General features: G+C 36.6%; 14 protein-coding genes across 27 annotated transcripts in view; 9 read left to right on the forward strand and 5 right to left on the reverse strand.

Moving 5' to 3' along the window:
- Positions 1 to 2,120: 2,120 nt before the first annotated feature.
- Positions 2,121 to 5,089, forward strand: LOC127801125 (heat shock 70 kDa protein BIP1-like). The gene is made up of 7 exons (XM_052335994.1): positions 2,121 to 2,453; positions 2,541 to 2,808; positions 2,897 to 3,111; positions 3,204 to 3,926; positions 4,038 to 4,192; positions 4,285 to 4,367; positions 4,462 to 5,089. The coding sequence occupies exons 1-7, from the start codon at positions 2,399 to 2,401 to the stop codon at positions 4,964 to 4,966; spliced, it is 2,004 nt and encodes a 667-aa protein (XP_052191954.1). The 5' UTR covers positions 2,121 to 2,398; the 3' UTR covers positions 4,967 to 5,089.
- A 1,082-nt stretch (positions 5,090 to 6,171) lies between these two features.
- Positions 6,172 to 22,491, forward strand: LOC127801992 (ATP-dependent DNA helicase Q-like SIM). 2 transcript variants are annotated; one of them, XM_052337587.1, is made up of 16 exons: positions 6,172 to 6,290; positions 6,985 to 7,578; positions 7,681 to 7,900; positions 7,992 to 8,102; positions 9,220 to 9,409; positions 9,679 to 10,033; positions 10,845 to 11,071; positions 11,504 to 11,560; positions 13,635 to 13,715; positions 13,973 to 14,036; positions 14,252 to 14,351; positions 14,458 to 14,541; positions 14,988 to 15,075; positions 17,294 to 17,407; positions 20,152 to 20,244; positions 21,939 to 22,491. In XM_052337587.1, the coding sequence occupies exons 2-16, from the start codon at positions 6,993 to 6,995 to the stop codon at positions 22,233 to 22,235; spliced, it is 2,667 nt and encodes an 888-aa protein (XP_052193547.1). In that variant the 5' UTR covers positions 6,172 to 6,290; positions 6,985 to 6,992; the 3' UTR covers positions 22,236 to 22,491. The 2 variants fall into 2 exon arrangements, with proteins under 2 accessions (XP_052193547.1, XP_052193548.1); XM_052337588.1 differs by having other exon boundaries at positions 6,186 to 6,290; positions 7,072 to 7,578.
- Positions 22,492 to 22,854: 363 nt separating this feature from the next.
- LOC127801994 (putative protease Do-like 14) lies at positions 22,855 to 29,689 on the forward strand. Of its 3 annotated transcripts, none has more exons than XM_052337589.1 (11): positions 22,855 to 23,004; positions 23,239 to 23,341; positions 23,418 to 23,552; positions 23,652 to 23,831; positions 23,919 to 24,046; positions 25,347 to 25,558; positions 25,774 to 25,855; positions 26,444 to 26,586; positions 28,440 to 28,560; positions 28,866 to 28,958; positions 29,205 to 29,689. In XM_052337589.1, exons 1-11 carry the CDS (start codon positions 22,990 to 22,992, stop codon positions 29,319 to 29,321), a joined length of 1,329 nt encoding a protein of 442 aa, XP_052193549.1. In that variant the 5' UTR covers positions 22,855 to 22,989; the 3' UTR covers positions 29,322 to 29,689. The 3 variants fall into 3 exon arrangements, with proteins under 3 accessions (XP_052193549.1, XP_052193550.1, XP_052193551.1); XM_052337590.1 differs by having other exon boundaries at positions 23,433 to 23,552; XM_052337591.1 differs by having other exon boundaries at positions 23,448 to 23,552.
- A 1,838-nt stretch (positions 29,690 to 31,527) lies between these two features.
- LOC127802077 (putative protease Do-like 14) lies at positions 31,528 to 39,730 on the forward strand. 5 transcript variants are annotated; one of them, XM_052337759.1, is made up of 11 exons: positions 31,528 to 31,619; positions 31,909 to 32,008; positions 32,225 to 32,350; positions 32,470 to 32,631; positions 32,738 to 32,862; positions 36,007 to 36,218; positions 36,471 to 36,552; positions 36,908 to 37,050; positions 38,621 to 38,741; positions 38,917 to 39,009; positions 39,504 to 39,730. In XM_052337759.1, exons 1-11 carry the CDS (start codon positions 31,605 to 31,607, stop codon positions 39,618 to 39,620), a joined length of 1,296 nt encoding a protein of 431 aa, XP_052193719.1. In that variant the 5' UTR covers positions 31,528 to 31,604; the 3' UTR covers positions 39,621 to 39,730. The 5 variants fall into 5 exon arrangements, with proteins under 5 accessions (XP_052193719.1, XP_052193721.1, XP_052193723.1 ...); XM_052337761.1 differs by having other exon boundaries at positions 32,482 to 32,631; XM_052337763.1 differs by having other exon boundaries at positions 32,587 to 32,631.
- A 139-nt stretch (positions 39,731 to 39,869) lies between these two features.
- On the forward strand, positions 39,870 to 42,493 carry LOC127802079 (protein SRC2-like). The gene has a single exon (XM_052337766.1). It carries the CDS (start codon positions 41,085 to 41,087, stop codon positions 41,640 to 41,642), a length of 558 nt encoding a protein of 185 aa, XP_052193726.1. The 5' UTR covers positions 39,870 to 41,084; the 3' UTR covers positions 41,643 to 42,493.
- On the reverse strand, positions 41,875 to 43,068 carry LOC127802078 (protein SRC2 homolog). The gene has a single exon (XM_052337765.1). The coding sequence runs from the start codon at positions 42,875 to 42,877 to the stop codon at positions 42,122 to 42,124; it is 756 nt and encodes a 251-aa protein (XP_052193725.1). The 5' UTR covers positions 42,878 to 43,068; the 3' UTR covers positions 41,875 to 42,121.
- A 2,600-nt stretch (positions 43,069 to 45,668) lies between these two features.
- Positions 45,669 to 54,065, reverse strand: LOC127801782 (PWWP domain-containing protein 1-like). The gene is made up of 2 exons (XM_052337184.1): positions 52,479 to 54,065; positions 45,669 to 48,549 (listed from the first exon to the last, which is right to left on the reverse strand). Exons 1-2 carry the CDS (start codon positions 53,815 to 53,817, stop codon positions 46,106 to 46,108), a joined length of 3,783 nt encoding a protein of 1,260 aa, XP_052193144.1. The 5' UTR covers positions 53,818 to 54,065; the 3' UTR covers positions 45,669 to 46,105.
- A 1,600-nt stretch (positions 54,066 to 55,665) lies between these two features.
- On the reverse strand, positions 55,666 to 82,444 carry LOC127801922 (acyl-CoA-binding domain-containing protein 4). Its single transcript, XM_052337454.1, has 18 exons — positions 82,176 to 82,444; positions 81,616 to 81,686; positions 69,575 to 69,638; positions 69,415 to 69,486; positions 65,405 to 65,599; positions 65,224 to 65,301; positions 64,789 to 64,899; positions 64,632 to 64,701; positions 62,361 to 62,422; positions 61,698 to 61,837; positions 61,170 to 61,296; positions 60,966 to 61,080; positions 60,012 to 60,100; positions 58,440 to 58,523; positions 58,173 to 58,358; positions 57,841 to 57,996; positions 56,763 to 56,822; positions 55,666 to 56,155 (listed from the first exon to the last, which is right to left on the reverse strand). Exons 1-18 carry the CDS (start codon positions 82,329 to 82,331, stop codon positions 55,958 to 55,960), a joined length of 2,034 nt encoding a protein of 677 aa, XP_052193414.1. The 5' UTR covers positions 82,332 to 82,444; the 3' UTR covers positions 55,666 to 55,957.
- A 2,104-nt stretch (positions 82,445 to 84,548) lies between these two features.
- Positions 84,549 to 88,336, reverse strand: LOC127802548 (protein indeterminate-domain 7-like). Its single transcript, XM_052338400.1, has 3 exons — positions 87,778 to 88,336; positions 86,290 to 86,686; positions 84,549 to 85,645 (listed from the first exon to the last, which is right to left on the reverse strand). The coding sequence occupies exons 1-3, from the start codon at positions 88,004 to 88,006 to the stop codon at positions 84,754 to 84,756; spliced, it is 1,518 nt and encodes a 505-aa protein (XP_052194360.1). The 5' UTR covers positions 88,007 to 88,336; the 3' UTR covers positions 84,549 to 84,753.
- Positions 88,337 to 93,717: 5,381 nt separating this feature from the next.
- On the forward strand, positions 93,718 to 95,751 carry LOC127802540 (probable methyltransferase At1g29790). Its single transcript, XM_052338391.1, has 2 exons — positions 93,718 to 93,914; positions 94,058 to 95,751. The coding sequence occupies exon 2, from the start codon at positions 94,107 to 94,109 to the stop codon at positions 95,538 to 95,540; it is 1,434 nt and encodes a 477-aa protein (XP_052194351.1). The 5' UTR covers positions 93,718 to 93,914; positions 94,058 to 94,106; the 3' UTR covers positions 95,541 to 95,751.
- Positions 95,752 to 98,840: 3,089 nt separating this feature from the next.
- Positions 98,841 to 101,263, forward strand: LOC127802495 (nuclear transcription factor Y subunit B-4-like). Its single transcript, XM_052338330.1, has one exon. It carries the CDS (start codon positions 99,037 to 99,039, stop codon positions 99,544 to 99,546), a length of 510 nt encoding a protein of 169 aa, XP_052194290.1. The 5' UTR covers positions 98,841 to 99,036; the 3' UTR covers positions 99,547 to 101,263.
- Positions 101,264 to 111,751: 10,488 nt separating this feature from the next.
- On the forward strand, positions 111,752 to 131,855 carry LOC127801439 (sucrose nonfermenting 4-like protein). 3 transcript variants are annotated; one of them, XM_052336604.1, is made up of 13 exons: positions 111,752 to 112,758; positions 112,985 to 113,072; positions 113,889 to 114,071; positions 114,852 to 114,959; positions 115,056 to 115,115; positions 116,049 to 116,138; positions 119,142 to 119,276; positions 127,730 to 127,874; positions 127,949 to 128,122; positions 129,817 to 129,880; positions 129,994 to 130,063; positions 131,026 to 131,143; positions 131,349 to 131,855. In XM_052336604.1, exons 1-13 carry the CDS (start codon positions 112,640 to 112,642, stop codon positions 131,438 to 131,440), a joined length of 1,446 nt encoding a protein of 481 aa, XP_052192564.1. In that variant the 5' UTR covers positions 111,752 to 112,639; the 3' UTR covers positions 131,441 to 131,855. The 3 variants fall into 3 exon arrangements, with proteins under 3 accessions (XP_052192564.1, XP_052192565.1, XP_052192566.1); XM_052336605.1 differs by having other exon boundaries at positions 131,035 to 131,143; XM_052336606.1 differs by lacking the exon at positions 119,142 to 119,276.
- A 193-nt stretch (positions 131,856 to 132,048) lies between these two features.
- Positions 132,049 to 138,444, reverse strand: LOC127801438 (uncharacterized). The gene is made up of 5 exons (XM_052336603.1): positions 137,802 to 138,444; positions 136,318 to 136,435; positions 135,296 to 135,648; positions 134,601 to 134,699; positions 132,049 to 133,404 (listed from the first exon to the last, which is right to left on the reverse strand). The coding sequence occupies exons 1-5, from the start codon at positions 138,410 to 138,412 to the stop codon at positions 132,255 to 132,257; spliced, it is 2,331 nt and encodes a 776-aa protein (XP_052192563.1). The 5' UTR covers positions 138,413 to 138,444; the 3' UTR covers positions 132,049 to 132,254.
- Positions 138,445 to 138,709: 265 nt separating this feature from the next.
- Positions 138,710 to 142,044, forward strand: part of LOC127801440 (DNA polymerase zeta catalytic subunit) — a 24,898-nt gene continuing 21,563 nt past the window's right edge. For 3 of the 5 annotated variants that reach the window (XR_008023059.1, XM_052336608.1, XM_052336611.1), the window contains exons 1-3: positions 138,710 to 139,020; positions 139,101 to 139,183; positions 140,993 to 141,050. Coding sequence is in view for 4 of the 5 variants with exons in the window: in XM_052336608.1 (XP_052192568.1) it covers positions 138,900 to 139,020; positions 139,101 to 139,183; positions 140,993 to 141,050 (262 nt within the window). In the remaining variant the exon portion in view is untranslated. Of the gene's footprint in view, positions 139,021 to 139,100; positions 139,297 to 140,992; positions 141,051 to 142,044 lie in introns of those variants that run through there. The other 2 variants (XM_052336609.1, XM_052336610.1) reach the window with 2 other exon arrangements.

Genomic DNA, 142,044 nt, shown 5'->3' on the forward strand with positions numbered 1-142,044 from the left:
GCAATTGCCTTAAGGCCCATGAAAATTTGACTATTTGTGAGCTCATAAATTTGAAGCCTCCCTCTTTGTAAGGGCCCACTACCCAAGCCCAGTTGCCCACCCCCTCTCCCTCTGCAAAGCTTCACCCGTGCTCTTCTCCCTCTCTCGCTTTTGTTGATTCGCTCGTTGCCTTGCCTCTCTCACTCTGTCACTCCCTCCGTCGCCCTCGCGCCTCGCCCTCACCCTTGCCATCGGTAGCTCACCCTCGCTCTCGCCTCTCATTGTCTCTCTCTCCTCTTGCTGCTTCATCGTCGTTCGCCCTCGCCCTCTCGCTCTCATTGCCTCTCTCTCGCTCCGTCGCTTTGAGTCTTTGTCGCAATTTCGCACCCTCGCTAGCTCTCCCTCCGTTGCTCGTTGTCACTGATGGCTTGCTGCCTTATGGCTCAAAAATCTCAGGTACGACACTGATTTTGATTACACCCATGTATTTACATTTTTGAGGCGATTTAACTCCTATAACTTAATGTGTATAAAAAAGTAAAGTGCGATAGTCTATATAAATTTTTTTTTTTGACATGTCAAAATATATAGGTTGAATTAACTCAAAAATACAGGTACGTGATTGTAATTAAAACAACGAAAAATTTGAGTTGTCACACACACAAAAAAAAAAAAGAGGTCAAAGTATAAGAGTTGTATTGACTTTAAAATGCAGTCACAATGGTAAAATCAAAACAACGAAATGTTTAAATACCTATATAATAAAAAATACGTAAAAATATAAGAACACAAATATAAATTTAAGAAAATAATAAATGTTGCGTTAGATAGTTGATATCTTTGTAAAATTAGTTGAATATTTTCATTTTAATTTTTCATATAAATCCACTTTGTGAAATATAAAACTTTTTTTTGCTTAAAAGTTTTCTTCTAATTTCTAGTATTTACATTTGCTTGTAATTCAACATTTGTAATTTTTACGGGCCTTTTGCCTTTTCTTTTCTATATTAATTAGTTCCAATCTTGTATTGGATCACAAATAGTCTTTGAAGTGGACCCATCTCATCATCTCTAAAACATAAAATTTATTGCTTCACAATTTTAGGTGAATGGATAACTTCATCGTGAGTCAAAACAGAGAAGTGTGGCCCTTTTAATATAAATAAACAATTGTATAATTCTAGAATCATATTCAAATCTATGATCTTGCGATATTTCAAACTCTTAAGTGCATATTATTATAGATCGTCGATAGTAAATTTACTCATAATGATGAGTTTAGTGGTTATTAATAATAAAAATATATTAATTTATCATTATCTCTCATGTCGATGCATATAATAGTATATTTTATATAATCAAAAACATTTATGTGAGGCTTATTCAACATTTTTTGATAATTATCAAAATTATATAATTTATGAAAAATATAAAATATATTAGAACCTGAGATTAAAAAAGAAACTTACTACTGAAAGTCAAAATAAAACTTGAATATTTGAAAACTTGAATCTTAGCATGTGATTTATTGTACGACACTTTAAAGAAGAAAAAAGATAATTTCGTTGCAATTGACAATATCTCAATGTATGATAATTTGTTTATGATGATTTTAAATTTAGGTGAGAAAGAACAATATGAGATACTAAATAAATTCAAAAAGTTTTAAATTTTGATTTCAAAAAGTGGTTGGAAACTGAGTTTTAGTCTTTAATTCACCGTAGAATATTTTTAAGAGAAAAAATAATTTTAATATAATCAACAATATTTTAATATAAACTAATTTGATATTGATGATTTTAAATTTAGGGGAAATAAAACACTTTTAAATTATGGTTTCGGAAATATGGAAAATTTGAGTCACACAAAAATTTATTAGAATTAAACACCATTGAAAATAGTAACTATAAAGTATTTATTTGTCTCAAAAATAAAGTATTAAATTTGTTTTTGAGTAAAGGGTTAAAATGGGAGGAAACCAAAAGGCAAAAAAAAAAAAAAACATTCATCTTCAAGCCAAATACCCAAATTAGCCCTGGCGCTGCGTTTCTCCGCGAGTCAGGAACGTTCGGGACGAAACGAACGAAATGCACCAAATCCGACGTGGCGAGAAGCTGTTGGCAGTCATACGTGCAAGGTCCATAGGAGCGCGACCAGCAAAGCAGAACAACCGAGCGTGAACGTGACCCACCGCCATTCGTCGGAACACTCTAGCACTGGCTATCCGCGACCACCTTTGCTCCGCCGCAGGAAACCTATAAGTACCCATCTCCGGCCACCTCTTCATCATCAATCATCTCGGTTTAAGAGCAATATTCTCTCAACACCCACATATATAACAATATATATACGTATATTCCCGAGCTCAGTAATCAGAAGGAGGTCGGGAAGAGCAACAGTAATTTTGTTCGGGAAGAGAATGGCAATGGGTTTCAACAACAGGGCTCTGGCTCTTCTCCTTCTCTTCGTTTCAGGTAATTAAATTCTACTTGGAGAACGATGGTTTTTTCTTTGCATTTTGTGTATTGAGATTGAAGAGTATTTTGTGCTCTTGCTTGAAGAGTTTTTACTAGGATTGACGTTAGCGGCGGAGTCGTCGTCGAAGCTCGGAACGGTGATTGGTATCGATCTGGGAACGACGTATTCCTGTGTGGGCGTGTATCGGAACGGTCATGTCGAGATCATAGCGAACGATCAAGGAAACCGAATCACTCCTTCATGGGTCGCGTTCACCGACTCAGAGCGTCTAATTGGGGAGGCCGCAAAGAATCAGGCGCCTCTCAATGCAGAGCGCACCATCTTCGACGTCAAGCGCCTTATTGGAAGAAAGTAAGCTCAATATCAACACATTTTCAGTGCAATTGTGACTGGACTTTGTCTCGTAGAGTGTGGAATTCTGATGGGTTTTTGTTGTTAGGTTTGAAGATCCAGAGGTTCAGAGAGATATGAAGCTGTTGCCTTACAAGATTGTGAACAAGGGAGGGAAGCCTTATATCCAGGTAAAGATCAAGGATGGTGAGATCAAGGCGTTCAGCCCTGAGGAAATCAGCGCCATGATATTGGGGAAGATGAAGGAGACGGCTGAATCGTATTTGGGGAAGAAAATCAAGGATGCTGTGATAACTGTTCCGGGTATACAATCAAAATCAAAATCTTCCTCCTATTTACATGTTGTTGAACTGTAAATCCCTATTGACACGGTTCATTATATTCTCTGTTTCTAGCTTACTTTAACGATGCACAGAGACAGGCAACCAAGGATGCCGGCACCATTGCCGGGCTGAACGTAGTTCGAATCATTAACGAGCCGACAGCAGCCGCGATTGCCTACGGATTGGACAAGAAAGGCGGAGAGAAGAACATTCTGGTTTATGATCTTGGTGGGGGTACATTTGATGTTAGCATCTTGACCATTGACAATGGCGTTTTTGAGGTCCTTGCAACCAGTGGCGACACCCACTTGGGAGGAGAAGACTTCGACCACAGAGTCATGGATTATTTCATCAAGCTGATAAAAAAGAAATACAACAAAGACATCAGTAAAGACAACAAGGCGTTGGGGAAGCTAAGAAGGGAGTGCGAGGGGGCCAAGAGGGCTCTGAGCAGCCAACACCAAGTTAGAGTCGAGATCGAGTCCCTTTTCGACGGAGTCGATTTCTCTGAGCCACTGACAAGGGCGAGGTTCGAAGAACTGAACATGGACCTGTTCAAGAAGACGATGGGGCCAGTCAAGAAGGCCTTGGAGGACGCCGGGTTGAAGAAGTCGGATGTCAATGAAATTGTGCTTGTTGGAGGAAGTACCCGGATTCCTAAGGTGCAGCAGCTGTTGAAGGACTACTTCGATGGCAAAGAACCCTGCAAGGGCGTCAACCCGGATGAGGCTGTCGCCTACGGGGCTGCGGTTCAAGGAGGAATCCTGAGCGGTGAAGGCGGCGAAGAAATTAAAGGTGAGAAAGAAGATTAATCCTTACCACCTTACCACTACGTACCACATTGCCACAATGTTGGTGTTTGTGTTTTTGATACTGAGAAAGCAATTGCATTCATTTCAATTGCAGACATTCTTTTACTTGATGTTGCTCCTTTAAGCCTCGGGATAGAGACTGTTGGTGGTGTCATGACCAAGCTGATTCCAAGGAACACTGTGATCCCAACCAAGAAATCTCAGACCTTCACTACCTATCAGGACCAGCAAACAACCGTTTCAATCAAGGTTTGTAGAACACAGGGCATGGTTTTGGACACTTTTTTCCTGGTTGATCCGTTCCTAAAATTAAGTGTCCTGGGTTCGTTCTTGCTATTCAGGTCTATGAGGGAGAAAGAAGCTTGACAAAGGATTGTCGCGAGCTTGGCAAGTTCGACTTATCAGGCATACCGCCGGCTCCTAGGTAAGCATCCCATGGCTATACATAGAAGTAGAAATATGGTTAGAGAGCCAGAATTCATCATGTATATATCTGATGGTGTACTAACTTGTTTTAGGGGAGTGCCCCAAATCGAGGTCACATTCGAGGTGGATGCCAATGGCATCCTGCATGTGACGGCAGAGGACAAGGCGGCGAAGAACAAGCAATCGATCACGATCACAAACGACAAGGGGCGGCTGAGCCAGGAGGAGATCGAGAGGATGGTGAAGGAGGCAGAGGAGTTTGCAGAGGAGGACAAGAAGGTTAAGGAGAGAATTGATGCTAGGAACAGCCTGGAGACGTACATTTACAACATGAAGAACACCATCAACGACAAGGATAAGCTGGCGGACAAGATCGAGGCTGAGGACAAAGAGAAGATGGAGGGGGCGCTGAAAGAGGCTCTGGAATGGTTGGACGACAACCAAAGCGCGGAGAAGGATGAATTTGAGGAGAAGATGAAAGAGGTTGAAGCTGTGTGCAGTCCTGTGATCAAGCAGGCTTATGAGAAGGCTGGCGCGACGTCTGCTGGCTCTCAAGATGATGATGATGAAGAAGAAGAGCCTAACGATGAGTTGTAGACGGCATTCCAACAATAACTTTACTACCGTTTTGTTACTTTTTCTTAGTTTCTGTTTCCTTTTTGTACTTACTCCATATTTTAATTATATATAGAACTGCCCAATCTGAAAATTTGAGTATTATCACATAGTTTTGTATCGATGGATGAAAGTAGAGTTTGTTAAAATAAATAAAATAAAATTATATTAAAATAAGTTTGGAATGTTTTTTAAATTAACCTATAGAATGGTTAAAGTAAGGTTAATAAATATTTTAAAATTTTTATTAAATTATTTATTAAATCTTTTAGAATGCATTAAAGGGTTTATGCGTTATTTTTTCTTACTTATATGATATAATATATACTTATCTAGAGAGTGAGAGACATAAGCATATTTAAAAAATATTAGATAAAAAATTACGTAATTTCTTTTTTAAGAGTTGACAAATAAATTTAATAAACTCATTAAATTAAAAAGAATAAAAATCTTGAATGTTTTTTATATTTTATATTTTTTTATTTATATCTTAATTAATAAATACTATTTAAATTCACAAATTAGTGATAATCAAAATTACATCGTTGACATCTGCCACAAGGTATCATGTATGCATGAGCATATTGTCTTTTCTTATTTATTTATTTTGTTGATAAATATAAAAAAATATAGATATATCAGTTCTTAGCTCCTTAAGAGAAAAATATCAATTTTTAGTACTTAAGGGAGGTAAGAGCGCATTTAATTGGTTCGATTATCGAATTGATCAAATTTATCAAATTAAATAAATTGAATTTTTTTCAAAAATCAAACTAGACTAACTAAATAATTGTTCAAACCAAAAATATTGAAACCAAAAAAACCCAAAATAATCTTTCTATTCTATTGAACAGTTTCTTCTTATGCGGTTCTACTGGATTTGCCAATAACATCGTTTTTTTATTTTTTAGTTAATTCGATTATTTTAATTTTTTTTAATAAAGAGGTCAAATTAAATCGAAGTGAAATAATCAAAAAATTCAAAAATTTGAAAATCAAATCAAATTGGTGTATAAATTGAATATTTAATTTTAATTGATTCAATTTAATTATTTTAATTTAATAAAAATTTTGATCACTGGCAAAGATATCACTGTGAGGGCCTATTTGACATTGTCTTAACAATTTTTAAATTTTTGTTATATTTTTAAAGCATAATTAATGGGTAGCAGACGACGTCGTAGGAAGGGTTATCATCTCCCCCAATTCAAGATCTTGGTTTGGCGCGGTGATTGACGCCCTATTATTAGTCCAGCCCTCGCCTCTGCTTCCTCTACCATTGAATCATCGCTCTCCCGTCTCGCAGGTAAATTCAACTCTCTCATGAATCTGCTTGTCGTGTGTTCTTATCTAATGGCCTTACTGGTATTTGCATTCCTCACTTTTTGTAATCTGGCTCGTTTGGTCGCCGAGGATAGACGGGCGAAAAAAGAGAAATAATTTCGTCAATTATGTCACAATTTTGGATAACTTGTTCCCTTTGATTTCTGATTTCGAAGGCGAAGGGTATAGTACTTAAGTGCCTGAATTATTTAACTGTTAGGTTGTAAGGTTTTCTGGGAACAATTAGGTATGAAAGAGGCGTAAAAGCAGAAACAAAAAATGCCACAGTAGAAGGAATGGACAGAAAACAAACTGCATTCCAGAGCTAGGGTCCTTCGCTACAACCTGGAAAATAGAACCACGGTGATTGCACTTCCAAAAACCCCGAAACTGACCTTGGCCTCATGGATCCCTGATCCTGCCCTCTAAAGGTGGAAAAGGGTGGAAGCTTTCTAAGATCTCCACTTTGCAAGCATGTTGCATTGTTATTGAATTCTTCATCATTAGGGACTCTGTAATCATAATTGTTTGATGGATTATGATTTGAAAACCTTATATTTGTAATTCAGATGTGCTAGGGACCTCTCTAGTCAAATTTCCTTTTTAACTTTGCTTCCTATGTTATGAATTTATGGATTTGAATAATAAGTTCTTTCCCTGCTCTTTCATGGAAACAGTTTATACCATGGATGGCATGCATTTATCCTCTGACCAAATTTTTGCTGAATTGATTGGAATGGGGTTTGAGTTTTCCGATGCTACAGAAGCCATAAAAGCAGTGGGCCTATCATTGGAGGATGCAGTTGAATTTATCTTGAATGGTCCTCGTAGAAGTAGTGCCATTGCATCGAGTAGTTCTAGTTGTCACACAAGCAATGGGAAAACCCCAGGCAGAAAAGCACTGTCAGCATCCTGCTTGTCTGATCGAATGCGACAATCTACTATAGTGGAACATCTCCAATGTGCAGGAAGATTGAAAAGAAAAAAAACCCATTTATCAGTCTCTAGATCACAGGTATTGCCCAAGCCTGCGAAAGGATCGAATGAGGTCTTTCATGCCATGGAGTCTAATATGGAAACTACTCCAGAGACATTTATGCTGCCACCTTCCTGCCAAGAAGAGGTGGGTATTGGACCAGGTTGGGAGCACAAAGTCAATGATCTGCTACAGAAGCGTTTTGGATATTCATCCTTGAAGCAGTTCCAAAAGGATGCCCTTGCAGCTTGGTTAGCCCACCAAGATTGCCTTGTTCTTGCAGCAACAGGATCTGGTACATTTGTCTTTTTGGTTCTTTATGTCTGTTTATCCCACCTTTTAACTTTTTTGAGCTCGCTTATGGGTTCTCATGCCTTAGGAATATTTCCTTATGTAGGGAAATCCCTGTGTTTCCAGATTCCAGCTTTATTATCGGGGAAAGTTGTGGTTGTTATTTCGCCTCTGATAAGCCTGATGTATGACCAGTGTGTAAAGCTAGCAAAACATGGGGTGTCAGCATGCTTTCTTGGTTCTGGACAACCGGACAGTAGCATTGAGAAGAAAGCAATGAGAGGCATGTATGACATTATCTATGTCTGTCCAGAGACAATTTTGAGGTAAGAGATCCATCTGATCTTAAGACTATTCTTCTAAGAAGGTTCATGCAAATCCTTTTTTACAAATAAGGATGTATACATACTGATGCAGGCTGATAAAACCTCTTCAAGGCCTTGCAGAAAGCAGGGGAATAGCATTATTTGCCATTGATGAAGTCCACTGCATTTCTAAATGGGGTCATGATTTTCGGCCTGACTACAGGTGCGTATTTACTATCCTCTTCAATTAGGAGAATATATTCCAAGAGCAAAGTTAGCATTTGGATTTTAAAGTCTAGCTACTCTTCAATTTTTTTGATATTCTATAAAATCCTTGATTCAGTTAGGACCAAGTGTACCCTTCCAATCCCTTCCCATCCATAATCAACCCCACCTCGCAGACTCTATTGTTGATTTTTTAGCTACTGGAAATATATCTGTTGTACAAAACAGTAAAAATTGTCCAAAACTTGGTTTTCAAACCCACAATGAAATATTATGTCAATAGTTAAAATAATTCGCTTTTACAAAAAGTTAAATTGTTTCACTCCCACATAGTGAAATATTATATCAACTGTTACAAACTATGTTGTAACTATTGTTATGTTTGTAAATTTTATTTAATTGGAATCTTATCATTTTTTAAAAATTAAAATCTTAAGATGCAACTGTGGGTAAAAAAGCTTTGGTACATGTTCATACAATTAACTGTATTGGGCTGAATTTAGCTTTGAGTTGTTTAATTACAGCCTTTATTTAGAAAGTTGTATTTATATATCTCAAAACATTCAGTTGTTCAATTATTAAGCTTATATGAACACTTAACAAATGTCAGCTTATGTTTCTAAACATTTGTACACTTTTTTCACTTGTTTGACCATTTACCTCAAGTTTTTGAAATGTTTCCAATCTAACTGAAATGGGCATATTCGTTGACTATAGACCAAACTGTTGAATTTATTTTATGTCTGTTTATAGAGTTCTAAAATATAATTTTAACTTTGCCATTAATGGTGTTAATTTAGAAAGATATACTGGGCATATTGCCTAAAATAAAGGGGTGTAAGCTTGACACTTTGTAGTTGGAGGGGTTTAAGTAATTCATTATCATAGTTTAAACAGTATTAGTGTGATACCGCTTATGGTTGTGCAAATGTCATTCCACCTATTTGTGGCAGTTCAAAGTAAGTGTACCACTTATCTGTATATGTGTACTGACAATGACTCTTTGGTGATTCTTTATCTTGCTTTCCATGCTTGCCCTGAATTAATATATATTCTAGATGCAACAAGTAGGGTTGTTTTGATTTCTGACATATACTATCTTATGCATTATGCAGGCGGCTTTCTGTTTTAAGAGAGAACTTCAGGGCAGATGGTTTAAAATTCTTAAGATTTGACATACCACTGATGGCATTGACTGCTACTGCCACTCTTCATGTTCGAGAAGACATCCTGAAGTCACTGTGCATGTCAAGTGATACAAAGATTGTTCTTACATCTTTTTTCCGGCCAAATCTTCAGTTTTCAGTGAGTTGTATGATTCTTTATTTTTTTGCTCGGATTTTTTCCTTTTTCTTCCTATTTTTTTGCCTAGGTGAACTCTGTTTCTTTAGTGGGGTTAATGCCTGTCTTTTAAAGAGTTCCCTATGTGCAGAAAGTTTCTGTATATTATTCATTTGGATTATTAAATAGTTTTAAGTGACATTTGATGAATAGTTTCCGATTCTTCTGATTCTAGGACTTAATATCTTAATTCTGGGTTTCTAACTACATAAAAAATATCCTCTTAATTTCAGGTACAGCATAGTAGAACATCATCCCCATCTTCTTATGAGAAGGATTTTCGTGAATTGATAAGTATATATTCCAAAAAGAAGATGTCTGATAAGAAAAAGCATGATGCAATGTTACAAGAGCTAGAGTACGGTTCAGACAGCTCCAGTAACACATCAAAAGAAAGTTTATACAAGGCAGATACAACGTCCCAGAGTGATCTGAATAATATTGAGGATGATGCCTTCTTTGAAAATGATGATGATGGTATAAGTTTGACAAAAGCAAATTGGTCAACTGCTCCGAATGAGAAAAAATTGTCAGTTGAATATCTAGAAGATGAGTCTGATATGTTAGAAGGTGTAGATGATCTTGATGGTATGTTATATCCAATTAGTTTTCTTGAATATTTTTCTACAATTTACAGTGTGTTATTCAATCATTCTTAAATGTCTAAAATTGCATAGTGCTCAAAATTAGAAAAAAATTGTCAGTTGAGTATCTAGAAAATGAGTCTGATCTGTTATAAGGTGTAGATGATCTTGATTGTATGTTCGTATCCGTTCACTTTTCTTGAATATTCTACTGTCATTAACATGTTTATTCAATCACTCTTAAATGTCTAGAATTTGATAGTATTCACATAAATTGGTAGTGTTTGATGGCAAATCATAGATGAAAATCATATTACGGTTACTCCATGACTACATAACATTGGGAAGAGGGGACAAATTAAGAGTACAAGTAAACGAGGAGTTTACTGAACAAATAATTTAAAGTTTAGTCAGCTTGGTTGAGGGAATAATTAAGGTGCAATGATAAGGAAAAGGATGAGGTTCAGCTGTTATCATTACGTATTAGTATGGTGGGCTAAAGTTCTATATTAATTTCTAGATCATTGAATCTCCTCATCCTTGAGCGATTTTAGTTTTCTTGGTTCAGTGAAGTATGGTTTTTGGTCTGTTCACTTCATCTCATTTCTTGTCTGATTATTTTAGCCCATGGGAGAGAGGAGATCATCATATAGGAAAATAAAAAGAAAAGAAAAAGCAGGGGTTGTTATTTTTTTCTTTTTTTTATCCCTTCACTAGGAACTTCTCTAAGTGAAACATCATCACTTATTATGACCTATGCATTTCATATCCTGTTATATGATATGAACATTCACTCTAGAATCTCTGTGCTGCAGTTCCCTGTGGTGAATTCTTTGGGCAATCACTTGATAAGGAATCAAATATTTGTGGGTCTTCTTTGATATATGATATACCGAACAAGCAGGGAGAAGGATTGGAACTTTGGGAAGGTCATTTAGAAGAAGGTCCAACAATTATTTATGTACCTACCAGAAAAGAAACATTAAGCATTGCTAAGTTTCTTTGCAAGTTTGGTGTGAGGGCTGCTGCTTATAATGCAAAGGTGACTTTTGTTGTTCTTTTAATTGGGGACATATCCTTCTTTATTTTGTTCATTTTGGTAACGAGTTCTAACTCTCTTCCAATTAAACAAACAATCTACTCTTATTAGGTTTCTTGTAGCCCAGTTTCCAAAATTTATGGAGTCTTTTTCTCATTTATGATACAAGTGAATACTGCAAAGGCTTTATTAAGCAAGGATTATTAACTTTCTTGAATTGATATGTGGTGCTGGGACAACAGAATTAAAGCTTTAACTTCTATATTTTAAGTTTCAACCTCTGTATGCAAGTTGTTTATTATGATGATAACACTATCTCAGAAAGGGTAGTGGTGAGTTTGTGAACGCTGTCATGCTTACAGTTCTCTTGTACCATTTTGAGATCCTCCTTTTCTGCTAGCTATCCAAGTGACTGAAGGTTTTTATTTTCTCTAGTTGCCAAAAGTGCAGCTGAGGCAGGTGCACATGGATTTTCATGAAAATGCCTTAGAGGTATGGGCTCTTAAAATTTTATGATTAGCTGTAGCTTGTATTTGCTTTGTTCTTCTCTTGACATATGCTTTATCCAACATTCTACTGGAAAAGTAAAGTGTGTTAAAGATGGCCTAGTCCAAATACCAGTTAGTTTTAGTGTGGATGTTTATGCTGTGTCAAAGAGCCATTTTTTCATACTCAATGGGTTATCAGCTGTGAGGTTACTGCATAAGGAGAAAACATACTGCCAACTTCCTGCCCCACCTCTTCTATATTTTTTGCAGCCTATCCTTGAACCTGTTTGTAAACACCCAGCATGTAAATTAAGACATATAAGAATATTAGTTAAATAAGTATAAATATATAAGTATATAAAAGAATTTAAGATTGCGTTCAGATAGATGGATAGAGATATATCCATCTTCAGCACTCAGCACTTCCAAAGTGCAAATCGACTGAGAGCTTGGCTACCAAGTCTCAGAATTCAGCTTTGATCGACTGGCAGTTCCAAGTTGACTTTAGGCTGACCAATAACCACTTATGGTTGACTGACAATTGGATAGTCGGCTGTTGGGTTGACTGGGAGAAACCAGTGACTATAAGTGGTTGACACTACCACTGATAGTCGACTGCAGAGAACCAGAAACTTGATTACTTCGGCTGCCATACTGACAGTTGACTCTCAGCTCGGATTTCTGGCTTCTAGGATTTTTAGGGATTACTAAATGCTTAGATAATTTTGTAGATTGTTTGATAAACATCTCCAGTTTTCTTAAACTTCAAAACATTAAGTTAGCAGTCCTTAAATCATTTATAAAAGCAAGTTGGCCCAACCTGACTAAGCCAACCAACCCTCTGATTTTTTATTTTACTAGGTATAAGGTTTGCCCTCGGATTTTTTTTTTTAATTATCCCTCATTGGAGGTAATCCAAAAGGGGAAGAACCCAATGGTCTGCACAATCCTTTTCCTCAATTGCAGAGGATAAGCCAAATAGGAAAGCTCCTAACCTGATTGCTCCTTGAACCAAATTGGAAGCCAAATGCAAGAAGCCTCAACTTGAAAGTCTTAGAACTCAACTGGGTTATATTTTTGTTGAAATAATCGCACAGCTCCCTCCTAAGACACTTGCACTTACAAAAGACCTACCCACAGAATCTCTCAAACCCTTATAGCAACAAGAATTAATGAAACACAGAAAGAACGAACACAAAATAGAAAACAAGAACACCAACACATTTATCCTGGTTCGGTCCTTTAAAGAAGACCTACATCCAGACTACCCGAGGCACTTATCTTCACTATCTTGATGAAAACTCAAGGATTACATGCACTACAACTCTTAACAGCCTTATGCCCAGAACTGTGAAGAGTTTCCCAACCCGAGATTACAAAGATATCCCCTCTTAACTCTCAAGTTTTCCCTTGCGCATACTCCTCTCACCTTCTCACCACAAGACAGATTGGAATACACCTTAAAGCCTCTCACCCATCCTCTATTTATACACCATAGAGGCGGTAAACAGAAACTAACTAAGAAACTGGTAGTTACACCCAACTAACTGGACTGTACTGCTATTTAAACCTTCTAGAAACAATTCTTCTAGAATAACACAAGTGATATACATGCTAACAGAAAAAATCCCTCTCCCGAGACAAAAGCTAATCTAATACAAGTGATTATAACAATTTTAATAATACTTTATTAAAGTAATACTATTAAAAAATAACTCAAGGATTGATAGTTGTTACTTTTTTGTTGTTTATCTAGCCTTTTCTTTTGAAATCTAGTATTCAAGCTTGTAGCATGTCTTCTAAAATCTGAATGATCCTCTATGACTTGTCAATAATAGATAAAAATATATAAATGAGAGGAACATGGGAATGAATCAATCACATGATGTTTTTAGTTGTTTAACTTTAGCATTGCTTTCCAGAAAGAACTTCTCTAGTAGTTTTTAGCTTCAAACACAAAAACATATCAAGCCTTCACTTGACCAACTATGTGGGGTTAATTTTTAGCTTCATGCAACTTTATTTCTCAACTCTGGTTCTTTTTCTCTAAGTGTGTGGTCCCAATGTCAAACCTTCAGGTTGTTGTCGCAACAATTGCTTTTGGAATGGGGATTGACAAGTTAAATGTCCGAAGAATCATTCATTATGGTTGGCCACAGGTTTTTTTCTTGTATTTGATTTCTTGGCTTTGCATTATTGTTTTGGATTGTCTAGGTCCATTTACTGTTTTATTGACCTAATGACTTCCCAAAGAGCTTATTGTTATCATATTTTGAACATGCATAAATTTCATCACTAAATTTGCTCACCTCGTTTAGCATTGCATTTTGACATCCTACAATATTTCTTTTTTTTTTTTAAATTATTTTCTTTGTGATATGTTGCAAATTTGTTGTAACATTGAGTCTGTTTATAGAGCTTGGAGGCTTATTATCAAGAAGCTGGTCGAGCTGGACGGGATGGGAAATTAGCACATTGCAGTAAGTTCATTCTATTCTTTGTTAAATAATATTGCAATGAATCTTCTATAGCTGGTAATGATCACTCTACCCCAACAAAAATATTATCCAAAGAACTGGTAACTGGAAGTCAAAAATCCTTTCATCTGTCTTTATTTCAAAAAGATGTCTTGATTCTGCCAAGCAGTAATCTTGTACTTGATATGTATTGAATCTTTTTGCTTTTGTCAACATAGTTCTATATGCGGACCTGTCAAGAATACCATCACTTTTGCCAAGCCAAAGAAGTAAAGAGCAGACAGAACATGCTTACAAGATGTTATCTGATTGCTTTAGGTTGGTGTCAACTATTTGGCAATGTCTTTTCATGCCTTAGCATGTTGTACTTCATTGTTTATTTTAACTTTTCTTTTTCTTTTTATTTCTTGATGATGCCATGCAGATATGGCATGAATACCTCAAGTTGTCGCGCCAAAACCCTTGTAGAGTACTTTGGAGAGACGTTTAGCAATGAAATTTGCAAAATGTATGTAGCTCTTCTTTCTTCTGATCCTATGCTTGGGTAGCTGCTGATATAGGCTTCTGTGGTATTTGTACTTTCTGATATGTTATAGATTGCTATCTCAAGGACTCAACTCTACAATCATAGGTCATGAATTATAGGCCTTGAAATGCCAGAAAAACTCAATTAAATGGTATAATTATATGTTATTGATACCATTCTTTTTTCCTTGTTTTATATATATATATATATATATATATATATAGGCAGTCAAGTTAAAAATCCATGAACACCCATCATTAAGCCCTATTTTTTATGTTAACATATCTTTTAAGTCAAGATGTCAGTTGAAATGCACAACATTAGTGGAGTGATGATTGCTAAACTCTCTTATAATTATTGAATTTCAATTATTTTCTACCTGCATCTGCCCCAAAGAAAATTTTCCTACTACAGCTTCTTCCTTGCAGGTGTGATGTTTGCGTAAATGGTCCTCCTAAAATGCTGAATTTGAAAGCTGAGGCAGATGTTTTTATGCATGTTATTGCTGCTCATTATGTGAGTACAACTGATATCTATTTGATTTTATCTTTTGTGTATATAATAACTTTTTGTCTTCTTTGATTCTTAACATTTTGTCTCATAGGTCTCTTAATGAGTTTAAGTTTTTTAGATTTATAAAATACTAGTTTTAGTAGTTAATCTTTCTAGAGACTATTTTTGTCACACCCCCCTCTAGGGCTTGTAACTGGTCCCCTAAGCCAAGACTTAAATTCACGAAGCCTGAAATTCACTTATTTGATTTCATTAAAAATCTCCTATCTTACAATGGAAATAAACTGAAGTAGAAACCACCAGCATTCTTAAAGTTTACATAACTGAAACCACTAACAATAGCTAAAAATTAAACTATCCCAAATTGAGTTCACTGACAATCACCCGATCCAACTCCACGTCTAGCCTAACTAATCCTACTCACTTGAAAAATATGTTAGGGAGAGTGGTGTGCTTAAAGCCCATTGAAGGTTACCCCACATAATAGATCAATATTTAAAATAAAGAATTTCATAGGCATACAACAAAATCAGATTTCTATTCCAAATCTTCACCAATATTCCCCATGCTATAACGTGTTTCACTAATAAAATCACACATGGTGTGGCCAACAATTTCCGCAATGTATAAAACATTATTTATTCAAGGGAACCATAATATTCATTAATTAATTCAAACCTCAATAAATATCTCAATAGGTAGTATAGTGCTGGATCCAATCAATGTACAAGGGGCCCTAGGAATTTCCTTGGGATCTACCCCCATGTACTTGGTGGAGTGTGATTAGAATAATCAAACCATCGCCTCATTGAGAAACTAAAATTCCCATGGAACTGTATATATAGCTGAATTTCAGCTGGCAAAGTAACCCCTGAACTTCCCTAATGGTTCCACAATAGTTTATAACAACATGCTAACACCATCGATAATCTTTTCAAAATGATTTGAAAAATCCCTGTTCTCAATTTGTTTCCAAATCAGCAGTTCATTTATATCAAGTAGCATAATTGAGAAATCAAAATAATTTTTCAACATGCATGGGATGAGGAATTGGATTGTTCCCAATTCTCTAATAAATCCTAATCCTCATCAAATTCTCTTCCAGTAATTATTTTGATGAGGATTACTGGAAGAGAATTATTAGAATCTGAACCCAATCCCCCAATTTCTTTGAAATTATGATAAAATTATCATAATCTACAATGGTTTTAGAAACCCTATTTCCTCTTGGATTTATCTCTTTCTAAAAATTCAGGTCTTACAATTTTGTTTTACCTCCTTAAGATTTATGTTTTAGTTGGTAGGCGTAGGATTACCATCCCTTGAAAAGGAGTGTGGGTATCCACCATACCTTTCTAAGGTTTCTTTTTTTGTTTGGTGGTGGTGCCTGGTAAGACTCAATATTGATTAGGAAAAACTGATTCATGTTTAATTGCTGCTCCATGTATAAAGAACTGGTATTAGTTAATGACTACCATTGTTTGCTGAATAGAAATTTGTGCCAATTACATCTATGATGCTGGTACTGGAAGGGTGTTCCCAGGATCCTTCTTTGACACAGAGGAGGATTGGAGTGTGACATGTGAAGGAAAAACATGGTTTTTGATGCCTCATGTTTTAATGAGAATTGCAACCAGAAAGCCATTTGATGGAACTGAAGAGCCTCTTTTTAAATTAGAAGCAGATGTGCATGTGGGTATCTTTTCTATAGTTGATTATTGGGTGGAGTTACTAAAAGCATTGTTGGACTTTCATGGAGTTCAATGTTAACCTTTGATGTATAGAGGATATTTCTTTGACAAATTGATCCTGTTCCATTCACCAAAGTACTGCCTTGTCCACAGTTCTAAATATTTATCTTTAACTTGGAAAAAAAAAAGAAGTGTTTTGATCTAAACCCTCTAATTTCATAGAATCAATTGCCAGAGGTGTCAGGGAAACTACATTCTTTCTAAACTCTTTCCTCCTGAAAATCAAGAAACAGAAAGTATAGTCACATTTTGCAATGCTCTGAAATTAATTGTGTAAATGTTTGCTAAAGCTTATAGATAGTTGGGGAATCCAACCATGAATTGATTCTTTCAAGATTTGCTGTTCTTGATAACTTTTTTGTTCCAATTTATCCTTTTCTCTTCTTAGTGAAGTTTTGCAGTTTCTGATTTTAACATAGATCTGATGCCAAGTGCCATTTCTATAATTAAAAGTTCATGTTGAATTTCAGGGCCAAGTCAGTTCTGGAGGAAGTTCATACGACAATGTGATATCAGTTGGTAACAAACAGGGGAGACAATTGAAGCCAAACATTAGGATGTTTGTTACTAAAATAAGGGAACAGGTAGCTTCTGGATATGATTGAACACTCTCATCAACACGCACTATATCAGTATTTCTATATACACATATTTGCAAGTACATACTACTATCTGTGTATGTGTATAGAAACAAATGCTTGCATCTATTAGATACTTGTATATGTCATGACTTATGTATGTTATACACTTACCATAAAAGAAGAGATTTTCTTTGTTTCTCAACCATTAATGAAAGCAAGTCATCCAAACATATTTGATCCATCATGAAACACTGATAGCTTGGAAGGGAAAGGTAAATCCTTCTGAAAACTCTTGGACACATCAGATGTTTACAAAACTCTTGGCCTCTACAAATGGATTCCTTAGATAATGGCCAATTTGTTTTTTGTTTTCGTTTTCAAAATTTTGAAATGAAAACAAAAATTAGTGTTTGTTTACCTATTTTCATTTAAAAAATTCAAGATTTCTGGAAACTTCAGAAAAGATAGACACACCCCAGAAGGTGTTTCCCTTTTTATTTCAATTCATTGCATTTTCTTTTCTCCCCTCACCCCCATTTGCTTCAAATGCCTCCCCCCCCAAACCCTCCCAAAAGAAAAACAAAATTTCCTTCCCTTATTTGATCAACACCTTGCAATGCATCCTCTTCTTCTGTATTTATTTGTTTCTTCTCTACCCTTCCATCTCTTTCCTCTTGTTCATCTCTTTGCTTCTCTCTTCCTTTCTTATTATTACATGATTATACATAATAAGGTTGGAATGATGCTTCTTGAAGATAAGATGCAAGAGACTTAACTAAGATGGTTTGGACATGTGAGAAAAAGACTGAGGGACACACCTCTTAGGTGAGTGGATGAGATAGAGGAGGTTTGTATCACATGAGGGAGAGTAAGTCCTAAGAAAACTTGGTGAGAAATCTTTAAAACATATGATATAATGGTCTTACAGATGATATGGCCATGGATAGAGGCTAGAGGTCTAGAATTTTTGTAGCTGGCCACACCTAGTGAGATTAGGGTACGTGATTATTGTTAAAGAGATGTTCTAAATATTGCTCAAGGTATGTTCAGAAGTAGGTCAGATTAATTCATGGCAAATTTGGTAGTTTAGGTAAAGATCTCAATCCATAGATGTTTTTATGATTTAAGGAGGTCAATTTGCATGATCTAATGTACTTTATCTACAATAAACTAATGTGTGTAATTTTAAGTGCTGAATTATGTTGTCACACAGGACCTAAGTTACTGTCCATGTGTGTTGTGACCATGGCCAGGCCCAAGGTTGCCTGATGCTGGACAGTAGATAGATTGCAGAAAATTGAAGAGGAAGAGAAGATATTGCAGGGAGAAGGAGAAAAAAATGAAGAGGAAGTTAAGAAGAAGACCCAAAAGCAATAGAGAGAGGAGGAGAGAAATCTCAGGGAGAGGAAATCATCAAATATGAAATCAATATCAATCAAAAGCATAATCTTTAATTACATCATAAGCCTATTTTATTGGTTGAAATCCCAACTAAAAGATAATCACCTTAGTTATAATTATCTCAACAAAATAAATAAAAGATAAAATCTAAAAATCTGAAATCCAAAATTCAAATATAACCTGAATCCTAATATCAAAACATTAAAATTTAATAATCCTAATTCCATTTCCTTATCAGTGCCTGAAGGGGCATGCTCCTCCTCAGCTCCCTCCTACTTCACCCCCTCCCCTAAATCCTAAATCCACTGCCCTCCTCCTTCTTCTACTCAAAAGAACCTCATTCCAAAAAATGTGATTGTTTAGTGCATTAATTTAGTTATTACATCTACAATGATGTAAAATTTACTGTTTTATGTAAATATTAGGAGAACTAAATTTTGAGAAAAGATCTTGCAAAATACTATGAAGGGAAAAGACTTATTTTTCAAACAGTCCCTTTGTTGAAAGTTCTTTTATGATACAAATAATGTACAGGTAACCATCTTTTAGAAAATTGCAGTTAGTATGATTTGTGCAATAAAAACTATTCTGAGATTTTCTAAGTGACTCTTGATTTCCATAAAATAATCTGATTTTTTTTTTTTTATATGGAATGATGATCCAATAGGTTAAACTTTTGAAACAGTTAAATCAAGTATTAACTTTTTTTTTATTTATGATTATTAGGTTCTACCCCAATTTTTTATCTTGATTATTTAGACCAAGCATTAACCTTTTAAATTTGTTTTAGATTTTTTAGTTTTCTCTTAACATAAATGTTTATACGTTATTTTCCCCCCTCAGCCAAGTTTCTGGCTGTCAGTTTTGCTGAGAATGCTAAGGACAACCCTGAAACAACCCCCAAACAATAATTTTTCATGTGAATGAGCATATGCACTTCATTCACAGTTCTGGATGCAGGAAAGAATCCTTTCTGGGATCTGTTAAACAACAACTTTGAGAGATAGGCAAGATGCAATACTATGTTAAACCTCCTTCATTCCTTCCCAAAACTCCTTTCAAAAAAATACAATGCAATACTAGTTATACCAGAATATCATCGCTGCCTTCATCCAGGCCACAACCATAATCAAATCTGGAATCAAAAGACTTGGGTCTTCATTTTCCCAGCAACCAGTAATTTTGTAGCTAATCGTAATGGAATCTTCTTAATGTGTTTTCTTGTTGATGGATATGTCCAATATATTGTCATTTCCATCTTATCAATTCTGATATTTGAAGGAGGAAGCTTTGCCTTCTGCTTCAGTTTTTCTTAATGATTTTTCATGTGATGGTGATGTATGCAGTTTCAAAAATTTCTAGCAAGTGATGTGCTATGGTGGCGAGGCTTTTCTCGTATTTTAGAAGATAAAGGGTTTATTAGAGAGGTTGATGACATGGTATGAACTCAAAACATTGATTGGTAAAACTGTTATTTCTGACTACCTGTTGTAGTTCATATATTCATGTCAATATTTAGTGGTTATATTTAGTTATCATGTTTACCAATTGCCGCTTGTTACTTCCTAATGAGACTCGTTATGGTTAAAATTTTATCTATCAACTGTTGGTCAATTCCACGAGTTGGTTCAGTTTTTTGCACTATAATAAACCTTGTTTTCTGGCATCTAGATAGCATAAGACTGTTTTTCAGTCTTCTTGGCCTGTGATAAGCATAAATTATTCGTACTTGAGTATTTTTTTTTTAAATTGTTAATGTGAGAATTATAAAAACTTTGCATGTGAATTCCAATGTATAAGCCAGTCCAAAGCTCAAATAAATGAGGGTTGCATTAGGTAGCTGACAGCTAGCATAAAATGTGTTGGACCAAACAACACTAATTCTAGACAAATGACTAGAAGAAGATAGAGACAGCCTTGGTGGGAGACTCTTAGGTATGATATAAATTATAAGGGGGTTTTTATAGAAAGATAAGGCCATAGATAGAAATGATTGGAGAGTTAGAATTCATGCAGCCAACCTCACACAGTGGAATTAAGGCTTGATATGTTGTAATGTGAGAATTAGAAACATTGGGGGTGACAGGAAATGCTGTATCACAGTAATTACCTGAGAAGGGTATCTATTTGTGTTTTCAGCATACAGCCATTTCAGTATTGCTTATCCTGAGAGAGTGGAGACTTCCACGGTTGCACTAGTCTAAATCCATAGTTTGTCTTTCCCGGTTAGACTATGATCTGGCATTCTACACCATTGTGCATGTTAGGAACTTTGGAGATGAACTGCTGAATTTAGGGTTTCATGTTGCTAATTTTTGTGCAACCTGCAAGATTGCTCTGAAAAAGGGATCATAAAATCATTTGGCTTGTTACCAGTGGGAGCATCCAACAGAGGCATTTTATGCCTTCTAGCGAGTCAAAACAGGGTCTTTTATATCCCATGTTCATAAATTTTGGAGTCTTACAAGCATCATAACCCTTAAAACTAAAGAATGTCAACTGCATATGCTAACACATTTAACTTGTGAAAATCATTACATAATATTGGGCCCAAACTCTAAAGCCTCAATATCAGTTGTTCCAAGTAGGGCCTCGTTGTGAAATCTGACCATTTCCAAGATTTCCACTTCAAATTTGTTGTGTTGGTGCTCTTTTTTTTTTTATTTTTTTCCCAAATTTGAATGTTATAGCCTGCTGACTAGAAGAGCACTAGGGAAAGTTTTTTATAACTCAAGAAGTGCATTTTTTATCTTCCAAGGGAAACTAACATCTTTTCCCGCTTCATCAATTGAAGTTTTCTTATATTCATGTGCATGGAATGAAGATGCTTAGATTCCGTTGTTTAATAAGAGTGGCCTTGTTTCTTACCATGAACTTAAATTGGAAGCTCTTCTTGCATGCCTTGTGATCATTAGCTATGTTGCACGAAAACTTTTCGGAGGAGCCGTTTTCGAAACGTTTCTCGTTCCTGTTTCAGATCCTATTTATGTCTATTTTTTTTAGAAGAATGTCCGTTTCCATTTCGTATAAAAAATGTTTCCTATTTTGTTTCCGTTTCCGTTTCTGTGCAACATAGATCATTAGTATTAACGGCCACTATTCTCTAATCAATTGGGTTCACTCTGCTTTATAGATCCGCGTCCAGATAAAATTCCCGGAGCCAACCCAACAAGGATTGGAATTTTTGCAGGGCAAGGGCGAACAACCCTTCTATGTGTATCCCGAAGCAGATATGCTGCTCTCACAGAGAAATGACAAACCTTATTCCAGCTTCTCAGAGTGGGGGAAAGGCTGGGCTGATCCTGACATTCGTCGTCAGCGCTTACAGAATATAAAAGGGAGAAGAAATCCACGCAAGAGGAAGTCGAGAAAATTTAATCGCGATCCGAGAACCGTCAGAGGACGGTTGGCCGCAAAACTCTCCAAATAAAATCAACAGAACTTGGCCATGGAACCCTCCAAACTTACTACATTCATGGTTGCCACTGTAACTAAGTTTTAAGTTTATGTCGTTGGTGGCATGCTTGTGCCTTGCGGAGGCTTTTGGCTATATTATGGTATTATGGCCTGATTGTGAGTAGTGAGTCTATTAATAAGCAATGGATGTTAGATGAGGATGATCCATGTTTAATGGGTAAAGTACTCAACTATATATTAGTTTTATTTTGTTTTCATGTCTTGTTCAATCAATAGGAATGCGAATTGTACCCGTATATTCGTTGTTCTCGTATTTGTTTTATTATAAACTTTAGTAATTTAAGATTTGACGATAAATATTTTAAAAAATAATTTTTTATATTATTAGGTTGAATTGAGATGAAATTGTACTTATTTTTAATTTTAGATTTTGAATAAGATTTAATTATTTTAATTACTTTTAGTTAGTTAATTCTATTAAAATTTTGATTTAGTTCTGTTCTTTTTTCTTTTTTTTTTTATAGATAAGTGTTTTTATTTTATTTATCAATTTGTATATAGAACCCGGGAATAGGATGTTGGGTTGGGCCTAAACATTCGGCCCATTCCATGGGCATTGGCCCACCCAACAAATTAAATTCCAGAAGACAGACAGCACAGCACCGCTCAACGGCACGGAAACGAGGGGGAGGTTTTGTTAGGGCTTTTCGTTTCGTTGATAGCTGACACCTCCCAGAATTACATACAGTCCAGTGCAAGCATCAAGCATGCGATATCTCTTGGTATTCTTCTCCTCCTCTTTGCCTTCAATTGCGATCCAATTTTCCTGCACTTCTCGGTTCGGTTCTCTGGAAAAGAAAAAGATAAAAGTTTTAGCGCAAGGGACGAATGGACTATTGCAATCAATTACTATCAATACGAACTCGTGCATGCATTGAATAATTTGAATTTGAATTTGAATGTGATGGATCGCGCTAGATCAATTTCTCATTACTAATTTTCACGATTACTCGCAGGGTAAGGTTTCAATCTCCGGCAAACACTCCCTCGTACGTTTAGCGGCTTTGGCTGCCGCTGGATCGGGGTTGCTCTACACAAACAATGCTAACACGGATTCAAGTGAGGTCTTAATTTTCTTTCTCTACCTTCTCTCGGTTAAGCAGAATGTTAAAATCCAAGGTTTGGTTTTGGTGAGCTAAATTAATTGCAGGAACATCAATACTAGTTTCAGTTCCTTCGCCATTGCGCGAATCCTTATCGCGGCCGTGGAGAAACTTGCAAGAGATTATAGCCCGTCCTTCATCTGTGTCTTTGGATTTTATACAACATGGTCTGTCATTTTTATCATGACTGACTTATTTTTCTTTTCAAATTACGAGTATAGCATTTTTTCTCCTTACAGTTTATAAATCATGCTATGTAATTGTAGGAAATCTTCCATTATTTTTTTCTAGAACTGGCTCAGTGCCGTCGGCAGATATAAGCAAGGAAGTACCAGGGGAGGTTGGAGATGGGCAAAAAACTTGTCCTGGATGTTTGGGTAGAGACACCATTGCAAATGCCGCTGCAAGGGTTGGTCCTGCTGTTGTCAATCTATCAGTTCCTCAAAGTAATCGTGGATTTTTATTTTCTGAATTGAGGTATTTTGCTGAGACATTGAATTTTGAGATTTTTTTTTTTTGGGATAAATTTGTAGGTTTTCACGGGCTGACTGTGGGAAAGAGTATAGGTTCTGGAACTATCATTCATTCCGATGGCACCATCTTGACTTGTGCTCATGTGGTTGTTGATTTCCAAGGTTTACAGTCTACATCCAAGGGGAAGGTCAGTGGTCGGGGCTTTTTCACCGCAGCTGACTTGACACAAAAAATATTAGGTCCATATCCGATAGTTCTCTTTAATGTTTACAAAATATCCATACCAATTTAAGGTTGAGGTAGATGTGAAACTGTAGTATTCGATGGGGATGGAAAAGTTGGATTTTGAAAAATCTCGTATATACAATGATGGGCAAGTCCCCCACCCACACACACACACATATTAAATATAGAACTACAGAATATCAATTAAAACATGCAAAACTCCAATTTGTGATGCCATTAACTGGCAGCAACCATCTTATTAAATTTGTTATCACTGCTTTTGAATGTCTGTGAAATGAGGCTCCAAATTTTGTTTGTGGTAGTCACTGGACAATGGCATAAAAATCTCGTATATAAAATGATGAGCAAGTCCCCCCCCCACATAAATATAGAACTACAAAATATCTATTTAAACATACAAAACTCCAATTTGTGATGCCATTAACTAGAGACAGCAACCACCTTATTAAATTTGTTGTCATTGCTTTTGAATGTCTGAAATGATGATCCAAATTGTCTGTGGTAGTCACTGGACAATGGCATAAATTTGATGGTGCATGTGCAGAAACCCCCCAAAAAAATGGTATTCCTGTGTTGTAATATTTGTGATCGTGTGGTTTCTTCTAGGATTGAGAAAAAACTGCAAATAGTTTATCTCAGGTGCTTCACATCTTAACCCTTTAATGTTCAGCACAAAACTTATATTTAAGAGAAATAGCTTTGAAGTACAAGTTAATTTTGTTAATTTTCTTCACTTTATCGTGTCATTTCTGGAAACATGTGAATAAGCCTTATCTTTGTTTGATTGGTAAGACTAGTAGTATATCAATAAGGCAACAAGAAGTAGAACCAATGTACAAAAGAAGAGAATGAAAACAGAGCTTCTAAACTCTTTATATCAAGAAAAATATAACTCTTGACAGAATCCTGGATTTGGTGTATGATTGGTCAAAGCCAATTGAAAAAACTGCAGAGACCAAATAGTGAGTCTAGTTATGCTGGACTGTTTACTAGACTCAGAGGTGTTTCTGGCCAGATGTATTACACACTATTGGTCTGTAATAGTGTGTAATACAGATTCACTGCCCAGGTGTTTCTCTCTCTATTCCCTACCATCTGCTGACATTGGGATCAGATTCACCTGTCTTAAATGCATCATCATTGTCTAATGCTGGTTTTGGCCTATAATAAACTGCTTAATTATTTATGTTCTTTAGTGAAAACATGCAAATAGAGATTTGGATTGAATTGTCATATTGCAGGTTGATGTTACATTGCAAGATGGTCGAACTTTTGAGGGTACGGTGCTGAATGCTGATTTACATTCTGATATTGCTATTGTAAAGATCAATTCCAAAACTCCACTTCCAATGGCAAAACTTGGCTCTTCAAGTAAGCTTCGCCCAGGGGATTGGGTTGTAGCTGTGGGTTGTCCTCTTTCCCTCCAAAATACAGTTACAGCTGGTATAGTAAGGTGTGATAAATAGAATTTGCTTCTGATTTTCCAATTCTTTGAGGTCAAACTTTTTTCTGTGTCTATATGCAGCTTTCACAGAGAAGTAAATCTGTTGAAGTTTGTCAGTTATTTATGAATGGTTACAATTTATGGTACATTACTATTTTGTTATAATTAAATGTGAAATATTACTGACTGGTGGGTGCCACTTTTGTCCCTACCTTTTACTGTAGTTGTGTCGATCGGAAAAGCAGTGATTTGGGTCTTGGAGGAATGCGGAGGGAGTATCTCCAAACAGATTGTGCAATCAATGTTGTAAGATACATCCTTACATTTTTTTTCTAGGTTTTGTCCTCCTTTTCTTTGCCCATATTTTCCTACTTTTCTTTTCCTTTACCTTTTCCTTTTGCTGACAATTTGAAAGGGGAGGGAATATGTGTTTACGTGGGGTTCCATATAGTTGCATGGATGTTTAGCTACACTAAGATAATTAGGATCTTGAGATGTTTGATATGTGTACTTTCAGGTACCAAAGGGATAGTGAACCTTTGATATGTGTACTTTCAGGTACCAAAGGGATAGTGAACCTTTCCTTCTTTAATATCTGCTGCACGAATCAAGTCTAGCATTTAGGAGATTTTGTGTGATGAAAAGTTTTTTAAGCACAGGTTAAGGATAGAATTGACACCCATTTGTGCATCTAAAAATTATTGCAGGGTTTTAATGGTACTTATTCTTTCACTATTTTGTAATAAGACTAGCACTGATGGATGCATAAAATGCTGCACAAGACTGTTTGTTATGCTTAATTATGCTCGGCATTCTTGTTTAAGAACTATCATTGCTTGTCAGTATTGCTGCAGAGGTTGTTTATTGATTAATTCGTTTTAATTTTGGCCATAGGGTAATTCTGGTGGACCTCTTGTTAATATTGATGGTGAGGTTGTTGGTTTGAACATAATGAAAGTACTGGCAGCTGATGGATTGAGCTTTGCTGTACCAATTGATTCAGTTTCTACCATCATAGAGCATTTCAAGAAAAATGGGTATGTTTTGTAGTTTATATGTAATTAGTTGAAGTATTGAATTATATTACTTCCTGCATAGCTTTACTCCTAGATTGGGAATTGTTTCCTTCGTCTGCCTTTCATGTGTACAGGTGCACAGACAAATAATTCTGGTCAAGTTTGATGTTTGTGGGAAGTGTTTCCTTCCTCTGTCTTTAATATTAGTGAATTTTTTCACTGATTACACACACTTTCTTTATCTCGTGTATAAGCATGCATGTTGAGGACACACATAAGTATTAGTTTATTTGGGCTATGCATCTATTAACCATGTAATCCAATTATAATTGGAAAAACCATAAAGTAGCTCAAATTTCTTGGATGTAATCCAATTGTTATTGAAAGAACAATATCTCCTTCATAAGTTCTAACTGCCACAGATAGTCTTGTTGTGCCCAATCTGTGCGGCCTTAGTTGTCCCAAATGACTCTTGAGACACTAAGTCAGCCTAACCTTGGAAGCGTTGAATCAAAAGATAAGAACCTCGCACTCTCATGACAAGAGAACAAGAGAAAGAACATGAAAGGTTCCTGAGGGTGTGGGAGAAAGTTAATCCATTTTTTATTAAGGCACAAGCTCAGGCATGGGGTTCTTTTCAACCTCTTCTTCCAACCGCCCCTCCTTTCTCAATTGGGGGGGGGGTCCCTTGGCCTATTTATGGCCAGGTTCCACTGACTTACAAGGAAAAATATCAAGAGACCTAAAAAAATGGACAGCTGGTGCCAACTGGCGTGTGGCAGGCCTCAGCCGCACGCTCTATAGTGTTGCACACACCTCGCACCTTCAAGAAGCTTCGCTAGAGGCTGGGGGTGCTTCTGGAAGCTTCATGTGCGCGGCCTGGGCCCTTCTCAAAGCTGTGCTCACACACCAGGGGCTTTGCGAAGCTTCTAGATGCACGCCCAAGCAACCCTGCGTGCTGCTGCCTTGTGCATGCTGCTGATGCTTCCAGATACTCCTGCGATCCTTTGTTCATTGCCTTGTCGCTTCCCCTCTCCCCGGGGAATGGTCATGAGTGCCATTCTCGGACTAAAATTTGGCGGTCCATGACGTTTAACACATTTTTTGTGCTATGATTCATGGTTTTAATGACTTGTGTATGAGTAAATTTGGACTTCCTTTTCTCTAAATTCCTCCATAAGACTTCTCTAGGGAACTCTACAATAAACTTTTCTAAATCTATAAACGCTATACTTTTGTCCTTTTCTTTTTTTCTAGACCTTTACATGAAATCAGATTGATTTTCAAACACCTTGGTTTCTCTTCTTAACATTTGCTCGATCACCTTCTTCCAAAGTTTCATAGCGTGGGTCATTAGGATAGCCCTTCATAATTTCAACAACATTGATGATCTCTTTTTATTTTTATAAATAGGCATTAGAGCGCTCTTTCTCCATTCCTCATGCTTCCTCTTCCAGTATAATTTATTCATCATAGCCATGCAGTTAATGACTATGTATAGGTGTTATTTTCCTTGTTAGGTCTATAGTTTTGTACTTAGGCAGCTCATGTTATCTTTAATGTTTTGATATCACTTTGTGTGTATTGTCACATGTAATATTCATATAAACTGGTTGTATAAAACTTGCAATGCTTTATTATATTTGCTTAGACCCCATGGTGGCCACAAATCCATTCAAAATGTGAGGAAAGGAACAGTAAAGGTTTTGGTCATGATTATTTCTCTACATTAGGAGAAACTAAAGAGGGAGAAACTCAGATAGACATGCTTGCTTGTTTAATTTCTAAATTTCCTAAATTGAATTAGTTCCATATATGATGATCACATTGTATAGAAACATTGAGTTCAAGATGGTGACAATGATTTGATGCAGGAGAGTTGTTCGACCTTGGATTGGGCTGAAGATGATCGATCTTAATGATATGATTGTTGCTCAGCTTAAGGAAAAGAATGCTGCATTCCCCAACATTGACAAAGGAGTTCTTGTATCAATGGTATGTCTTTTTGATCTCTGTGTGTGAACCTTAGCATTGCATGGCAAACCTTATCTTACAAAGAGGGGGCAGTTTGTTTATTTGCTAATCTCAGGAGATTGAGTGTTCACTCTCATGCCTGATTTTAGAAATGTGGAAACCAAGCTTTCAAAGATCGACTAGTTTTTAATGTTGCTTCCGTTACCGATGTTTGTAGATGTCTTACCAATGTTTGAATGGTACGGAGGAGTTCTTGTACCAATGGTGACAATGGTAATAACATTGTTGGTTTCAAATTCTAATGATGGATAATTTTCTCTTACTAGATATTCCCAGGATCACCTGCTGATCGTGCTGGGTTCCGCCCAGGTGATGTTGTTGTTCAATTTGAGGGCAGACCTGTGGGGAGCATTAAAGAGGTATCTTAAAGCCTCTCTCTCACACACATCTTCTTGCAAAGATAAACAAGAAAATAAAGCAATCCGAACTGAAATACTGGAGATTTATATGGCTCTCTTTAGAGTCATTACAATCTGTTATTCTGGTGTTAGATTAGAAGTTGGAAATTGTGGGATCTAGTTACATTCTTCCCTTTAAATCTTGGTGTGAATATGATAATCTGTTACTATATGTACTTGTGTTGAACAACATTGAATTGATGGCAGATCATTGAAATAATGGGGGACAAGGTTGGGAAACCCATGAAGGCTGTTGTGAAAAGAACCAACGACATATCTGAGACATTGACCGTGGTTCCCGAGGAGGCAAATCCAGATATATAATTCACTGTGATTCCTCAGCCAGAAACAACAATTCAAGCCCGCCCGCCCAGCCCCCAGTGAGGTGCTTCAAAGTTATGATGTCTTTTACTAATTTGTAACTGTAATATTTCCCAACCATTTAGCTTCGCTTTACTAAAATATTACTTTAATCGTGTCACAATTTTTGTCTAAATATAAAAGAGGTCAGGAGGATGAGATTTGGGTTACTCTGTATGCACTTTATTTACCCAGTCCTTCACAATGTGGCACTACCCCCCGGGGAGATGAGCTAATCGGATATAGATAGGAATCACAATATTTGGCTCTCTCAAGTGGTTTGACTTGGAGGTCTTGGGCCTTATGTTAATAAATAAACCACCAATTGTTAAGACTGAGTGGTGTTTCAATTACTTACACACACTTATTAAAGTGTTTTATTTATTTATTTTTGCTAATAAATGTTTTATTTCTATCATTTGTCTTTCTTCTTCTACAATATGGATTTGATTGGTTTGCAAAACTAAAAACATATGTTGTACGGAAACACCTCATAGGAGTCGTTTTCTCGTTTCGGAAACGTTTCTTCTTCCCGTTTCGGACCTTATTTATGTCTAATTTTTTTATAAAAATGTCAATTTTCACGTTTCTATTTTCTATCAAAAACGTTTTCCGTTTCCATTTCCGTGCAACATAGTTAAAAACTTTAATAAATAATTTAAAAAATATTATTTCAAAACTGCTTGATTTGACAAAAATTGAAATGTTTTTATTCATTATTGGCAAGATATAACAATAAATTTGTAATTGTGAAAAAATGTTTGTATCAAGCCTTTAATCTTCTAGAGATTTGTAAAATAGAAGACACTCAAGGGTTCGGAGTGTCTCTTGCGATAGCTTTTTAATGGTTACGTTAGTCTTAGATAAAAAATAAAAAAATATTTATGTAATTTGTATAGAAATTTTAGTGTACCTCGATCGATGAGAATAATTCTTATTTATAAGCATTATGCCTGTCAAACAATAGGACATTCGAGTTTTTTGGCATTATCTATTATAGATTTTTAGATAAATATTATTTAATATATTTTCATCATGTCATATTATGAACTTGAAAAATAATATGAAAAAGTCTTTTAAAGGCTTTCAAGATAGTTTAAAACTTGAGTTTTAGTTTTTTTTTAAAAAAAAGACAATGTTATAATCAACGATATTTTAATGTAAGCTAATTTGGGGGTCACGTGTTAGTCATCCCAAATTTTTTGGGAGACAGGGGCAACCATCCGCAGATAACATATTCTCGGCATATTTTGCTCGGGAGTTTGAAGAAGGTGCAATTTATATTTATTCTAATCTTAGATCCCTTCGTTGAAAGTAAAATACAACTTTTTTCTCATAAGGTTTGAATCCAAGACTTGCTCGTCCAAACTCTTTCCTTGCATGCGTGCGTCTATCAGGCCATCAGCTATCTCATAATATATATCTACAATAATTAATTTTGAACGATCATAAAATAAAGTTGGAATCGAAAAGACGTATATAAATATAGAAAGTTATAATTGAGATCTTGATCTTTTTGTTTATATATGAAACGCCTCATAATTTTAAATTATTAAAAAATTATGGGGTTTTAAAATTACTTATCTGATTAATTTTGTGAGTAAGTGAAAAATGTGAATAATTTGAGAATTAGAAGAGATCTTATGGGGTTGCTTTATCAAGTCTTTGTCTTTTTCTTTCAGCTTTTTCCTCTTAAACTTTGTCATACTTTTTTTATGAGTTAATTATATCAATAATTACTCAATTTTATATTTTGTTATTATTTGATCACTGAATTTTGAAATATTATATGTTAGTCACTAATATTTAAAAACTGTTACAATTTAGTCACTGAATTTTAAAATGTTACCTACTACTCATTAATATTTTTAAATTATTTCTTATCCGTCAATAAACTTTAAGTTTACGAGTGACAAATGAGAAATAATTTTGAAATATTAATAACTAATGAGTAATATTTTAAAGTTCAGTAACTAAATAATAATAGATTTGAAATATCAGTGATTAATAGATAATATTTTAAAATTTAATGGTTAAATAGTAATATAATCTAAATTTGAGTAATTATCAGTGTAATTAATATTTTTTTTTTAACACAATGGATTAAAATATAGTTCTCACGATATTATATATATATATAGTACACAGGCAGGCCGTTCAACGCAAGTCAGCTGGACGAGTTTACCTCTGAATTTCGATCGAGACGGGAGGGAGAAGAGAGAGAGAGAGAGGCAGAGAGCGATTCTGATGAGACAATTCTTAGTAATAACTTGGAATCTCATTTTCTCGATTTCGTTGTTTCTTTCTTGCAACAAACAGTTCTTTCTTGCAACAATCAGTTACTCTCTATGTGTGTTTGGTTGTTAAGAATCTGAATCAAATGGAAAGAGAATAAAGAAAGAGAGAGCCAAAAAACAGCACAGTCGTCCTGAGACTGAAAACCGTTTAATTTTCTCTCTTTCCTTCCAGTTTCTGGGCATCCAAACGGTAGTCATTTCTTTTGCGAATTCAACATTTTGCTCACACTCGATTCTTTCCTTTCCTTTCGTAGAGACAAGCTCGGTTCTCCGACGCATACTCTCTCCTTCGGCTCCTCTCTCTCGCTGCTGCCGGTTCGGGTGCTTTATATTTGAATCGCGACGCAGATGCTAGTGAGCACTCTTTAAGCTTTCCTCGAAATTGCTCAACTGTTTGGTTGCCGAGAAAAACCGTGAAAAAAATTAGAGAAATTGTGCCTTTTCTTTTGTACCGGCGTTTTTGACATCTAGTTCCTAAATTTTTACGATTCTCAAACGGAGCTTGTCGACTATCAATTAATCATTCTCGTCAATTCGTTAATTAACTGTTAGTGATGGCTTGAACTATAGAGACAACTGCATCGGTGGTGACAGCTACCGCACCATTGCGGTATTTATTGTTGCTGGAGCGGCCGATTGCGAAGGACTCGATGATACCATGTCGTTCGGTGGTTGATCCGGATTGGTCGAGTTATGGTTCGACATCCCCCTGCTTCTAATTTTTTTTAATCATGTTTTATTTTATTCTCGCCTATACTTTCTTGCATGCTTATGAGTTTACATTGTTTTTAGTTTCTTGATTCCTTTGATTCAAGTGTCTGTCGTAGGAGGTATTGGGTTATTTCTTTCTAGAATTGGATATGTTGCACCAGAAGGTGTAAACAAGGGTTCTTCTGAGGTCAGTGATGGTTCAAACTCTATTGCCGCAGCAGTTGCTAAGGTTCTTCCGGCCATTGTCCTTATATCAGTTCCCAAGAGTAAGTTTAAAATGTCTTTGAAATTTCCTATCTGAGCAAATGATGTAAACTTTGCTGTTTGAGAACTTGACCAGCAGCAGAATAATTTCTGAATCTGTGTTGTTAGAAATGGATAACAAGTCTTGTACAAGTATAGGCTCTGGAACCATAGTTGACGCTGATGGGACCATTTTAACCTGTGCTCATCTTGTGGTGGATTTTCAAGGCAGGAAAGTTGTATCTGAGGACAAGGTTAGTGCTTCAACTCTTGAAAGTTGCCAGTCTTAAAATTTTAACAAAGAAGAGGACATCGAGATCATTTAAGCTGTGTAGACCGTATGCTGTCCTCATCAAAAGCTAGAATTGCTGGACCTTAACTGCCACTAGACTTGTAGTTTTACTTTAGATTTGCAGTTTTACCTTAGAAACATTTTGTTTTTGCAAGCCTTGAAGATGAGGACATTCTCATTTTTGTATGGTGTAAAATATTTCCTTTTAGTTGGATTATTATTATTGCATAAGTTATGGAGACAAAATGGATTTTACGGAATGCATGAATGTTATGATCACCACCTCCAAATATAACTGGGACTAGAGCGACCCAGGATCACTGTGCATGCAATTCTTTTACAATTTTCATGTTAACTCACAACAAATGGACTTTTATGTGGAACTTTGAGTAAATTTTAATTTTACTTCTTTGAGGGGTTCATTATACCACCCAACTATAAAAAGTTGAAAAACCTCAACTTATATCTTACCTTTGATTTTATCAGGCTTAAATGGACAAAATAAAAAATAAAAAAAATCAAAACATGGCATAAAGGTATTCCAACAAATTTTAACAAAAAAAAAGGAAAAAAAAACTGAATTGTTACCAAAACTTAGAGAGAGAGAGAGAGAGAGAGAACAAGCAATCAATGTGTATGTCATCCTCTTCTAAGGTGAAAGAACCTCTCCTTCATCCATCATATTCATGCTGTTTCTCAGAAAATGGTTATATAACCCACATGCCAAACAAAGGATATAATCAATTAGAACACTTGTTTCCCATTCTGTAGGACATTTATGCCATATCTCTCATACTACACGCATATTTCTGTAATAACATACAATCACCGAAGAATTCAATGAAAATTATGTTGAGATCAAATTCTGGCTGGTATCCAACTGAAATCAAAATGTATGGATATTTTGTCTTTGATTTGATTATTTATGGAGGGGGTATCAAGCGGTAAACTTTCCAGAAGCAGGGAAATGGCAAAGTAGGAAAACTGAAAACCATCTCATCTCTCCATGGACTTGCTACGAGACTCTGCCTATATCACCATTGGTTCTTTTTTTTCATCCTAAGATCTGCATCCTCAAATTCCTACATTCACAGTGAATGCATACTCAGTAGTGAAACTTGTTATGCACCTAGGGTTTGAATAGGAATTTGGAAGGAACTGAGGGGGAATTAGACTGAAAGAGAGGGAAATACAACGAGAATACAGGGGGAAATGCAGACAGGAACATAGAAAGAGAGAGAGAAATCAGAGGGATCGGGAGAGAAAATAGAGAAATCAGAGAGGGAATTGAGAGAGAATTGACGAGAAGGAAATCTGGAAATCACTTATCATTCAAAACATAACATTCTCCAAGTGATAGAGCTTATTTATAGGCTGTTCCAACCTATCTAACTGAAAGGTACAACTATTCTCAGCAACCTAGAGTACAATATAGTAAATGCATGTAAACTAACTACTATTATAATTACAATTATAGCCATGGGGATCCTTGGGATCGTGACAAAACTAACTAGAAGATATTATCTTAGGAGTGTTGACGTCAACCTCTGTTCTGAAACTGTCCAAAGGATAGCAATGTGTTTTCTTCTCCCAATTTCCTTGTCAATATCTAACCTCTCCAAGTAACCATATCATGATAATCCCATGAAAAAATCCGGTATACCAGTTCAAATAACTATGCCTGAAATTTTTGGGACTTATTATCAAACAGATTGGCAATACGGTATAGAAACAGAGAACTTATCAGGTTGGGCTTGCGGGTGTTTTAAACAATGGAGGTGCTGCAGATAATATTGCCTTCATGCATTAACCTCTTATAATTTTGTGTTCTATCTGTTCAACATTCAATTGACTTCTTCAACTTTTAAATGCAAAGAACCTACCCTACACTTGTTGTAGATAAATATAAGAACCCAAATGTTTGAGATGTGAACATACTAAAAATATGATTATATGAGAAAAACATAAAATCAAGAACAAAGAAAAGTAGGGTACGAAGCAAGTGTCTATAGAGGCAAACCCCTAATTCTATGGACGCCAATAAAATTATAAAAATACCCTCAATCAACCCCAATAGTGCCTAGCATAAAATGTAAAAAACATATTTCAGTCTTTCATAGTTTCCTTCAAAGTTATACACAAAGTATTGCAAAGTTATCTTGAATTCATGAAGAGGATGGTAAGTGCCATCTACAAGGAGCAGGTAGAGAACTTACATAACCAGAAATAACCAGTTGTGAGCTTTCTACATGCAATTGAAGTATTTTTTCTTTTTTCGCATGTGAATACATGCTTAAAATTATTGCAGGACTGCCACTGATATAAAAATCGAGAATTTATTTTTTGTTGATGTTAATCCAAATTAGTTCAAATTATGTTTTTGTGATCATCCTTGTTGACTAGGTGTATCCTTCTCCTTAGCTTATCATAATTCTGAATGAACTTTATCCAGTTTGTGGCTATCTTGTAACCAGCAATCTGCCTCTATAAATGGGCTGCTGCCAGTTGAATTTAAAACACTGAATTATACTGAATTTAAAAAAAATGTATTTTTTCCTTTTATCTTCCAGTTTATTTTATTTTTGTTCCTATAATTTTCAATCACTCAGATAGAGATGTGCAACTGGAAGAACTTAGTTCTAAAAATGTGAAGGAATTAATTTGTGCAAGGGACTGCCAAGGGTGAACCTGTACCTTAAGGTAGTATTGATCGTCGGAAGAAATGCTTCAATGTGAGGAAATTCCCATTAATTTAAGTTATTTAACTATGAAGTTTTGATTTTAGTTATTAATCCAAGTTAATAGAAAGAGGAGATCATCAAAGGAGATCCTTACTATAATTGGGTGTTGATTGTTTCTGGAAACTGATTTCTATGATTGGGTTCCGCTTTATGGCTCACCAAATTCACTACCTTGCTTTTAATATTAGTATAAATATAAAAATTTATGGTATTGAGTGTAGTTAATGCAGTTTTCTCTCCTAAGGCTTGTCTTTCATGATGAGCAATTGAGGAAAGAAATGTAAAATGTGCGTGATGGATATGCTCAGTTTTACTTTCTTGTTTCTAATTACTGCTATGTCTAAAAAAATGGTTAACCAATGCAGGTTGATGTGACTTTGCAAGATGGCCAAACATTTGTTGGTACTGTCTTGAATGCTGATTTACATTCTGATATTGCTATTGTAAAGATCAATTCTAAAACTCCTTTCCCGGCTGCAAAACTTGGTTCCTCATGTAAACTACATCCCGGGGAGTCGGTGGTGGCTCTGGGAAATCCCCATTTTCTTCGCAACACGATTACAGCTGGTATTGTCAGGTAATCAAAATTAATTGGATCAGATCCTTTTTAGAGTTTTTTTTTTTTTTTTTTCATGAATATTGGTTTATGCTGATTTACAACTTAGTCTTGAGATGTCTGTTTGGTTATTGAGTTCTACATGTTTCTCGGCCATACTTATCTAATAGTATATAATCACAACTGAAATGTCTTGGGTGACTTGTGCGTTTAGGATTAATGTAGATGAAGTCTACTCATTTTTTTCTGCGTTCTTCTTCCTTTCCAATCCAGTTGTGTTGATCGCAAAAGCAGTGAAATAGGCCTTGGAGGAATGCTGAGGGAGTATATACAAATAGACTGTGCGGTTAATCCGGTATTATTTACTTCTCCCTCCTTCCCTGCCCCTCCTCTATTTGTGAAAGACATACATATGGCCGGCCATACGAGCACAACTACACGTGTCTTTGTATGTGGTTTCCAGCATCAGCTGTATGTCCTTGGTATTTTTCTAAGGAAGCATTGTAAGGCGTGATAGCTTAAAAATTGGTTTGGTGACATACCATCTGAACCACAGTTAACCAGTTGGCTCAGTCAAATTAAAGATGGGCAAAAGAGCTGATTAATATTTTGATAATGTAGAAGGTTGAGCATGCAATTGGAAGGTGACATATCCATAGTCACTCACTTTCTAGTAATCCTCAGTGTTCTTATAGGACTTGGTGGTGCAGGGGAATTCTGGCGGGCCTCTTATTAACCTTGATGGAGAAATTGTTGGTGTTAATATAATGGGACGCAAAAGTGCTGCTGGGTTGAATTTTGCTGTGCCCTCAGATACGGTTTCCAAAATTGTGGAGCAGTTCAAGAAAAATGGGTATATTTTTCCCTTTAATATATCTTGAATTCACGTCATGCTTCTGTGAAAAAATTTGAGGTTTCTTTCGAAATCAATTTATCTATTTTTCCCAAAGATTTAGTGTATTCGAGAACATTCTAATCTTCTTGCGTTTTCATGATTACAAAACAAATGACACTGACACCTCCTCTCTAGTTCTTGATAGTTTTTGTGTTCATTTATTCATTTTTGGTGGGGCTTTTTGCCTGAAATCAGCCATTGATGGAATGACACGTAGGCATTTGAAGCTCGGAATATCATAGACTTGGTTGAGTATGACTTAAAAATAAGTAACCAAAACGAAAAGAACTGTAAGATTTGTAAGAAAGAAAAACCTTTTTGACATATGTTCATTTTGTGGAATTTCTGAAATCTTGATGCAGTTGTATCCTTGAGCATGAGTTTTACGTCATTCTGGAATCTTTACAGCCATCTGCTCACTGAGCTTTGTCCATGACTCAATTGCATAGGCACAACATACATCAAACATAACCCACTGAAGATCAACAATTTTCCCACTACTCATCCAAATTTATCCTGGCCTTACATTTACTAGATTATCTCCAACCAACTCATCTTTCTCTAACTCCACTACAACCTACAAGGTACACAATAAAATGAGTTAATATGAGTCATCGAAGATTGCTTGTGTAATGGAATGTGCCAGTCAAACTTCACAAATAATTTAATCCTTTATTTTCTTCAAGTTTGAAAAACAACATATCGTCGTACTATGCATATTTTTTTTAGATGGTAAATTAGGTTCCATTATCTAATTACTCTCATATTTTATCTGTAAAAGCATTTTCTTTAAGAAAGATTTCTCATTTATATTTCGAATTTGGATTAAAATAATTTTATCACTGTAACTTTCTGACCTGCTTCAAGCATTTACGTACTTAGTGCTTCCAGTTCTAAATAGTAGAGCAGACTCCATTTCTTTTAGTGGGTTGGATACAACAACAAAAATGTCCACAAGCCTTAATCCTACTAGATGGTGTAAACTGTTGGTGGGTTGGATATTGGGAAAAAAAATGATGTCTTTAAAATTGCCTAAACATGTTTATGCAGATGTTGGCACAGTTTATTTTTTGGTAAGTGTAGATGTTGGGTACTAAAGTGAATGGGCCACTGAGAAGCTTGTCAAACTTGTATCTATACCAAGAATTTGAGGTAATAAACTGGGCAAAGAGTAGAGTGATCTAGATGGAGAGGCAAATAGGAAGACAACTATGATAAATTTGCATGCAAAGTGAAGCAAAGGCCTCCCCCCTCCCCTAACAACTACAAGAACATACCAAGCCATTAATTATAGCTTACTAATCATCTCTATGTAACCATATTTTATATAATTTAATATGCCAAACGTAAATTATTTAATTATACAGAATATATCTATTGTTCTTAATCAATCCTCTCTCTCTCTCTCTCTCACACACACACACACAAACTCACTCACTCACATCCATGACAAGATGATATTGCTTAGTGTTGGTTTTTCTCGATTGTTTCTTTAATGTTACTTCTAAGAATTTATAATTTTATGCAGTAGAGTCCTCAGACCATGGTTGGGGTTGAAAATGTTGGATCTTAACAAGATGATTATTGTCCAACTTAAACGTAGACATGCCACATTCCCTAGTATAAAGAAAGGAGTTCTTGTCCTTATGGTATGCATCGTTATTATCTCATTTAATATTTAGTTAATTTCAATTTTTTGGAGTCTCATGTTTCTCTGATGTGGAAAAAGGATAATTTGTTCCTCTGGTAGAAGGTTTTATCTGTACGTTGTCAGATGCCATTGCATACCTCCCATGTCTGATGAATTTTCATGTTCTCAAGCAGGTGTCTCCTGGTTCGCCTGCTGATCGAGCTGGAATGCGCCCGGGTGACATTGTCATTGAATTCCATGGAAAGCCAGTTGGCAGTATTACTGAGGTAGATTTTTCTTTTTCATTTTCCTACCTGGTAGGCAGTCTGCCTGTGTCCTGAAATGCTGGCATATCAAACTTTCTGAAAGTGAATACTAGCCACTAATTATGAATCATTTATTCATGAACTTTTGGTTCAGGAAGAAAGCTCATACATCTGCAATTCTAAATGTTTCATACCATCTGCGATTATGATGTCCAAACATTTTAGGGCTTATTTCATCTGTAGGGTCTCCCAAAAAACTTGGTTAAATGATTTCATTTTGTTATCCAGCCTGTCATAAAAGCTCTAGCAACTGTGGTTAAACAGCAGTAAAGTAATTTGGCACAGAAATTTCCAATTGGCTATAATGAGTGCATAACCAAAGTGGAGCTTTTGCTTGGAAAATTCAATTCTAAGTTCCCCTCTAGCTTTAAATCCTCCCTGCATTATCTGGTGACTGCTTCTGACAGAGCCTTGTATTCTCAATGATATTTTAAGTTTTAATGGAAATGGAGCAGATTGTGGAGCTAATGGATGACAAAGTTGGCATACCGTTGAAGGTAGTGGTGAAAAGAGAGAAAGGCACTTCAGTGACTTTGACAGTCATACCAGAGGAGGTAAACCCTGAATTGTAACAAACAAATTACAAAATTTCCAGTATAGTTGTTTTTACCCTCAATTCATATCCTATACCGCACAAATAATACAGATAAGAAGGGAAATGGAAGCATTTCTCGATTTCTTCTTTTCCCTTTCCCTTTCCTTCTTCCTGCTTTTTCTTTTTTTTTTTTTTTTGGTCTATATTCCCCTTAAAATGATAAAGTGGAATAATAGGTTTCTGGGATGGTTGAGAAGAATATATATATTCTCTCTCTTGTCTTTTCTCCCCTTTTTAGGTTGGTTTGTGAAAAAAGTGTCACCTATTATATCCCTCTTTAAGGGATTTTCATCTTTGAGAATTTGTGAAAAAAGTGTCACCTATTATTATATCTCTTTTTAAGGAATTTTCATCTTTGAGAATCAGAAGATGTGTCGTTTTGTCTTTTCCCCCTTTGTTCTTTATTTGCTCACTCTCATGGTGAAGGAATTCTTTTATTCTTTTATTTGGGTTTTAACTGTGAACACTGTTTCTATTGGTTGTTTCTGTACTAGTACTAGTCATCGTAAGGGTTTTCTTTTCTCTTTCAATTGATTTTCTCTTTCTTTCAGACTTACAAAGATTAATTTCTTAATTAAAGATAAATGCAACAAAATTATCATTAACAGACAATGATTACGCCAAATTGAATGGGTATATATATGGGAGCATGCATTGCATCCATACGACTTCTAATGTTAATTATACCCCCCTCCCCACGACTTGGCGACCGGAAAACGAAAAGAATCAACGAGAGGGAGGCTGTTGGCCTTTCGCTATGGCAAGACGCCATGATCAGAGAGGGAGAGTTCGACAGAGACAGGAAGCACAAATGAGAGGTCGAATGGGCAACTGGCAAAGTCTCCCACCGCTTTAACTTACATTAGGGATTTTAAGAGACTAGTGAGTGTCTGTTGGTCACGAGGGTTGAAAGGATTTTGTTTAGACCAAACCAAAACCGACCATGCACGTGTGAAATCCTGATTTTGTTTGGTTCGGTTTGATTTGATTCGATTCGATTCAATTTTGAAGGTTTAAAATTATTTTTGGCACAATCTTAAATTCTAAAAATGACTGAAAGAGAAAAATTGAATGTCTATAGAATGTCACGTACCTTCCATTCTGTTCTATTCATCATTTCATTCACAGGAAGGGTGTCGCTATCAAATTTATCCAACATTCATGGGATTTGGCAACACCTTCCTTCTTATATTTAATGATATTTTATTAAATTTCACACTATAACAATAATGTATATATTAATGTATATGTGGATGAGCTTCTTTTTTTTTTTTCTCAATTTCTATTTGGTTGGCAGACGTAGAGTCCATATTTTTCATGTTCATGGCCAGCCACCTTCTACAAATAGACTTTCTTCTTCCTCTCTATCTCTCGTTTCTCTCGTTAACCTCTGCTTCGAATCATCTTTTCTCTTCTCCTCTTCTTCTTCTTCAAGTTAACCATGACCCATAAAACCCTAGACATTACCGTTACCTCCGCCGACGTTCTAAAGAACGCCAACTTCTTCACCAGAATGCGCGTCTACACAGTCGTCTGTCTCGTCGACGCCACCGTCTCCCGGCAAACCACGCCCGTCGACGAAAATGGCGGCGCCAGACCCTTCTGGAATTGCCCAATGAGATTCCAAGTCGAAGAGGCGAAGTTGCACCAGAACAGCGCCATGCTTGTCTTTCAACTCCGTTCACATGGAAGATTCAGAGACACAGATATTGGGTCGCTCTACGTCCCCATCAAAGAGCTCTTCGACGGCGCCTGCGACGTAAAATTCCATAGACAGGTGGCTTTGGCGGTCAGCTCGCGGTCTGGGAAGCCGAAAGGCGTGTTATACTTGTCATGCGTGCTCGGTTCAGCAAACTCCGGTGAGGATGCCACCGGCCGTCCACTGCCGTCGGCGCCGTATCCGCCGGAAGATGGGTGCTTTCGGGCGGACCCTGCTCCTTCTGCGCCATATATACGAGAAGGAAGTGAGATTTTCTTGCAGATATTAATGGGTGATTAAGATGGAAGATTAAATTGCTCTGAAATCGTTTTGCCTGATCAATTTTGTGGATCTTCAAATGTTTTAACACATTCGAGGTGGATGAAGAATTTCCGACGATGGGACAATGTGGGGATTGTTGTTATGTTAATTTGCTCCAGAAAGTGTCCAAAATAGGTATCAGAATAGGACGATTAATTCTTGATTAAATTGCTGTTGATTTTCTTGGTAGATCTATTTGGTACATACGAACTAAGATTAAGAGTCGGGTGGTGGTATTATATGGATATTATAAGTTTTTGACGAAGCTGTCTCCAAGAATTAATAGAAGAGAACACAACACACACAAAATGTACAGAAAGTAGGAACTGTGCCAACACACAGCCCCTTAAAAACTGAGCCAAATCAAAATCTTCACTCCTTTTTCCACAACGCTAACGTAATCAGAACAAAACCTACTCTTCGAAACAAAGCCAACCGAAAAGGTTTAGTAAAAGAATCTAGAAATCAAAACCGGCGTCACCAAAGCCGGCGTCATAGTCATACCCCCCCATATCACCGGCATCGGAAATCATGTCACCCACCAACAGCCCTCCCAGCAGCCCCGCTCCAAGCCCCAAGCCAAAGTTCCCCCGCTTCTTCCTCGGCGGCGGCTGCGCCTGCACCACGGGCGGCGCGTACCCATACGGCGGTGGTGGAGGATACCCATATGCCGGCTGCGGTGGGTACCCGTGCCCCGCCGGGTGGGCGTACGGCACCGCCATCCCAACCCCCGACGGTGGCGGGTAGGCGGTGCTGGCACCGACATGGGCCGGGTACGCCGTCACCGGTTCGCCGGCAGTCCTCGTCGGCGCCGCGATCTTGTCCCCGAACTTGTAGGAGACTCGGAGAGTCCCCCTGGGCTTGCCGGAGGGCCGACGGACCTGGTACTCCACCGTGCGCTGGGCGTCGGCGGCGTCGAATAGTTCTTTGAGGGGGACGGTCACCCGGCCGACATCTCTATCGCCGAGGGCGCGTTTGGACTTGATGTCGAAGACGAGATAGAGATTGTTGAGGGCTGCGGCTTCGATGGGGAAACTGATGCGGTCGTTCCAGCGGGGGTTGTTGCCGCCGGCGTCGTCGACGCGCGTCCGACGCTTGGTTCTCGGGTCGCCGCCCAGGGAAACCTCGACGTAGGCCTTCATCTTGGAGATCAGATTAACGGCCTTCAAGTCGTCGGCCGACATCACAGTGATATCCAACGGACGGTACTCCATATCCAATTTTCTTGAGAAATTAACAAAAAGACTCTCTTTCGATGGATGCAAGTTTCTGGGTCTTGAAGAGAGAGAGAGACAGGGAATTGCTGAGAGGAGATTGTTGCTCGAGATGGCAACTACGAGAGGCCGATGATTGATATATATATATATAGATATGTATAGTGAAGGGGGTATGTCAATGACGCTAAAAGGCGTGTAAAAGCACAGAAAGAAGAGATTTTTTAAAGAAGAAGATACCAGGAAGGAAAAGACAACCCAAACCGACTTCGAATTATATATATATATTATATTATACGATAAACAATAATGGATTTAAAATAAATAAATAAAAAAAGAAGAGAAAAATCATGGAACGAGGGCCGTTCTTTTTGGTTGCTTTGGATGGATGCTTCCAGTTCCAGCCCCTTCCCTTCTGATCTGACGAGTTTTCTTCTCCGCGTTGCGTTATCTTCTCCTCTTTCTCTTTTCCAGGTAAATTCTCTCTATCCTTATCTGTAATTACAGATATTATATAATATTTTTCAAAGTCAGTATAACACATTGAATAAAATTCTTTTAAATTAAATTAATTTGAACTTAATTATCAAAATTTGAAAAATTAGATAAGACTATCAGATTACAAAAATAATTAAATTATTTTCGTGGTTAGCCTTTAATTAAAAGACGCAATTACATGTTAATGCATTCAAATCGTCAGAACATCAAGAATTTGTAGTTAAAAGGCGATTGGTTTTATATGTCGATTTACCAAACTTTAAAATCAAAACCAACCAGCATGAACGATTTTTCCAAATGGTTCAAACCACCACTCACTCTTACCCCAGATGAAAAAAATTCTAATCTCAAATAATAATAATTTTTTAATATTTATACCTTCATTTCAAATTATTTCACATAGTAAAAAGGTAAAATAGTTTTTGTTGAAAAGTAATTCAATTGATAACTAACTCCTTTTTATAAGCATTTTTTCACTCCCATCAATGCAAGCATATTTTATGGTATTTGACTAACTAATTTTGGCCTCACACACTCACCCCCGACAAGTTGCATTGGGCAAGAAGTCGTTCTACAGGATCAAACAATCTTATAAATGCGGTTATTAAATGGGGAAAAATGATGAAATTGCCCCTAGTTAGTTTATAAAATTGCAAGTCACTGCTCTGCTCTCTTCTCTCTCCTCCCGTGGCCACTGTTGCCTTATTATTGCCATCAACTTGTCGCTGTGCCTTGCCTCCATCGCCTTGCCTTGTCTCCGTCACCTCACTGTCATTGCCCTTTCACCCCGCCTCGTTGATCGTTGTTGCAACGACGGTCAACGAGGCGACAATGGTAGCGAGGCGACAGAGGTGAAACGAGGGTAGCGAGGCGTGACGACGAGCTGAGGGCAGCGACGGCCATAGTTTGCAAATTTACAAAGTGAGCGGGGATAATTTTATCTTTTTGCCCTAATTCGGTATGCCCGTCAGTCATCCTCTTTGGCTTTTAAGACTTTTTCTGGACCAACATAATAAGCCTATTTGACTAATATTAAAAAAAATCTTTTTCATATACATATATAATATGCTTTTAACAATAAAATAGAAGCAGATCTAACATTTACTAAAATAATTATCATGGTAACAAAAATTCACATCCTCAATTGTATCTTAATCTAATAAAATTAATTTTAATTCTAATAAGATATTAAAATATTAAAAAAAACATCATGTATAAAAAATTTCAAACCAATGAGATTTATAATTGTCTAATTTTCTTCTATAAATAAGTAGACATTCATCCTATAAAAAATATATCTCTAATATTGATTTCAATACAGCATTCATCTTCTTCAACTTAAGTATCAAAATATTTATACAGGAATTTTTTTGGCACTCTTTGATTATTTTATTTCTTAAAACGTTAAATAATTTAATGATGACGTTAGTAATCAAATAAATTTATTATTGTATATCGATAATAATAATAATTTTAATTTGTAAAAAAACACATTTAATTAAAGGAAATATTAAAGGGGATGCATTATTTTTAATTAAAAGTATGGAATCTATTTAAAGGATAAGCTTGGAGGCAGAGGCCTAGTAGAGTAGACCTTGTTGGACCTACTTCATCTATTTATATCTATCTATATATTCACATTCCTGCATTCCACGCTACATGCCGATCAAAATAATAATAATAATAATATTAACCTTTTTTTTATATATTTTTATGACACAGAATAATAACATTAATGAAATTTTAAATGGGTTGTTGAGTAGGTACTTTTTATTATTATTATTAATTAAAATAATAAAATGATTGTCAAATGGATTATTATTAAGAAATAGACCGGACTTGGCTTACAAATTAATTAATATAATTTTCCCTTAAAGAGTACTACTTAGTTATTCGCTCACATCCATTTATTTAAAATTTATAGAAAAGTTCAAACCCCATATATTATTTCAATTTCTTTTCTTTCTTTCTTTTTTTTTTAAAAATAAAAAAAAGCATTTAAAAATTCTATTCTTATTATAGTACGTAGGTGATGAAACGAATCCCTTCTTCTTGGATTCTCCTCTCAACAAATACATAATGAGAGAGGCAGGCACACAAGTTTTTATGAGAGCGAAATCTTGCAGCATTCCCCTTCCCAGCTGCTGCATTTGGCAAATTTAGTCACAACGTTGCTTCCTCACCACCCACACCCCCAAATCCCAATCCAAACACAAACACTAACATAATCCCCAACCCCACAGGCCCTGCCCTGGGGGCTCACGCACGCACGCACGCAATATATATATATATATATATATATATAATAAATGATTCATTCAAGAGGATCATCCTCCCAACCCTACCTCTTTAAAAGAGAGAGGGAGAGAGAGAGAAAGGGTCCATATGAAAATAAAAATTATAACCAAAATGAAAATGAAAAATTACCACTATCACCATTACATTTAATTTTATATGAACCGGCTTCCATGTACATCATCATCATCATATTAACAACAAAACAAAAATTATTTATCTTGCTGTTTTCTCCCTTCGTTTCCTTTTTCACCGATTGCCCACCGCTTTCCACCACGCCGCCGCCTTTTTGAAGTCAATTTCAGCCCCAAATCAGGGGCCATCGGACGGCACCAAAGCTCCAAAATCTGGTCCCCAACCCAAGCACAACTCATCTGGACTTATCCATCCATCCCCCTCTCGTTATTAAAAAATGCTATGCTTTTTGCCGGCACATCATAGGGGATGGAGGGGCGAGTAGCCCAGAGAGCCCCTCAAACCCATCACAACCTCCAGGCATCTTAAAAGAAGGCTAAGAACATGGGGTCCGAGATCCATGTTAGGCGAGGAGCTTATGCTTGGAGGAGGAGGAGGTGGTGCCATGTTGAGGGGGTTAAAATTGTGATAATTTCGAGTTGGGGCTGGATCCCCATACCGCAAATTAATCGGGGCATTTGGGGGGAGAGTATAATAATGATGAGGAGGAGCAGCAGGAATAGGAGGAGGCAATGGAGATGGAGGAATGACCTTTTGAACATTCTTACTAATAAAATCCATTCCATGAGAAGAAGAAGAAGAAGATGATGATGCACCACCAACAGCAAAACTAGTAGTAGTAGCATTCTCCAAGAAGTTGTGGTTCTTACTACCAACCATCATCAACTGGTCTCCCCCACTACTACTAGTTTCTCCCCCTCCTAACATGAATTTCACTCTGGCGCCTCTGCTACTGCCGCCACCTCCCGTGGCTGCCCCTCCTCCGGCAGCTTCATCACCCGGTTTCTTCAGGCATGACTTTAATTGCACAGGCGTCTGTTGAAGAGGCTGCAGTGTTGGAGGCCGTTGTTCAACTGCAGAATCCCTCGCTTGCAGGGAGTCCATGGGGCCTTCTTCCCTTTGCACCTTGCTCTCTGATTCAGGCGCAGCAGCTGCCATTGGCCGGATGTGGCATCTCAAGCTGACATTCCCAAACAGTGTACCGTTTCCAGTAAGATGCCGGAGGGCTGCCTCGGCATCCGCTTTATAAATGAAGACCACCCGGCACGTTGATGACTTCCAGAAGATACGGGTAAGTGAATGGTCCAATTGCCCAAAACGGGCTAGCTTTACCTTGAGCTCAGACCCAGAAGGAAGTGACATCTGGGGTGGAAACTTCATCACGAGCATCGTTGGCTCAGGCGCCTTTGCCGGGGACTCCATTTTCTTTACAGGATCTGTTCTTAATGGCTTCAACGGTCTTGTAGCCCCCATTTCTTTTCCTTCTCGCTGTGCTTCAGAAGTTTTTGAAGTGGCTTTCTTATCTGCAGCCAGTGACTTCATCTCGCTAACCTTCTTCAGCCTTTTTACCGCAAGTTCTTCTTGACGATCAGACAGGCTACGTTTCCTGCCACCTTTAGTGGGGTCATCAGACCGGACTAATGGTTTTGCTGGCTTTGAAGATGTCATATCTTTAACATTCTCCCGAGTAAGATTATCTGAACCGGTAGAAGTGACGGCTACAAATTTAGGGGCAGAAATTTGACTGGACTCTACCTCAGCTGAGGCTGTCAGTGACAAGCTTTTCTGGTAAACAAGAGACCGGAATTTAAGGAAGGCCTGCCTTATAATCGCAGGACGACTACCATCTCTGCCATGGAAGGGATTGAGGGCAAGCGCTTGCAAATCACCTAGTAACTGTGGAATCTTTAGCTCAAAACTTCCCATCCCGGTCACAGGCATTCGAAGGGAATCAGGAAGTGTACTACTGCCTACATCATCTCTCTTTAGAGCATCTCTCTGTAAATCCTCTCTCAGAGGCAGACCAACTTGAACAGATTTTCCTGGAACTCTTCCCGAAGATGCACCGCCTTTTCCAACAGAAGCCACCTTTGACATTCTGTCAGAGCTCATTTCCACGCCCAATTCCTTCTTCCTCCTCTTCTTCTTCTTCTCCCCTACCGCAGATTTCTCATCACCCAATTCCCCTACTGGACGTTTAAGAAGCTTGGCCTTTTTCGCCCCATGTTCATTATGCATTCTTGAATCCTGACCGTGTAACTTCACATCAGTAGGTGGTAAACCATGTCCCCCACAACCATCCATGCGAGCTTGTTCCTGTGCATGCACTTCTTTAACTGTAGTCGCTGAACTTGTAGGCTGCTGGAAGCCTTCAAACAATCTTGGCATGGATGCAACCTGCCCACTATTTTCTGAATTGGGAAGCACGTCTATCCTGAATGCTCCTTTCCCTGAAAAACCATCAGCAGCAGAACTGCCAGAAGGCTCAACCTTAAATCCGCTTTCCAGTGAACTAGCCATGCTAAAGTTCACTCCAGAAACTGTCTCCAATGTACTTGCATGTTCTTCACCAGTTGCAGCTCGATTTGGGACTGAAGCACCATCCCTTTCACTAAATACCATCTGCTCAATTTTATCTGGAATTTGCTGCTTCATAAAGATTGCTTGATCCCTCCTCTGCAGCACATACTCACCAGCGGCTAACTCTGGGGATCCCTCAACATGAGCTGGCTGCAAAGCAGCAGTTGCTTGCTCTATTTGCTGATTTTTCAAACCAGTTGGTTCATCTCTCCTTTTGAAAAGGTATCTATCTTTGTTTGCTTGGTACTTCGGCTTACTAAGTTTTGTTGGGTTCTTCTTCTTACCCAAAGCCTCTGCAATCACCAATGGGCCACTCAATGGAGCTGCAAAATGACAAAAACAATATCAGCAATAAGGTGCAAATTACATCCACTAGCAATAACCGCTAGTCAAAATATAAAGATCGCCAGAGTTGAGAGTTTTGCAGGAAAAAAGCGCTTAATGCACATCCTTCTTGTAATCCAACAGTAATTACAAAAGCCTCAGTATCTCATGTTTTGGCATGTGTTTTTTGCTTTATAATACATGTCCTTAATAACTTTATATTAGCCATTTAGACTCATTTCTTTTCTAGCACCCTCCATAAGAAAAACTTTGTTATAATCTTCTTTATGATCAATAAACATCAAAACATAAATCCTTTGTTTATCTCTATATCAACAATATATCCTTTCATTATGTGTCTCAACAAATATACAACTCCCATTGTTGACCTATTAGGCATGGAACCAAATTGAATTTCAGACAAGTTGGTTTCACTTCTTATCCTATTTTGCCAAAATTTCAGTGTGGCACATTAGCATTTCTTTATAATTTCAACATCGGCAATGCCTATTTATTCTTATAAATTGCCCCTAAAAGGCTCTTGTTTCACCCACATCCCTTTTGATATAAAAATCACATAAAACAATTTTGCTGACCCCCCCCCCCAAAAAAAATCTTACTTTCCCATGCATTTCCATGCTCCAGTAGGGGGATACTGTTTAGTTCAATTACTTCACTTCTACATCTTTTCAATGCTTCGTTTATTTTGTTTGGGCATTTGCATTCTCATGCTGAAAGCTTGAAACAGATTGATTCTTTGAATTTTCCATTTAGCCACTAAGTGAGAATTAGGCATGACATGCTATTTTTGGTTCTTTGAATTTAAAATTGTGAAATTAGTACTAAGGAATTGGATGATGGAAATACGCTTAAAACAAATATTGGTTATATATGACTCTTTAAAATTTTCATATAGTTGACCCCACCTAGTTAAATTAAGTTTGTTATTTTGTAATTCTTTATTCTAATATTCTTAGAATTTAAAATTTTGAAATTAATCCTAAGGAATGATGAATGCCACCTAATCTTCTTTGGTATACATGTAACACTGAAATTATTTAACCAGCAAAATAAAAAGAAAATATTTAAACATATATCAAATAATCTAAGCCATTTAGTTGACACGCAAAAGAATTCACATCCAAATTACAAACAGCACCTGAGGTAAGGCTACATGCAAAGGGATAACACTTCTGCATTTTGATAAAATATGGTGATCTCTTATGCCAATAAAAGAAAGTGATAAATTGACCATCTTACCCCATATTTCCTTCTCCTCTCTCTCTTTTCTCTAATTACAGGAAAATTGTTAAAAAAAAGAAAGAAACAATAGTGGTGGCCAACTATGGCAACCCGCCACCATCAATAGCCGAAAACTAGGTTCACCCTAGTCCTCAATGACTAGGTTGGGGTTCATTTACCCCAATGATTGAAACCCAGCCTCGAATTTTATTTTATTTATTATTATTATTATTTTTTTTTTTTGGGGGGGGGGGGGGGGGGGAGTTAGAACTGTTTCTTAACTGCAAGGGGATGAATGTTATAACTTTTAAACTTCAAAAGTACCGAGTGTAATTTTTAAAATCGGGGGACAATCCTTTTAGTTAGGCCTTCTCTGAAGGGATGGTTAATGTATTTTACCCTTTCAAATTACTTTCAGAATGAAACTAGTTAAATGATGCCACCAATCAGACAAGCACTATTTCTTGTGCCTTGGAAGATACTTTACCCCTTGGCGTTTTGGTTATTTATAAACGTATCTATTCATCATCTTAGATGTAATACTCTTAGATGTAATACCATAATCAAAACATGTTCCAATTTTTTTTTTTTTCGTTTCCAAAATTTTGACAAAACAATATGACGAAAATTGAAAAAGGAAACTTAAAAACAAATGGGCCTTAATTAATTACTGTATAAATAGGTAGGACTCAAACACGGGCACATACCCAATCTTCCAGCATAGTAGAATACACTATTGGATTCCAAATTATGTTGATTATCAAGATAGTTATATTATTCTAAAATCCGAAATCACTCATTGCCATATAAAGAAGGGTCAATAAACATTTCACTGTGCAACACAAACATAAAAGAATCCCAAAAAGCCCATTCTATCACTTAATTTTATCATTATATCACTAATGAAGTTTAGACATCAATTAGCTCATGCTTTTAGTACACACAACTTTACTTGGACATGAAGGACTACACTTGACATTATGCAACCAATCAGCATATCTGAAGATTGGGCTTCAAGAGCCTTTGACATAGCCTAACTTTAGGTAGCTCAAAACAGCCCATCCCAAATGATTTTGAGCAGATCACGCAAGTACAGGTAAAGGATCAACTCTGTACCATCAGAAAAGTAGATTAACCAAGTTTGATCAGGAAGTTCACTAATTTAACATTGACCATCAACATCACCTCCAAACCCACATTGAAATGAGATACCACAGGGATGCAGTTCCAAACATGCAGCTATGACCAGATTTGCCACTTCATTTCCAAATCCAATGATCAAACCTTGGAATGCAAGACAATAACAAATATCCTTGTTCTTTTTTTTTTCCCCAGTCATAACAAATATATAGGTTAATGATAGTCAACTAGTAAAAAAACATTATATAAGGAAAAAGAAAGTAAAACACTTTCAACCTTTCAATTGATATTAAATTAGAGCTCTCCACCCATAACCCCTTCCCCCATGCACTAGGAGTTGGGTAATGTCGAGAAGGTTCAATCCTGTAAGCACCATTCCATTTGCCAGAGATCTTACCGTATAGGTATGTGGTTATTGCACACACAAAGTACCTCAATAACCATCCACAACTAACAAAGTTGTTATACAACATAACAACCCTGACTAAATAAACTAAAAAAAGACTAGACAGACAAAGTTATATTGAACAGTGTTGTTTTGTTGAATGAGAAAAGATAACTTTGCCCTTCAAAAATTTCACAGTTAATCATGGATTTCAACACCATCATGCTCTCAATATTCCTCGATAAATTTAAAAACATTATCAAGTCACATCACCTTTACATGCACCAAAGAGAAAGAAACTGTAGGCAGAAAAATACACTAATCACTCAATATACTTTAAAGAAAAAGTTGGACCTGGTGAACCTATATAATGGTGCTACAAGAATGGACAGTTTGACATTTCACAATCATCGTCAAATCCTCTTATTTCCATTTTGTGCATGTCAACTGTATCATAAATGCCACTCCATATATTCTCCAACAAGTTAGAGCAACAACACAGATAACTTATTATGGCAAAATATCAAAAGCCATGCACTTCACAGCAATTCTTGTTTTACTTTATTAAAAGTTCATTTATGACAACAAGAAGTTAACACAACATTAGGGCCTGTTAACTAGGGTTACCATCAGGGTAAAAAAATATTACATGCAAGCAACAAAATGCACCTGATATCACAATGGAGCAGTTTTTGTCATGAAGTCCGTCAAAATCCTGATTAGACACGTCACAAGTGCAAGATAACAGTTGCTAAAGTACTGCTATTACGGTATTAAATTTAAAAATTCCAGATACCAAGTATAAAATCCTTCCTCAAGATCACCACTAGAAGACCAGAAGTTCAAAAGCAGCGAGGAAGTATACTACTGATTCGGTAATGTTACATCTAACATACATGAACTTTATCATGCCTAATTAATCAGCAAACAATATGCAAACAGAAAATTAAGTAAAAGAGTCTTAAAAAACAGAAAAGAAGAATCATGGAAATAGCAGATAAATTCATATTTCTAACAGGCTAACCAATTGCATGTTCCTATTTTGAGTGACAGAACTCAATCTCTTATCAATCAGCATATGGCACGATACAAGAAAGTTCAGGGAAAAAGAGCATCAAACAATAACCGACAAATCATGTGAAAATGGCAAGTAGTTTATACCTCTAAAATGCTGAGTCACAGCATCCATTGGTGTACGAGTAGGGCGGATTGGTTGTTGCCCAAATGCTTGAGCATAGGTTTCATCAAACTCCTCAAATGCTGTTTTTCGATAAGCCAAAAGAGTAGCCTTACTCTTAATAAACTCTATAGTCCCGTGTCCTCCATGAGGCATCAATGCCAACTGCTTAATAAAAGCAAGAGTATCCCCAGGATGAAAATCATCTCTGGCTTGTTTTATCTGGTTCACAGAGTAGACTCCTCCAGCCTCATAATCACCCACATCAACAACAAAGTAGCCTTGACTATTAGTCGGCCGAAAATTATAAGGATTCCGGCATTTGCAAGCCAAACCCAAATCTCGCCTCCTGCATGCCTCATCAGTTGCCTCCTCCACAGCCTTCACAAAAGTTCTAGAATTTGTCTGCCTCGACTTCTCGGAGAAGTTAGGATCAAATGGGACAAGCTCAGCTGGATCAAACCATCCATAACTACTATCCCCAAAGAAAGCAACCAACACATGCCCAGCTCTCTTTGTTCGTCTAACTGATGGTGACGCAAATGCTTCATTGTATATATGACCCGGCCACCACGGATGTGATTTTACCTTCCCCCAAACCATATCACCAATTTCATATCCATAACCGACAGAATTTTGCGCCCCAGGCCCCATGGTCTTACCCTTCCCATTTGCTGCAAATTCATCGAACATGGAAATCATTGATTCATATCGAGAAACATCAGATTTCTCAACTTCATCGTGTCCCTTCCCCGCCCCCGAATGCTCGACTCTATCATGCCAGCCCTCAATTTTATGGACAATTGACATAGAGCTAGCCTGTACAAGCCCCTTTTCCTCGGAATTGGCCCAAGGTTTGTCTATCACGTCTTCATTTCTTGAATTAGAACTCCAAAAATCTATGTCTTCATCAGCACCTCTCCAGTCACCCTCCGAAACCCTAATTCTGTCAGATCCACAGTTCCCTAAATTACCAACACCTCCCACCGAAAACGCACCGTCAAAATCACTGACTGGAGCTTGATTATCCGACTCCACAGGAATCCTCCCTCCTTCAGACACTACACGATTTAGAGACTGGTCCTCATCACTTCCACCACGAGAATCGCCAACAGAACTAACAACAAAATCATTTCCCGAAACCCTATTTCCTTCCGAAACACACAAATCGGAAGACAAGACTCCACTCCCACCAACATTCGCCCGATTGCTGGAGCTAACACCACCACCACCACCACCATCGACAGAAACCCTACCTTGTGATTGAGCCTCGTCTTCTATCAAATCGGCCTTGAAATCGTTGCCGCTCATCACCGAAATCATTCTAGAGGTATCGAACAATTCGAAACCCTAGAAATCGAGGCCTTTACAGTTTCAAATACGAAAAGGCGTACCTCTTACACAGGTCTAGGCTGAATAAGCAGGAGCTCGAAGCACCTCAAGGCGACGAATTTCCCATGAACATATAAGATCAATCCGAGAAGAAGAAGAAGAAGAAGAAGAAGAAGAATCAGAATCAAAACCCTAGGGGGAGAGAAAGGAGAGAGAGAGGCTTGGGCGTTTCGAGATGAGTGTGCGGGTCTTTCGTGAATTATAACTTCAGCTTTGATGGTGGTGTTCAAACCGTGAGGCGCCACGTAGCTCCATGGAGGGGCACATGTGTCAAATTCACCCCTCCACACAGGGGCACATGCGTCAATCAACGTAGCTCCATCGAAGAGCGGCCCGATGCCGTGACGGACCTAGCCGTGACCCAACTGATTAATTATAACTATCCCAAATTATATTTAAACTTTTAAATTATCTTTAAAAAAAATTAAATACTTAATTTATAATTTATTTTTCTTAATATAATTAAAAACAAATATTAAGAATAGCACGATGATCCCAAATATTAGAATAATAGGTGTCATATATGTATGTATATATATATAAATAAATAAATAATTATTTTTAATTTCAATTATACTTATTTTTTAGTCAGAATATGAAATATTTTAAATATTTCATAATCTAAATTAAAAAAAAAACAGTATAGTTTAGATTGAGAATAATTTTATTTTATAAATAAATATATTTTAAATATAAAAATTATTCTTAAGAATAACTCAAATTATAAGATTTGATCAGTGTAATTATTCCCTTTTGATTCAATTTTAAGACTACTAATTTAATTTTTAATTGAATCAATCAAAATATATAATTATCTTATAAAAATGCCACTAAATTTTGGATTACTTTTTATATTATAGATATAACATACTTAGTTGATGTTTATTAGGGTAAATAATATTATTAGTTTTTAAATTTTATATATTATAATAAATTATTTATTTCATTACAGTTATTATATTTTGATTTTTTGTTAAAATTTAATTTTTATTTTTATTGTTCCTCGAATTTTATTAACAAAAATTAATCTGATATACACTAATATAAATCTTAAAATTACTTAATGTTAAAATTAATCTTAAGCCCTACTTAAGTAATTTTGAAAATTATATTAATATATATCACGTCATTTTTTATTAACAAAATTTGACAAACTGAAAAAAAACTAAATTTTAATAAAAATCAACATCTACTAATTACAGTAGTGACAAAAATCAAAGTATAATAATCAATTTGTTAATAACATCAAGTTCAGGAACAACAACTTAATTTATCAATATCTATTATGATAGCTACACTAACTATAGTTTTTTTACTTTTTTTAAAGAAAATTTAAATAAAATAAGACTTAATATAATAATAAATAAATGTTCATAAGCTAAGTATTATTATTATTAGACGTCATAAGTTCAAATACACCAGAATTTTTTGTTAAATTACCATATGAATGAGATTTAAATTCATGGTCTTTCACATCTAACATAAAATTAATTATATCACTGCCCGTAAATTCATATTTATATAAATATTGACTAAAAAACTAAATCTAAATTATATCACCAGGGCATGTTTTAACTTGTTCAAGCCATACCCTTAATAATAATAATATGATTTGAAGCCCAAAATGAAAATGAGCAACTGATGCATAATAGAACACAATATTGAATTGCTAACAGAAAGTATTATACTTGGTGTAGGATCAGATATGATAATAATATCCAAAAGACAAAAATGAATCTTAATCATAGTGTTCTCTCCTATACAGCAAAAGTACACATCTAGAATCTTATGAAAAATCTTGGTATTTCTTCATCACTAAAACTTACAAAAATCTTCTGTAAAAACTGTACCAGAATATATTGCCGACAGCTACATGTAATTATATAGCTGGAATTACAAGCATGTATGCATTAATAGGGGTGGTCCATCTACACGCAGAGGAACTGAACTTATTTCCATATCTGAAAAGAACTGGGTTAAGAGAAACAAAAATACAAACAAAAAGATAAAGGGATTCATTGAGCTCCAAAACTAGTAATGACTCTGTATTTGCCATTTGGGGTTTAAATGTTCAGGCATCATCATCATCTTCATCCTTTTGGTTTGGAGGGGTTCCTGCAAGCCAACCCCACATGCCGCCGGAGCCCTGCCTCTGTCTTGCACCTAAAGCAGCTTGTTCTGAAGCAGCCTTTTGTCGTTGGAGGATTTCGAGTTCCTTCTGTAGTGTTTCCATTGATTGCAGCTTTTGTCTCAGCTCTGCTACATCAACCTGGGGAGATCAAGGGTAATTACCGCCATGCTATGCAATTTTACAGTAAAAGCAAGAAAATGGAAGAGCATTAGGCAGATATGATCCTTTCTCTTTCTTCGTGCAAATCCAACATTGTCAATGTGTTACAACATAAAATAAAATCGGCTAATTTTATCTTCTTCCAATTTCTAGTTGATGTTTTTGCTGAACTAGTAAAATGTAACGACAAAGTACTACTTTTTCCACATTTGAAATAAAAACTACCCCTTCTGCAGCAATTTTTGGCTCTGTGTAAGAAAAAAGGATAGAAGATTTGAGCTAACTTTTTTAGAAAATAGCACGTGCGCGTGAGTGAGAGAGAGAGAGAGAGAGAGCATCATGCATATTCAGTGTATTTTTATACTCCCTCAACAGGTAATAAAATAGAGCCCCTAATACCAAAGAAAAGATACAAGAAGATAATATGCCATCCAAAGACAAGATAGTCCTTGATCAGGGCAACATGATCATAACAAAGTCACTCCCATGATCCTTGAGAGTAAAGGGCTTTCTAGTAATAACAATGAGGCAATATGAACATGAACTTAAAATCAACACAAACAAACTTAACATTGTAAGTCCCTACCTCAAGTTTGAAACATCTAGACTGCTCAGCAGCAAGCTGACCACGAACGGATTGGAGCTCCTGCAATGTCAATTTCAATATATGTAATTAGATTTTGACTAAAGAGAGCATCGCTTTATCAATGCCAAGCTGGCTTCTGAACTAGATGTGGCAGCCTTCTTACCCCTATGTCATTCTTGCCAACTCCACAAGCATTACTTACTCATCAGTAAGAGTGTATATATTAGTTATCATACTTAACATTGCATCCCATGCCAAGATATGTTTTTACGTCTTACTCTCTTATTCTCATATAGCCAACCCAACTTAGTGGGATTAAGGCCCTATGGTTGTTATTGTTCTTCTTGTAGCTGTGCAGTAAAGAATTTGAGCGACTCAAAAAAGCAAAGTCCAAGAATTAGGAATTATTTAATCTGGCAAACAAGAGATACAGACTTCATTTCTTGGTCCAAAAGGTGAAATCGCTCACCCCGAGCGCCCCCCACACCCGGCCCGACAGGACGTGGAGGGAGGTTAATCATGGTGACCTAGCCGGACGCAGTGACTAAACCCGGGCTCATCGCGCACAAAGAGCCCCCCTCACTTTGGAGAGAAGTACCCCCACATTGCCACTTGCGAGACTTGATCCTCGGTCTTGGTCCAAGATTCACCACGGAAGGCACTTTGTGCCCCCTTCTTGACCAACTGGGCTGCCCATGCGGGCTACAGACTTCATTTCTTGTTTTGTTATGTCACCTCCACTCATCAATAAAGAAAAGGAAAATTCCACCAATATTTATGAAGACTCAGAAAGGAAATATTTTCCCTAATTCTTAGCTGCATAAAAACTATTACGGCCTCTCAGTAATTTTAGTGTAGCTTCTCCATCAATTTTGTGTGAACGGTTTGATCAGAAACTAAATTGAAGCTTATGCTTCATTCGCCCCCCCCCCCCCCCCCCCCCCCCCAACAAAAAAAAAAAAAAAAAAAAAAAGAAAACAAACAAACTAATTGAACATGTAAGTCACAAGAACAATAGCTTGTCGGAATCACCTCCTTAAAGAACTTGTCAATTATACATCCACAAGAAAGAAATTACCTTGTAGAGATCTGTGTTTCTTGTCTCGGCTTCAGCTAACTCTTGCTTTAGCTGTAGAGACTCCATCTTCTCCTTGCTAATTGAGGATTCTAGTGTCTCTTTCTCTGCCTTGAGAATTGCCAAAAGACGTTCGTTGCTTTCTTCAACTCTTGTCCCCTACATGACACTCATGAATATCAACAGAAAGGTACAGAATGACAATGCTAATTATAAGAATCAGGAGTCAACTGGAGAATCAGAGCAAGCTAAAATGTAAAATTAATAACAAGCCCAAGTTACTATCAACATGACAAAACATTATTAATAATTATGATATTTGAGCAATACTATACCATGGGATCTGAATCAACATTATCCATGACAATCTCCCTTATTTTTCCTTCTTGGCCATTTTCAAGTTCAGATTCCACATCTCTGGAGGCTTTTGTAGCATTATGAACTGCTGATACACTGTCGGGAACAGGAGTCTCCACTTTGGATTGCAAGGTTGATTTGTGACTCAGTTTAAGGATGTTAACCTGACAGCAGTTCATATAACCAAATGAGGAGAAGAGCAAGCAAGATAAGCAAAGAAAAAATAGTTGTAAGTTACATTTCACCTCATTGTTGTACCGCCCATTATAACCACCAAATGCTATTAGAATATCCTCACCATTGTAGGAGCTCAAGGCCAAACTCAAGCCCTGTGTAGAAGATAATTAGTTACTTTTCACTATTTAATAGCCTAGAACTGAAGGCAATCTATATTTTAGTACGTAACATTCATGTCCTTTAAACCAAGTTACCAATGCAATGCCATAATTCTTTATGACAACACAACCACCAAGCCCTAATCCCATTAGTTGGGGTTGGCATGGCTTACCATAGTTTTTTATGGAGAAAAACAATACTTTTAGTGGCTAAAATCTTTAACAATGAGGCCCCTATTTCCATCTATATACAGAATCCAGATAAGTAGTTAAATAGTAATTTTCAAGGAATCTATAATTGATGGTATAAACACTCCACGAACAATTGCACAAGAAAAAAGAACCACAATTCAAATAATCCTCGAGCCTATCATGTATTCAGGTCATTCAATGCCCCTGGTTAAAGTTCACTGAAGAATTAAGCCTAAGAATGTAAGGCTGGCACATTTCTCCCCAGTATGCCAGTAAGACTGGATTAGTATTCTTCTGGCTCATTGATAACTCCCTACTTGTAATTAGTCACACAAAACAATGGAGCACCAACAATAACACTGGACTAGAATCACATGCCAAACACAAATGAAAAAAAATGTAATTTTATTACCAATGTTTCATCATTCAAGTTCATTCAAGAACATATATTAGCTCTTTTTTCCCTACTACCTTGAAACTTCTTTTTAAGAAACAAAGACAAGTGGACTTGACCGGTCTAAATAATTGAAACTCCTGTCATCATCATAATCATAAGTCTGAAATCCCACCAGGTGGGGTTAGTTACAAAAATTCTGGTTCTCAAATCATCTCTATCCATGAACATATCTAAGGTATGGCTGCCATATCCCATGTCATATCTAAAAGTTTTTCACTAAGTTTTCTATGGGTTTGCTACAAACTTCTTTTAGTCCATCCACTCTCCTCACAAACGAGTTTATTGGTCTTCTTCTCACATGTAAAAAATTACCTTAATTGTGTCTCATGCATCTTGTCTTTGATAGGCACTACCATAAAAGTTTATTACGGACAATCTCCTTGTTAATTTTGTCTTTTCTTGTATTGTTGTGCATCCACTATGACATTCTCATCTCAATTACACCTATATTTTGCAGATGTTTGCCATCTCAGTGTCTAATTAGCCAATTTTTCTTGCCATGTCACCATGTTAACCGAGTAAATTAATAGAGTGTAACAACATTGTACAATAGAAACAAAAAAATATGTTCAGTGTGTCAATTGGAAAAACCTAAAGGTCCATTCTGAAACTGAAAAAAACAAGCTGAAAGTTCGGTATGTTTTTGGTAATCTACCCTAAAGTTAAAGGTCAATTCAACCTTCTTGTTCCTCCCAACTTAAAAAAGTATTATATAAGAAACTTTTTGGGGGGGATGAACAAACATTTAGGAAACTTATGCAATCGATGTGATAGAAATATACACCTTACTAGTTTACAAGTAGCTTGTTAAAAGAGATCCCCTGTCAAAATACCTCACTAGCAATAGGAACTCGCCCTTGAACAGTAGTTACAACAGACCAAACAAGTGTAGACATGTTGAGGACGACAGTCTCTGAAACCCCTGCCAGAATTTGAAAAAGAAGAGATAAACATCAAAAAGTGGCAGGCATTATTGCAGAGCATCTTCATCAGTGCAGCCAACTTTTCCTTATTTGCATATTATTTAAATTTACAAAATTAGAGGGCAAGTCTTAGTAGCAATTGTAAGGTTGTTGCTTTATGATAGGAAGGTCACAGCTCAGAGTTGTGGAAACAGGCAAACAGCCTCTTTGCAAAGAAAGGATAAGATTATGTACAAAAGCAACCACTCAACCCTCGTAAAGTGAGGAGCTTCATGCACTAAGGACGCTATTTTAAAATCTAAAATTACAAAATTCCTACCTATGGAGAATAGGGCTAGTGGCAGTGTTGCTGTATTGTCTAAATTTAATGAATTACATAAGAACACACACACACAATGAAGCATCACACAGAATCAAATATCAAATTCAGCATGGTGAAGGGGGCACAAAATCTTTTCCAACATCATGAAAGAAAGAAATTTTTCCAATAATTTTTTCCTCTGACCAAAGTAAACTAACATCTGAAAGTGTTTATTCTAACAAAACAGTGTCGCCATAAAAAATAGCAACAAGTAGTGTCACCAGATCTCTCTTGCAAGGACCTATAATTCATGAGTCATCATTGGTATGGAGATCTGGTTATTTTTGCCCCTTCTGTTGTTTTCCCCAAATACAAACAAGGCACATATTAACATGTACTGGCTCCTGATATGAACTCACTCGACACGCACATCAAGTTCTTTTCTTTAGGTATCTTCACTTACTGATACAACAGGCAATTGTTATGCACGTGTTCACAGGCCCAGATTAAGGGTGCAACATAAATCAATATCACGTCTGAATACAAACTTTACAGATACATACCACTTTTATTGTCACCGCCACCAACAATAAACCAGTTCTCTCCCACTGTTACACCAGCATGGCCAGCCCGGGGACTTGGTATTTCGACCTGCTGTGTGGGCCTTGACCATTCCATCTTCAAAATCCAAATAGAATATAAATATAAATATATAACAAACTACATCAATAGGCAAATGTTAAAGAGTATAAAGAAAGACATCCTACCGCTTGTAAATCAAGAACATGCAGATCATTAAAGCAGGTAGCATGTGAACCCCCACCAAAAATCAGAAGATAGCGCTCTGCATGTACTGCAGCAGCATGATCAGACCTTGGGGAAGGTGACACCCCCCTACAAAATAATGAATAAAATAAAACCTCAAAAGATTACAAATTAAATGCTTGGTTCCACTTTATAACAAAGTTGATGAAATGTTCGGTTGAAATCTAGTTAGAAGCCAAACTTCTACTACATCTGCAAAATGTGGGACAAACATGTTGCTATTCAGTGGTGTCAATACAATGCCTGGCAGCAAACTTCTGAAGATCTAATTTACTTACTACTGATAATTAAGAGGATCATTAAAAGGAACACCAATACAACTCTCCAATTACCCATATGTTATTAAAGTGGTAAATGGTCAATTAAATGGACACCTTAAACACCTAATTTGTTAGCAACGTTTCAAGAAACCAAGAATGTGAAGTAAACACAAAAAAAGTGCTTTTGCAATTTCAGAAAGAGCATCTTACACAGCATCTATTTCATCCCAAGTCATGGTTTCTAAGTCAAGAAGGTGTAAATCATTCAGAAGGGATCTCTTTGCGTCTTGTCCGCCAAATATCACCAAGCTTGAACCCACAAGGGTCACTGATTGGCCTCCACGTGAGACCTGCCAAGCATTCGTAGAATTTATGAGAAATTATCTAAGTGACATCATCATAAAACCATTGTTCATAAAAAGAATTTATAAGTTTATGTTTGAATATTCCAAGCCTTCAAAGGACTTATCAAGGCAACTAGTGGTTATGACTAGCATGACTTGTCAGCCCTGACAGTTCTAAAGCACTAATGTGGTGTAGTGAGTTTTAGTATAGGATGCTGCTCCCCATCTAAGTATAGACAAATTTAAGCACCCTATTAACTTCCGAACTTCATCTCCAAAAAGAAAAAAATAAAGAAAAAAGAAGAGCCCAAGGAGCAAAACAGAAAAAATCACATAAAACTGCTGGGATAATAATTTTGCAGGAAGAAGTATATATTTTTTCTCATGAACAAGGGCAATATGTTTGCAATCATGTCATGACAGACAATATCCCTTTTTCTAAATTAGTAGATTAACAAACTTATTCCCCCTTGGATTCAATCTTGCAGGAATTCATGACTATGATGAAAAGAAAGCATCAAACAAATACCGGCGGCTTCCCATAAGTCTTCAAGATTGACCACGTATAAGTTTGCAGATCAAAAACCTTCACTGTCATAAAATAAAACAAAAACAATAAGATCAATTACGGTATTATCAAGAAAATAAAAAGAAGGTGTTCCTACTCCCTAGTGCAAGAGGCTCCCCACTTTGCGAGAGTTGTGGGAGGGTCGTATTTGTGCGTAACATTCCCCTTGCTTTATGCAAAAGGGCTGTTTTGACAACTCAAACCCATAATCTTCCGGTCACAAAAGAGCAACTATAAGCTACAAAGGCTCGCCCTCAGAAGAACAAAAATATAAATGAGGTTGTGATTTCTACTTAACGCATAATCCTGCCTCCATGGATGGAAGAATCTTCAAAAGTCATAAAAAGAAAGACAATAGTTGGCAAAAAGAAATTATATAACTGTATGCAACCACGCAAATCCACCTTTAACAAAAGCCAATTTTTAAAAGAGTACAAAGAGGAAAATTATTCCAACTGCATTGAGTTAGTGCCAGCAGGCATTGCCAAAGGATTACATGGTTTTAAGATGAGTAAAACTCTTCGAGGATAAAATTTTAATCTTCCAATGGAATTCAATTTGAATGGCCTATTTACTAAGTTTCTCATTAAAGAAAAGCTCGTCACAAAATGTCCACTTTTTTTTTTTTTAGTTGTAAGATGAGATTTCAATTAATGGAGGGAGTATAGTATAATAACCATCAAAGTAGACAAAGCTGAGTGCTTATAATTCAACCAATCGTCGCAAATCTTGATTGCTTATAATTTAACCACTCATCACAAATTTCTGGCAGATTTCTTAAAATGTGTGTTTTATGAAGCTTTGACCCTGTTCTCTTTGTTGTTTTCAGCCCGTTTTCCATTTTTAGTTTTCCAAAACACTCAAAACTCGTTTCCTTACCCATTTTCAAAAATGCATTTTGCAAAACACAAAAAAAAATTGTACAGAAAACCCAAAACGCTGAAATCACGTTTTGGCTGTTTTCTACCAAAACACAGCCACTGAATCCAAAACACAGAAAGCACTAGCTTCTCTTCCACCTCTCTTCTCTCTTCTCTTTCTCTTCAAGCTCGGTCCCCACCACCATCCATGCCCACCATTGCCCTCCACACACGCCACCACCCTCACCCTCCACGCCTAGATCTGCCATCACCGCCACTACTCGCCATGCCCAGATTCGCCATCCACGCCCGCCACTGCCCTCCACCCCAGATTCGCCATCACACCCGCCACCGCTGATTGTTTCTTCCTTCTACCCTTTTGCCATTTCGTCCCAAATTGAATATGTAATATGATTTTTTTTATTAATTTTTCTTTTCAATGATATTTTTAAAATTTTGGATTAATCAATAGTTTGCTATTTTATGATTTATAATTTTTTTAATATTTATGTTGTGGGTAATTTAAATCTCAAAATTAATGTTAGATTTCAATTTGTAGGTAAAAATAAATTCATCATGGAATTAATAGTTAAGTCCAATTAAAAATGGCTTTAGAAAGTACTTTGTAATTTTAATACATTATATACGATTAAATTATCAATTATCTCTTGTACTATATTTTAAATTCTTTGAATTAAATTTATAATTTATTAATAAATATTTACAATTTACTTTGAATCGAATTTATTGAATAAAATATTATAAAATAATTTTTTTCAAAATTTCAAAATAAACAAGTTTTCCAGTTTTCTATTTTGAGAAATAATTTTTCAGAATGACAAAAAGAACGTGTTTTTAATATTGTCAAAACAGACATTCAAAACACAAAACTGAAAATGAATTCAAAATTCAAAACTGAAAATTGAAACACGAAGAGAACACTACCTTTATTTTTCACATCCCTATTTCCACAAGTATTCCAGATGAACTGACATCAAGAACCCGCTTTTTTAGGTGAGGCCAATTTCTTAATCTCTTCAGTTCCATTAAAAAATAATGGAAATGGCATCCAAAATCAAGGAGATGAAAAAGACATCCCCATGTCATGAGTAGATGCACTATGCATTAGGGATCCATCTGCTTGATCTATAATATCATGGAACATTTTCTTACATTTGCTGGATGTAATCATGTGAATACACATATTTAATTAGAAGACGACAGCAAAAAACACAAAAAAAGCAGCATTCTCCTAATGTTTCACCAAAATTTTCCAAACTAGCAAAATAATTTCCTGTACAGTAATTGACAGACCAAGTTAATGCATCCAGCAAAATTAAATGTCAAATGTTCTAAATAGCATACGAGTTACCTTGAATAGTCTCAGATGGATCTTTGGTATGTCCAGCTACACAAAGGAGCTTATTTGTCCCCCATGGTATCTACAGGCATCAAAAAGATAATCAACATACAGCACAGGTGCAAACATCCTAATTCAACATCTATTAGGAAACCATTTTAATACTAACCAGGGAATGGCCAGCGCAAGGAGAAACTGTTACTGGAGAAGGTGCTTCCACAGACTCATTCCCAGGTTTAACTTCAATCCTAGACCAAGTCCAACTCCTCAAATCTAGAACCTGCATTTTCTTTTTTCAGGTTAAATGAAGTTTTTTCTACAGATACCAAAAAGAAAAAATTATAAGCATCAGAAGTTGATTAACTTCAGTGCAAGTACAGGTCTTTTTTTATTTTTCTCTTGATCTCACTAGTGCTTTTCTGAATACAATGTTAAGATTTTCCAGGCAGAAGGCAAAAATTTTGGATAGTATTAACCAAGAAAAGTTATTAAAAGGCGTTCCCAGGGCATGAGGCTCACTGCTTTGTGAGAGTTGCAAGATAGTCATTTTTGTACATAGCGTACCCTTGCTTTGCAAAGAGTCATTTCCACAACTTCAACATACCTGAAGATCACTAAGGTAACGTCCATTGTGATTTCCTCCAAATATATACATCTTGTCATCAATAACTGCCGCTCCATGCTGTAAATTCAAGAACTTAATTTAGAGCAAGGAAGAAGGGACAATTTCTATAGCAAGGAGCAACAAGAACCAACAGGTTTATAAATTTGGAGTAAGGCAATACCTCATATCTTGCTTTTGGGCGTGGACCGGATACCGGGGGTTCAACCCATTGATCATACAAATTAACTGAACCAAGACCATCCAATACAATATCTTTATCTTGATTTTCAGATGAGGTCCCATTTTCAGAACAAATTGTCTTTGTTTCAAGAAAAGCATTTCCATTTTGTGCAATTGGCTCATCCTTCAGGTTGTGCTATAAAATCAAAAATAAATAAAATGGGAAATTAAAAAAAAAAAAAGAAGAAGAAAATTGCACAGATAAGTGCAGAAACTGCAGGGCTGTTCCTTATGAAATATCAGACACAACAACAACAATAATAATAATAAATATTGCTATAATAATCATAGAAAATATAGCACAACGGCATAACTAAAAATTCTAGGGCCTCTCTGTGAACAATAATTATTTGGTTTCTCCATTTTACTCTGACTTTAAGTTAGGTATTTATTTTAGGAGTTAGAACATTTTATTTCCTTATTTATTGTATTATTTTCCAGATTTGGGTGATCTAGGTTTGTCCCAAGTTGGACCCAGCAATCCTTGTATCACCTTGGCATCACTGTGAGTAGATTGTGTCTAGTATGATGCTCTTCTACATGCATTACATCACATATTTTATTTATTTATAAAATTTCTTTCACTTTAACATGTTCTAAAAAAAAACAGATAAGGAGAAATAAGAAAACCAATGATTTGTTATAACTTTGTTTAACTTGTACACATCTTGGATATCGTTATTGATTTGTACATACATTTGTTCATTTGATCTAGTACACATGACTTGGTTATTTGTTCTGTTTACATAGAGTTGCTCATCTCTTTTACTTGTATTGTAGAAAACTAAATTTATTTTACATGTATATGAGAGTAGATTGTACAACATTACATGCTTATGGCAGGCGATGTTAGATGTTGATACACCATGTTCGACACCAGTTAACAGAGAAGCTGCTAACTGATGTCTTAAGAATGAGAAAATACGTGGCTCAGGTTATATTTCACAGCCTCGGATGTTATGTATTGGATTATTGTTGTTCTTCTATACTCACTATTTGTGTATTGTTTTTTGGTATGCATGCTTTATATTGTGATGCCCCTTATCCAGCACCCCATTTGTTGTATTTACATGACACATTCATTAAAAATCTTATTGCGTTCATGCTTGTTTCCCCTGGCATCATAGTGCATTCTATCTACCTGTTTACTCTATCAATAGACTTATTCTATTTATTTAAACATTTCCCAAATTCGCAGGCTTGAGTTAGATCCATCTACCAGTCATAACAACTGTCGTAGTAGGATGCAACTGATCCTTGGGTTCATGAGGCCATAGTAGACATGCTCCTAGATACCTACACTGACATTAGACTGACCTCAGGAGTTCGTTGACTATTTGGTTCATTGATGTTAATTATTGATTCACCGATTCCATATTGTGTACAAATATAATGTGGCTCTGCTACAATGGTCATGATACCTCATCCTATTCAGACTATTATTCTTTTTTATCATAAAACCCATTAAGGTTATTCAGTAACATGAGATCTCTCCTTTATTTATTTTCTGCTTTATGTTTGGTGAGTGCATGTCAAATACAACTTGATACATAGTAGTATTTTGCAATGAAAATTGGTCTGGTGTCTTAGGAATGTATTTTGCATTGTGTACGAGTCTTGATAGTAGCTATAAGGACTTGTAGCCACTTAGTTATATATAAATGGAGAAACAAGCCAATTCTGATGTAAAACAAAAAGGGTGAGTTTTGCCACCTTTGCATGTAGCTATAGATTTGGGATAAGATGTAAATCTTTGCCTAACTGCAACAAATGGGCCTTGATGACTAAGTGATGTGAACGATAAAGAAGTAAAGTCAAGGGTTGTCCAAGAGCATGTAAGTCTTGGACCAATTACTCGTTCAAGGGCTAAAGAATTTCAAAAAGAACTTGAGTTATTTATTGGGAAGACTCCAGCCCATTTGGAAGAGTTATAATTCAAAGTGAAGGAGTTAAAGCCCAAATTAATCACATTACTTGTTTGCTTGGAAGCCCAGGACCAGAATGCAATCTAGGCACTCCATGATTAAGCCCAAGCAATCAGCCCATTTGCCAGGCCCAAGTCTCATAACTGATGTCATGGATAATGTCACCCTTCATTTGTCCTTTATGTTTGAGAGTGTTTTGTCTTTATGTATCATTGTGTTTTATCATCATGACTCCATTTGTCAAAAGTGGCATGATGATGTTTTTCTTTTTACTTTTGGTTTGTCTTTTATCATCATTAACCCCATTTTGTCAAAAGAGACAATCATTATTCCCTTTGTCAAAAGTGGCATGATAATGTTTTTCTTTATGCTTTTGGTTTGTTTTTTATCATCATTAGCCCTCTTTTATCAAAAGAGACAATGATGTTGTCTGTCTTTAATTATTAGGTTTGTCTTTAAGACTAGTATTTATATGTGTGATCTTGTAATGTTTTGGCATGAACATTTTTATGAAGAAAGTGCAAAAAACATTTTTATCCTAATTCTTATCTAAGCAATTAATTTGTTTAGTGGCGAATTTACTTAATTCTTATCACTCTTCTTTCTTCTATCTTAGAGTGTGGCAAATCGAAATTAGTATTTTCTTGTTTGTGGCGAACTTATCAAACAAGGGGTGCTAGTATTTCTTTTGTATTTGGGGCACATCACTAAGGAATGCCACACGAGTACCAGGCCACTCCATATCAAACCATAGGCATTACAGCACATAAAGTTAATATATTTCATTAAATGTGCCAACAGTGACAACAATGAACTTATGCTATTAGAATTTTTCATGTGAAGAAATATTTTCCAGAAACAAAGAAAAACAAAATATACTAAGAGAGAGATTAATCCTCCTCATAATCCAACAAAAGGGAGCACTTAAAAAGTGGACTTTTGACCTGTAAATCAGCTCTCCAACGCCATTAGAAGATCTAGAACTCTATTTCCCCAAACACTGCCCCCAACACACCACATCATACATGAGTTAATTTTCTTAGCCATCTTCTTCCAACTTTGCATGTTTTCTTGAAAACACAAAAGCATAAAGTAATTGGGAAAACTTGTAACTTCTGTTATTCAAGTTTTGCATTGAGTGGCTGGAATGTTTAGAAGGACTCGGACATGTTTTTTTCAGGATTATGTGCGGCAGTGGTAGTTAGGGAAATTAGGCTAACTGTATATATTATATTAAGTGAGGGGTAGTTAGGGAAATGTCCCGGTTATATCATCCCTCTTGTAACTCACACCCTTTGTGTCTATAAATAAGAGGCGTGGGGTAATCTGTCGGACACTTGTGATTGATCATTCTCATTGATAGTTTCCGAGAGTTGTATTGTAAGAGAAAGCCTAAAAAGATAGCCTTGTAATCTTGCAGTGAGAGTTCTTGTGTATCAGTGAGGGAAGAGGGATTGTGCGAGTGAGATTCTTGTACCGTTTTTCATCAAGTTCTAGTGGATTGCTCTCTCTAAAAGTGGCTGGATGTAGGACTGATTCTATCAGTTCGAACCAGGATAAATCTCGGTGCCTTATGTGTGGTTTGATTGTTCTTAACTTTGATCTTTTCAATTCTGTTTCTGTTCTTTATTTTCGGTTTATGTTGTCTGTTGGATCGGCCAGTCATTGAGGGTGAGAGTTAGTGATTTGTTGGCTTCTTGGGTGATTTAAACAAACTATCAGTGCTCCCAATTCTAACAACTTCAGACAGGAATTTGGGGAAAGCATAAATGCAAAGAAAAATTCAACACACTTCAAATAAAAATAATCCAGCCAACAAGTCCTAGAGAAACTCATTCAGAAGAAAATCAAAAAGTTATACATCTAAATAATGGGATGATCTTGATTATACTAATGATGCCCTTTTGCTGGACTATATTTGTGAGATACATTTACAAAAAGAACACGAACTCTAAATCACAATGAAGCAGAATATAGCACACTGATTCATAGAAAAATGGAGACCCAGCCAAGCAAGCAAACTCACATTTATTGCCAAATCAACAACAGGCTCTGAAACAAAATTGGAAACTCTGGAATACCACCCTGGATCTTCTTCCTATCAAAAAAAGGGGACAATTATAAACTATACAGGGTACTATAAAATCTCAGTTTAGACAAAATTAGAAAGTTCACTTCATCCAAACCTCCAATATCTTTACAAAGAGGCGCATTGCTTCCGTGGAAGCCATGTTACCAAGCCCATTCCAGCTGCATAAAGAATAAAACCTCGTGAAACAGAAGAACCCAGTAGCAATTGACGTACAATACTAATGATCCAATATTGAAACAGTTAGCAACAAATTTCAGAAAAACATAAGAGGCAATTTGGAAAAGACTCCTAATGTGGAAGATCACTCCATAGGTTTCAAAACGGAAGCTAGCTGGGAAAGTTGACGGATACAAAAATAAAATAACATGCAGAAATCCCCTTTTTGGGAGAATAATTCACTATTTTTTTTCTCTTGGGAATGCCACAAATATACATATACACAATGGATCTTAAGAATTCTCCTAGATTTTAGAAATTAAATTCCTACTTTGTAAGACTAGATTACAATAACCTTAAATACAAACAAATCTAATCAAAACTAACTAAGAAATATAAGATATAACAGCAATATAAATCAAGATAAATCACAAAGGATAAATCATCAGATAACAAGCTCAGCAGCTCAGCATAACAACTTTCGATCTACACTTCCCCTCAAGCTTGGGTTGAATATAATATTCAACCCAGGCTTGGTACTTAGCTCATCAAATACTCTTTTTTGTAATGGCTTAGTCAGAATATCTGCGACCTGGCTGTTTGTAGAAGTGTAGCTTAGCTGAAAAATTCCTTTTTCTAACTTTTCTTTGATGAAGTGCCTATCAATTTTTACATGTTTTGCTCGACCATGGGGGACCGGATTTTTGGCAATACTAATAGCCGATTGGTTGTCACATAATACTAGTATTGGTTGTTCCATAGTCACCTGTTGTAGCTACCTTTTTAGCCACATACCCTCACAGAACCCATGAGTCATATCTCTAAATTCAGATTCTGCGCTACTCCTAGAAACCACTGATTGCTTATTATTGCGCCAAGTAACTAAATTTTCACAAACAAATGAACAATATGTCGAGGTTGACCTTCTATCAAAAACTGAACATGCCCAATCAGAAGCACTGTAGATTTTCACCCCTCTGTTCACTGTTTTCTTGAAAATTAATCATTTGCCTAAAGTCAACTTTAGATATCTCAGAATTCGATATATAGTCTCTGAGTGTCTTTCTCTAGGATCATTCATGAATTGGCTTACCACACTTACGGGAAAACCTATATCTGGTCTAGTATGTGACAAGTATATAAGTTTTCCCACCAATCTTTGATATCTCCCTTTATCCACTGGAGCACTTTCTTTGCCAACATCCAGTTTTGAAGTGGTTTCCATTGGTGTATCAGATGGTTTGCATCCCAACATACTTGTTTCAATAAGAAGATCTAGGGTATATTTTCATTGAGAAAGTGAAATTCCTTCTTTGGACCTTGCTACTTCCATGCCTAGGAAGTATCTTAGGCTTCCTAGATCTTTGATTTCAAACTCTCTCGCCAAGACTTCTTTGAGATCCTTGATTTCAGAAATATTATCTCCCGTAACAATTATATCATCAACATACACAATAAAAATGGATATTTTACCTTCCAAGGAATGCTTAATGAATAAGGTATCGTCTGTCTAACATTGACTATTTTCATACTTCTTGACTACCTTTGTAAATTTCTCTTGAACCAGGATCTAGGAGACTGTTTGAGCCCATAAAGAGATCTCCTTAGTTTGCATACCTTGTTTCTTGTGAGGTTAGTTTCAAATCCATGAGGAATTTCCATATATACTTCTTCTTCAAGGTCTCCATTTAGAAAACCATTCTTCACATCTAATTGGTAAAGTGTCCAATCCAAGTTTATAGCTAGGGATAACAAGACTCTGATAGTATTCAATTTTGCCACCAGAACAAAAGTTTCTTGGTAATCTATACCATAAGATTGAGTGAACCCTTTTGCAACTAGGCAGGCCTTAAATCTGTCAATTCTTCCATCTTCTTTGTATTTGGCTGTAAATACCCATTTGCAGCCCACATGATGTTTTCTAGGGGGTAATTCTATAATCTCCCAAGTCCCATTCTTTTTCAAGGCCTTCATTTCCTCGATAACTACCTCCTTCCACTTAGGATGTTGAAAGGCCTCCAGAATAGTTCTAGGAAGCTGCACCTTACTGATATTTGACATAAATGTTCTAAAATTAGGTGAGAGACCTTTATAAGAAATGTGATTATGAATAGGATGTTGAGTGCATGATCGTACTCCATTTCTCAATGCTATAAACCAATGTAAATACTCATCCATGACTGAAATTTCAGAATTCTCACCAGCAATCATGGTATTCTCTTTCTGTAACAATTCTGGATCTAAGCTCGGATCAGATCAATCCTACGACATGCTGGTTCCCCACTTTCTTTTTGTTTAGACTTTTTCCTAGAATAAACTTGAAATTCATGATGATAAGAAGGATTATAACCAATAGGAGGTGAACTGGAAGAAGACTGATCTACTTCTGACTCCTCAGATTGTAGGTTGGGAAGAGAAGACAAATTTGTAGGGTTTGTAGGTGGCTGAATTTCAGGCTGTTATTGATATTCCCAAAACTGATATTTTTGAGGATTGTTTGGTGTATTCTCCCCCTGAATATCAAATTTGGGATAGTAGGATTAGTCTTCAAAAAAGGTTGCATCCATTGAGGTGAAGAATTTCTTAAGACTTGGAGAGTAACATTTGTAACCTCTTTGGTGGGGAGAGTAGCCAAGAAATATACATTTGATGGACTTTGGGTCAAGTTTGCTCCAAAATAGAGGGTGAATGTGAACAAAAGAGGTACAGCCAAAAATCTTGAGAGGAAGTTGAGAAAAAACCCGGGTGTGGGGAAAAGAAGCAAGGAGAAGTTGACTTGGAGTGTGATGTTTGAGGATTCGTGAGGGCATTCTATTTATAAGATAGGTGGCCGTAAGAATAGCCTCACCCCAAAAATATTTAAGAACATGGGAGGAGAACAATAAGGATCTGGCCACTTCCAATAGGTGTCTATTCTTGCGTTCTGCAACCTCGTTTTGTAAGGGTGTATCTACATAAGAACTTTGATGAATGACGTCTTGTTGTGACAAATAAGTTCCTAGAATGGTATTGAAGTATTCTTTGGCATTATTTGTTCTTAGAACTTGAATTTTAGCATTAAATTGCCTTTACACAACGGAATGGAAGGTTTGAAAAATGTGGCCAACTTCATACTTTTCTTTCATGAGAAAGACCCAGGTAAGACAGGTATGATCATCAATAAAGGAAATAAACCATCGATCCCAGGTAACATTTTTGACTCTAGAAAGCCCCCACACATCACTATGGATCAAAGAAAACGGATAGGATGGAGTGTAAATTTAACTAGGATAATTAATCCGAACATTCTTAGAATATTGACAAATTTCACATTGAAACATGTGTAAATCTAAATTCTTGAACAAAAAGGGGAACAATTTCTGAATGTAAGCAAAGTTTGGATGTCCTAATCTATAGTGCCACAACATAATTGCACTCTTATTTGAATGAAAAGTAGAGAGATAAACAGGTGGAGAGTAGCAATTGCTAAAATTTAATTCAATTTTTGAATCAGTCCCTTTAAGAACATAGAGCCCCGAACATGCCTCAACACGGCCAATCATCTTCCCCAAAGTCGATCCTGAAATTCACACACATCTTTTGAGAATTTTGCAACACAATCCATATCCATAGTGAGTTTACTAATAGATAATAGGTTGCAGTCTATGTTAAGCACAAAAAATACAGCAAGTAGCGTGAAACCGGTGGACAACACAACCGATCCAATACCTACCACTTTTGATAATGAGCCATTGGCAATCCTTACCTTCCAATCTTTGTCACATGGCGGCTAGGAATTAGTTAACAGTGCACTATTTCCAATCATGTGGTCAGAAGCTCTTGAGTCAACAATCAATGGAGTAGATAGCTAACTTTTAGCGGTAAAAATATGTAAAGGGTTACCTATGTGGGCTATAGAACCTGCTGCTATTGTAGAGGCCTGAAGCTGTGTTTTACCAAAAATATTCTGTAGCCACTCCATCTGTTCTTTACTGAATAAGCTCGGATTTAAGGTAGTAACAGTGTCTTCGGTGGCTATTAGGTTACCCTACTCCGCCTTTCATGTGCTAGTTTCCAATCCGGAGGCTTGCCATGGATATCCCAGCATGTATCCTTTGTGTGATCAGTCTTGTGACAATGGTCACACCAAGGACAACCCTTCTTTTGCTTGATATTTGTTGGGTTGCCTCCTCGAGTAAATAGGGCAGAATGTTCCAAGCTTGGATTTGAAGGCTTTAACATCAGTTTCAACCTACTTTTTTCTCTACAAACCGCAGCAAACACCTCCTTGATACTCGGTAGAGGTTTTGTGCCAAGAATCCTACCTCTCACGCCATCTAGGTTTTTATTTAAACCAATTAGGAATTTATACAACCACTTCTTCTCCACTATTTTCTTGCATTGTGTTGAATCTTCAATGCACTTCCATTGAATAGTGTCACACTTATCCAGTTGAAGCCAAAACTTATTCAAGGAATTGAAGTATTGAGTGACTTGAGACTCACCTTACCTTAGATCATCGAGAATACTCTCTATCTCAAACAACTCAGAGATATTCTCAATATAGGAGTAGACTTCCCTAACAGCCTCCCAAATTTCTTGTGTTGTGTCGTATAATAAGAAATTCTCACTTATCTCATTGTTCATTGAATTAATCAGCCAAGACATCACCATGTTGTTCTCGGCCTTCCAGATCCGGTGCTATGATTCCTCCTCCTTTGGTTTGCTGGCAGCTCCGATTAAATAATCATCTTTTTCTTTTCCATATATGAACATCATCACCAATTGTGACCATTGAATGTAATTTTGGCCATTCAATTTGTGACCGGTGACAGTTAAAAATTGGAAAGGGAGGGCTTAGTGAGGCGGCGGATAAAGGCTTAACAAAGAGAAAGGAGAAAAGAATTCTACTCTGATACCATGTAGAAATCCCCTTTTTGGGAGAATAATTCACTATATTTTTTCCCTTGCGAATGCCACAAATATATATATACACAATGGATCCTAAGAATTCTCCTAGATTTTATAGATTTAATTCCTACTTTGTAGGATTAGATTACAACAACCTTAAATACAAACAAACCCAGTGTTCTAAAAGGCGCTAGTCGGGCGCCAGCTCGGGGCCTAGCGCCTAGGCCGAGCCTAAAAAATATGCTTGGGGTAATTGTAGAGAATAACTTAAAACACATAATAACATATTACTTGTAGAAATTAGCTTAGAGAAGGGTTTATCAAAATTTTTATTTATTTTTTATTTTCTAAATACCTCTCCCCCCCTCCCTCGGCGTACTCGGATGCCCCCATTTTCAACCTTCTCACTCTCTCTCTCTCTCAAGCCTGCATCCACGAACCACCGTCGCCCCCACTCGACCAGCTACAGAAACCTGCCACCACGAGAGAGAAATCGAAGAGACGATTGGTGATGGCGGCGGCAGTGATGAGAGTGAGAAATCGAGGCCAAGGGAAAATACCGAACACAAATCCAAACACACAAATCGGAGCCAAGAGAAAAATCAAGGCCAAGGTAAGTTTGTAAGTCTTCAAAAATCAGGCGACCCAGGCTGCTAGGCGTCGATTGGGCCCGATTGATCGCGCCCAGCGCCTAGGGTGCCAATTTGCCTATATTCGCGACGGCTGCCTAGGCCGCCTTTTAGAACACTGAACAAATCTAATCAAAACTAACTAAGAAAGATAAGATATAACAGCAATATAAATCAAAATAAATCACGGAGAATAAATCAGCAGATAATGAGTTCAGCAGCTCGGTATAACAGCTTTTGATCTATATAACGACAGCACACCAAGCCTTTATCCCACTATGTGGAGCTAGCTACATGAATTCTAACTTGCAAGTGATTTATATCTATGGCCTTATCTTCTGTAAAGCCCTTATAGCTCATATTATACCTACGCATCTCCCAAACTCTCACTAAGTTATTCTTGGTCTTCTTCTACCTCTTTTGTTAGATACTTGTTCCATTCCACCCACTTTCCCCATAGGAGCATCTGTTTGTCTTATTCTCACATAGCCAAACCATCTTTGTGTATCAAGTATCTTATCTTCAATAGTAGCCTCTTTGACCTTATTTACAAATAATCTCATTTCTAATTTTATCTTTTCTTGTATGAGTGCACACCCATTTAACATCCCCATCTTTGTCACACTCATATTTTGCACATGCTAGTGCTTTATTGTCCAGCATAAGGTACCATATAGCAAAACTAGTCCTACAGCTATCTTATAAAACTTTCCTTCTAGCTTTAATATAATATTACTATCAAATAAAACGTGGATGCACTCCTTCATTCTAACCATCCTAATTTAATTCTATGGGCAATAGTCTCATTAATCTTCTCATCTTCTTGCATAATTAAACTGATCTTTTCTTGGTATGACTTGATTTTCTAATTTTGTCACAACATCACCCATTTATATTTTTAATAAACTCAGATTCCATATATTTGGTTTTTAATATGCTTAACTTACAACCTCAGATGTTAAAGTGTCCAACACAACATCATCTACAAATAACTTATACAAGGGTACTGCTGCCTAGATATACTTAAAGAGTTCATCCATTGCTAGGAAAAATAGATAAGGGCTTAAAGCAAATCCTTGATGTAAAAAACCAATTGTAATTGGAAAAGCCTAAGTATCTCCTCCATATATTCTGACATGTGCGCTTGCTCCATGATTAATGTCTTTAATAGAATGTATATAAAGAAGTTGTTGAAGTTTGCCTCGAGTTTTGTCCTAGAAGATAGCAGAACCGGAAAGGAGCATGAAGGAGTAGTCTTGGCTGAAGAAATTAGGTAGCTAGGGGTTAAGTGTAATTAGTACATTTTGTTGGGGTCAATATGTAATTTCCCTAAGTTAGTTAGTTGCTTAAGTGTGTCCGCCTCCTCTATAAATAAGAGGGCAAGGCGCATGCTGAGAGGGGATCATTCTGTGAAGTGCTCTAGTCCTTTGTATTATGAGTGCAAGGCATTGTTCAAGAAAGGAAGACTGTCTACAAGTCTTGGGGTTTTTTCTTGGGGAAACAGTGTGGTATTGTACTCAGGGTTTGTGGGCTATGAGGGCTGTGATGTACTGATCTTTTGTCTGGAAATAAAGATTGCTTGAAAGGGTGTTTGAAGGTTGGATATAGGTTTCCTCAAAAGAAACCGAACCAGGATACATCCGCGCCTATTGCTTGTGGTTTGATTGTTTCTTGTTCTTATTTTCATTCTGTTTTTGATTGCTTATATTTTTTGTTTTCAATTCCTATTATCGTTGGGTGGATTTGAGAGTGTTGAGAGAGGCATATACCATCTAAGGGTCATTCCGCATAGTCCTAGAATAACAAATTGGTATCAGAGCTAGTTTTTAGGTTCAAGAACAGTCCAAGAACCTTCAAGATTTCATCTGTTTTGAATTCTTTATTATAGAACAGTGTCATAATGGCTGCAACTAGGTATGATATTGAGAAGTTTGATGGCCAGAATGATTTCGGCCTTTGGAGGATGAAAATGAGGGCATTACTAGGGAATCTAGGACTAGAAGAGACTTTAGATGAGGAAGAAATACTGCCTGAAACCTCCACTAAAGAACAGAAAAAGGAAAAATCAAAAGAAAAGAAAGATATTGACAAGAAAGCTTTTAACACCTTGATTTTAAGTTTAGGGGACAAAGTCTTGAGGGAAGTGGCCAAAATGACCACGGCATCAAACCTTTGGAAAAGATTGGAGACCCTTTACTTGACTAAAACCTTGTCTACTAGGTTATATTTGAAAACCAAATTTTTCTCCTTTAGAATGGATGAAGGTAAGAAACTACAAGAGCACATAGATGAGTTTAACAAGTTATGTTTGGATCTTGAGAACATAGACATGAAATATGATGATGAGGATAAGGCCTTAGTCTTATTGCACTCTCTACCAAAGTCATATGAAACCTTTGTTGACATCTTAAAACATGGTAGAGACAAGTTGTCTCTAGATGATGTGACCAGAGCCTTGAGTTCCAAGGAATTACAACATAAGGTTGAAAGAAAGAACTCTATACATGATGCTCTTACAATTGGGACTAGACCAGAAAACAGGGACCCTAAATTTAAGGGTAGGTCTAGGTCAAAGTCTAGGAATGGCAAGAAAATGATAAGATGTTATCACTGCCATGATGAGGGACATATTAAGAAGAATTGTCCCAAAAGAAAGAGTGAAATCCTAGAGAAAAACCCTGGAATTTCTTCATTTGTGTGTGAGGCTGACTATGATAGTGCAGATGCCCTATAAATATCTAGAAATGCTGGAAATATAGCATAGTTTCTAGGTTTAGGGTGGACTTATCATAGAAAATGGTTTTTTCAATTTATAGAGTCATAGTAGGTGATATGGTGTTAGTAGGCAATAATCAAGAGTAAAGTATCAAGCCCATTAGAGATCAGTTTCTAGGATCTAAGGGGACCTATCTAGGCCTTGTCTCATGGTGGAGCTAGGTGAGGTAAACCTAGTGAAGATGGTGTGTTCCTAAGGAATTCCCAAGCATATATGAGCTTGCTGGAATTTAGGAAGCTTGCTGGAAATTGCTTCTGGTGTGAAGGGTTAGGTGTGTGGAGTTGTGTAATAGGTATACCTAGGTCTCCTAAAGATAGGGTTCTTTCCTATGAGGGAAAACTCTACTAATAGGACATGGAATTAGTTGATTCCAAGGGCAAGGGATGGAATCTGGAATGCTGTGTAAAGAAAAACAGCAAGGAGAATCCTTTGGGAATGTCCTAAACTAACCTATGAACCAGGGTATAGCAATAGGGAAATCTAGAAAATGTTTTGATCAGATTCATTGTGTAAGCTTGGGCTGAATTGTGAGAGGGAGGAAGCTAGTGTTTAAGATAGCTTTGGCTCTTGCAGTGAGGGTCCTTGTGAACAGTGAGGGGAAAAGGGTGTGTGCAAGGGTTGTCTTGTATGGTGAGGCCCATGGTTGATCAAAATCTGGATTAAGCAATGAAAGGGAAGGAGAGTCATCTTGTAAGTAACGAGCAAGGGAATAGAAGGTCTAGTTTTGCCTAGGATGGGTAAAAGATAGATCCTCAAGTAATCTACCAGTGAGGTATGGAATGTTGGGTTTGAAGGATGCTTAGGCTCAGGTTTGAGTGCTAAGGAGCAGGCTGGAAAATAGAATCTCTTGTATAAGAAGACGTGATGCACTCTTGTCCAAATGAATGGCATGGAGCCATGTAAATTTTGGGGAGAATGTTGGACTTAAATGGAATATCCCTTAGGTTAAAGGGGTGGAGTGCTGTTGTAGTGTCTATTTGTAATTAAGGAAGTGCTGGAAATGGGAAAAGTCTAGGGAAATGGCTAGACATGGCCATTGGTTATAGCAGCACATGAAGGCTTAATTTGGATCAAATAAGTAATCTCTAACAGCCAGTATCCATGTGGAAATTAAGAGAGAAAAGTGATCTTATAGTGTAGCCAAGGGATAATAGGCTAGAGGGAAAGGTAAGCAAGGATTGGTTGCTTAGAAGGTCTCTCTAGGTATGATAGTAATTCCCTAGGTAAGATATAAGATTGTGATAGTCCAAAAAGGGTAAATTGAGTGCATGAGGAAGCTGTGTCAATTTCAATGGTACGCCTAGGATAAGTAAGGAAGCTTCATTGATAGTTATCCAATGGAAATCTCAAGGTGTAGCTGAGGTTGTAGTTCAATATTTGAGATTGTTGGAAGGAGGAGAAGCTGAAAAGGCATAGAGGTTGGAATAGAAATGGACAGCTTATGGCAGCCTAGGTTACCCAAATCTTAAACATATCTTGGTAGGCTGGTAGTTAGAAGAGTCTCAAGAGGTTGAGCAGTCTTGTTCTGAAGTAAACATAAGAAGGGAAGACAGTGGTAAAGCCTAAAGGCCGGTTTTGGGAGCTAGGAGGAAGTCTAGCAGGATTTAAGGCCAATCCGGGTAAGGAGCACTGTTGATGTAATGCTGTGTAAAAGTTTGGACCCTTTGGGATTAAGGAATAACATTGAGTATGGATTTGGTTTATGGTGGAGTGTAGGTAGACACCATGTAGAGACCAATCATATTGATGGTAGGAATATATTCATTAAAAAATCCCTTGAGGAAGATAATATGTAATGAGAGTTACAGGTTTAGTTATTGCAGCTGGAATTTTATCAAAAGGGTGGTCCATTGTTATGTTTTACAGCATTGATTTGTTTTCTTTGATGTGTTTGTGTTTGATATGATCAAGTTTATCCATCATTCATGGAGAAAGCAGGAGTTGGCTATCGGGTGAAGAACTCAAGGCAAATGGTGGAGAATTGTTGAAGTTTGCCTTGAGTTTTGTCCTAGAAGATAGTAGAACCAGAAAGAAGCATGAAGGAGTAGTCTCGGCTGAAGAAATTAGGCAGCTAGGGGTTAAGTGTAATTAGTACATTTTGTTTTTGATTGCTTATATTTTCTGTTTTCAATTCCTATTATCGCTGGGTGGATTTGAGAGTGTTGAGAGAGGCATATACCATCTAAGGGTCATTTCGCATAGTCCTAGAATAACAGAACTCATATTGCCCTAGGTTTTCCTAGGGTTTAGAATGGGGTTTTGAGGAAAAATGAAGAAAGAAAGAATAGAATGGAGGGAGAAAACAGAACAGAAAGAGGGAGAAATTGAGAAGAAAGGGGGAGGGTTCAGACGAAATAGAGAGGGAGATAAGAATTGAGAGTGAAAACAGAATTGATACATTCATTCAATAGCTACCTATTCTCTATTCAACAGCCTATTTATTGGCTGTTTACATCCATGCAGTTATTACCGAACTAACAACGTACAATTAAAAGAAGGTACAAACGAGAAACAATTACAACTAATGCCCTTGGGGTCATGACATTTTTCTTCTCCAAAATCTTCCATAAGACTTCTCTAAAAACATTTGCATAAGTTTCTTCTAAATCTATAAACACAATATATAAATCATTTTATTTATTTCTATATCTTTTCATTATCGCCTCAACAATTATATAGCTTCCATTGTTGACCTACCAAGCATGAAACCAAATTGGTTTTTAGACACCATAGTTTCCCTTCATTATCTTTGCTCAATCACTCTCTCCCAAAACCTTACTATGGCTCACTAGCTTGATTCCTGTATGATTTCCACAACTTTTAACATCTCTTTTATTCTTGTAAATAAGCGCTACAGTGCTCATCCTCCACTCATCTGCCATCCTTTTTATTTAAATAATTCCATTAGCCAAAAAATGTCCTCTTCACCCATGCATTTTCCATACAACAGTCAGATGATTTTAGAAATAGTGATCAAAAACCCCTTCACTAAGCACCTTGTTATTCAAATACATGGCTAAAGCCTTTCAACAACTTCTCAAGAAAAGTAAGATTTTGTTCAAGAAAACACTTGAAGAAATATTTATTTCAAAAAAGAAAAAACAAAAAGAGCCCATAACATGGACTAATTTCAATTAAAAAAACAGCCAACTTGTAACACTTTGCAGCTTATAATGCAAAACAGAACTGACATCCATCTACATCTACAAAGTATGCTCTAAAAAGTCTCAAAATCAATACTAAAGGAATGTTTACTAAAGGTAGAACCATATTCATGGCATCCGCCTCGGGTATCCAACTACAGAAAAGGTCAGAATATCTTGAGACCATGCAAGCAATTATCAAAACGTCTATTAAACTGGAGCCCTACTTTGGTGTTCAGCTAACCTAAATTCACGTTTGATTTACAACTCTCCCAACTCAAACTTATGCAGAAGAGAAAAGTTTGACCAGCATTAGAACAATGCATTGACCATTTAGCCCCCCCCCAAAAAAAGAACGCAATGACAATGCAACCCCCCCCCCCCCCCCTCTCCAAAACAAACAAGAGCAAAAGGAAAAGGCATCCTAACACGTTAGCATCAACTAAACAGCACTTTAAAGTTTAAACATGCAGTCCAATCGTTCAATCAAATAAATGGACCATAAACCTAGCAAAGTTAATCATAAATTCAATATACAAACCTTGTCCATTTGCTCTGTTCGACGGGACTCCAGCCTCTAGGTTTTGGAATCTTACATGGCCCAACAGTTGCCTGTAATCAGTTAAAACCCATCACATACAACAACATCACTGTTACCGACGGCCTATATGCAAATCGGCCATAGCAACACAGCAAAATCCGAATCAAACAACAATTCAAACAGAAAAAAGGTAAGGTACAAAAGAAAGCATCGGACAAAAATCAAAACTCGTTCAACACTAAATCCACAAAGACGTACATTTCCACACTGTCAACCAACTCGAAATAATTCACAACGACGAATCCTTTAGGCGGTTGCTCACACGACTCAAAATGAAAACCTCAATAATTCTTCCGAATAGGTCAGACTTAACAGAATAAAACCTCAAAATTCCTTTATTTCCCCAATAGATCAGCATTGTCACATACCCCAATTTGACCCCAAATGCACGGATCTCCCCAGCAAACCGAAATCGAGATCAAACAAACCGACGCAGTATAAAATTGGGACGGATTCAAAAACTCGTCGAATTAAAGAGAGAAAGGCAGAGTGAAAAGCACCTGTTGGTAGAGGGCGTAGAGGAGCAACGCGACGTCGGTGGAGAACTTGGAGCTGACGCCCTTGGGGGAGGGAGATCCGTCGAAGCCGGCGTAGGAGGCCGCCGCGTAGAAGCGCTCCGGGTAGGCAAGCCCCGAGCTCCCTCTCGCCATCGCCATTTCCCGTGTTGCTGTGATGTGATCCGATCGACGCCGGGAATTGTATTGACAATAAGTTACAGAGGAAACAAAAACGAACGACCCGAGATTTGGAATTGAATTTTAGAGAGCGGACGGAAGATGCACTGATTGATTTATACACTCGGCATGCTTCGTTACTTTGCTTGCGGTTGCGGATCCTTGCTCGGGCCCCGAATTACGCAAACCCCCTCTCTTTAAATTAAAGTCGGGTCGGGTTGAAACTCAAACCAGCTTCAGCTTTCTATCTAGTCGTTCTGGTCACATTTTTAGTCACCATCCTTTGAATGGATGTTGAGTCTGGTCAGCAAATCCCCATGCTTAAGTACTAACCTCATGGAAGGTTAAGGATTGATACTTATGATTTAAACTCTAAAATTCAAACTGGTAGTGGTTATGGACCAAGTTAGTTGTGGACGTGGGCTTGGGTCGGGTCGGACCCACCTTAGTGGTTGTTTGGATTGTCTTTAATTATGCTTTTGAAGTCTTCCTGAGATTGTTTCTGTTGGGCAGGGCTTTAGTTGTAAGAGCAATTGGGTTGGGCTTCAATATTTGTTTTAAACTCTTGTCCGGGCCTTCACATCGGGGATTTAATTAAAATAATTTAAAATTATTATTTTAAGTTTAATTAAATTATTATTGTTTTTAAAAAACTTTTCATAATTATATCCAAATTATGAACCAAAACATAATTAGGGATGATAATGGGTTGCCGATTTATTCATTTGTATATTCATATAATAAATGTTTAAAATATATATTATATTTATATTATTTAAATATAAAATTTTAATTTATTATAATTTAAAATGGGTAATTAAATTTTATTTTATTTTAAAATAATGTATTGGCCCCAACTAATTAACATCTTCACTTAGAAAGAATTTATTAATGCAGAACTCACTTTTGTGAGTAGCGAATTTAAGATAATTAATTATTTTTAAGTATAGATTTCGATCGAAGGGATCACATCACATTACATATCTTTATTAAAATTTGGCTAAGTATCAAACTCAATAGACTCTCATTACTAACAATAGAGAGTTCTGCTTGCGTGAATTCCACGTCGATTAAGTGGTTAACATGTAGTCATTTATTAAATTATTTAAAAAATTAATATTAAGTCAAATTATTTCAAAAATAATAATAATTTTAAAAAAATTTCATATTTTTCTCTTTTACCTGGAACATGTACCCCTGGCCATGGAGGTCCTATAGTTTCCATAGACTGAGAGATAGAGTGCCAAAGTGCTGTAAAAAGAATACTCTGTGCCTTCAAATGACTATATAAGTTATAAAAAAAATCTAAATTAATTAGATGATAATTAATATATACATGTCAATGATAAGATTAAATTCATTAATATTTCTAGAAACTCTTTTAAATATATATATATGCATAAATTTAATTAATTTTATTATTGTTAAGGGAGTAACATTTAATTTATTAAAATACTAATTTTATTGTTGATAACTTGATGTAACGTTTTGAAGACTATAAAAAACAATCAAAGAGAAGAGGGGGGGAGAGAGAATAATTGCTTTGATCGGATCATGACAGGTCTCATGGTTTCATGGTTGGAGGGGGGCATGGGCTACTGCTGTTGTCCTACAGTCTGCATTCTGCAAAGGGAGGGCATGTGCTAGCTCATTCTAAGCAGCATGATGCCTTTGGGCCCTATTTCCACAAAGAAGGACACATGTCCTAAGACGATAGTCTTGAACCTTGATCATTTTTCCTGGGATGTTGATATTGGCTTGAGAAGTAGGTTTCAGCCTTTGCTGGAACTGAGTAATTGAAAGACTATTTTACCTCTTTTCATATAACTCATTAATACACAAATATCATTATTATATTACTTTATTCATCCAAGTTTCGTTAACATCTAAGTATGTTAGGGTGTGACATAATTAACATCCATATATACAAAAATCTTTAGAACAGAACATTTTCGTAAATCATAAGAATTAAAGCTCTCTAAGCCTTCAACATGCAGCCATATATATATAGACTGTACATTTTGGGATCAAAGGCTTGATGAATGATTGGCATTGAAGTGGCAGTTAATGCCCTTAATGCAACTATTTGCTTAGCTGCAGGTACACCATGTAAGCATTATCTATCTATCTATCATAACACAATGAGATCAATATTATTATTATTATTATTGTTTTCTTGATAAAAGGGGTAAAGTTGGATAAATAAAGGATATATTATATACCCGGCCATTTGTTATTCCATTTTGTTCAATTCACGGCTTTACCTTTAAAGGGTAAACATAAGGTGTGTGTGACAATTTTGCCTGAAATTCAAAGGGTAGGGCAACTGAAATAGCGTTCATATATCCAATTCACTATGCTCGTAGACATATATATTTAAGACAACATCATTAGTATCTAAAGGCTAGTTCCACGTGGGTTTGTCACATGCCACTTCCTGATGATCATTAGAGATCTGTGTTTGAAAGGGATGATGACTCAGCCCTTCCATTCCATGCTGCCGGCGCCGGCGCCGGCCGTCCATATCTTCATACTCCATCAACCCTTGGCCCTGAACTCCTCCATGAAAGCTCCTCCCTCCGATCCCCAGAAAATCAACTGTCATCCCCTCGACATCGTGACCCACAAATCTTGACAACCCACTTAAACCAGCAGTACTGGTACTTATGGTTCTACTAGTATCATGCTCAACCTCCATGTTGTTCTCCAAGAATCCATGGTGCATGAACTGCCTGCTAAATGATCCGCCATTAATGACCCCTTCTTCATCACTCAGCGCTGCTGCTGCAGCCATGCTTGTGACGAAGCTGTTTTGGTTAATCCTTGGGGAGTTGATGTTACTGGTAGCGCTGGTTGCGGTTGCGCCCATTTGAGCCGCCTTCTGCAACAGGGCGGTGGCGGACATGGCCGGGGAGGGCAGGGCGGAAGAGGAAGGAGGCAGGATGCCGAAGATATTGGCGGCGGCGGCGGATGAGAAGATGCTTCCGGCCATATTGTTCGAGGGTTTTGGAGGTATAATATTAGGAATTATGAGCTCATGCGGATGGGGAAGAGGCGGCTTTAGCTGCGCGATGAATTGATGATGAGGATCGGGGACTTGGATGGAGGAGGCGGCGGAGGCAGTGGTCATCGCAGCCATCGGCGAGGGGGGCGTGGACGTGAGCTCTGGGGCATGGCCCAGTATGTTGTTGCCGCTTTCTTCCAGAGTGTGGCCGAGTCGGCCATGTTTCAGTGCTTGGCTATTCTCCTCGGCAAGGGCATCGCAGAAGGCTCTGTGAGTGATGAAGCTATCTCTCCTGTGGAAATTAATTAATCCTCACATTAATGATACAATTTCATGCAAAAAAAAAAAGGTTACAAAATTAATGACAAAATTAAATTAAATAGTTTCTATGTGACCCTCTAACTAGAGAACATATAATAATATTATTTTTATAAATATTTTCCATATCTATTAACTTTAATTTCCTAAGCGAAAGGGACATCTGCCCACCTCATCTTGAATTTTTACTACTTGTGTTGTAAACTGATTTTTTGGTGTTTAGCAGCCGTGACAAGACTTCAAGAAGAAGAATTACACTTTATTAAGGGCAAATAGTCAAACTTGGACTACTACCCAAGCCAGCTAGCCTACCACTTAAAATAGGGAATCTTCTATTAAGGATAGGATGGATAAAGAAATTAAAAAAATATATATTCGTGTAATGTATGGTTATAAACATTTCATTATCACATCATCAACCCTTAATTATTTTTCACAAGGTAAATAATTATATTGCATAAATTAACAGTCATAAAACCCTTAATGGGTATAGTGGTTCTATATATGAGTTATCACATCATCAACCCTGCACGTTTAAAAGTGATTAATGCGTTGTTAGCGACACCAAGGAAGAAACAAAAAAAAAAAAAAGTAATGTTTATAAGATCGAAAAAAAACCTGGAAAAGATGGTGCCACAGTCACACTTGTATTCCTTGGTGCCACAGGTCTTTGAATGAGCTTTCCAGTCGGATTGCACAGCATATTTCTTTGAGCATTTGTCACATTTCCATTTCTTCTCGCCGTGTTTTCTGGAATAATGCTTCTTGATTCCGGTGAGGTCTCCGAGCGCCCTCGCAGGATTGTGGTGGACGCAGGAGGTTTCAGGGCAAACGTAGACCCGTTTGCGGATCTCGGAGCTGGTTCTTTGCTTGAGCTTCCATGGCAGATTGTGGCCTCGCCGGTGCAGCTGCAGGTTCTGGTCTCTCTGAAACCCTTTGTTGCAAATTTCACACACAAACCTGTTTGTTGCCATGAGGGTTTTGGGGGATAGAGCAATGACTTCTGCATTGGGATCTGCTTTCATCATAAATTAATTCCCATGCATTAACACTTACAGAAAATTAAATTAATTCACCAATTAAACAAGAGAAGAACATAGTTAATTAGTGACAGTTAATAATTAATTGGGTGTTTCAAGTGAGATTAATTGACTGATTATAATGAATGAATTCCAATGGAGCCAAAGAATTTTAAGAAAATTAATAGAAAAATTGAAGCAAAACCGAAGCAGTAAAATGTTGTGTGGACTGCTCTAATTGCTTGCTAAGAAAGATTTGAACATTAAATGTTGATTTGATATTGCTAATTCAATTTTATCAGGCATTAATGTCTGACCCAATATCTTATATATATTAATTTGCTACGCGTTGATGAACAGTATGCATATTGTGTTGATTAATTAACCTAAATTCAGAGAGAGAGAGAGAGGAAACTACAGATATTCCATGCACAAGAATATGTGATTCCCTTTGCCTGAAACAGTTAAACACAAAAATAAAGAGAAAAGGGAGAGGGGCACAAGGCAACAGTCCAGTGCAATAATTGAAACCCCAAGCCAATAATTGAACTTGGCCTCCAACAATCTACAACCCAATAATTATCCTTTTCAAAAGATCAATCCCATTTTAGATCAACCAAGTATTCTCAAAAGCAAAACAAAGACAAAAGGCTCATCAAATCCTACTTTCTGCATGGCCGCTCCTTTTCATTATTACTATATCTATATTTCTTTCTGTGTGCTACCAAACAATCTTGATTTAATTTCCCATTCTCTTCAATCACCTGCAGGTCTCATGATTTTAACTAAGACCCATTTAATTGTTGTCAGTAGCTAGATTCGCTTTGGAGAATGGAAACTTAATTACCCACCCCTCCCTAAAATGTGTATAATTTATCAAAGAAAATTAAACATCATCAAGAACTATTGGGAAATTTTCAAACTTGAAGTTAAATTTCTTATTGGTTCTGGATAGATCTGATCAACAGGAAGTGCTTAACTGATCCACTGACAGCAAGAACTAAAATAAAATAAAAAAAGCAAAATTTACATATAATTAGAAGTGCTTGGGCATAAAACAGTAATTGACGATCAAAAGGTACTTAACCTGGAGTTCCTGGTAATCTTCTTCTCTTCTCAGCTGCTGCGGGCTGCTCCTGCTGCTGCTGTTTACTGGATCCATTGCTGTTATTGCTTGCGCTGGAACAAGAAGGAGCCATGGCTGAGCCATCCAAATGTTTAAATACAAGCTTCTGTTGCTGCTGTTGATGATGAACTTCTGTTCCACAGATGATGCCAGAGGAGAAGCTCCCGCCATCACCTGAGTTGTTGGACATTGAAAGATAGAAAAAATTATTAAAAAAAAAAAAGAAAGATCAACTTTTTGTCTTTCTTCTCTTTTCTTTTTCAAACTCCTTTTATTGTTTCTTTCTGATCTCGTTCTTGTTCTTGCTGCTGATCCCTAAATGGCACTCTCTCTCTCCCTGCCTCCCTCTCCCCACCCCCACACCCCCCTATTGTTTATTCTTTTGTGTGGACATGAACCTTGGCATTTGCTGTTCCCAGAGGAAGACAAAAACCAGGGAATTCTCCTTCAATTCTGGGCAAGATAAGAGTTTCTTCTACCTTATGACAGGAACACAAGAAAGAAACAGGTTCTCTTGTTGGCTTTGTATTGAGAGAATATATAATATTATATGTTTGCTTATGAGACCATTAGGTGTTGCTATCTATCCATATATCTATATATATGCCCCTAACTTTCACGGAAATTTAGGAATTGCCATCGTCTTTGGCAAAAGTATTTTCTCATTCTTAAGACATCACATTATTATTTAACTTAAACTAATTACGTGCTATTACGCAATTCTAATAAAGGTAAATTTGTAATTATCATTGACTACTCATTATAAAAATAAATTTTTAACACATGATAGCATGTAATTAGTTTAAAACACGTACGATAAGATAATCGCAAAGACTTCTTATTTTATTGTCTTTGTCCCATTTCACAGAGCTATCACCACACAAGATGGTCACTTGCACAGTTTTCCCAGCTTACTGAACTGTTAATTTGTCATTGCAAGTAAGGACAATTGCATGTTTGGAGCCTTTTTTGTTCCCATGAAAGTAAAATCAAAGAGCAGTACTGGGTGTACTGCTATATAGGAAGCTCCCCTAAGGGCCAAAAGCCAAAAGGGTTTGCTGTGAGGGGATGAAGTGATGGTTTTGCATTGGCTTGTTGCACGAGAGGAAAATACCAAAGATTCATACATATACATGTGTGTGAGCCAAAAGGCATCCTTTGTTGTATTTAAGTTCAAGAAAATTAAGAAAACTAACCCCAAAAAATAAAGAGAAATATCTAGGAAGTTTCATGGGTACGTACTTGGTTGGACAAGGTTTGATTAGCTTTAATAATGATTGGCTAGGTGAGATATTAGGGTTTTATTGATTAGTTTTAACATTTAACATTTAATCCAATCAAAATTTAACACTTCACTTGAGTTACTCCAATACGTCTTTTTCCCCAGCTTTAATTAATTTTATCTTTATTATCATTGTTTAGTCTTACCCCATTATTTTGAGCCAACATTTGAAATAAAAACACAAAAAAAAAGTCTTGAAAGCAATGTTGGGTCTACATAAGATGCTTTCATGCTTGAAAAAGAAGAAAAATTAGACCCTTGTTCTTGTCATCTTTTTTAATTTTTCTTTCAAATGTGGATGATAGCAGGAATTGGCATAATTTAATTTAGGGCTGGCCACTTGACAAATAGACAAAAATGTATTAGTTAATGGAGACCAACAAAAATTATAATTGTTTCTGCATGTAGCTTTGTCTTCATTAGTATATTTAATATCAAAAATTAAAAAAAAAAAAACCAATTCAATAGAACCGTTGTATAGTGTAAGATTTAATTAAATGTGTTGTTGCGGCCGGCGTGATTGTAACATGATTTCCTTTTTCCGATGCTAGTGGAATTTCCAAAACTAGTGGGGTGGCCAAGTCGAATATTTTGAAAGTTGAGGGGTAATTTGGGAATCTCGGGTTAACTTTGGGCGGCCCCACAAAACCATTTTATGTCAAACATTGCTGGCAGGCGGGCGCTTGAAGTTGCCGGTTTGTCCGTTTCTCATGATAATTACTCGGTGGAGCCCCTTCCCCAAAATACCCTCCCCCCAAGTCCGAAACCACAAAAGTGACACCGAGAGCGATGCCACCTTGGACGTGTAAAGTGACCGAAAGGCCCTCGTCAGTCACGGGTGTGCGCTACGGGGAATCCTCCTCGAAAACGACCAGACAGACGGCCATGCCGAGACGCTCCCCCTTCACGTGTGCGGTGTACTTCTCCAAAGACCAAGGGCCTTTTGGTGACTTCACACCGTGTTTAATTAATACAAATATATAATATATTAATATAAAAATGGTGTTACCCGTTAGTTAGCGTTTAGAATGTTTTTCAATCCAAAATAATTAAAATAAATTTTAATTTTTTTTTAAAATGCACTAAATATACATCAATTTTTTTCTTATTTATAAGATCCAAAATATGTTCATCTCGAAGGAAAAAAAGATAACCATATCTAAAAAAATGTCAAATAAGAAATTATACAATTTTTTTTAAAAAAATTATCAAATAAATTTAATAAACACATTAAGAAAGATAAAAATTTGAAATACTTTTCGTATCTTACATTTTTTAATATATATCTTAATTAACAAATATCATCTACACGTAGCATTATTTTAATTTTAATGTGGTTATCAGTTACATTTTCCATGCATGGGTTGAGCCTTAATTCTCTGTTTGGCTAATTAAAAATGGAAATAAGATGTTTCAGGACATAGATTAATTGGTAAAGAAAGAAGCGCTAATGTGTTATTTTTTAAACCCTTAGATTCCGTGTTCGAGCTCTACTAAGGGGAGAAACTCAGCAACCAGGGATTATCTGAAAAATTGAAAAAATGTCATATCGTTCTCACGTCAGTGGAAAGAAGATAAGAATAGAAATTGACTGTTGGGTTCCCTGATTTACATCTCTTGCTAGAACTGTGGGACCAAGTAGTAAGAGGCGCTCGTGATGGTATGTTAACAAGAAAAAAAAATAAAAATAAGATTGAAACCATTGGTGTAGCTTTCAAGGCTATTGGTACAAAAATATATTGTAATAATAATATTTAAAATGGACAAGTTGTTCATATGACATGATAGGGGGCATGGAAATGTGTTAAAGAAGCAATGAATTGTTATAATATATTGTTGCTATGAGTAGATTAGGATGAGTTAGATGAGATTGAAGACTGCAATATTTTGCTTATTATTATTATTTGTTACGAATAACGCATGGATAATGGATTGGTTGCTTCCAATTCAACAAATGAACTCAAGTGATATAGGGGTTCAAAGTTCCAAAATACCCTCCACGACAGCTAATAGGCCATCTATTTCAAATACTCACACATTAATTTTCAAATAATCATCATGATTGTAGCAATGATCATGCTTAAGCCCACACCAAAAACATAAATCCATTTATTTAATTGCTTGCTTGGATACGTTTAGGGGCGTAACTGTCTCCAATGGGTGGGTCTTCTTCATTAATTAATTTTATTTAAAATAAGCTTATAAATAAAATTAATTGAAACTATATATTTACGTCTGTACCCCTGTATCCTAAGTACTAGGAAGAAGTTTCCTAGCCTCTGCTTCCCCATGCTTGCTGATGAGACTTCATCGGCATCAATGGCCGGGAACCGTGCAATGAATTAGCGGTCTTCAATGAGCCACCAAAAAGTGTGTAACTTTTTCCTGTTTATTGGCACGTCTTCCTTCCTATTCAAAAAAAAATAATGATTGGACGAGAGTTCGTAACAATAGAAATGGTTTCGATGATTAGTTCATCGGGAGATGATTGACATCTACAAGTATTTCAAAATTTAAGTGAGAAAATAAGTTAGTAAAGTATTAGTAGATTAGAAGAGAATATACTTGAGCTCTCAGCAAAGACGGATCCAAGCAGGTAAGATGGGCTAAGCTGGACAAAATTGAAGATGAGCTGGACTAAATTCGATGATTAGTTCATCGGGAGATGACTGACATCTATAAATATTTCAACGTTCGTTAGAGAATAAGTTAGCAAAGTATTGGTAGACTAAAAGAGAGCATACTTGAGTTTTTGGAGAGAACTGATTTATATATAGGGAAGAGAGATCCTTTTATATGCATGTGTCGTGCATTTATAGGGTAATGGAATTAGATATCTGGTACTGATAGAGCTCTCAGATGATAGCATGGTACCAACGAAACTCTCGTTAATGTGGATGAGATCCACTATTAATAAGTATGAGATCTTGAGTCGATGCAGGAATACCCAACATGTAACTAAAATGATGTTGTTACAAGCTAGCGTAGGGCTAGGATCAAGTCAAGATTGGGCTGAGGATTGGGCCAGGGTCAAAATTGGGCTGTGAGTCGAAGGGCAAGATTGGGCTGGTACGGTTCAAAGAGAATGTGTTTAAAATTATGCAAAAGACAGAGACGTAAAGATCGAAGGTAGAAGAAGAAATTTATGATACATAAAGATATCAATACTTTATATTATATAAAAGATGGATTAGTACACATTGGAGCGTCCGTAATTTCAATTTGGTAATACTTTGGGCTGGGCCTGATGCGGCAGTTGGAAATTTGGCACTTGGTTGCCACTTCCAAGCTAACAGTTCAGAGGGGCAATTAAGAATGCTCCGTATATAGGAAGGACTGTTGGAAGTGTTTCGGCCGATGATTCTGAACGCATTGGCAATAATTGGGCTGGGCCCTCTGTCTCTAGCCATTCACGTCAGATAAAAACCTCCATTGATTGGTCATCATCCGAAAGGAGGGGTCATGCTAGAGTTATCATTTCAACTTATTTGCAGGGGCACACTGTTTCACAACTTGAAGCATTTTTGTTACTAATTTTCTTATTATTATGTTTTATATGTAGATGGGGATGGTTCTCAAATCTAACACCACATGTTATTAAATTAGGTTTCCTAATTTAATCTCTATTTAAGTCAATAAAAAAAATAATTTCATAAAGACAAGAGTTGAGATTAAACTCATTGTACTTGGGAGAGAGTCTTCTTATAAGGTGACTAGAGGCAATGTATTCAAAGTGGCCTTTGAGATCTTTAAGCTCATATCCCATGAATTTCAGGAGAATTTTTCAGATCTAATGAGGATGAGATTAGATTCTCTCCATCGACCCCAAATTCTTGAGAATGTATTTAAATTTGAATCTTCATCCTAACCCTAAGATGTGTCTTATTCTAGAAGTTGAGACTTATCTCTCAAATTTGGTCAGAGGAGACAACACATAATTTTGCACGTGCCAAGTTTGGATGGGCTTTTTTGGATGGACATTTCAATAATTTTGCACTGCCACATCAATAAATTCTCCCTCATTGTTGATGTTCCCTTAGGGCCCGTGTAGACCAATTTGTGGATGGTAAGAGACCAAAGCCAATCAAAATTCTAAGATATTGGCAATGTCCTCTACTCTACTAACTAAGTTTTAGTAGTTACCTTATTAACATTTTCATTTTTTAAATTCAACGTAATATATTGCTTAAGATAAGGTAAGTATCTTTGAGATCGAGAGAATCTAACATTAGTCGTTGATCGGGCCCAAGAAAGTAGTTACTCACCGGTAGGCTACCCAATCCTGCCCTATGCTGAGGTTCGCAGCACTCTTGTACACAACACGACCGAACCGTGGCTTGTAATGCAGGATGTATCTTAACATTTTCGACTCTTGTCATGATTTATTTAACGGTAGAAGTTTTTGAAAAAACGGCGGAGATGGAGCTGATCTGCCGCCATGGAAAAACGCGCACCCCACCCATCTCCCTCCCAGTCAATGCTTTAGAGATTACTCAACCGTTGTTCGCTTTTCGAGCCTTTCCCGGCTTCCCACACGAGATTCGCGCCTTCTTCAAGTTGCTAATCTCTATTACAAAACGAGAAATTTGTGGGTTTTGAAGCTTAGGATTTACTCTAAAGCTGAAGTTGTGGCTGGTTCTAAGCAAAGTTTATCATTGTTTTTAGCGTTCCTGAAAACCCAACTTGCAGTTTCGATTATATCAGATCTAAACCACTGATATTAAGCTGAGTCAGGGACCTGATTTTGCAGAGACCAGAGCTTGGAATGAGGAATTAGGCAAATGATTCCAACACGAGGTTGAATTTCTGTTAATGAGTAAGCTTGAAACCTTCATGTTATTGAAGAAGCTTCATACTTTGTTGTATATGTTGTAATTAGTTTAGATTCATGGTCAGCAGATGTGAAAGTTGAATTTCTTGTTAGCAATCTGAGAACATTTTCTGGTCTACCCTGATTAGGTTAACATCTCTAAGGTTTGGAAGTGTGAAATCTTGGTTATCAGCCGCCATGAGAAGACCATGCTTCCCAAAATTCAGATTGGGCAGGATAATGGGTTTTCTTCAAGTTGTTTTGGGAGGGCTTGTTATAATTGTAGGCAGTATGAGTCTGTTCAAATTCTACTCTGCAGGCTTCTTCCTGCACAATGAAGATATATGCCGCCATTTCTATGGTGCGAAGGACGTTTCTTATGAGGGTTTTGAATCTTTTGACGTACAAGCATTGACTGCTCGGGTTGAGGAAGTGCTCGATAAGATGGAGAGCTTGCAGGTCAAGCTCGAATCCACTGTAAAAGATTTGGAGAAGAACAAGGATTTGTTGGCGAAAACCAACATTTCAGGACCGCAGTACAAGAAATTTCTAGAGGAGGAGGTAATTCAACCTCTGTATAGAGCTCACATTGGTCTCAGACAGATACGGCTGCCCAAGATGGAAGGGATCAGAAACGGGACGAGCTGGAAAGAGGAACCTTTGATCAACTCCTTCGTGATTGAGGAGATCAGGAAGTATATAACCCCAAAAGAGAACAGAAATGAGAAGGTCAATGTATATGGGGCAGAGAGGCTATACAACACTATAGGGCATTCATGTGTCTTGATGAAGAAGGAATTAGAAGAGTACATGAATTATGATGTTGGTTCTTATTGTAAAGATGATTGGAACCTTGCCCAGAAGCTTATGATTAATGGATGCGATCCATTGCCCCGAAGGCGGTGCTTGACAAGAGCCTCTAAGCTCTATCAGAAGCCATACCCCATCAACGAGTCCCTATGGAAACTACCGGATGGAAGAAATGTTCGGTGGAGCAATTATCAGTGCAGGAACTTCCAGTGTCTGTCCAGCGAGAACCCTAAGAGGGGTTTTTCCAAGTGCACCGGCTGTTTTGAATTGGAGAAGGAAAAGGTTAGGTGGGTGACTAATAGTACTACTGCTACTACTCTACCTGTAGATTTCCTGCTCAAAGACGTTTTGGCAACTAAACCGGGGGAGATAAGGATTGGGCTGGATTTTGGAATTGGCACAGGGACATTTGCTGCCCGGATGAGGGAACAAAATGTTACAATCATCTCAACTGCTCTAAACCTAGGGGCACCTTTCAGCGAGACTTTTGCGCTTAGGGGTTTAATTCCCTTATATGTGACACTCAACCATCGTCTTCCATTCTTCGATAACACCATGGACTTGATCCATACAACAGGGCTTATAGACGGCTGGATCGACCTGCAATTGCTGGATTTCATCCTGTTTGATTGGGACCGGGTTCTAAGGCCTGGAGGGCTGTTATGGCTTGATCGTTTCTTCTGTAATAGAAAGGACCTAGATGATTACACGTACATGTTTCTGCAGTTCAGGTACAAGAAACACAAGTGGGCTATCGCTGCTAAATCCAAGGACCAAGTTTTTCTTTCTGCAGTGTTAGAGAAGCCTCCTAGATCTCTATGACAACATGCCCCTCCATTTTCCGTGTCTTGCTTCTAATTTGTATGGGAAGATAAACATAATCTGCAAACAAGATTGAATTAATTTCAAAGTCTTATCAAATTCATCTTCTGTTTCCACTTCTCAGACTGCTGACTATAATCTCGATTCTTCTCCAACCTTTTGAATCACATGTTACAGTTTTAAAATTTATAATTTGAATTGTATCCATTCTTTCAACTTTGGTGTCTTTACATTGGATTTTTACTTTTAACTAATCTACAATCATATCAATGCTTTTGTTATTGGTACAAGTTGGCTCAGATCTGCATAGCTGGTTATTATTCTGAGAAGAACTGTTCCCAGAAATCCAGCTATCTTTGTAAATAAACAATGAAGCAAACAGTCGCTTGCTTTTCTAAGGATGAAGTTTTTTTTTCCCTTTTTCTTGGCCAAACTTACATAAATCAAGAAAGAAACTGAGCAAAAACAAAAGATTAGTATGTAAAGGAGAGCTCTTAGGTCTAAACCTCTAATCTTTTCTTGTAGTTTCATAATTGAATCAGAGATGATCTCATCGGATGCCTAAAGTGGATAATATTGAAGCTATATATATCAAGATCAAATTGTATAACTTAGCTAGAATTTAAGTATATTTGAATTACTGTCCTCAAAAGACTTTCTGGGTTCTAGGGGTTTTCAAGATCTCTTTATTGATTTGCACCCAAAACCTATTTGTTTATTGCATTTCTTTAATGCCTCAACAATGCTGGGAACCCTAAAAAAGTTCTGAACCCTAGATGTGTCAATCAGAGAGGCTGTCCACATATCTTTATATTACATATATTTAAGGTTATGTACCTTCCATTTCATGCACAAGCATATGCCCACATATCTAAGCGATTATTTATACTATCAAAATCCTGATTAAAAGCAAATTTATGGGATCCAAAAGAATGTTTCTTCTTCATCTTCTTCTTGTGTTTTTCTTTAAGTAATATATATTAGAATAAGATTGTTTTTAAGAATTTGGTCGGGATATTAAATCAAAAAAGGGAGAGATTTACGGTTTAATGGTTAAATCAAAATATATTTTTATAATATAAAATAAATATATATTGATTAAAATTATGAAGTAAAAATCTAAAAATATAAAATTCATCATATAAGAATTAATATATTTAAAATTTTATTAAATAACACTGATTTTCGTACAGTTAAAAAAAATTTAAACAACAATATTAACACAAATTCATGATGAAAATAAAATAAAAATTATGATAAAATATCTAAATTAAACAAAAAAATATTCATAAATTAACAAAATGATAAAGAATATTTAAATAATACAAATGACCTCTATTCAAATATCTCAAATTATTATTATATTTTTAATATATAAAAATAAAATACAAATAAAAGGCAAAAGTTAAAATTAAAAGTTCAAAAAGTTTAGTTCGATTAATTCGTCATTTCAACCAAGGTTCTTATAATAAATCAGTTGATTTTTCAACAAACAATTTTTTGTCACGAATTGAATTGGTTTCTTGGTCAGTAATTGGTCTAATTTTATTTTCAAAATACTAAAACAAGTAATTTAGCTAATATGACATTACAAAATAAAGAGATCTAAAAGCTGCAATCTTAAAGATCAACACACAAACCTAAAACCCAAACCGACAGCAATAACAAAACAACCATAACCAAGCGAGAATAAAGACAATTAACAAATAAGGCAAAATTAAACTTAATACATCTGTTCATTAAATCAACTAGCATTAGAACACAAAGTCACCCGCAAGGAAGATAGGATCCAACATCTGCTCAAAAGAGAACTCAACTTTAGTATTAATTAACAACCCAGAGTACCTTTCAATTACAATCCTCAACCTAAAGAGCTATATATGGACAAACCAATTATATTGAATAACAATGGATTGAAGTCTATGAGAGGAGCTGTATCAGATCAATTTGAAGCTCACGTTAGGGTTGTAAATGAGCATGATGGGTCAATGCAATCACTCATAATTATGATAGGCCAGTGCTATGTTGGTTTTCATTTTAATTCTTTTTGTTGGATCTCCTAATTAATTTACAATCTTAAAAATCTTTTCTTGTAATCGTTAACTACGCTACCTTTATAAGTACTACTTAATGTAAAATAATTAATTATCCTTTGTGGTAATCTTCTGATTGGTGGCCTGGAAGTATCTCAATATCTCATAATTTACTTAGTGAAGTCATCCATTTAGGTTGAACTTTGAGTGGGATGGCCATACAGCATATAAACCTAAAAGTAATCAACTATATGCCTAATTAAGCAATGAGATGCTGCTAAATATTTAACCATTCAAAGGATGCCTTGGTGCTAACATTTACAATTAACGGAATGAGCTACCTCACAGGAGCCACAGAACCTATCACTAATTTAAAAAAAAAACACACACACACACACACACACATAGAGTAGCTATATATATATATATATTAATTCTTTTTATAATCATAATTAATGTATCTGAGCTAGAGGGAAGAACATCTTCATGACTTGATTGATACCTAACAGTGATTTAAAATTATAGAGGAAACCTTTTGCCGCCAAAGGGAGTGACAAATCCTCAAAGTAAGCCTAAATATGAGATAATAATTAGCACTAAACTAGGGTTTCTAGTGGTCGATTCTTAATTAATTTCTAGATTTATTTATTTATTTATTTATTTTTTGTTGGGTTGATCCATCTCTAAACATGCAAACGTGCACAAATTCAGTCCATTCGTTTAAGTACGGGCATAGGTTAGATTAATCAAATGTAGACATATATGTTGGGAACATTAAAAGTTGAAGATATATAGTTGGGAATTGAGGAGGGGTGGGGGGACCATTTAATTTGTACTCCTATGAACTATATAAGCCTTAATTACACAAAACCAGGCTGCTTGCAAATTAGTGGATTTGTATTGATCCCTTCCTTTTGGGTACATATATAAATTAGTTAATTAATGTGCCTCATGGAATACACATAGATTTTGGGTAATTTGTTAGTTAATCCAAAACTCAAAAACTTAATTAGAACTAGGTTAACCATACTCCGTTCTTACCACGTGATAGTCCTATAGTTTCTTTTGACCTAACTTTATGACCTGAGATAAAAAAAAAATTAATGTATGTATGTATAAAAGCATGTTCCACTATTAATTAGCTCATTTAAATTTTTGAATTTTAAATGTTTACGTTGTGGAACCCTAATTCTCTTGTTCCTCATTGTTATATGCTATAAATTAGAGCCTTCAGTTGCCTTTGAAATTCGTTCATTTCAATCGGGCATTTAGACTTAATAATTTCATGTGACGATCATCATGACATATCGGAACTTATTATGTATATGCATATGCACATGTGCTTGTGTGCTCATTTTCTCTCCTTTTTTTTCCTCATTTAGTATCAAGTATATAATTATAAAGTGAGTCTTACCAGCCAAACATCGAGGTGTGTTGGAGAAAGCCTGCTAGATTAGAGAGACATGGCTGAGGAGTATGATAGCTTGCTGCCCATTGCCAACGTGGGTCGGATCATGAAGAAAATCTTGCCACCAAGTGCCAAGGTTTCCAAAGAAGCCAAGGAGACGATGCAAGAATGTGCATCTGAATTTGTAAGTTTTGTCACCGGGGAGGCAGCTGACAAGTGTCACAAGGAGAACCGCAAGACGGTGAATGGAGACGACATCTGTTGGGCTCTCAGCTCGCTAGGGTTTGATAACTACGCCGGGGCAATTGTCAGGTACTTGCATAAATACAGGGAGTTTGAAAGAGAGAGAGCAGCAGCAGCAGCAGAAGCATCAAACCAAATTAACAAAGCCACTACAACTACTACTACTACTACTACTAGCCAACAAGACTGCACAGATCATAAGGCCGCCTCATCAAGCTCTGAAGATGATCAACATGATCAATTGGAGTTCTTCAGTGTTCTCCAAAAGGGAGTTACTTCCTCCTCAAAGTCTTCTTCAAATCCTGAACCTAACTACCAATAATCAAGCTGCTCATGAACAAAGATATATATATATATATCTATCATCAGGTTTTTCTTCTTTGTCTTCTTTGTTTGTATTGAGCTTGGGAAGAATTAATGTTACTGAACATGAGAATGGACAGTTTGGCTTGTGATATTTGGATCTAGAGGGGTTGTGATGAGAGACTCTCTCTCTCTCTCTCTCTCTCTCTCTCACACACACACACACACACATTTGCATTGCATTGTTCCTCTTGCCTCACTGGAACTTCTTCTTCCACTGTGATATATTAATATTTCTCTTCATATATATATGTACAACCATGATGGCTCTTTGTTTTTCTCACATCTGCTTCTTTTATAACTCGTAGTGTAGGGCTACCCTTCTCCTTTGTTTCTTGCTCGCCTCCATTTGAGATGCTGATATATATATATATATATAGCTTAATTAAGAGCTGTGTTGATCTATATATGCTTTTAATTTCCTCTAATTGGCTTTGTGTTTCTTCTGATCTTCTTTTACACACAATTATTGATCTGGGGGATCCGACTAGATGGATTAATTATATACAAGATCAAAAGTTCTATTGCTAATTAGTTTCTAGCTACATATAAATCCCTCCTCCTCGGTAAATTAATTATTTGTAGAACCCTAGTCCAACAAGAGCTAGCTGTTCTCATATGTAGAACACATTCTGATCTAGTTTCCTCCCTGCAGTGATACAAGTGACAATAGCCATCTCTCTCCTTTCTCCCCATTAAACCCTACTCAAAACAGACCCGTTTATGTGCAGGTGTATAACCCATATTCAGCTGTAGAGTAGAGGATTTTTCTCATTTTAATACAAAATCAATCTCTCTCTCTCTCTCTCTCCCTCCCTCCCTCTTATTTGAGTTGGAAACCCTAGGCCAAAAAGAACAAGTTATAGATACACAAGCATTTTCTCATTGTAAAACAAGAACTACCCAACTCCTCGCCCCACCCCCCTCCCCCTCTCAATTGATATGTTTTTCTTAATAAGTGGGAGAGGACTCACTTTAATAAATATTAGGATTTAGGACTTTCTTTCTGAGGTTCATTAATGAGAATAAATTTTAATTTCTTCTGTCGGCGTTTCTCTAAATCAATCTTATCCTCCTCCTCCACCTTCCCTCGAACCCTCCCTTGTACACCTTTCCCCTTCCCATCTTGATTCCCGGTCCCATTTGATGGTTTGCCAGTTGATTCTCCACCAAGTGATTTAATTCCCCTTTAATAATTTCGCTTCTCTCATATCTTGCCCTCTTCTCCGACCCTTCCTGCAGTTCCCTGACCCCCACCTTCTTATCAAACCCTAAATCCTATACCACTACGTACTACACACACACAGCCCCTACATCATCTGCTCTTTGCCACAGTTCCAACTACAGCTCCCAGTTGTAGCACTATTACACTCAGTGGAGGCAGCAATATTCATGGAATTCAGGGAAGCTCCTAGGCCATTGTGCATTTTCATCTCTACCCCTATATATCTATAATGCCCTTCTTGGGGGCTTCTTTTTCTATTTTTCTGCTGTAAAGAGCCACTAGAAGGCAGTCATTGTATTTTTCTGCTTTTGCTCCATCATCAAAGAGGAGGAGAATGCCTTACCTGCTTGTTTCTTGTTTTTGCTTTTCCAATTTGGGCTCCGGCTTTTGTCTTGTATTGGGCAGTTTCTGTTGGTTTTCTTAATCCAAGTATATATATACATATGGTTTAGTCTTGTATGTGCTCTTCGGATCCTGAGCATTGTTTCAGTATATATATATATATATCTTTCAATTAAATCCTCATATTCAAATCATGGGATATATAACACCGACGACGTATCAACATCAGCCCAAAGAAAAAGACAGATCGAATTGGAAAATTCTCAACACCAGACTTACTTCAATTTGGTGGCTATTTTGTTGAATTAATTAATACATAGCAAAGTTTATGCCCCCTCGTATGTGCACCGATCTCTTTTAGCACAAGGCCAGTCTATACAGGACACCAAATATATATTCGCCAAATTCATATTTTTGCCATGTAATGTAATTTCACATTTTCTTGTATGGTTATTTGAACTTTTTATGGCCAAAAATATATTTATCTTCTTGAAATTTTAAGTTTTTTTTCTTATAAAACCCTAATATTTTTGTGGTTTTAAATGTACCCTTAAAACTTTGGTCAAAAGTATATTTACACCCTTAAACTTTTACATTTTTTTGGCTATGAAACCCTAAATTTTTTGTAGTTCTAAATGTGCCCCTAAACCATGCAAAATCACAATAGTCGCTTATCTAAACACGTGTAATGTGGCCCTGATTCACTTATTGGCCAATGTGTTTAAATGAGTGATTTTATAAAATTTAATGGCACTTTTAAAACTACAAAAAATTTAGGGTTCCACAAGAAAAAATATAAAAATTCAAGAGTGTAAATATATTTTTGACTAAAGTTCAGGAGTATATTTAAAACCACAGAAAGTGTAGGGTTCCACAAGAAAAAAACGTAAAAGTTTAGTAGCATAAATATGATTTTTGCCAATTTTTTGTTATTTCGATTACACGCATGTACTTGTATTTTATAATCAATTTAAATCTTATATTTGACATTTTTTCGTGTAATAATCTGAATTTTTTATTATTTCGATTACACTTGTACCTATATTTTTAAGTCAATTTAATCTTTTTATTTTGATGTATAAAAAAAAAGATTAAATTGACTACTCTTACGTTATTTTTTTTTTACATATTAAAATATAAAAATTAAATTGACTCAAAAATATAAATATAGATATATAATTGAAATAACGAAAAGTTTGAATTATTATAAAAAAAATTAAAATATAAGAATTAAATTAACTTCAAAATATAAGTTAAGAATATAATTAAAATAATGTAAAATTTGAGTAACCACATAATAAGTATAAAAACATGAATTTACCCAATATATATATTCATAAATGGATACTGCGGATAGGGATTAATTCTGTTATCCCCAGAACCTGGGACCATATAAATAAATAAAGTATAGGGCACGTTCCCATATATATATTTTACTGCGGAGACTGGATCCCACAATCTCCCATGAAAGAAGAAAGATATTGGGCTATCATCCCGCAGGTAGTAAAAAATAAAAAGGAATAATGGCTATTGGCTGGCTGATCATCTCTCTCTCTAATTAAACTAGCTAGGGTTCCAGCTGATGAGACATCATCTATATTTGGGACCACTTCTCCAATACATTTGATTCTCTCTGCCATATATATTTTCTTAATTTGCTAGCTAGCTAGCTAGCTAGTGGAAATTTTGTTAAAACATCTATCATCAGTATCGTCTCTCTCAAACATAAATATTGCAGCCATCCTAACAATTAGGATGATATCAGATGAAGAACTTAGGCTAAATATATATATATATGTATGAACATCAATGCTATATATGCAGCTCTCATATTAATTCCATTACTATGACCCATCATAACACCTGTCAAAAAGTTGAATCAATACTTCACGAATATAAAAATATTATTTAGATACAAAATTTTAACACTTAATATGACATTCTAACATAAATAGTTAGTTAATCGCCAATAATTATTCACTAACCGGTGATTAGTTACTCACTATATAGTGAATAATCACCAACAATAAAACGGCCATTCATAGAGTGTTACACAATGTCAAAACTCAGTGTGCAAATAACATTTAAATATTTTATATTGTTTTCCTGAGTTCAAAACTTGTCCCACTACCAGTGGTGATGCTCCGTCTGACAGAGATTCTACAATTAAAAAATATTTTACAATGAATATATACATACATATATCTTTATAATTCCTCTAAGGCAAGACTGCAAAAATGAGGGTATCTAGATCTAGACAAATTTGTGCCATTTATACTGAGTCAATTCATCTTTATCCTGAGGAACCCTAATAAAATTGATGTTATTCATACATAATTAGTTGCCATGGCAGCTGAAATATGCCAAGGAGAAACATATCGGACAATGTCTACAAACAAAGCCAAAATCATCTACTAGCTTCATAAACAACCATGGATATCAATTGGCAGGCAAGAGTTGCAGAGAAAATTGGGAGAATGCTTTCAACAAAGCGTTCCTTCAGATGATCTAATCTGCTAGATAGGGTGATACATGAATATGGACTACAAAGGGGCATTACTGAAACATATCAGATAAACCAGGGAGGCCGGAAATTTTTTTCAAAAACTATCAAAACTCAAAACTACTTGATTTACAAAGGCTTCTATAATACCCCAGCCATCGTCGACATCAGGTCCTACCCAATATCCTGATATTACTACAATACAATCACTTAAACTCGTATTAGAACCATGGGGAACAGATTCACAAAAATGTCCACAGAGCTTCATTTTATGGTGGTTACAGCTTCTAATTATCGAGTGTACGCTTCTATTTGACAAGTGGTGACCAATAAGCTTGACCGCTGCAAGTAGAAATTTAAATTTTCAGTTCAATGGAATATAAAAAAAAGGTCATGCTTGAATGTCCAGTGACAAAATGAAGACACATTATTGCATTTCCCACAGTAGTCAATTATTGGTTTGCCTTGTATGACATAAAAAACAAAGGATGATCCCATTTCTATTTGTAACTGGCACGAGGCAAATTTCCATTTTTATTTTGACAGTAAATTCCACCACTTTCTCCTCAGCTCCATACAGGATGATCCCAGTTCTACTTGTAACAAATTCATCCTAAAATTTGTGCCTAATCTACAGACAAAGATCAAAGGAGAAGAAGGAAATAAAGACAATAAATTTTGCAGTTTTTTATCCACAGGTCATTCAGAGGACCCTTTACTGCTTCAGTCTCTTCATGTCTCAGATATAAACATTATCAGGATTTTAGTCTCTTGATATACTCAGAGGGATCACTGACGACATCTCAGTCTCAATCATGCAAATCCACATGCATGATATGTCCAAAATCTAACAGCCATTTTTGATCATTCTATACAACACTTTAGAAATTTCAGATGAGTGGTCTTTAGGCCCTTTCAAGGATCAAAGGCATCTGTTCAAGTAGATTTAGTAAAATACCTTGTTTTCTAGTTTCTGGACTTGAAAGCCTTCCCGGAGTTGATCTACCTGAATATATTCCCTGCAGGCAATCCCATCAAACATCAATTACAGAAAATACCTACCAAACCACAAAATCATTTTTAGACAGTTGACTAGTAGTTGCTAGGAGACACCTATACTCTCGAATTGAAAATTTATGGTTAATTCAAAGAAACAACATGTGTAGTGAAATTTTTCCTCAACGTAAGTTGCATGGACACTTTGAAGAAATATACCCACCCCGGTGATAAGCAGATTTAGATAGGTCTTAGGGATATAAATGAGCTATAAGGCAAACTTCACGACCTTAATTATTAGATTCCCAGCATCAATGACTTGACAGGAAAATTTTGATGATAAGGGGGCAAGACAACCCGACAGATGCCCAAATTTTTTCATTGCAAGCATGATTTTGAGAAAAGAAAGCTCCAAGGAATTATATTACTTTCACTTCCAAAAGACATTTCCTTAATCCTTGTGAAGAAAATATGTTGGGTACCCTTGTTTTCTGGACCTAAGGCATCAAATTTGAAGCAGCTTTCAAACTGACATCTATATGAAACAATATAATTATGAGATCTGCAATGTTGCTAATTAACCTTGAACGATGAGAATTCATGTGATTCTCAAATCAAAGGTCTCCCCTCAACATTCAAATTTCAAAATCCATAAGTTCATCGTGTTCTTTTAGACAATATAATTGAATGAAGAGTGATCCAAGGACAGATTAGAGAAAACTCCTCAAAAACACAGGCTAAGCTTAGTCCCAATAGGAGAAGTCGACTAAATGGATTCTAACTAGCCAAATCATCTCTATTGCAAAGCCATTGTTTCCCATGTCATGCCTAAGAGTTCCAACCAAGATTTCTTTGGTCTTCCTCTACTTCTTTCATTCCATCTTCCTCTTTATAGGAATGCTTATTAGTCTTCTTCTCACAGGCCAAAACATCCATGAAAACAACAAGAGCATGGGTATTCTTTTTTTCTTTGTCTATCTTTTCCTTTCCTCACCCAATAGATGTCTAGAATTCACGTAGCCGACCCCACATAGTGGGATAAAGGCTAGATATGTTGTTGTTGTTGTTGTTGTTGTAGTGATTAATTTTTTAATAAGAAAAATCTGGAAATGATTATTCTAATGAAGGTAGAAAACAAGATAGTAACTAATCTCCAGAGCCAAGCACTGAGATAAAACAGCCAGTCAAATATTTGTGGCAAAAAGCTACAGAAACCCAACTTTCAGTTTTACAATAGCAAATTTTCAGGCTGTTATTTTATTTACCAAAAAAAATCAGGTTGTTGGGATAGCTTTAATTATCCAGTCTATACAATTCTTGCAATTCTATTCAATTAGATTCAGTCAAGCGAAAATGTGCCACCTGATCCAAATATCTGATTCTATTCAGACTGCCATGTCACATCAGTTTGTGATGCCTGGATGCAAAATCCATATAGCTGAAAGTACCGGACCAACACCATCCTCCAATGATTCGGAAATTGCCCAAGACTTTTTCTTCATTATACTCAAAGGTCAAAACCACTCCACATAACGGGATTAAAGCTTGATATTTTCCGTTATATTTGAAACAAACCTTTTACCTAAGACTCCAAGGTTTAGCACAACATAGGAGAGTCTCACACTCAAAAACTTATAAATTCAACACCGATAGTTTTGCATAACTGAATCATACCCCAAGATCTTTATGCAAGTAGTAATAAAAATTAAATGACTGGATTTGGCCTACTCTTGAAGAAATCCTCAAATTGTTAAAAAGCTTTCCTTGAAGCACCACCCCATTTTATCCAGGATCCCTGTCCTTGCACAATTTTGGCCAACTAATGAGATCAACAGTTTGCAGTACCTCCTCACACCAGCAGATTTTGCTCTTGAAGCTACTTTTTCTTTTTCTTTGAAACACAGACTACTGAATAAACTTGCCACAATGACGCATTACGTGTATATATGTTGCTCTTGGCTTCTGTCAGCAACTTACCCTCTTTTGCTTGATGAAATACATCCTGGCAAAGGCCATGTATATTAGTAAAAACGAGTCCTAATCCCACTAGACCTCCAGCCATCTCTATTCCTGGCCAAATCCACTGTAAGTCCATCATATCTTGTACCGTGTTAAAGGGTTTCTCACCAAGTTTCTTTTGGCTTCAATCTAATTTCAGTAAAAACATGAGAAGAAACTAAGACACGTGAAATCTTTAGGTCCTTTTTTTTTTCCTTAATACGAATAGAACCTAAGAATCACTACATCGAGATTGTTTGAGTTGAATCTGACATTATCCATCATTTCCAGACCGAATCAACAAAAAAACGTATCAAATCAGTACAAATAAAAAAAAATTAAAGAAAAATAAGTGCTCCTAACATTCCTCTGTTTTGCGAGTAACAAAAAGCACGAATGATGCATCTAATGGATAAATCAAAATTTCATCCGAAAATCTTCGAATATTAACCCGAATTTTCCGAGCAACCAAACAGGGAGAAGGGTTTTAAGGGTTTTGGAGAGAAGAGGGGGATTGCGTTACCTTCCATGGTGGTTGAGAGAGCGAGAGAAGCACTGAGAAGGAGACCACACAACACGCCATAGAGAGCAGACAGAGAACACTACAGCTTTGTTTCTCTTTCTCGCGGCTTCCGCTTCCATCCCGCCATGGCGGTACGCTGAACGGGAAAAAGTGCAATGCCGAGGGAGAACTCTGTCCCTCCGTCCTAAACGACGTCGTCCTCCTTTTTAGTTTACTGTTTCAAATGACTCAAGTTACACTCCAATTACACAGAAATTAGTGTAATTTTATAAAATTTTAGGGGGTATATCGAGAAATGTAAGTTTAATGTCAAAGACCGGAGTAATATATAATATATATAACTTTTAAGGGATAAAAATAGAATTATGCTACGTATCATGACTGATGGCGAATTTAGGGGGGTAAGCATGGGCTGCAGCTCCCAGATTCAGCCATCTCCTAGATCTATAAGATAGATTTGAGTTACATGAAAGAAAGAGAGCTGAAATACTCATGAATTTGAAATCAACACTCCCCAATATTTATTCTTATATTCGTCCTTGGATGACGGTATTATCAATTATGTAATACCTCCTCATTATAGGAGATCATTATTTATTAAAATAATATATATAATTTTTGAAAAATAAATAATATTATCTCTAGTTATATCAAATTTTAAATGGTAATTTATTTAATTTTATATTTGTTTACAATGACAATTATTTTTATTTTTAAGAATTAAAATATATCATATGTAAAAAATTTAAAAATTATTCCTCTAAAGTATGTTTCACTCCATCAATTCTATACCATTAACATGTTGTCAATTGGTTATCAACGATTGACTACTTTATCGACTTTCCATCATTTCCAATCATCTTTTTTCTATTTTCATTTCATCGTTTCTTTATCACTATTGTCTCAAATTTTTGTCAATTTTGTTGTCTTTGTCATTTTCATACTCCATATTTTTTTTCACGAGAACAAATAATAGTATGCAACTTCTCCTGATAATCTATAGCTTATTATTTGATGCCTTACATTAGAAATCCAAATATATAACCTAATCTAGGGGTTTTTTAGTTAGCAACTTTACCACGAGTTTAGGTGTGGATTTAAAGACCTATGTATGCAAATTGCTAGCTCTTGTATATGATTTATGTGAGAAACATTTAAGGGTTTAAGTATGATGATGTAAATGATTCATCGTTTATGTTAGTAAAGTTTATGTATTTTTCACTTGATTATGATAATTTTATATTTCATGACGATTTATTTGTCTTGTTGTATAACTCTTATAAAATCTTTACTTGATCTCTTACTTAGTGTATATGTTTCATTTTATCGTTACCATTTTCTCCCTCCTCTCAAATTCACTAAATTTAGAGTTTCAAAACAATATATTGATTTTGACTTAAAAACAAAAATGGACGAATTGGGCAAATCTCTTGCACATAAACTTTATTGAAATTTTGTATAATTGTCCTTTTTTATTATTTTCAATTATTTACTGTCACTTTATAGAGAACTAAATATTAAGAACTCATGTTTAATTATACCTATGACTAAAATTTATTTTATTATTATATATTTAAATCAACTCAAACTAAGTAATTAAGATAACATAAATGAAATTATTAAGCTCTCCTTGAAAAGCATACAAATCTCATATCTACATGCATCCTTATTTGACAAACAGTAGATCAATGACACTAAGTCCTTATATTTGGCTCCCAAAAGATTGGGGACAAATTTCATTAACTTTCCATTATTCAAATTTGGTCCCAAAAATTATTCATTAGCCCATAACTATCCAACCCGAGAATCTTGAAAATAATATCGAATATTTCTCATCATCAATTTATATAAAGACAAAGACTCTACAGTTAAAATATTTATACATGATTCGTCTTTGTTCATTATACATTATTTATTAGTGCTATTTAATTGAGCATCGAAGGTTAAATCAAGAAACCAATGTAAGCTATCATGGTCTTGTATTTTATTTTTACTTTTTATTTTCAACTTAAGAAAAGTTAATGTTATATCAAATTTTAAATAATTTTTATAATTATTCATAGACAAAATTAGATGAATATAGCAATTATTCATGCCCAATTGCCAAGTAACTTGGCCCATAAAGCCGAGCCCAGTCCGGCCTTTACAAAGCCCAATTATAAGTAGAATTGTTTTTTTAATTCACCTATGGTCTATGATATAAATGTTTCGGTAGTATCTTTTCGATATTTTTAAAATATTTTTATTTTTCAAAATTTAAAAATATCAAAAAAAAGTTTTCAAGACTTTTTTATAATTTTAAAAATATTTTAAGATTATTTTGTAATATTAAAAAAATGTTTCTATTTGATAAGAGATTAGAGACAGAATTTTTTAAATTTTAAATTTTTTTTATAATTTATTTATAAAATTTACTTGAATGTATTATAAATTTTATCTTTATTTTTAGATTAAATAATATTTTTTTTATAATTTTATATATTAAAATTTATATTTATCAAAATATATTTATATTTTTTTATTTAAACTTTTCTCACGTTTTCATTTTTTATTTTTTTAAAAATTATTTTTTATTTCTATTTTATATCATATTTATTTCTTTTTTTTTATTTCTATACAACTTAGGAAATAATCTTGTGTTCTATATCTATTTATATTTTTATTTATTTTATTTAAAAATAAAAATTAACAACCATAATACTATTTAAATTCATAATTTTTAAATAATAATCAGATTTAAAATAACTATACCACAATATTAAAATTTATTTTATTTTAATTTTATCTACAAAATTTAAAAAAAAATTATAAATATCAAATGTTACGTTATTTAAATTTATTATATTCAATTATAATTAATTTGTGGACGAAAATGGTAGTGAGTGCACCTCGTGAAAGCATCTGTCTCTCCCTTGTCCCCACAATCATTCCTAGGTACTCTTTTGGGTCCCACCTCTACGCCCATCCTAACCGTTCATCTTCATCCCTTAAATTCTAAATTTCTTTATAAGGTCCTTTGAGACCAAATGACACAATGGCCCTCCGTACCGCCTTTTGGGGAGGTCAATCTTGGGGTTAAAATCCAACTTTTTATATGGTATCATCGATCATGTCCCTTCACGGACTCTACAATAGACTTATATAAAAGAGTAAATTTCAAATTGTATAATTATCATTAGTCACTCAGTCTTGAATCTTATAATTAATTTTATCTATTGAGAGAGTTAACTTTTATTCTCTTGAGTAGATTTTAAATTAGCTCAAAGTCGATAATAGTTATAAGGCTATTTCTAATAGCTTACTAAATTGATTATTGTTGTCAATATTTAGCGAGTCAACTTTAAAATCATATCGCCACTATACTCGCTATCACCAAATTTATTCGTCAAATTTATAACAAAACTCATAATTACAATAAACTGTGGCGATCGAAATCTATAAGGACTACATCACCATCTCTCCCCTCACAACAACCATCAATGCTAGAAGACGACGATATTAGTTGAAAAATATAATGATCGACTGGAGAAGAGGAGTGTAGGGACGACACATAACAAATCGATAGTTAAATCTGGTGTTTGTTATAACTAATGGAATGATCAGTTGCGATGACTCTATGAATGATCAGCGGCTTACAGAATGGTTGTGGCAACTCTATAATCAATTATGGCGAGAACGAGCAGAATGAGTGGTTTGTGATTTTTTTTTAATTTTTATTTATTATTTTTGTCTATTTGATTATTTTGTGGATATGTATATATCTTGATTTATTATTATTTTTAATTATTTTATAAATTTGTGTTTATTATTTTTTGAATATATATATTTAATTATTGATTTGTGTATTTGATTATTGAGTTTGTATATATGCGTATTTGATTATTAATTTTGTGCATGTGTATCTAATTATTTTGTATATTTAATTATTAATTTGTGTATTTGATTATTAATTTTATATATACATGTATTCAATTATTTTATGTATTTGATTATTAATTATGTATATGTGTATATTTGATTATTTTGTGTATTTGATATTTAATATTATAATATTTGTTATTAAATTATAAAATAAATAATAAATTTTTATAATAATAAAAATTATATGTAAGGTAAAATAAATAAAATTAAAATTTATTAATAAATAAATAAAAAGGGTAGAGTTAAAACAGACATAAATTGTGAGATAAAATTAAAATAAAAAATAAGTTATTTATATTATAATAGGGACCCGATGGGAAGCTCGGAGATACCCTAACGCCGTAAAAGTGAATACAGAGGGTCCCACCTGTCTCAATCAAAGGGCCCCACCTACCATTCCCATCTACACCCGTCCACGTATCGTAAATGTCATTTCAAACGCTTAATTCAAATATTTAAAGTAATATATTATATATTATATTGTATTCTGCTGTGAACTTGTGATTCGTGTTAACTGTTATGTGATATTTAAGACTAAAAGTTATTCGTGTTTATATCACCGAAACGCTGTCGTTTGGTTGGGTAATAGTATAGAGGTACAGAGCATGGCGTGTCTGTATATACGTGTAAATTTCAGTGCAATTATTAAAACCAACAATTATTCTGTTAGTTGTTTTGCTTTGCTGCTTCTCTCGCTCTCGCCTTCGTTCTCTGATCTCCTCACTCCTGAGCTTGCAGGGACTGGAAGATCAAGCAATGTCGACGGCTTCCTCGGATTTCTCGATCGGTTTGGGCATTTTCTCTTTCCGTGTCTCGGTTCGGGACATTCCGTCGCTCTGAATTTCGTTGAAATTCACTTGATTTCGTCTTGTTTCCGTACGGAGGAATTTAGGGTTTTTGGGATTGGATTTGGGTGAGAAATCTAGTGACTGTGCTCGGATCGGGGCTTGAATTTTCGAGCTTTTGGCAATAATTGCGTATTACTTGGGTTGGGTGGATTTTGAGGTCTGCTTGATGTGCCGAGGGTTGTTTTGGAACTATAAACGGAGGAGCTGCGATTTGTAAGGGTTTGAAGAGTTGAAGGGTGCTTCAGTGGAGCTCTGTTGTAAAAATTGGTGAATTGTTGGTGTAATTGTTCTTGAAGGTTATTGCAGGGCCGTTTCCTTTTCTTTTTGGGATTCTACTTTCTTCTTGGTGTTGGAAATTGTGGCTTGTGGGGGGTGCGAAGGACAGTTTGGTGGTTGAATTTTTGGGATTTGGTGTGTTGTGCAGTTTGGTGGCTCTGCATGCGTAAATCTTGAGGGGGTCCTCTGCTGCTTCGTGGAGGATCCCAGAAATCGCGGTCTTTTGGCCGTGTTTTTCCCTCTTGGTTCTGGATGAGACACTATGGTTCCCCCTTTATTGGTTAACTTTTAAAAGTGAAGTAGAAGAGCTGTCGGATTGGGGCTCCGAGTGGTTTCTTCCGAGCTGAGAAGTAAGGAAGGCCAGCTAATTTTCTTTTGGCCGATTGGTTTTTTGGGACGTGCAATCAATTTTCAAGGAAGATGTTCGGTTTTCCTGCTGATACTGGGCGTGATAACGCATTGGGGTCTGTATTGATACCCACACGATTTGTGTGGCCTTACGGGGGCAGAAGGGTATTTCTTTGTGGCTCATTCACCGGGTGAGTGACTTGAATTATTAACATTTTATGTCAGTGCTACGACTCGTGGTTCCACTTACTTCTATGGTTGGCCAATTCTTCTTCTTCTTCTTCTTCTTCTTCTTCTTATTATTATTTTCCTTCCGATAAGTGTTCTCTTATGTCCTCGCGTGTAATATTATTATTGGCTGCAGTTTGGAGTGTTATATGGATTTTTATGATTTTATCGGATTTCTCAAATGTGCAGTTGGTCTGAGCATATACCAATGTCCCCCATGGAGGGCTGCCCTACTGTATTTCAGGTTATCTACAGTTTATCACTGGGATATCACGAGGTTAATATTCTACATATTACGGTTGTTACAATTTTGATTTAATTTTTCCTGCACTAATTTCTTTTGATACATGTTAATCATAGGAGGACACTGAATTGTCTTATGTTTGGGCGTAAGGTTACTGCTTATTATCATAACTTGTGAGTTTGATCACTTGTAATGAAACATGAAAATCAGTAGAAAAAATATTTTGTTATTGAAAAGACATAGAACTGAAAGGATGAGAACAATTTTGCTTAGACTTTTTAGGAGGATGGATATAATGTTGGAGGGCCATGCGTCAGGGGACACACAAACCTCTTAAGACTCGAGTTCAGGTACTTTTTCAATTGTAATGAATAATTTTGCAAATATGAGAAATATATCATAGCATATTAATTGTTGTTTAATCATTAAGACTCTACTAAAAGCTAATGGTGATTCTTAATGGACCATTTGTGGCACTCCCTGAATAGGGTTCTTTTTTTCTTTTCTTTTTTTTAAAGTTCCTCTGTTTTTATTGTATGCTGTCAGTCATTGAGGAATACTTAAGCTTAGAGGGTGGCCCCTCTTTATTGAAATTATTCCAATTTGAATTAAAATGCACATAATATTTTGCACAACTGCGCATGCATTTTGTGATTTTATATTGTTGCAATATCATACACAATGGAAATGATATGGATGATTGTTTGTACTGAAGACATATTGATTAAGATTACTGAACGATCAAGAAATTCATAGCCGTAAGTCCAGAGATGAGTCCATGAACATAACAATCCTAGAACTGTACCAGCAACTCTGGTATTTACGTTTATTTTTTTTCGTTGTGTGCAGTACAAGTTTTTTGTTGATGGAGAATGGAGGCATGATGAACACCAACGATTTGTAAGTGGAAATTGTGGGGTGGTGAACACTGTCTTCTTAGCTAGGGAACCTGATATGATTCCTGCAATTTATAGTCCAGGGACACCCGGTAGATCTAATATGGATGTGGATAATGATCCATTTCTTCGTTCGGTAAGTGTTTGTCTTACTAGTTACTACTTACAATTATTTGAGTTGCTTTTGTTTTGGGGAGGGGGAGGGGAAATTGTTTACATAACAATAGCACATTGAAGATATCACGCTGTTAGTTCTCATACACAAAAGCTGCATTGACAAGCAAGTTATGTTTGTTGCACATGCTTAATGTTACAACTCCATTTATTCCATCTTAACTTAATCTCAAATGGTGAATGCAATACTTGTATTTTTATTTAGCTACTTAAAGGGTGTGCCTTGGTAGTAGTGTCAAGGCTGCTCTTTCGTGATTGGGAAGTCATGGGTTCGAGTTATGGAATCAATCTATTTGCAAAGCAAAGGTAAAATTGCGACAAAGGTGACTCTCCCCCAACCCTCGCAAAGTGGGGAGCCTTGTGCACTGGGAACTCTCTTGTACACGGCTACTTATTCTTTCTTGAAGTTGATAGTATTTCTTATCTTTGTGGAAACTGTCTTTCTCTGAATCTTTAGTTCCTCTGTTTTGACAAGTAAAATATATTAAGTTGTGCCAAGGGGGCAAAACACTGCATGCATGAGATATACAATGCCAATAGGAGCAAAAAGGCCAAGGAAGCCCAAGTGTTTTTACCTTGTAATGCTTTAATATTGAAATATTTTCTTTCAACCAGTTACTTTAATTTTGAAACATGAGAGCATACGCACATTAATTACTGGTTATTTTTCCAAGAGCAATCATGAAGGACAAGCAGGGCGCTGAAGACCTAGTTAGGTAATGTTGCACCTGGTGATTTGCAGGAAGCAGTACCAAGGATATCTGAGGTTGATATAGAGATTTCTCGGCATCGTATATCGGTCTTCCTGTCAATGCATACTGCATATGATTTGCTCCCTGAATCTGGAAAAGTTAGTAATGATTGCTTATGGGCTTGTTTTTCTTGCTCAATTTATACTGTAGATTGGATCTGTGGTTTTCTTGCTCAACTTAATCTAACATTGCAGGTCATTGTCTTGGATGTGAATCTACCTGTGAAGCAAGCATTCCACATTCTATATGAGCAGGTGTTCTTGTGTACTCTCTATTTTTTGGTTCCAGAAATGTGTTCTTCTACTTCTGTGTGTCTAGGGATGTAAATGGGTCCCCACTTGCCCCATTTAAAATTAAAACAAGTATGAAAACATGATATAGGCATAAGGCTTATTTGAATATTTACTAAAACAAGCATGTAAATGGGGTTAATTGGGGAGCATTTACATCCCCAAGACAGTGTATCATCTTTTAGAAGCTAAGCATATCAAAACTGATCTGGAAAAGGTTGAGTCTCGAAGATTGGAATTGATATGAAGCAAGCAGATATATATTTCCAAGAACTTTAATACAACAATAACAACATACCAAGCCTTTATTCAACCATGTGGGTTTGGCTGCATGGATACATGTGCAATTGATGATAAGCTCCCAAATCTCGCTATTAAAAAAATGGATTAGTCTAGTTTCGCAATTGGATCATGTTTGAATTTACTTGGCTGAATTTTTTGGCTATCATCTTCAGTGAGATGATAAGCTTCAAAATCCCAACCACATTTCTTCCCTATAGATAATGTGTGCACTTTTGCACCTGTACTATCTATGTGATGAAGACATTGAATTTATATTTAGTGCATGCTGAACATGTTATTTTATTTGCAGGGTGTACTTTGTTCATATAAGCTTTGTCGTAAACCTGCTGTCTGTTGTACCTTTGTTCCTTGCTTTCCTAGTTTTCTTGTTTGCAAATTTCTGATGCAATTAGTCAAAATAGAGACTGGCTTAACACGTGGCTCATTATTGAACATTTTCTATTGCTTATGGGTGTCACATTGCACTTTCTCTTAGGCTGGTGTCCATTCCACTGCCAGTAGTCATGTTCACACAGTTTTCTATGCAAATTTCAGGTCCCATTATTGCTTTTGATTGTGGCCTAGATTTGATTTTATGTGATTAAATTGTTTCAGGGAATTCCTGTCGCTCCTCTCTGGGATTGTTACAAGTGTCAGTTTGTGGGGGTTCTTAGTGCATTAGATTTCATCTTAATATTAAGAGAGGTATGTTGGTGATATATATATATATATATTTTCTTACTTTGGCTTTCCATTTTGTGATATCTTTGGTATTGCCATCACTTGGGACTGAACTGTATTCTTCTATATTTTTTATTTGGATTTTATTTATTGCTCATGAATGATCATTCTGCCTAAAATAGCTCCCTACAGTCTAGCTCTGGAGAATGGATGTATTAGTTGTGTACCACATGCATATGGAAAGTAGGCCTATTATTTTTGTTCCCCCCCCCTTTCATATTTGGTTTAAATATTTAGTCGGATCCAAATATGAATTTTAAACAAATTATCTGTTGGGACATAACCTACATAGAAGTCTAGAATTCATGTTGCCGACCCCACATAATGGGATAAAGGCTGGATATATTGTTGTTGTTGTCGTTATTATGGTATTGAATGTCCTGTAAATTGCATTGTTGAGAAGGAGAAGAAGAAAAGAAAATATCTTGTAAATATCATTATGCCATTCTTTTCAAATTCATGCATGACCATAATAAGCACTTTATTTATTCTAAGCTAGTTGGTGTACTTATAATCCTCAAGAAGTCTCATTGATATTATTTCTTACCCTCGATTGATTTATGTTTGGGTATCTATGAGGAGACCTAACAAATGGTGAAAGAGTACTCTAGTGCCCGTTTGCAAGAATAATGGGATGTTTAATTTTTTTTTTAAATAGTAGAGAAATTAAGCAATTGAGATATGAAACTTTGATAGAGGGTAATTGAGTGAGTGTAAAGAACAAAAACTAATGTCTTTGAGGATCGATTTTCATGCCTAGTAGGTCAATAGTGGAAGTTTTTTACTTGTTGAGGCATAAAAGGATTTATATATGTCTTTAGAGAAAGCTTAAAATTAAGTCCCTTGGATGTTTTGCGAAGGGTTTTAGAGAAGCAGAGAGTTTAGGTCGCTTATACAACATGTACCGAGCACAAGCACTTGTTAGAACTTATGGAAGAGATATTGTGACTTTTTCAGTTAATATTCGACTACATTGAGGATATGCACTAAGCCCTTGTCTTCTTTTTTTTTTTTTAATTTTTTTTATCTAGTGATGGATCAATTTATTAAGCACATTCAATAAGAGGTGCCTTAGGTAAAACATTGTCTTGGGCAGCTAGGAAGATACAGGTTGTGGTTCGATGTTATTTGGTGCTCTTTGGATCCATCTGAGACATTGTAGGGCTTTTGAATAGTTTTAGTGGTTGTCAGTTGGTAAGAGCTAAAGGAAGGTGGGGAGGAACTCTGTATTTTATCTGGACAACACGGGGAAGTGAATTCCATATCTACGAGGATGATGAGGTGTTTTTTGGTGTTTCCTCCTGTATTTTGGTTTCTGAGGAGCTTTTTGGGTGTCTCCTCCTGTATTTAGGTTTCTGAGGAACTCTTATCCACTAGGTGATATATAGTTCTTACCAAAAAAGAAAATGTTCCTGTTCATTTAAGTTGGATATAGCTGTTGATGTACAGAAGTAATATCCTTTTCTGACACCTTTTTTAATGAATGTGATTTACCCATTGCATGGAATGACAAAAATGACAGACAAAAATAGAGAAGTGGATCCAACAATGACAGATAAATAACTTAGATGGTGTATCCTTGCAAATAGAATTTGGAGTTATGAAATGAGTAATGAATAGAATTGGGTCCATGATTTTTGGCAGCTAGTGCAAGATTGTGCCTGCAGTGCTGAGAATCCAGAATAGTGGAGCAATGGAAAATTGTAACTTTGGTCTAGTTCATTCAAGATGATGATGAATTTGGGAAGGTATCACCCATATTTGGGTCTTTTTGTCAAGTAACATAAAAACTATGTGGGTTTTTGGGGCCTCCAGGCAAAGACCAGGACATAAAAGAGCCTATGCGCAGGGTTCCTATAACTGGATTGTGCTCAAGTGGGATTCATGGTTTTTGGCAGTGGTAGTTGGGTAACCAGAAGGTTTAGGTTTGTAGTTTCCCACTCCCCTTAACGTTTACTTTTGTGGTTCCCTATATGTGTAATCTGTACTTGGATTATGCACCCTTTGCACCTCTTTTTTTTTTTTCCTTCTTACTTGAACAAGAAATAAAACAGAAAGTACAGCCTGGTCTATTGCTAAAACAATCATTCTCAATTAGGGGGAAAAATACCATCAAGATCTTACAAAACCATCTTATTTCCTCAAACACTAAAACTTAGTTAATCTCCAGAACCACATTCATTTGGATTTATGATTGAGCATCCCATTAGAATCTAACATGCTTCTTTATCCCCTCGGACCCCTCCAAATTGGTTTAGTTACTTCATGGACTACCACATAATGGATGTGAGGTGCAATTCCCAATCTCTATTTACAATACAAGAAGTAGATTAAACAAGAATTCATGAGGCTTCTGTGAGGATAGTGGATGGAATGCAACAAGTTTTTAACAAAAGAGTTTAGGGATGAAACAAGAAAAACTTAGTGGGAGCTCTTAGGTATAATATGAGTTATAAGGGTCTTACAGAAAATAAGACCATAGATAGAAATGATTGATGAGCTAAAATTCTTGTAGTTGACCCCGCATAGTGGGTTAAGGCTTGATATTATTCACTGTGTTTTAATCCCACGAGCTTTATGTTGGTTGTCGGCTACCTATCAGAAGTAAATTTAAGTAGATAGAATTAAAAAATGGCATAATTCATGGATCTATAAGAAGCTCACATAATCTAGTTAAGGCTTGATATTATTCACTGTGTTTTAATCCCACGAGCTTTATGTTGGTTGTCGGCTACCTACCAGAAGTAAATTTAAGCAGATAGAATTAAAAAATGGCATAATTCATGGATCTATAAGAAGCACACATAATCTAGTTCTTAGTCTTAGTAGAGATGTTTCCTTTGGGGGAAAGAGTGATGCAGTTTAATGGCTGATTGGGCACTTGCAACTTTTGAACAACACACTACATTTTCTTCTAAAACACATGCATATGCATTTGCACTGAAGCTTTCTATGTATCAAATCCAGCTTGGCAATCATGGTTCAAATTTGACAGAGGAAGAACTTGAGACACATTCAATATCAGCTTGGAAAGAGGGAAAATCTCATATTAACAAACAAGTTGATGGCAGTGGCAGATCATACCCAAGATGTCTTATTCATGTAAGTGATTCTTGTTGTGATGTTCCAACTCCAACCTTCAATGGCATGGATTTATTGATACATTTCCAAGCTTTCTGGTTTGATATATATATGCATGTATAAAATATTTTGGTTTACGAAACATTCCATTATACAAATAAAGCTACCAAATAAAAAGAAAAAAAATCATAAATTTTACCTAGAGACATGAATTTTGGATATGACTTAACACTAATTTTTTTCAAGAAACACTTAGGTGGTGTTCTCTTCGTGTTTCAGTTTTGAGTTTTAAATTCATTTTCACTCTTGTGTTTTGAGTGTTTGTTTTGAGATTTTTGAAAACGTGTTCTTTTTATCATTTTGTAAAACTATTTCTCAAAATAGAAAATTGAAAAACGCGTTTATTTTAGAATTTTGAGAAAAATTATTTTATGATATTTTATTCAATAAACAACCTAAACTAGCCACAATTGCTGCCACCAGTAGTTGTTGGTGTCCACCGTCGGCCAAAGATTCCCACGATTAGAGCATACCATTTAGAAACGCCAAGCCAAGGGGGTTAACATTAACAAAAATGAGCCAAATTTAACGGGCTGGATTTTCATAGATCTAATTTTTAATTTTTGGTTAAAACTAAAAAATGCATTGTTAGTCGCCACTGGCCACTGTGGCTGGCGATCAGAGGCAACCACCCTCAACCTTATTGACCAACATACTAGCAAAATCCAACGACCGAATCTCTATAGATCTAAGTTTAAATTTTTGGCCAAACCCAACACCCGCATAAATGCACTGGCAGTTGCCACCGACCACTGTGACCGGTGGTTTCCGGCAATCAGATGCAACCACCCAACACCCTTATCCCCATCGACCAACATACCCAAAAACCAACAAGATCTAACGACCGAATCTCCATAGATCTAAGCTTAAACTTTCGGCCAAATCTAACACCCCTGAATATATACATACATACATATATATATATATGTACAGTGGCGAAAATGAATAAAGAGAGAGAGTCGATCTAAAAAAGGGCAAAGAAGATGAAGAGGCAGTGGCCGAAAATCACAGAGGAGGCGGAGATGCAGTGGTTGTGGCGCTTAACAGTGGCTGAGCGTAATGGTGAAGGAGGTGGTGGTCGGGCCTCAACGGTGGTTATTGGGCGATGATGGTGATGTAGATGTGATGATTGGAAAGGCCTTGGCCGTCGATGGCAGTGGCGGTGGATGGCCGCCTGGAGAACGGAGAGGATGAGGACATGGTTGAGTAGGCGATGAGTGCGCGCAGAGAGAGAGAGAGAGAGAGAGAGAGAGAGAGAGAGAGAGAGGTGTCTGTTTTTTGCATTTTGGATTTTTCAGCATGTTTTGGATGAAAACACTCGATGTTTTGGGTTTCCTTTACAAATTTTTTTCTTGTTTTCGAAAATACGTTTTTGAAAACAGCAAAGTAAACACATTTTCACTGTTTTGAAAAATTAAAAACTGAATATGGTTTGAAAACAACAAAGAGAACATGCCCTTAGTGTTGAACTTCATTTTGAATGTTGGCTTAGCTATTTTTTCACTTCTATGACTTTGGTATTTTTTTTAAGCCATAATAATAATAATAATATTATTATTATTATTATTAAGTACTATCATTTCGTGCTTAGGATTTGGACCCCTTAATTGTAATAAGGCCTTTATGTTAGGAAGGTGACAATCATAGTCATTTAGGATCTTTATTTTTATGTATTTCAAGTTAATGTGCTACTAGACAGATTTATATATGTCATATCCAGTGCCAAGGTAGTTCAATATACAGAACATACATAATTGTTAGTAGGGACACCAGGCTCTAATTTTGCTTTGGTTATTTTAAAAGTTTTCTGTAAGGACATTAGTAGGTCTATGCCAGTGCTAGAGGTACTGACAAGGGCGATGGTAGAATTATGGGAAGGAATTCTGTAGTTGTCGTGAGAAAGAGAGAGAGAGAGAGAGAGAATAACAGAAAAGAGAGAGAGAAGACAAATCAGAATATTCTCATTGATTGCCTTTGGGAGTGTGTGGCTCTTACATTTATAGGTGGTTAGGGGTTTCTAGAAGGCATCCCCTGCCACGACAGCTTGTAACGGCTTTAGTACGCCTACTTAGCATAATGGAAATAACATAAATTTTAAGTAATAGCCCCGCGTATGCCACATGTTCATGCTTGCATTTCTGATAGATAGGACACCCTAGCACAAAGGCAGTAACCTCCTCTTTCATCCTAGGCCAAAAGAATATTTGCCTTACCTTGTTGTAGGTGACATTCAAGCCTGAGTGTCCTCCAATGGGTGATGCATGCAGAGCTTGCAAAATTCTTTCCCTAAGCCAGTGGTCTTCTCCAATCACCAGCTTCCCTTTGTACCTTAGTAGCTCTACCTTTAGGGTATATCCCTTATGCTCTGTTAGCTCAGCTGCCAACTAAGTAATAAGGTCTCTAGCCCAAGTTGATTGCTCATAACTCCCTGATACCTCCTTAATCCAGTTAGGGACTACCATTGATATGGCTTAGCCCTCTTCTTTTTCCTCCCTTCTAGACAGCACATCAAACACTGTATTCTCTTTGCCTTTTTTGTACTAAATGGTGTAGTCCAGCCCAAGCAACTTGGTCACCCCCTTTCTTTGGAGTTGCGTGTGTAGCCTTTGTTCCCCTAGGAATCCCCTTAACTCCTTGGTGGTCTTGGGAATCGACCACTTCACCATAGCCGTGATTTTCTTATGATCTGTAGTCACTCCCTCACTTGTGATTATGTGTCCTAGGTATTCCATCTTCCCTTCTGCAAAGGTACATTTGGACTTCTTTACAAACAATTGGTTGGATTTGAGGACTTGGAAGGTGGTTTTGAGATGGTTTTAGTGTTGTTCCAAGTTAGGGCTATACACTAAAATGTCATTAAAGACTAAGATGAATTTTCGGAGATAGGGACTAAACACATGGTTCATCAGTGCTTGGAAGGTGGCTGGAGCATTGGTTAGGCCAAAAGGCATAACCCGAAATTCATACAATCCTTGGTGAGTACGAAATGCGATTTACGAAATGCGATTTTGGGAATGTTTGAACAATTCATTTGGATTTGGCCACTCCACCATAGCCGTGAGTTTCTTAGGATCTATAGTCACTCCCTCACTTGTGATTATGTGCCCTAGGTATTCTACCTTCCCTTTTGCGGAGGTACATTTGGACTTCTTTACAAACAATTGGTTGGATTTGAGGACTTGGAAGGTGGTTTTGCAATGGTTTTAGTGTTGTTCCAAGTTAGGGCTATGCACTAAAATGTCATCAAAGACTAAGATGAATTTTTGGAGATAGGAACTAAACACATGGTTTATTAGTGCTTGGAAGGTGGCTGGAGCATTGGTTAGGACAAAAGGCATTACTCGGAATTCATACAATCCTTGGTGAGTACGAAATGCAATTTTGGGAATGTCTAAACAATTCATCCGGATTTGGTGGTACCCGGATCTGAGATCAAGTTTTGAGAAGATGGTTGCCCCTGCTAGTTCATCTAGCAAGTCATGGATAATGGGAATGGGGAATTTGTTTTTTATGGTGCGGGAATTCAGCTATCTATAATCGACACAAAATCTCCTACTCCCATCTTTTTTCTTAACAAGAAGAACAGGGGATGTGAAGGGGCTTTGGTTGGGTTGGATTATGTTCTTGGAAAGCATGACTTTAACTAGGCATTCAATCTTTGCTTTCTAAAAGGGAGAGTATCGATAGGAACAGACATTTAGAGGTTCTGTGTTAGGCTTTGGGTGGATAGTATGTTCTAAGAAACAATTAGGAGGTAGGGATGAAGGCTCTAGGAATAAGTCCTCTAATTCAACCAATAAAGAGTGTAAAGAGTTATTGAGGGTTACCTTGCTTGGGGATCCGGTGAGGGCGTCTAGCTTGAATCATTGGTGGTTCTTTGTTTCGGACTTGCCATTCCCCATGCCTTCCTCATCCACCTCAATAGCTATTACAAAATGCAGTTGGACTATAGCTACATCTTCATGCTCAAATAGCCTTTGCAGGTGACTTCTTGAAATGGCCCTACATTCTCCTCCTTCTATACATTCGGTTAACTTCAATCTCCTTCCTTCTTTCTCAAAGGTCACCTCTAAGGTGTTGAAATCAAAGATCAAAGGACTCACCGTCCTCATCCAGTCCACTCCCAACACGATTTGACACCCACCCAGTTGCAGGATCCTTAGATTTGCTGAAAATTCATACCCCTGCATTCTCCATGTAAACCCCTAACATTTGTACCTACTGATCATTCGGTGGCTGTTGGCCACGGTCACTGAAAAGGGTATGGTGGTCTACAGTACACACGAGAGTTCCTTGGCTGTATTCTCATCCAAGAAACTATGTGTGTTCCCACTATCAATGAGCACAATCAACTTCTTTCTCCCTACCGTCCCTTTAATTTAGATCACCTTTTCCTAGGGGTGGCCGTCCAAGGCATGAAGGGAAATTTGTCCTCCTTTCTCTTCTTCTTCGGCATTTTCTTTTACTTCTTGCTCCTTTGTTTCTTCCTCTGCTTCTTCTTCTTCCTTGTCTTCTAGCCCATCCATCTGCATCAACTGCTTCCTACTTAGGTGTCCAGGGGTGTACTTCTCACCACATTTGAAACATAGCCCCATCTGTCTCTTTTGGTCCATAGTGAGGGATCTCACTGGGGAAGCCTAGATGGGTGCTCTGGGTAAGTAGCCCCCCTTGTTCATCTGGGAGGTTCCCCCCCTGTACCCTTTCCTCGGACTCTGCCAACCCCCTCCTGCTCCTTTGGACGAGATCTTGTGCTTCCTCACGAAAGCTTCCAAGGAAAGCTTGCATAGCTGAGCCTTCTCTACAACCTACCTCAAAGTGGTGGGTTGTAACATCTTAACCATCGGTCTGAGTTCCTTGTTCTACCCACTGACGAAACTTGACACAAAGTAATGCTCATCGAGTGTGGGATGAGCATGGCTGATCATAGACTTAAGCTCCTCGAACTTGGCTTGGTATTCTTCAGCTGTTCCTTTTTTGCTTTAACTTGTTGAATTGTTCCACCACGTTCGTTAAACTCCCCTCTCTAAATCAGGCACAAAACTCCTCTACGAACTCCAGCCACCTCAAAACTCATTCCTCTGTCCACTCCAACTTTGGAACCATGCATCAGCTATGTCATTTAAGTACGTCGCCATATTTACCTTGTTTTCCTCTGCCACCTGTAGTGATAGAAGAAGCGTTTGCTTCTTTTGATCCACCACCGAGGTTTCTCCCCTTCAAACACTGGAATCTCCAGTTTAGGCATGAGGGTATTAAGCTGGTTTGCTACATTTCCTCTTGGGACGGCCTCTGGAGCGAACTCCATCTGCTCTTCATGCCCCTGTCTTCCCTTAGCTCTGAGGATGATTGGGACGACAGCTGCTCAAGGTGGGAAATCCACTGGCAATGGGTTGTCTAGAGAAAATGGCCAACACAACATTCAGTTGTTGGCTCAACCCCGAGAATTCCTCTTGTAGATGTGCGAAATCTCCTCTTAAGTACCTTTCGACCTCTAAAACATCTGGTTGGATACGACTTAGATCTTCTTGGGTGTTCCTGAGCCCCATTTCTACAATTTCCAGTCTCTCATCAACTTGTTCATGGCCTTGCCTTACCCCTTTTCTATGACATCCAATCGTGACTCCAATTGCTTCATACAAGTCCCTTCAGCCATGTTTTCTGGCCGGCGATCGTTGGCTTTGATACCAATTGTCAGTGCTTGAGGTATTGGCAATGGCGATGGTAGAATTCCGAGAAGGAATTCTATAGTTGTCGTGAGAGAGAGAGAGATGATAATAATAGAAAAGAGAGAGAGATAATAATAATAGAAAAGAGAGAGAAGGCAAATCAAAATATTCTCATTGATTGCCTTTGGGAGAGTGTGGCTCTTACATTTATAGGTTGTTATATTTTGGGTTGCTGGAACTAATTTCTTGGACAGAAATTCTACCACACTTACTCTCACACACTCACGGATTTGATCTAAGGAATAGATTTAATAGAATCAACAGAAAATAAAACAGAAAACAGAATTAAACCAAACAAGAAACACAAACCACACATCCACAAGAACATCAAGATTATCCTGGTTCATGCCATGTGAATGGCACTACATTCAGCCTCTAAGATCCTCCCGAGAGCAGTCTTTATTTTCAAAAATCGATCAGTACAGTAGTGACCCTTCTCTCCCTTCTATTCCCGAGCGCCCCAATTGTTTTCCCCCAAGATTACAAAGCTAACAGCCCTAGCCTTTTCCTCAGAAACAATCAGCACTCGTTACAAACAGAAAAATGAGAACTCTCTCTCCATTTGCTACCCCTTGCCCTCTATTTATAATAGTGGGTGGATATCCCAATGAATATTATTAGATATTTACAGTTTAACCCCCAAACTATAACTAATTACAGTTTGGGTTACAACTTCTATCTAAAATCTTCAAAAGGAACTCTAGCGAACTGCCATCATTCACTGCTACTGCCATCATCTTCTTCTTATATCATATACTTGAGACAACCTTTAACATTGGTGGTTAGGGGTCTTCTAGAAGGCATCCCCTGCCATGACAACCTGTAACGGCTCTAGTACGCCTACTTAGCATAATGGAAATAACAGAAATTTTAAGTAATAGACCATTCTACCCTAGGAGCGTGACAGTCTATGATTTTTACTTAGTGTTGAGATCTGGTGTTTTCAAGCCATAGTCTAAAAAAAGGCAAGGATAGAGCAGTAAGCTATAACTCATCTGCAAAATGCCAATAGCCTATAAGCACCCATGTAGAACCTCACTCTTCACATTGATCAGAGTGAAAGCATAAATAAACTGATAGTGTGGTCATTGTTTATTAGTATTTTTATTTGCTTTGGAGCATATGCACAACAGCATAGCACTTGTACGTCCTAAATTCAAATCCCTACCCCGTTGGCTGCAAAACACTAAAAAATTGTAATCAGCACTTATCTGTCCTGCATCTAATTGTCTAAGAAGGTGTTTGGCTAGGCTTAAAAGCTGGTCAGCACCAGCTTTAAAGCTGTAGGTCTGCTTTTTTAGATGAGTTGAAGTGTCTGGATTAACCAAATGTTGCCTAGCTTAAAAGCTACAGGATTAGTGTTTTTGAAAAGCTAAAGAGGGGTAGCTTTTCAATTTTGAAGCTTAAAAGCTAAAGAGAAAAAACTGATTTTGACCAAGTAAAAGACTATTCTACCCTCAAAACAAATTAAAAAAATTCCAATCATGTCCCTAATATCCCAAACCTGCAGATCTCTTTCTTCTCGTCTCCCTTTTCCTCTCTCCCCTTGTTTGATCTCCGGTGTTGCTGCCTTATCTCCATGTTGCAGCTAGATGCCAACCGCCAACACCAAATGAAGAAGAAGAAGCAGCAGCATGGTGAAAGGAGGAAGGCAAAGCAGCAGCAGCCAAAGGAAGAAGACGGAGCAGCAATTGGTCGCCACTGGTCATTCCTCCATCTCTCTCTCTCTCACTCTCTCTTTTGGTTCCAGATTGCTGGAACCTGTTGCAGTGACGACAGTTTCCAGCGATTTGGAAGCCATCAGCACAATGGTGTTCCAGATCTGGAACCCATTGTGCCGGTGGGTTCAGTCAGAATCTCTGGTTCCAGTGGCAATGGGTTCCAGCGGCCACTGGTTCCAGTTGCTGGCAGAACCCATCACCAGTGAGTTTCAGTCACTCTCTCTCTTCCCCCTTGTGTCTGTCTGTCTCTATCTCTCTCTCCCCCAGCATTATCAGAGACGGGCAATTTCCAGTGTTGTAGCCAATTGCGGGCGAGCAACCCCATTGCCGGCAGATATGGTTATATGTATATATTTTTAATGTATTTATTTACACAAATAGTGATATGTCCTTTTTTGGTCATTTTACAACTTTTCACAACTTATAAGTTTTTCTTTTGCCAAACACACAATTTTATAACTAATGGTTTAAAGCACATTTTATCCAAACACTTTATTAGCTTAAAGCACTATATAACTTAAGGCTTTGAACAGCTTTAAGCTAAAGCTAAACTTAAAGCTCTATTTAAAAAAATCCTAGCCAAACAGCCTCTAAGTGGTAACATGTGTAGCTAAAAACCTCCTCTTTTTTTATCCACTGGTCTCACGAAGAATTTTATTTGCTGCAAAATGCTTTCAATAGGGTACTCTCTTTCTAATCAGATTTTAAATCTGTTTAAAATGATTTGCTTATGGAAAAAATAAAAAAGAAAAGACAAAGAAGAAAAGAGAATTTGTTTTAAATGATTTTCCTGTGTTCTTGTTTTAAATCTGTTTCTTTTCAGGTGCAAACAATGTGTATGCAGGCCTTAATATTCCCGAAGAGATGTTAGGATGTTCATATAGATTTACTTTGAATAAAAACCCATTGGTTCCTAAAATTTTCTAGGTATATTTGTTCTAATATGAACAGCTACTGTAATGTGCAGTCTGGGCCTCATGATTCTCTAAAAGATGTTACTTTGAAGATATTGCAAAACAAGGTGGCTACAGTTCCCATTATCCATTCTTTTTCACAGGATGGTTCATTTCCGCAGCTTCTACATCTGGCTTCTCTCTCTGGCATACTAAAATGTAAGCTTTCTGTTTTCCTGGTATATTGGTTGAGGGTATGCACTTTGTTGCTGACATGAGGACCTACTTTTCAGGTATTTGCAGGTATTTTAAACATTCTTCTAGCTCATTGCCCATTCTTCAACAACCAATTTGTTCACTTCCTCTGGGCACGTGGGTTCCAAAAATTGGGGAATCAAATGGAAGGCCATTTGCAATGCTGAGATCGAATGCATCTCTTAATGCTGCCCTATCCTTGTTAGTCCAAGGTGACTCCCTCTTTCCTATATGCATTTATCATGTTGGCTTTGATGGTATATTTCTAAAATCTAATTCTGTGGTTCTTTTAATTGTGTATTAGCCTTTCGCATATTTTTCAATCTTTGGAAAGGGTTGTGGGTCATTGGGTCAACTGGATTTATATCAGTATTGAACTTTGACATTATAATTACATCATAAATATATAAAAAATTCTGTCGACTATTTGGAATATTTTCCTTTATCTCATGATTCCTTAACTAAAGGGTTGCATCAAGAAGGGCATATATAAAATTTTGCTAGATTGTTCTTTTGCATGGATTTACATTTTAAATTTGACTTTTAGAAGTCAATTGACATTATGAATGACGTGCCACCGACATTATCTTGGTTAGGATAAGGTGTAGTTAATGATGATGATGATTTGAAATATTTTCCTTTCGGTGCAAGGAAATATAATAAATTTTACATAATCACAGTTAGCAATTAGACCATCCATGTATAACTTCAAAGGATGATAAAACCATCACTTGTTGGGCAAGCCTGTTTAACAAATTATGTTTGGTGAAGTCTTGCAAGTGCGATAAATTCTACAAGGACTAAAGTTGGCAAGAGTAACACAATGAAGTTGCAAGCAAAAGGTTCAATGTTGTCCGACCTAAAATATGAATTGGTCACATGCTCTAATCCAAATTATAGGACAGTATCCACACATTATCCTTATTGACATTATCAAACAACATATGTGCATATGGTCCACCATACCGTGTCAGCAGCTCATGCCTTCTGCTGTGCTTTCACTGCAAAAGGAGATTACAAGACATGTTGGTGTTATAAAAATTTAATAGAAATGAAAGTGGTGGAGATAGATTGATTAGAGGCGTTAGGCAGAAGTTGTACATAGACCAGTCAACAATAACGACTATAAAATGGGAGTAGAATTTCACATGATCTTCTGGGATGAGGTACCTTTTACTCCCATGTGAGATTTCGCTAGAATCCATGCAAAGAACAGTTATAGTTCTTGCTTTTGTGAGATGAGACTCGCTCCTCTATTCATCATTGGTTGTCTATAATTTGGAAATATGTATCTTTCTGCAACGGCTGCTGGATACTAGAGTTTTACATTCCAGAACTATTTCCACATTGTGCGACACTGAATAGAATGACACAACAAACAGGTGAATTTCTTACTCAGGCTGGCCAATGCATAAATGACATAGATGTGAAGGGGGAAAGCTTGACATCTTGATGGACTCGTACTTCGAACTACCTTTCTACCCAGCTTTTATCAATGCACATTCTGAGTTAGGCACCACTTTGTTCTAAAGGAAAATTTACTGCAACCCAACGCATACCATGGACAATATACTAGGAACAAACATCATCAGAAGAAAGCAGCCAAGTCTTGAGTTCTTGCACTGTACTTCCTATTTTTACCATAACTTCATTCCAAGTGGATTTGTATTATTAAGTCTCTAATGCTTATTAGTGATTGGGCTTCTCAATTGGTGTTATTTTATGAACAAATAATTGTTGCATATGATTTCTCGTCCATTAAGGTCTACTTTTAGTGGTTTTTGTTTTTTACGACTTTTGGTTGCATGCTATATAATCTTCTTTCGAATAAGATATAAAATATCATCTGGTTGGTGCTTTCTATCATTTTCATATTTTCTTACATATGAGTACACCATTTTTGCAGCTGAAGTTAGTTCAATACCTATAGTAGATGATGATGACTCACTGCTGGACATATATTGTCGAAGGTAATATTCTGTTGTGCTGCCAATTTTTTTAGATTATATTAATTATATTTTAGATGTAGGCATTTGAATTTCTGTACTGAAGCTCATGGTTTCTTCTTGTCTTGCTTGAACAGTGATATAACTGCTTTGGCAAAAGACAGGGCATATGCACAGGTTTGCCTGGAAGAACTGAGTATTCACCAGGTATTGCTCGAAGTTTTTTTCCTAAATAAGTGTCTTAATTTGTTCTAGAGTTTGTATATACATGAGGGAAATTTACATTTAGGAAGGTCATATGTTATGAACAAAATATGGAAACGGGGATATTAGGTGATTGCAGATGTTAGTATAGTATTAGACTTTTACAAATCAGTTGACAGCCACAACAACAATTACAGGCCTTAATCCCATTAGGTGATGTAGGCTACATGAGTTCTAGATCTCTAACCATCTCTATCCATTGCCATATCTTGTATAAGGCCATTTATCCTACATCTACAGGTTTCCCACTAACCATTTCTTTGGCCTTTATCTCTCTCATTTGTTACGTACGTCCTCCATTTCTTCCACTTACTTTATAAGTGTTTCTATCAATTTTCTTCTCACATCCAAACAATCTTAATTGTGACTGCCTCCACCTTATCTTTGGTAGGTGACACCCCAACCTCATTACATATGATCTCATTTATTATTTTGTCTTTTCTTGTATGGCTGCAGATCCACTGTAATATTTTCATCTTAATTATGTTCGTATTTTGCACATGTTGACAATTAACTATCCAACATTTTGAGCCATATGCTAGTCTTAAAGATTATTCCTTGCAAAGGTGGAGTATCATGTCCAAATAATTTCCACCACTTATTTGGGAAGCATACCGTATAAATGTAAACAATATATTTATACACTTAAGAAATATGTTTATGAACTTAATACTGCTCTTTAGATGAACTTAATAAAACTTTATCTCCTTCATTGCCTTCTGATCATCTGATTGAACAAATACTTCTGTGTTTAAGTAATATCAAAGAAGCTACTCCTAAATTCAAATTCCTGATAAAAATGTTCCTCATATACCAAAGTATGACTAAGGAAATAAATTCATCGACCTCCACGCATATGACAGGAAAATTTGGTTTTTCCTCTATATTCTATTTTAAACTTTCAGGCTTTGCAGCTGGGGCAAGATTCAAGTTCTCCATATGGGTTTGTTAGTGGGCAGAGATGTCAGATGTGTTTGAGATCTGATCCTTTACATAAAGTGATGGAGCGTCTCGCAAACCCCGGTACTTATTTTTCTGTGTTTGCTTCTCTTTATTTGTCAACAACCAAAAAAAGAAACTTTTTTTTTTTTTTATGTTTAAATTTACCATTTCTCATTTTGAAATTAAAGTTTCTCAATTAGGTCACAACATGATAATTTATGTCAACTTCTTCTTCCCTTGTTTGTTTGGAATTTAACTTCTGACCAATCTGTGGCATAAAATTCAGGGGTTAGAAGGCTTGTAATTGTGGAAGCTGGCAGCAAGCGTGTAGAGGGCATTGTTTCACTAAGTGACGTGTTCCGCTTCTTGCTGAGTTAGCTCAGATCATCGGTCGATAACCTCACACTAAAGGGTAGTAGACGATGGATCTGGAGAAGATACATTTAGCTTCACTTGACACTTTGTCTGCCATGCCTACCCCCATCCGCCTTTCTCTGGGTTGGTCTGGAACTCAATTGCTAGATGGGCCTGGAATTTCCGAGCCCTCCTACCTACCAATTCTTAGGAATGAATTCCAAAAGATTAGAAAAATCTGTAAATTGTGAACTTTACTCTTCCCCTTCCCCACCTTTCCTTTTTCTCAATCCTTTCTATTAACCACATTATTGGCAACTCAGTACATGCTGCCATGTCATGTTTGTCTCTTTACTGCTCACAAAGAAGTGGGAAAAGAGCTGGAGTAAGTTTGTAGCTTGTCCATTAAAAGAGTTGAGAGTTGATATCCTCCACTTAACGTCATTTTTGTTGTATCATCATCGCCCTGCCATTCCATTTGCTGGTTTAGGAGGTTATTGGATCTTTCTCTCTTTCTTTCTTATTTAATTTTCAGTTGTTCGTGTGATGTGCGAGAATGCATGACCTGTGTTTGAAGCAAATTCTAAATAGCACAATGCCCACATGCAAGCACATCGTAGCACTTGCAAGAATAGTTCAAACAGCAAATTTGCAGCCAATAATGCATCATCAGATCGGAATAGCACTGGACAATTGTTTTCGCGTGTTCTTACAAGCAGGCCACATATTCTTTCAAGTTAACCAAAACCATTTCATCTATTAATAGATTGATGAACCAGTAATAAACAAGAACCAAAACCAAGACGACAACTAGTCATAGATACTGGCATTCCCCATCTTATCGTACATTTACACGCGGCCTTGTATATCTATCATCACCACCATCAAAATGCCTGTCCATCTCTGACCCTCCTCTTCGCCTGAATTCTCTGCCTCTATGGCCTCTGGAATTCCATGAATCGCTATCCCTGTTATTCATTCTACGCTCAAGCCCACCTCCTCTACGTGATGATGATCCATTAAAACCATCACGATTAGAGAACTTACTGCGGCTGCCCCTTTTACTTGGCCCTGCGTTACTGCCCCCCCTCCTCCATCTATCTCTTGCAGGAGGAGGTTGATCTTCCTCGTCAGATTCCAGCCCAGAAAAGAGGTCACTTGCAGGCATTCGCCTCTTCCTAGAATCCCGATTATTCCCATTATTACGCCTTGATCCAGAATCTGAATCCACAAAATCATCACCCCCCAGCCCATAGTCTTCATCTGAGCCATAGCTCATTGCTCTCTTACCTCTAGTTCTTTGTCTGGAATCAGCAGCAAGATGACTCGGTCTCCATTTGGAATGAACTGGATGAAGTTCATCAGCTGAATCAAAATCTTGTTCATCCACCTCAGAACCAGAGAAAACCGACTTTTTGTGCCTCATCTTGGAGGGCTTACTCTGTGACCATGAACTGGACCGGCGAGGAGCAGACTTATCCTCATCAAAGCCTTCAGCATCCTCAGATTCTGAGTGACCTTCAATCTCAGAGAAATCAACAGAAGAAATCTTATGTGTCTGCTTATTATATTGAGTGTCCACCTCGTAACTGTCTACATCATCATCATCTTCTTCATCATCAAAATCATCAAACCCTCTCCCAGGTTTCTTATTTCCATTTGCCTTGGGAGTTCTGCTAGGCATAAAGGAATCTTCTTCAGACCCCTTAAAATTCTCTCCCTGAATCTGACCATGTATGGGAAAATCTTCATCTAGCTTATGAGAATCTGCATGCTCAAAAGCAGCAACATCTGCCCCATCAGATTCGTCGTCGTCAAAATCAAAATTCCATGCATTAGAAACCTCTGCTCTGCTGGCAATCTTCTCTGGGTTCCTTCTGGGACCACGTTGCCTGTCTTGCAATTGATTCTCCATATATTCATCTGGTGGACGCTTGTGTTCACAATGAAAACATACCACATTTCTCCTGTAATTCAAGAAATTGCACCTGTCCAGCAACCGAGGATAAACATGTCATACACTTCATCCAACATTCCACTTTTGAAGGTGCAAATATGAAGTTGTGATTATATGACCAAAATAAATTTTGATATAATCATCATGTAATCATCCAATCTACTAACAAAAAGGAAAAATAAAGAAACATACAGAAAGGACAGAAACAAGAGTGAAACTAAGTGGGATAAATAATACTCGAATGATAAAAAAGATGAAAACATTTTGCATTTGCAGTCATATGGTGAATATTGCTCAACCATAAAGGCCCCAAATATGACATGAAAATATTTGTCAACCCGCTAATGAGCCTCCAGTCTGACATAGGCCTAAGATCAGCTCGAAAGGAGCTGTCAATGTGTCACGGGAGAATGTTCCTGCACTATCCCTTGTTCAATCCTGAGGGATTAAGGCTATAGGTAACTGAAAGATAGTTATCGTTTCAAGGACAGGACCTTACTTCTCCAAGATAAGATGGGGTAGAGAAAATGCCTCAAGTGATTATTCATGTACCAAGGACCATAGCACTGACTGTTCCTTTTTTGTAGACTGATCCAGTTGTCACATTCTTAGGCTATTAAACCTTATAAAATAAAAAGGAATTAGCATAGCTGGCGCAATGTTCCAGTAGTGCAAGTTGTACAAGTGGATTAGAGATTGATAACCGTTTTCGGCACCAATCTGTAGCTGAGGATCAGTATAAGAAGAACTGACCCAGCCATTTCTAAGTATGAAAGATCAATAGAAACAATTCAAATTCCCTCCTCAATTCTCTCTTTCTTCTTTCTCTCGAACTTTACCCCTCAATTTTCTAATTCTTCCCCCTTTCCCTCTCATTTTTCCGCCTAATTCCTTCTCAAATACCTGAGAATTCTCCTGTCAGATCTAGGATCTGACACCAGTTTATTGCTCTTTCTTTGTGCATACTTCACTAGGGGTTGTTTTAAATGTAACCTTCGAAATTTCATGGAATACTCATAGATAGGCTTAGTCCCACATAGAAAGTCTGCCTAGGATCTTGATTAGTTGGGTTGGGCAAAAATCTGCATGGCAATTTTGAGTAATATATTGAGAGAACTGGATTTTGAGTAATACATTATCTGATATCCAATATGACAACATAAATCTCTGCAATAGCAGCAATTAGGAAAAAAAAAGTATGCAACAATGTAGCAAGTGAAAACATACTGTGGGCATTCCCATTCTCCTGGAAGCAGCTGTCTCTTGGGACGGTTGGCATCACACTGCAGGCACACGACATTCTTGGCAAAATTCATGAAATCACACCTGGAAAACATTACTATGCTTAGAAAATTACACAGGCAATCTTGATTCCTATAGCTCAATAATTTTAGATTAGATTTTGATTTAACTCTGGGAAATATCCTTCAAAACCAATACATGTGGCCACCAGTGACTAGGCAATATGCAATAAATGCAGTCAAACAAGCCAGGGATAATGGGTAATCAAATTATGGCACCATTATTTTTTGTTGATAAGGTCACCCAATACAAAGCTGTATCTAATCACCAGAGGGGAACATAATATAGAATTGAACCTGTTACAACACACACACACACACACACACACATATTTCAATATCGTTGTTTCAATGAGCCACTGTTCTTATGATCTCCATACAAGGACCTTCATTTAATTATATCAATAAGAATGCGAATGATATGTTTTTTTTTTTAAGGTAAAAAAGATCACTCAGAATTACTTCCACCCAACAGAAGAAAGAAGTGAAAAGAAATGGACTGGGGGAAGTACTTCTGAATCTGTGTTCAATTGGACGCACTCATATACAACCTTGCAGTATCAACGCTTTTGAAAACAAATAGCATGTAACAAAATTGCAAACTCGCAAAGAGTTACCTACTTAGGACATAGCCAATCACCCTTTTTCATCTCAATGTCATCACGACCAACTCGTTTCTTTGGAGGTGGTGGTGGTTGCTTCACCTTTGGTGGAGGCTTCTTGATAACAGGAGGAGGAAGATTTGGATCTATAGGAACTGCACTCAACTTGACAATCTCATGCAGAAGTTTGCGGACAACAGTCTTCACTGATTTTCTTTTCAGAAGGGACTCGTTAACAACCGATCCATTCACAGGGTCAAAGCCATATGTCAATAGGGTGCGCATAACATCAATAGTTCGTGCCTCATCCTCTTTATTAGTTAAAAGATATGCTTTTTCACAGGAGTTCCTCAAACTGCAGGAACTACAAACCTGAAGCATAAAAAAGTTGATCATAGTAAAAAAACAGTTTACAATGTTAAATCTGATTTGTTTAATAGAAATGTGCCAATGTGACTTTTAGAAGTCAATTAACATTAAAGTTCAAAGGAAAGGGTATCATACAAGCACTTGCATAACTAGATTGATGGTATGGCACGGTATGTTGGGCAGTAAAGCATCAACATGTACCAAACTAAAATCAATGAGAAGTGGTACACTTCCAGTGGGAAAGCATTTTTATGGGGTCATGAAGTAAAAAGGTTATAAAAACAGAAATAAGTCAAAGAACATAATCCAAAGTATAAGAACAGACGGTAAGTTATAAAGACATCATGCTTCCATCTAAATGAGGCTCAAGAGAAGAGAGTAAGTTGAAATCCTATTAGCATAAGTAGCATAATTGCCCAAGTACTAAATCAGCACATTTACAAAAGGAAACTTCAACTTCCAACATAAAGCATCTGATTGACTCAGTCTTCACTTGTTTTAATAAAAAAAGGGATAGAAGAATGAAAAAAACAGCTAAAACAAGCTAAAATTTGATGCTGAAAGAAATATAAGTGTGCAGATACCATGCAACACAGGAAAGACTAACGGAGGAAGTATAACCATTTGTTTCTTGAGCATTAACATATATTGATAAAAAACACAATAACTTACATCTCCTTCATCTAGGTGGGTGTGTTTCCTCAATAACTTTGCAGAAAAAACCACCTTCTTATCCACACTAGGGCACCCATAACCGACCAAAATTTGAATATCCTGTCTCGACAATGACCTGAAATCAATTGTCATTCTAAGCATATCTCAAGCAATGTAACTTGGATTCAATATATTTGATGCTTCTCTTTTTGATACACAATACAACCTTCATATAACTGTATCAGAAAGTCCACTATAATCCATTGGCCTTATTCAAGATACATTTGCTGCATTGGGAGTATGTAGCAACTTGGGTTAAAATGATGGGGTTATTGAATAGGAAACATTTCAATAACATTCCCCACAAATGGACCATGTCATTTTGTGCCCGCAATGGAGGGGGTCTGGCCTAGCATGGCCCATGGGCCTAGCCCATATGGGTCATGTTGTGCTGATCCATTGGCCTTGACGGGTTGACTACTCTTTATTATTTCTTACACAATGTTTATTATTTTTATTGCAAAATTTAATGTGCAAAATTTAAAAATGATACATAGAGATAGTACTAAGTACCAAATAATATGTCAAATTATTTTTATGGTCTCAAAATGTTGACAAATAAAAAGTTATGAAGTAAATATAAAACAAGTAAGTCTAGCCAGATACCAAGGCCGTCCTGGCCAGGTGAGGTTGTTTGACATGTCTGTGTAAATGTAATTAATGATGTCGTAAGTTGGCAGCATCAGTATATACACTAAGCTTGCCATCTGTTTTAGAAAGTTTTCCCCAATAGGATGATGTTCTCGGGATGTCCAGGAGCAGTATTTGCAAATAGAGAAAATATAATTTGGGCAGTTTGCGCTTCATTGGTGTTACATAATAGCCAGCACCTCTGCAATCTTTCCCTTTTCAAGGGAAGGATGATATTATGCTCAATTCGCAACTTTTTGACTAACTATAAATTTAAGTCAGTTAACTTTGGCAAACCAACCAGTTCTATAGCCTTAGGTTAGGTCATCTTGGTACTGGCAGGACCCAAGTTCAGTCATTTCCTTAATCCTTACAAAGTTTCCTAGGATGTTCTTACACCAGTCAAAAAGGAGTTATCTAGATAGAACACTGTACCCATGTCCAGCATTGATCCAAATCCTTTTGTACAGAAAATCATAACCACCAAAAAATTCCAACGAAAACAACTAAAATTTAAAAAAACAAATTTTATGCTCATTTTCTGAGCATCCGAACCATGAGTCAATGACATTTAGCAATTACCAATAGTGAATTATTCAACTCATCTACCCAAGAAAACAAAAAACAGAAGAAAGTTTATAAGAATAAGAAAAATAACACGTTTCTTCAGCTTCGGAACATCAAGAAATGACTTCCTTTTTCTGGCATTGCGAGCCTTTTCCCATCAGAGTTAAATTCGAGATAATCTTCAGAGAATGAGATGAATTATTGTAATTTTAGAATATAAACAGGCAGAATCAAAAGAGACAGACCTCAAGATATCGAATCGGTCGCGGCCGAAGTTGAGGCAGGCGGTCTGAACGGTCTTCCAATCGCGGGTGAAATCGACGCCTTCCTCGGCAACCTCCTCCATCTGGAACCCTAAATCCTGCACCATCTTCTCCTCGTCCTTCCTCCGGTGATCGAAATAGTTCTGCTGCACCAGCCTCTCCATCAGCTCGATCCACTCCGGCCACGGATGCACCAACTCCACCTCCCTATTCAACAACCCCACTCTCTCCTCCGACGAGGCCACGGCCGGTCCACTCCGGGTCGCAGACTCCGGCACTGGGGGAACCTCAGGCGGGTCGGGTTTGGGTTGGAGCTTGGATTCGCGCCAGGCACGGATGCGCTGGAGGGTTTCGTCCTTTTGAGCGCGTTCTTTCTCAATGACGTCGATTTGGTCGAAGACGAAGCTCATGCGAGCTGAGAGGGAAGTGGGCCTTGGGTGGTCCGAGGAGGGTGTGGCTGCGGCGGCGGATTGGGCGGAGGAGAAAGAAGAAAAGGTTTTGGTTGTAAGGGCACAATGGAAACGCAATAGAGCCCGGCCAGGTCCGGGTAGTCGCCGGAGACGGAGGAGACGGAGGAGGCTGCTCTGTGCCATTTTACACACGGACGGAGAGACGGAGCGAGCTAAAACTGGGAGGGGTTAACAGGTGGAGCTTAAACCCTGACCCGATAGTGGCTAAGGACGGGCCATGGGGCCCAATTCCAGCCCAACACTCTTGGTCCAATCCGATCCATAGTCCTCCAGCGGCCCAACCCAACAATTTTTTAATTATTAATTAGATATTAAAAATAAATTAAGCTAAATTTAATAATTCTAAAACCGAGCAAGAAAAAAATGGAACTATTTATACGGGCCACACCAAACTTCTTCAAACTGCCAAATCGACGGCGGGGCACGCATAAGAATTAAGAAGCCCTAAAACGGCGTCGAATAGATAGACTTCGTCCTCAAGCCCCTCCCTCCTCTCTCCTTCCCGCCGCGAATACCTGCCCTTTCACTGTCGCATTCTTCGTCCCCGCTCGCGTCTCGATGCTCTTCAACGCATGAATTCATACGAATCTGTGATTCGAAGATAACTTAAATGGAGGATTCGCAGCCGCAGCCTAGCCAGAACAACGTATTTAGCGTTCGGATCGTCTCTATCGACTACTATATGGCCGCTCCGATTCCAGACCTCGACATCTGCTACAGCAGTTTTCAAGGTCCGTGTCCGAGGGATTCTGGTGAATTCAACCTTGTATTCTTTCCTTGTCTCTCTAATTTATGCGTTTGGCTCTGTTAGGCGGGAAAGTAAATGAAGTTCCTGTTATAAGAATTTACGGCTCAACCCCCGCAGGGCAGAAGACTTGCTTGCATATTCACCGTGTAAGATGATTTATCTCTGGATTTTTGTGTGTGCGTGTTCCGGTCGTTCGGGTTATTATCAAATGGAATAGCTGATCCCATCTATCTGCCTATCTGCTGAGTATGCTACGGCTGTGAGTTCCAGATTAGCTTAATTGTATGCACGCAATTATGTTCATTTACTCCGGAAATGATTTTGGGCCGTTCATGACTGTTTCAGAATTTACTTAATACTATAGTTAGGCATGACATTTGAACTGAGTTGAATGGAGCATTGTGTCGTTCAACCTCATGTAGGCTTGTGGTTTTAGCTTTAGCAAATATTTCAACTCAGTCACCCGAGGTATAACAGGCTTGAGCTTGGTTACTATGTCTGAATAAATAGTCAATTAGAGGGGTTTTTCTTTACAAAGTGCATAAAAGAAATAAAGAGAGAATTTGGAGGAAATCAAAAGGAAGTAGGAATTATGGAGGAAAAAGTTCTCTGTATTTACCGTATAGGCTACCTTGTATCTGCAAGAAGAACTCCTGAAGGAAAGTTGATATTACAGTCCAATAGTTTGCTATTGGACAATCACTTGGACTGCTGGGACTTGTGAACAGTTTCCTATTGCTGTTTCTTGGTAAGGTTCTCTTATGGATTCCTACATAGCAAGACATTTGGATCAATCTTCTTGTTATGGTGAGAACTAAGTTGCCAGTTGTGGTAAATACACACTCGCGCGCGCACACTTACAACTTCTTAACCAGAATCATCACAGTTACTTCCCAAGCATGGCAGAATAATGTGGAGTTTGGTTAGCAAATTTGATCAAGGGGAATATGAAACCAAATGTTCCTATATGAAAAGGAATTCGAAAGTTTCAACTCTTTTATTCAAATTTGAGCTGATGGATTATCTGAAAATGTACTTGACTTTGAAAAATATGAAGGGATGCCTAGCAAAAAAAATATATATATATCAAGGCTTAACTGTAGAACAAATTACTTCCTGCATAAATTCCTATCTAACTGAGGAAGTGTTGCCATTACCACATGTTACCCATTTTGTTGGATGTGACACTTCTTGGATGTTCCTATCATTGCGACAAACAATTTTTTAGGATGCAGAGACAAATGTTAGAGTGTTGGGCACTTCTAACAATAGTAATGGATCATGTCCTGCACACACAGGTAGGCTAATATGCTCCAGTTCTCCCTAAAAATGGTACACCCTAATTATATTCCTATGTAGTTATATTCTTGATTTGTTTTATATACTAATCTAAGTAGTCCGCCTAGATTCAAATGGTTTAACAAGTACACTATGGAGCTTTTTATTTGTTTTGGAACTTTAGAGGATTAGGAATATTGTAGTTCAGTTTGAATTCCTATATTTGTAAGAGTGTTTGGTATATAAATACCAAACAGTGTAGAATTATTCAAAATTTTGATGGTTGATTATTGAATGCAGAGTTTGTTATTATTTTTCTATACCTTTTCTTCCCCTCAGTTTTCTATCTTCCCCTATAATTGCCTGCCTTTGTTTTCCCGTTCTGGTTATCTTTTCTTGTCTGCTTCTTTTTCTAATCCTCCTCTCTCTTCTTCTTTTTCTCTTCTTCAACATTTTCTCCTTTATTACCAAGTTGTCTTGTTTCTTGTTTCCTTTTCCTGGAGGCACCTACTTGGTAATGGCAAGCATGGTCATCTTTACTTTCCATGTGACCAAATCATGTTTGTAAATTCTGGGAAACAAAATAAAATTTCTCTAGATGCAGCTTTTAATTTAATATGCCATTATGTCATTGAAAGTTTCTCCTAATGGTTTGATTTCATTGTCATCTGCTGCAGGCTTTGCCCTACTTGTATATTCCATTTGCAGATTTAATGCTTGAATCTGTTCAAGAAGGTGTGTCACTTTTTTGTGAATTAATTAATTTTTAATTTGATCTTGTCTTGTAGTCTGTGATGCATGAATATAAATACTTCATATGGATATATCATATGGCATAGACACCTCACTGAAACAGTTTTCAGAGGAGTTAGGGGGCGGGGGCAAAACCTTCAGAAGTATGTGAACAGATAAATATATATCCTACAGGTGTACTGTATACTTCAAAATAGTTACTATTTCTTTGTTTTTGACATTGCAAATAAATTTATATTTTATTTTATGAAGATAGTAAAGTATGATTTTTAACTTCCTACATGTTAGGAAAGATGGAGTAACAAAAATTCCTTCATATTTTATAGAACTATATTTATAAACAAGTTGGAATGGTTTAGCCTTCAACACTTTGAAATTAAATACTGAAAGAAATCTGTATTTTATGTTGCAGCAGTAGTGAAAGCAATTGCAATTTGTTTCTGCATTTCCCTTTTGAATATTTGGAGCAAATTGTTCTCTGTTGCTATGGAGATGTGGGTTTTCCCTTTAATTATTTGGAGGAGTTCATGTCACAAAAATTTTGAGGTTTCGGCATCGATAAGTAGAACATGATTTTCTGGAAGAATGCTTTATTTTCAGTAATATGGTGCTTTTTTTTGTTGTCGTGGATATCTAATATGGTGCATTTGAAATGAAAGAAAATAGTGGAATCTTCAAGAATAGGTATTGTTGAAGATCATAGTTATAAATGTTAATTGTCATGAAAATGTCTTGATGATATGTTAAGAACTTGAGTTCATAAATTCCTAATTTTTCATGAAAATATATCAAGGATTTTAATTTTTTTGCAGTATTATTTTAATTATTATATATATTTATAAATTTTTATATTATAATTTAAATTATATATATTTATTTATTAAAATAAAAACTGGTCCAACGCCTGTTCAATCTCTCTAATCACTGAACCATAAACTTCTCCCCTTTTTGGTTTGATGCCGGGTTCGTTTCTATT

This window comes from Diospyros lotus, chromosome 5, assembly GCF_014633365.1.
Source record: "Diospyros lotus cultivar Yz01 chromosome 5, ASM1463336v1, whole genome shotgun sequence".
Lineage (NCBI taxonomy): Eukaryota > Viridiplantae > Streptophyta > Magnoliopsida > Ericales > Ebenaceae > Diospyros > Diospyros lotus.

Excerpts from the sequence above, each read along its gene's own strand:
- LOC127801125 (XM_052335994.1), top strand. The coding sequence starts at position 2,399 with ATGGCAATGGGTTTCAACAACAGGGCTCTGGCTCTTCTCCTTCTCTTC. Across the intron at positions 3,112-3,203 it reads TGCTGTGATAACTGTTCCGG|CTTACTTTAACGATGCACAG; the intron begins GTATACAATCAA and ends CTCTGTTTCTAG. Across the intron at positions 4,368-4,461 it reads GGCATACCGCCGGCTCCTAG|GGGAGTGCCCCAAATCGAGG; the intron begins GTAAGCATCCCA and ends AACTTGTTTTAG.
- LOC127801992 (XM_052337587.1), top strand. The coding sequence starts at position 6,993 with ATGGATGGCATGCATTTATCCTCTGACCAAATTTTTGCTGAATTGATT. Across the intron at positions 11,561-13,634 it reads TTCATGAAAATGCCTTAGAG|GTTGTTGTCGCAACAATTGC; the intron begins GTATGGGCTCTT and ends TCAAACCTTCAG. Across the intron at positions 17,408-20,151 it reads TTACTAAAATAAGGGAACAG|TTTCAAAAATTTCTAGCAAG; the intron begins GTAGCTTCTGGA and ends TGATGTATGCAG.
- LOC127801994 (XM_052337589.1), top strand. Across the intron at positions 23,342-23,417 it reads CAATGCTAACACGGATTCAA|CTAAATTAATTGCAGGAACA; the intron begins GTGAGGTCTTAA and ends GGTTTTGGTGAG. Across the intron at positions 26,587-28,439 it reads GAGCATTTCAAGAAAAATGG|GAGAGTTGTTCGACCTTGGA; the intron begins GTATGTTTTGTA and ends GATTTGATGCAG.
- LOC127802077 (XM_052337759.1), top strand. Across the intron at positions 36,219-36,470 it reads ATTACAGCTGGTATTGTCAG|TTGTGTTGATCGCAAAAGCA; the intron begins GTAATCAAAATT and ends TTTCCAATCCAG. Across the intron at positions 38,742-38,916 it reads AAGGAGTTCTTGTCCTTATG|GTGTCTCCTGGTTCGCCTGC; the intron begins GTATGCATCGTT and ends GTTCTCAAGCAG.
- LOC127802079 (XM_052337766.1), top strand. The coding sequence starts at position 41,085 with ATGACCCATAAAACCCTAGACATTACCGTTACCTCCGCCGACGTTCTA.
- LOC127802078 (XM_052337765.1), bottom strand. The coding sequence starts at position 42,877 with ATGGAGTACCGTCCGTTGGATATCACTGTGATGTCGGCCGACGACTTG.
- LOC127801782 (XM_052337184.1), bottom strand. The coding sequence starts at position 53,817 with ATGATTTCGGTGATGAGCGGCAACGATTTCAAGGCCGATTTGATAGAA. Across the intron at positions 48,550-52,478 it reads TGTGACTCAGCATTTTAGAG|CTCCATTGAGTGGCCCATTG; the intron begins GTATAAACTACT and ends GTCATTTTGCAG.
- LOC127801922 (XM_052337454.1), bottom strand. The coding sequence starts at position 82,331 with ATGGCGATGGCGAGAGGGAGCTCGGGGCTTGCCTACCCGGAGCGCTTC. Across the intron at positions 69,639-81,615 it reads GAACAGAGCAAATGGACAAG|CTGGAATGGGCTTGGTAACA; the intron begins GTTTGTATATTG and ends TTCTTTATGCAG. Across the intron at positions 57,997-58,172 it reads ATGTTGATTCAGATCCCATG|GGGACAAGAGTTGAAGAAAG; the intron begins GTATAGTATTGC and ends AGTGTCATGTAG.
- LOC127802548 (XM_052338400.1), bottom strand. The coding sequence starts at position 88,006 with ATGTCCAACAACTCAGGTGATGGCGGGAGCTTCTCCTCTGGCATCATC. Across the intron at positions 86,687-87,777 it reads AAGATTACCAGGAACTCCAG|ATCCCAATGCAGAAGTCATT; the intron begins GTTAAGTACCTT and ends TGATGAAAGCAG. Across the intron at positions 85,646-86,289 it reads TGTGGCACCATCTTTTCCAG|GAGAGATAGCTTCATCACTC; the intron begins GTTTTTTTTCGA and ends TAATTTCCACAG.
- LOC127802540 (XM_052338391.1), top strand. The coding sequence starts at position 94,107 with ATGAGAAGACCATGCTTCCCAAAATTCAGATTGGGCAGGATAATGGGT.
- LOC127802495 (XM_052338330.1), top strand. The coding sequence starts at position 99,037 with ATGGCTGAGGAGTATGATAGCTTGCTGCCCATTGCCAACGTGGGTCGG.
- LOC127801439 (XM_052336604.1), top strand. The coding sequence starts at position 112,640 with ATGTTCGGTTTTCCTGCTGATACTGGGCGTGATAACGCATTGGGGTCT. Across the intron at positions 129,881-129,993 it reads CTGGACATATATTGTCGAAG|TGATATAACTGCTTTGGCAA; the intron begins GTAATATTCTGT and ends TTGCTTGAACAG. Across the intron at positions 131,144-131,348 it reads GGAGCGTCTCGCAAACCCCG|GGGTTAGAAGGCTTGTAATT; the intron begins GTACTTATTTTT and ends CATAAAATTCAG.
- LOC127801438 (XM_052336603.1), bottom strand. The coding sequence starts at position 138,412 with ATGGCACAGAGCAGCCTCCTCCGTCTCCTCCGTCTCCGGCGACTACCC. Across the intron at positions 136,436-137,801 it reads GACCGATTCGATATCTTGAG|GTCATTGTCGAGACAGGATA; the intron begins GTCTGTCTCTTT and ends AATTGATTTCAG. Across the intron at positions 135,649-136,317 it reads CCCACCTAGATGAAGGAGAT|GTTTGTAGTTCCTGCAGTTT; the intron begins GTAAGTTATTGT and ends TTTATGCTTCAG.